Source organism: Salvia hispanica, chromosome 3 (assembly GCF_029641045.1).
Source record: "Salvia hispanica isolate PSC_SH4W2 chromosome 3, Shi_PSC_v1, whole genome shotgun sequence".
NCBI classification, from domain to species: Eukaryota; Viridiplantae; Streptophyta; class Magnoliopsida; order Lamiales; family Lamiaceae; genus Salvia; species Salvia hispanica.
In genome coordinates this window covers 57,588,362-57,728,982 of record NC_142694.1, presented here as the reverse complement: position 1 = coordinate 57,728,982, position 140,621 = coordinate 57,588,362, and the positions used below count along the sequence as shown (strand labels likewise).

Here is a 140,621-nt window from a genome sequence, read left to right as displayed (position 1 = left end):
GTGTTATCCGAATTGTGTAGATTTTAACTTGGTTTGGCAGATTCGGCGCGAAGGTGGGGTTGAGGGAAAGGCCGGACGAAGTTGATTTGTTAGATAGACTGCAGTTAGTGAGTTTTGGGGAATCTTTTATTGGCGTGAATTTGATTTGATTATGTGTTTGTAAGGTGTAAGTTAGGAATTTTATTAATTTTGAAGGTTTGAAGGTTGTGATGTTGTATTTTGATTGAAAAAAAAAGATTTTGATTCTTTCTCTAAATAAAAAAAAAAGAATATGAAAATCACTCTGTCCGAAGTAGAAGTATGAAATAAGCATTTTTCACTCGAAATGTCCAACGTCTGGTAATTAATCAATGCTGGAAATCTAGTTTCGTTTGCAATTTGGGGGCGCTTTAACCTTGGAAAAAATACTTCTCATCTTTTCTTCAGACTATTTTCCACCAATGTGTGTGTTTGGATTTCCGTTTTTCTCCATTTTGTTGTATTTAGGCGTATGTATTGGATTGTGTAGGTGTTTACATTGGTTGATAATGTAGGGTTCAATGAGTTGAATGAGTTCGTTGGAAGTTGGATGATTTGAACGCGTATTTGGATGATCATTGGGTACTGATCGAATTAGACATATCAGTTCGAAACTAATATATCATATTTGGTTTGGAAAATAATATCATCTTTATTAATTAATATCATATTTGGTATATTTGATAGTACATGCAAATCCGGGTGAGGCTGACAGATTGAAAAAGTTAAAATTTTCAACAGTTTAAAATGTACAGTACTCTACTAGGGACTGCAATTGATATTTCTTCAAACCCAATATGATATTAAAATTTGGGACTACACCGGATATAACTACCAGGTAACAAATATGATATTATTTATTGCTTATTGTCCTAGTACTTCATATGGTATTATTTGTGTTGATTAAGTCGAGTACTACATCCGATATTATTTCAACAAGATTCATTTCAGTAACATCTCCAGCTCATTCCATTCTCTAACTAGTGAACAGTTTTTTTTTCCCGATGCGTATATGTCGTATCCATTTTATACCCATCGAAGAAAAACCCATTCACTCATGCCATGGTTAATTTCATTACTCAATTTAGAAATATCTGAAACAAACTTGAAACTTCAAAAATTAAGACTCAGTACTTAGAGCACATAAATCAAAATCAAATTACATTGATTTGTACACTATAATTCTTCCCCAACTTTCACGAACTACGTCACCAAATTTTTTTCCCACAAACTGCAATCACAATATCTGAAACAAACATGAAACTTCAAAAATTAATACTCATTAATTAGAACACATACATCAAAATCAAATTACATTGATTTGGAACACTACAATTCTTCCCAAGTTTCACGCACTACTTCACCAATTTTTTTTCCCACAAACTGCAATCTATGGGTGAAAACCTACTTCACCAAACTCACCATAATGGCTACAAACGAAACAATCAACCAAAACACCAAAATACAATCTTTAACTTTACTTCCACCTTCAACACGATTTGGAGATAATTCAGAATCAACTTCATCTTGTCTTCCAACTTCGTCTTCACGCCCACCATGCTCAACCAAGTAATTGCAACTTTCAAAATCCACACACTTGGGATGCCCTTTTTCTCGCAAACGAAATACAACATTCCATTAGATTTTGGTAATCGCTCTTTGCCGGCACAAACAATTTTTGTACTCAAATCGGAGCCACCTACAACCAGTCCCACCTCCTCTGTCACTGGATTTCGTACAGACATCGAAGACATTTTGATTTCTTTCTTGAGTCGAGATGTTTTCTTGACTTCTGCAGAAGGAAGGAAGGGGAGGCAGAAGAAGGGAAGAGAGATGGAGGAGAGAAGGTGAGTGAGAGAATGAGAGAGTTATTAATATAATGAGACAACCTGCACAATCATTAAATATGCTGACAACTGAAAAAGTGAATTTTTTGAACTTCCGAAAATGCCCAAACCCCTAAAAGGGTAGTTTCGGTACGAAATAGTGAAAAAGGACAAATTTTGAGATAAACGCTTAGTCCAGGGTTGTCTGGGGATATTTTTAAAGTCCAGGATTGTCTGGCGAGATAAATGCATAGTCCAGGGACTATTTTTGTAGTTCACTCTAATAATAATAGTATAAAGAGTGAGGAGAATGAGAGAAGATATTATAATATCGCTTTTGGAACAATTTTGTCAATGCCCAAAATACCCTTTATGGCATAAATAGAAAAATGAATTTGTTTAGAGGATATTTTGGGGTGAAAGTTGCATCAGGTACCAAAAATGTGATTTATAGATACCAAAAACGATATAAAAAAAGATCAGATACCATTTATGTGCGAAGGTGAAAGATTAGGTACCATTTATGTAGTCCACTTAATAAAAAAAATATAGTAATAAAATAGAACATTAATAATTTTTGCTAAAATCCAACAAGTTAAATAAAAATAACTAATATTATTGCATAAAATACCCAAGTATAAAGCATTGACAATTGAGACGAAATCTATACAAATATTTTATCTATAACCATTACTACAAAAGATACTTGTTCTAAAAATATAGGTTCACCTATTATATCCCTAATTTTATGACCAACATTGTAATATGTTATCCTTTATTATTGTAATGTATCATTGTGTATCCTTATAATTTTTAATTATAATTTATATTATTTTATCCTCTTTTAGTTATTAAGTAAAAAATTAATAATTTACTTGCATTGCAGAATTGTGCAACCTTGGGAATCGAATGATTATTTTTACTTGCATTCCATTCCTCTAATTGACAGTACTACAATTTTTTTTTGGATCAAATGTTTTGGCATCCCTTAATTTACATTCCGATTTGTTGCATTCCTTTATTTTTGTATTTTGTGTCTAAGAAGCGATTGCATCTCTCAAGATTTTTCATTGCTTTCCTAACCTCATTCCATTTCACTCTCATTGTCATAACTTTGGACTTTCTTCTTTTCCCTTTTTAAAAAAGAGTGAACTACGTAAATGGTATCTGATCTTTCAATTTCGCACGTAAATGATACCTGATCTTTATTTTATACGTTTTTGGTACCTTGTGACAAAAATAACCTTAGGTACCAAACATGTGATTTTTTTCATGGAAGATCTTTTTGGAAATTTCAATTAAATAGTACCAAATATGTGATTATTTTTTCTTCCTTTCTTATTTCTCTTTTTCTTCTTTAGTTTCTTCTTCTTTCTTTTTTCTTATCTTCCTTTCTTTTTTCTTTTTTCTCCTTAGTTTATGTTTTTTCTTCCTTCTTTTTTCTTTTCTCTTCTTTTTCTTCTTTCCTTTTAGTGTTTTATACATACATCTAATTGCATTCATAATATAAATAAAAAATAAAATACCTAATTAAATTAATTACTTAAAGTAATTAACTCAATTGAATATTTTTTATTAAATTGTTTTATACTCATTTAAAGGTTGAAACACCTAACTAAAAATATTCAACATTTTATATCATTATGAATACAATTCACAATGTTAAATTTTTATTATGGCTATATTGATTAGTTACTAATTAAATGTAAATAATAATAATAATGTGACTCATAATTTATATAATTATATTACAATTATTTATTAATTACTATCAATTTTTAGTACTATAACAATAATATTATTATAATAATTAAATATAATTATATTTAAGTATATTTAATGATATTAAAAATAAATTAATTATTAATTTATAACACCAAAATAATAATATTAATATTGATTAATAATAATACTAGTATAAAGAGTGAGGAGAATGAAAGAAGATATTATAATATCACTTTTGGTACTAATTTTATGTATGCCCAAAATACTCTCTATGACATAAATGAGAAAATATATTTGTTTAAAGGGCATTTTGGGAAGAAAAATGCATCAAGTACTAAAAATGTGATTTATAGCTACCAAAATAATATAAAAAAAAATCATGTACCATTTACGTGCGAAAGTGAAAGATCAGGTACCATTTATGTAGTTCACTCTTTAAAAAAAAACTCCTTGAGAATAAACCTCATTATTCGGGTATCATTCTTCACACCGTGATGGGCACCTTATACAAAGAAACAAAAAAGAGGGAATCACGACGAAGAAACCAAAAGCTTCTATGGCTGGAAACGATAACAGCTCTTCTTCTTCTATTCTAAGCTGTGTAAACAATTCTCAACACAAATGAGAAATCTGGGAGGCGAACGCGCAGGTCCAAACGTTATGGTTCGAAAGATTGGAAAGACAGCAACATAGCTGAGCAGACGGAAAAGCTAGAGCATATGCAGGTGAATGAGAATTTTGTCAGCTGATCCCTACCAAGACTTCAAAAGATCGATGCTGGAGATGATTGTGGAGAGACGCATTTTTGAACCGACCGATTTGGAGCAGCTCTCGATGAGCTTTCTCTCTTTAAATTCAAGGATGCATCATAAACCCCATCTTGAAGGCTTTCTTGTTTTCACTGGACCCTAAAACCTAATCTCACAACTACAAAAAAGTGGTTTTGATGCAAAGATGATATTCAGTTGATGAAATGCAGCTAGACAGAATATACAAATTAAGATTGTGGGATCTCTGGCTCAGTGAAACAACTAATAGTAACTCAATTTCCATGTTAATACGAGGAAGGCCGAAATTGCTTACACCAAATAGACTGAACCAGGACAGAAATCCCAAATCCCATATTTCAATTGTACCATCCTTCACCATTATCTACCATACTAACTTACCAATGACGAGAAACATCAAGTTCTTAGACACCAGTAGATCCAAACCCACCGGAGCCGCGAGCCGTGGAATCAAGATCATCAACCTCAGCCACTTCCGGGGTCACAATCTGCTCGATGATCAACTGTGCGATTCTATCTCCGGCCTTCACTTCAAAGTCAACATCGGAATGGTTGAAAAGGATCACCCCAACCGGCCCCCGGTAGTCAGCATCCACCACTCCCGCCCCCACATCGATCGAGTGCTTCCACGCCAGCCCAGACCTCGGTGCTGCAGTTAAGAAAATCTTCTTACAGTTGTGCATTTTTTCATTGAAGAAACACAAAAAATATGTTCAAAATTACCAATTCGAGCATACGTTCCTTCAGGAACAGCGATGCTGAGATCCGTTGGCACCAGAGCTTTTCCTCTAGCTGGAACCTTCGTCTCCACGGCACTATTGAATTCATGGACAATATAACATTCTGGAAACAGGGGAAGGAAAAACAGGAAACTGGTTCGTGGGGAAAAGGAACTATATGAATATATACAAACCTAGAGAGATCGTAGCCAGCTGAAAGAGGGGAACCCCTAGATGGCAAAATGGCTTTCTCCGAGAGTCTTTTCACTCGAAGAAACGGCACAACTTCCTGGATCATTCTAGAAGCTATTTTCTCACCCTGCAAAAAGATTGAAGCTTTAGTAAATACTACTATTGCTATAAATTCTCCAACCCTTTAGCAAGATTTAGAGAAACATAGGGATGTGAACTGTGAAATTAAGAAAAGGTATAAATTAGTTATGGCTTGAGTGTTGCAAAACCGGTTGATTTCAATGTGGTAGAATTTAGGCTTAGCAAGTCACTATTTTTTCCTAAGGATATGATATTAAAAATATAACTAAATGCAGAAAAAACACTCAGGATGAAGCAGACAAGATAAAATGTCACAGTCAACAAATTGAGATATGAAAGGAATTTGCATATTCCTTTAGATCTCTAATTCAACAAAGTAGTGGCGTCATTTTTGGTTGAAGATAGAAGAGAACCTTTTGAGAAGCAATACCAAGAAATGTGCCCAACTCTTCAAAACTGTACAACAGACTCTCAAAGTCAACCACATTATACAACCAGAGTTATTAACTTATTATAGATGAATTATGAACTACCATCAATCAGACGCATGTTATTTATCTTCATGGCCATATTCATATGGTTACAAACCAGAGTTATGCTTTATCAACACGGCCATATGGTCACAAACCAGTAACACCATTACTCTTTGTTTGACAAGCTACAAGCCCAAAAACTAAAACCATTGAGAGAACATACTTCATTTCTAAGACATAATAGCATACTCTATTACCTTGGACAAATCTTATCAATCATCTGGAGTGGACTAAAAAAAAAATGTGGATCAATGAGAAGGTATTTTCGAAGTGCTTGTTGGCAGCCTAGATAAGACCAAGATATATGAGTTATACGGGTAATTTGGCTGTTTGGTAGATAAAATAGGTCCATGTTAGGCCATCAAAGCCCATCTCAGCCCACTGAGGCCCGGTGCTAATTAGTTAGATCTTTCAATGATAAAGTCTATGCCAAACATCCAAAAAGAACTAGAAATTGAATACTGTGACTTGAACATACTAAGCATATCAAGCAATCAAGACGACAATCTTCAGTCCTTAAAGCTGGGCACAAACCTAAGCTATTTATGTCTAAAACTAATTAACTAAACTACTGGCTCTACAAACTAACCTAATAACACGTCTCAGTTAAAATACACAAAATCCTGCATAAGATACAGTTATTTAATTTCCCTTTCTCAAAAAATTGTCCACGCTTAAAGACAAGAAAAACATAAAATCATTGATAAATAACTTGTTCCACAAACGAAACAAGTAGAGATTAGATCTGAGTTAAAATTTTGACACAATCGCCTAAAAATAATTTAAATTGAATTCACAACAATCATCTACAACAATACAGTAATAAACTTGAACATTAAAGATTTCAAGCCAACCACAAAAGGCAAAATACTTTGAGACTGCTAAGTGCAGTTACATAGCAATGTCGACATGAATATAAAGACTTTGAGACTTCAAGCCACACAAATTCAATAATTAAGCAAATAAAAATACTTAAAGGAACCCCACGACACCACACCATTTCCATTCTATTTAAATGAACACCATTGCCAGTCATCCCAATTCCGGAATCCCAACTCCATCTTTATCCTAATTCACCACAAATAATTTCTTTCATCCCAACTATATCTTCGACAACAATTGCCACAGACCACGATAATTAAGCAATTGGGGAAGAGAAGAATTGAGAAGTTACCTTTTAGGATTTAAGCGGCTGCGGTGGAGTGGGTCACCGTCCGTTCAGGCGTTAAACGGGGCAGCAGAAGCTAGATTGGGCGAGTGAGTGAGAGTGGAGAGGTTCAATTCTGATTTGGATGCGTAGGGCTAGTAGTCCGTAATCTATTTGCAAAATGCACTCTATTTTTCGTTCATGCATTGACTTCCATTGGCAATTTGGGCTTTTTAGTGTTGGGTTTATAATTTAATATTGCTTGGCTTTGCAACAAGTCGACCTAATAAAGAAAAAGCATAAGAGATTTACGTCCCATTAAAAATAAAACGTTTAATTTTCTAAATATATTTTGAAAAAATAATAATAAATAATTAAAATAAAATAAAAAAAGTAAAAAAGAGAATAATATAAAAGAGGCTCTCCTCTACATTATTATCTCTCTTACTTTATTTTTTCACCACTTTAGTTATTTATTATAATTTTTCCAAAACAAGTGCGCAAAAGTAAACATTGCATTTTTAATGGGACGGAGGGAGTGTTTTTACTCAGGGTGACGTCGGAAGCAAACAGAGAGAGGGCGATCATGAAAAATTTACGTCCAGGCCCATGGAAACTGGTCGCCGAGGGGCAATCGCCCACTTATGCCCCTGGGTCCGCAAACATAATAGTAGAAACTATATACTCCGTAAAAAAATTAAAATTACTATCAAGTATGACTCTTTCTTCAGCAATTAAATTCAGATAAAAATGCTTATGTAATTGAGTCAATTGCTTCTACCACCGAACAACTTTAACTATAGCATATAAAGCAAACAATTGAAAGTCCCTACAATTACATTCCAGTTAAGTTATAACCCACGCCAATTACAAGTTGTCGATTCCACGCTAGAAAAAAACCACGAAATGAAATCGTCGCCTGTTCACCGGACAATGCCTGTTAATGACCGCCAACCACTCCAAGAATTTCATATTAGGGGTACGATAAATAATTAATTGACTTAAAAATTTAAAATTTAATCAATCTTTTTTCCTTGGTTATCTCAATATTTTTTTTGCAATGAGTCCCCTTCGTTGTGTTTATTTAGGCATTATATTAGAAAACTTTTCACTATAAAAAATATAAATTCTTAAATATTTATATAACAAAGAGTTTATTTTAGTTTGGAGTACGTTTTAAATATTTAAACTAAAACAAAGCACATCTTGTTTTCTATATAATCTTAAATAGTATGATGAGTATAATTAGAAACCATAAATAATAAAGATTATTACAACCATACATGCTTTGTTGTGGAGTATAAAACAAATGAGAAAATAAAGTAAATAATTATATTTAGCAAAACATTAGTTAGGTATCATGGAATATACTTCCAACTGAGTAAAAATAGCTAAAAACAAAACACATAGGTTTCAAAGCCTGGTGGCCGCTGTGAAAATAGAGCATCTTACCATTAGGCTACTTGCATCTTTTGGGGTACACTCGTACCCCTTTATTTTTATTTGCATCCGCCAGTGCCGCCAACTGCTTCAAATAAACTTGTCGGGAGTGAAATAGCTGTGCAAAGGGTTTTGGTGGGACCGTGGGATGCGTTGCGTATGACAATCAGATAATGGTCTTTTTGTGTAATATAAACACCTCTCATATCAATAGAAAGATGACAAAATAAAAAAGAAAAACATGCTGAATTCTTGGTTGAGTTGCAACAAATTTTTTATAGCTGATGAAAATAATTTTTTCAATGGTTTAATTTAGTTCAAGATGGATAATATTGCGAAAGTGAAAGAGGTTATGACGAGGAGCCATGTAGTCTGTTAGAGAAAGAAATCATGCCCTTGGAATGAAGGCTATCTTTTGGTAACAAACAATATGCTAGCCAATTGAACTATGAAATATACGTTCTAGTTCATAAACACTTGAATTCAGTTTAACGAATGATTCCATTGTCTAACCTCCCTTCAGGTAGTAACAGACACACATTGTTTAGAAAATGGCCCAACCAAGAAAAGCTGCAATTACAGTAACTATCTACCCAAAAAAGTTGGAATTTGAAGAAGCCAAAGAGCATCAGCAACGGCGGCCGTCCTGGCGGACGTCGGACCAGCGTGTCGGACGTCCGCGCGGGACGTTCGCCATTAGGCAGCAAGGAAGCGGACGCAGACATCGCTTGCGGACACCGGAGTTTCGCGGCATTCCAACGACGTCTGTCGTGAAGTCCGCCATTGCATCGGACCGATGGACGTCGCCAACGGACGTCCCGATTTTTAATTTTTTAAAAAAAGAAACTCTATATATATGGCTTGTTTAATTTCATTTCATTCGCACCACTTGTTATAACAAGTTTCTCTCTACTTTCATTTCTTTTAAAGATAAATGGAGCACCACGATAGTGATTCCCCCGCTACGAGCGAGTCACAAACGCCGACTTTTCCCGTTAGAGTTGGGGGAAATGCGGGCGGAAGTGCACCGATGTCCGGGATGATGCCCGAAATGGCGCCGATGATGCAGCAACCCCAAATGGCGGGGATGATGCCCGGTTACTACAATATGTACCCCCCTTGGTGTGCATAGATGGGTGGGATGATGCCCCAAATGCCGGAGATGAGTGCCGTGATGCCAGGGATGCCCCAAATGCCCGGGATGATGCAGGGACCCCTACCGTGGCGAGGGAGTAGGCAGGGGGTTCCCCAATCACCTGGGGACAATGTTTATCACCCCTATATGGATTTATTGTCTAGTGATTTCACCCAGAGTACTCCTCTGGAGACTCAGTTCATCGGCATCGAGACTTTCTCTTTTGAGGAGTTGGGGCAATCTCCGATCAGGGAGTCTCCCACTCAAGAGGATGCAGAAGCAGGGCAAGGGCAAGGGCACTACCTTGTCCTCGTGTGCGGGGAACGAGGGTGGGGTTTGTCTTGGACATTCGTGTATCCTGCCATCATAAGTTCATGGGCAACATCTGTGTAACCAGCCCTCTCAAGGTCTTGGGCTGCCTCTTCAGTTCTTTGCCCAGACTTAGACTTTTTCCCTCCATCCTTTTGCTTATTTTCTAAGCTAATACGGTCCAAGACTGATGCCTTTGGGGTACGAGTTGTATCATGTATGGGATACTTCGCTTCTGATAACTCTTGCCGAGGCTTGAGCTGAGGGGCTATATGCTCTTCATTGGGAGCATTTTCCAGTTCAAGGGCTTCAAATTGGTTAGACGTAGCAACATGGGGCTTTGTCTGATCTTTTCTCACACCATTTCCCTTGAATTTCTCAGATGGCTACCAGACTTTAAGGTCAATCTGCGCGGCTCTCGGGTCCGCCTTTTTCGGCCTAGCGTTGTCCTGAACAGGGACGTTTTGCTTAGGCATTGGCTTGCTATTTGTAGAGCCAGTAACAGACTTATCTCGGCCACGTGAAGGGTCCCTTCCTCTTGAAGGGTCGCGGGTCCTTGAAGGATCACGTCCCTTTGATTTGTAGCGGCTAAGGTTAGCACGCCTAATTCTTTCTCTCTCCTCGGGACCCAGACAACCCACACCGTAGTGGCCAAATTCTTGGCACGTTCGACAATACTTGGGGAGAGATTCATACACAAATTCCTGAGTAAATTTCTCTCCTCCCGGTAAGATGATTTCAAAGTTTTTTCGAGGCTCATCCAACACGTTAATGATGACTTGGACTCTGGCGCTATCGAGTGTTTCCCTCAGTATATTGCATTCATCCACCATCACCGAGGTTCCAACAGATGTGGTAATCTTTTCAATTATCGACTTATTCCATAGGGTCAACGAGAGATTAGGGATTTTGATCCAAATAGGGACATTAACCTTCATTTCCCTCTTTAGATCGAAGTCTTCCAGGGTTGGCTCCAACACAAGTGGAATACCAAAGATCGAGTGGGACCCTTGATACGCTTGGATTTTGCACTATTTTAAGACCGTTATTTGGTCCGTTTTTAATGTCAAAGTCACTCTACACGTCCATTATTTGCATATTTTGTCTATTTTGGTATTTTGACGTGTTTTGTGAGAAACGTACATAATTGAGCCGAAAAAGGGAGCCAAAACGCAAAGTTTGGAAATCTGGAGTCAGACGGCGTATCCGCGGCGGTCGGTGTCCGGCGGGCAGATCAATGCAGCGGTCCGCCTCGGAAAAAATACGCTTGGAAGAGAAGTCTCGCCCGGCGACCGCCGGAAGTCGTGCGGCGGTCCGCCGCCGAGGGAACAGACTCTCTGGACTCCAACACGGCGACCGCCGTCCAAGGTGCGGCGGCCCGCCGGAGAAAGGCGGCGAATCCGAGATGCCCTAGATTTGCTCCAAGATTTACCATATTTTGGAGATCTTTTCCTTCTACAACAAGGATTGGCTTTCCCCTATAAATAAGACCTCAAGCTTCATCAAATAGAGGGAGCTTCTACTTGAAAAATATTCATAGAGATCAAGAGCTAGAGTACTTCACTTGTGCAAGGAGTTGGAGAAGGATTTCAAGAACATCAAGAACAACAAGGATTCAACCTATGAGTTTTATTTGCTTTAGTTTTATGTTCAAATTGTCTTCCCTTCAATCTATGTGTTTAGCTTATTTCATCATGTGTAACTAAACTCATAGGATTCTAGGGATGTGTTAGTAACGACTTTGGTTATACAATGCCTTTTTTTATTTAATATCCGTTTTGTTTTTACTTTGTTTCTTCCCTAAGTAGTTCTGATGCTACATGATTGAGTGACACAATCGTGTACGATTTAATATAGCTTGCTTCATAACTGTGACAGAGTTCTAGCGAGTTAGATTCACTAAGTAGACACTACAGTTAGCTTCCCTTAAAACGACGCTGTTAATTGAGAGTGGGGACTTTTCAAGGGTCTTAGGAGCTTTTTGGAGTTACGTGTTAGGATTGACAACCATAATGTTGTAATCAACGTTTGCATCGCATGAGCATAAGCTAGGTGACTTGTCCTTTCAAAGTATAAACTGTGCTAGGGTATTGTAGTTTGGAACTTGTATAACCATAACTGTGAACGCACATCCCTGGAATTCCCTTATCTCTATCGATTATCTCCGTGTTTTATTCTTATTTAGTTGTTATATGCTTTTTATTGTTTTTAGTTTTCAAAAGTTTTCCAAAACCCACTGTTTTTCCAGATAGTAATTGAGTCTTAGTAGAGGATAGACACTTTGTGTTTGTCTTCCCCATGTTCGATATCCGGTACTGACCTTTGGCTATACTATATATACTCTATATACTTGCAGGTTTATTTAGTGCTAAAAAATAGTGCATCAAGTTTTTGGCGCCGTTGCCAGGGAAGACAATTCACTTTGGAGTGATATCTTCAAATGGATAATTTTACTACTTTGGAATTTAATTGCTTTTAGTTTTTATTTTTATTTTTTAATTTGTTTTTGTTTTTGATTCTTGCAGGTTTTGTATGTGAACGCGCTCTGGGAAGGACAGCCTAGAACCGCTCGATTTAGAACTTGAAAGAACTCGTAGGAAAATAAGAAGTGAAAAAGGATCAGGAACAATGGGTGACCGAACAGACATCGAGAAGCTGCAAGAAATGGTGAAGCTGCTGATGGACGAGAGAGATGCGGAAAGGGCAGCCCGCGAGGTTTTGGAAAAGAAGAACAATGAAATACAACTCGTGATGAACATGTTCAATCATGGGAATATGATTACTTTTCCCGAAGGACCTCGTATTGATGCTAACAATTTCGAGTTACGCATGCCCTTTATCCAAAGGGTCGAGCAAACTCCTTTTGCAGGTAGGGCTACAGAGGATGCCAATCGCCATCGCTCTAAATTTGTGGAGATCTCAAACACTCTCAAGTTAAACGGTGTCGATGACGATGCCGTATGGGTAAGACTCTTCCCCTTTTCATTAACTGATTCTGCTAAAGAGTAGTTTGAATGCATGCCCATAGAAAAGGTCTCCGCATGGAATGACATTGTAGCTGCCTTCCTCGACAAGTACTATCCGCCAAGCACAATCTTGAAGCTCAAAAGCGAGATCTTCCAATTCATCCAAGGCCATGACGAGCCCCTCTAGGAGGCGTTTGCTCGCTTCAAAGCTCTTCTCCGAAAGTGCCCTAACCATGGTTTCACCGTGGATCATCAGGTAGGAATCCTCTATAATGGATTTAACGAGAAGATTTGTGTTATGCTTGATTCAAGTGCAAATGGAGGATTCTTAAGAAAGTCGAGTGAAGAAGCCATGGCGGTAATAGAGGAATTCGTCACCAACAGCAGGGGGTGGTCGAAAGAAAGGCATAGCATGAAGATGATAGCTGCAATTGAAGAGGCCGAGGAAAGTTCTTTTGCGAAGGAATTGGCCGAACACAGAGTTAGGGTGGACCAAATGGATACATCAAGGAAGGAGGATCCGATTCCACCGACCTCCATCATAGCGGTCTCTAAACCCGAAACTCCTGCCCCGATAGTGGAAGAGATCAACTACATGCAAGGAGGCGGTTCCAACAGAAACTACAATAACAATTATCTCCCTAATCAGAGGGGCGGTAATTTCAATAATTTTAATGGAAACCGACCTCATCCTAATCTCTCTTATTCTAACAATAATTACTTGCAACCCCCCACAAGATTTAACATTGGTAAAGGAGGAGTAGTTGAAACAACCAAGAAGGAGGAGAAGTAAGACCAAGGAATCACAAGGATCTTGGAAGTAATCACACAAGATAGGAAAGTTAATGACACCAAGATCGGAGTGGTAGAAGCTAGAATAAACAACCTCGAGCAAGGAATGAACACGATCTCAACTGCCATAGCCAACATCAACACTCAAATGGAGCAAATCCAAAAGAAGTTGGATGAGGACAGGGCAAAGGCAGCCGCACGAGTGGATGACATCAACAAGAAGTGGGTGGCAAAGCAGAAAACTGGGGACTGCCCAGTCGCCCGCGGGCCGCCACAACTGCTGCAGCGGCCTGCTGCTGAAGTACCGATTGGAGTCTACCCAGCCGTCAGCGGACCGCCGCACACCCCGCGGTGGGCCGCCACAGACAAGGCAGAAGCACCCACTCAGCAAGGACTCGTGCGGCACAATGGGATTGTGCTACCTTTCCAACCAAAGAGGAAGTTTAAGCTCGAAGAGCAGTTCAAACATTTTTTGAACATGTGTTGTAAAGTTCATACTAACATTCCTCTAGTTGAATCGTTGCAGGAGATACCTAAGTATGCAAAGCTACTAAGGGAGGCAGTGATGAGGAAGAGAAAGCCAACAAAAGCCGACCTTAAGCTACTGCATCATTGCAGCGAGATCATCCAAAAGGAAAAGGCAGTGAAACAGAGAGATCCGGGCCAATTCATTATCCGATGCCGGATTGGAGAGGGAAAGGTTGACAAGGCCCTATGCGATCTAGGATCTTCCATCAATCTCATGCCACTAAAGTACTACAAAAAGCTCAACATTGGGCGACTCAAAACTTCAGACGTAACACTCAGGTTGGCCGATAACTCGTCCATAAAAACTGTAGGTATGATTGAGGATGTCTTAGTAAAAGTTGACAATTTTATTTTTCTCGCCGATTTTATTATGCTTGACATGAAAGTAGACAAGAACGTCCCTCTAATCTTAGGGAGAGATTTTCTTGCTACTTGCAAAACTTTGATTGATGTAGGTCGTGGAGAGATCACAATTAGCGATAACTATAGCCAATCCACCTACAAGATCGAGAGCGAGATGCTCAAGTCTGAGGAAGCAAAGCGGGCGAAAATGGAACGGCAGCGTAGGGCAATCATGGTCACAGATTTGACCAAACCCCAAGACCCCTTTGAAGTAGAGGATCCTACTACCTCCACTATTTACATTGTCAACGAGGTAAGACGTTCCTCTAAAAAGGACGATACTAACTCCTCTACCTCTATCCCGCAGAAGAAGAAACAAAAGAGGAAGAAAGCACCCAAAGAGGACCCCGAGATATATGTTATCAAAACCAATAAGGGGAAATACAAGTGGTGGAAGAAGCTAGGGACCAAGTTGCTCCCAATGCCAATTTTCAGCACTCGAGTCGCTGATCCGCCCAAGTAGTGGGCTACTTCAAGTCGAGCTAACGACTAAAAATAAAAGCGCTTGTTGGGAGACAACCCAAATTCTTTAGTTTTGTTCTTTTCTTTCTTTATTTTCATTTTTCTATTAAAAAAATATATATATATTTAACGCGTGGCGGTCGCCGCACTTAACACGGTGGTCGCCACACGTGTTTTCACATGTGCAGGATAGGTCGGGCTTAGGGCAGGCTTAGGGCGGGCCGGAGGAACCACTGGATGGGCCGCGACGGGCTGCCAGGAAGTGCGGTTTTTAAACGCCCCGTGCGGCGGCCCGCCACGCAGCATGCGGCGACCAACGCACGCAGTCCAGAGACGGGAAAATTCTTTTAAAAGGTATGTTTTCCATTCCTTTTCCCATTCCTTCTCAAATCCCTTCCTTGCACACAACCCCCACCTTTATAAATCACCAATTTCACACACCCACACTATCATTCTCTCAAATTCTCTCCAAAATTTGAGTTCTTCTTCTCCAATTCTCAATCAACACAAGGTATGAATCCTTACTCAATTTCTGAGCTTTGCTTCACTTCTTTCGTGGATTTGGGCATGTTTTTGATGTATTGTTCAGTGAAAACTCTTATTTTACGATGTGGGATGATTGTGTATACTTACTTTTTGGATTTCCATGGTGATATTGTGTTTTGGTGATAGTTTGAAGCTTTGTGAATAGTGACTCCTTCTTGTTTATACTTGTTCATATGTTGCAATCATGTTCATAGCATTGTAAGGCTATTATTACTTCCATGAATTGCAATACTTGAGTATTTCATAGAGATTATTGATATGTATTGATTTATTGTTGATACGTCTCTGCATGGGGGATGAATTCACGTTGGGGGATGGTTTTTGTTTCCTAGTTTGGATGTTTCTGTTCTACATGTTTCCATGCTACCATCTAGGAAGATATGACCACCTAGCTTGCACCTATATGTATATTCTTTGGTAATGCTTATAAGAGTGCAAGTTTGGGGGAACCTTTGATTTCCCATTGTTGGCATACATTTTTAATATTGCATTTTTCTTTTATAGGAAAATGGGATCAAAGGGAAAGCCCGAAAATGTGAAGAACTATGGCATTATCCTTGCCTCGGACGAGCAAAGGCTATGTGGAAGAAGTTGTTGGCGCGAGAGATGGCGCCCTCAAGGTACCCCCACGATTACCCTCTTCAAACTTTGGGGATCGCGGAGGACTTTTGGGCATTGTGTGACGTGGGTGACGGGAACGGCCTTCGATACATGTTCGAGAGGAAGTGGCCGTCTTTTAGGAAGTATACTCTTGAGTTCCTAAGCTCGTTGAAGGTCACCAAGGACCGCCGGCAAAACATCCCGCTTAGCATCGACTTCCGCCTAGGCAACCGGTAGCACTCGCTTACCATGGAGGAGCTTTGCGGAATCTTCCATTGTTTCGATCCCAACCCCGAGACCGACAATGAATATGACTTTGATGAGATTTGGGGTGCGATGACGAATGAGCACGAGCACGCCGCGGGTTATGCCAAGTCTTCTTCGATCCGCAACCCGGTTTTGAGGTACCTCCACCGAGCTATGACCCAACTTATGTTTGCTAGGGTCGATGGGGGGAGTGTCTCCCAAACGGAGTTGAATGTGATATGGTGCCTCCTCAACAAGAAGGGATTCGATTATGGAACCCTTTTCACTATCTATGTGGATCGGATCACAAAGAAGGATGAAGGCATTATATGTTGTAAGGGTTTGATCACGGCGATCGCCGAGCACTTGAAGGTTTCTTTTGTCGGTTTGACAGAAGATGGTGGGGAGCGCTTTATTACTTATGAGGTGCTCTTTTCGGTGGGGTTGTTAACGGCCGATTGTTGGGGTCAAGGATTTTTCTTACAAGTGGCGGGGGATCACTTCCCCGTTCCCATCCCGCAATTGACTAAGGTCGATGTTTGGGCAAACCAGGTCAATTGGAAGCTCGACACCCCGGCGCACCGAAGAGCCAATGAGGCTAACCCCATCAATGGGGAATTTAGGAAGAGGAATATACCGGCTCGCATCCCCATCTTCGAGGCCGATGATGACTCCGCCTTCGATGCTATTGATCACTACACTGAAGAAGGGGAGCACTCGCACGCCCAAGAGAGTCAAGTGTCGCCGCCACCACCGCCCCAACGTCGCCAAGAAGAAGAAGAGGAGGAAGTAGAGGGCCATCGCCGCCGGACTAGAGCAAACCGCCGCCGCGGAAGGCCGAACCCCGAGGATGAGTTTCAAGCAAACACCTCGGCCCAACTAAGAGATATTTACTCCTACATGCAAAATGTGTCCAACACTTGGGACACCCGTTGGGCGGAGCAACAAAGGGAGAACGCCTACAACCGCCAAGGATGGACGGCTCAAGGCGATTGGTGCACGGCGGAGCAACAATTTTGGGAGCAACAAAGGTTAGAAGACGTGCATCGCCGTCGTGAAATTGAAGAGCTCCATAGGATGGCCGCCGAGGCTCGACAAGAGCGCTAAACAATGAGTGGCGACATCGCCTATCTTATTGGTGCATTCGCCGACCTCAACGCCCGTTTCCCTCCTCCTCCTCAAGATTGAAGAAGTCAAGCTCAATGACTTTAATGAGCATTTGTACCATGTTTTTGGATATTTTAAGACAATTTCTTTTTATGTTTTTGACAATTTTTGTTTTAATTTTAAGTATTTTTGGTTTTAGTTTAATTTTTGTGCGTTGAAATTTTTTCACGGGGTCTGACCTCTTCGTGGCGACCGCCGCATGTGCTGCGGCGGACCACCACCTGCTCGCTGGAACGATCTGTTGCTGCGCGGCGACCGCCGGACATGCCGCGGCGGGCCGCCACCTGGGCGCAATTTCCAGCGCGAAATTTTTCAAGGTACGTTTTTTTTTATTTTCGCCCCGTCAGGCCTCGACGCGAAATTTTTCAAGGTACGTTTTTTTTTCCAGTAATTCACTCACGTCCCTACCGACTCTACAAACTTATTTTACACTTTGTTGTAAATAAGTTTGGGGGGATGAAGTGGTGGACCGTGAGCTTAAGTTTTTATTTTAGGGTTTTCTTTTTGTTTTAAAGTTTTTGTTTTTGTTTTTCAAAACCCCGTAGGAGAATTTTGTGTTCTAAAAATATTTTCTTGAATCCATGTCGTGAACTTAACATGAAGAACTTAGAAACACGCATACTTAGGGACGCACTTTAGACCGAGTTGCCAATGATATTACATTCCATCTATGTTTAAGTGTGGCTTAACGTTTTGATTTGATGGTTTGGTGAAAAGGTGCATAATTAGTGAATTGTTTGTTCACCTTGAATCTTGCTTTATACATTGGGAGGATTTGAGCCTAAATTTCATTCTTGTGTGATTTATCTGCATTCATGTATTTGTTTCTAGAACTTGCTCCTAGTCTTGCCCAAGTCTACATAGTGTTTAAGTTGATTTAGGAGGATGTTAGGCCATCTTTTCTAGCCTACTTTTATCCAAAAGTTTTGACTCTCTCAAATTTGAAATTTTTTCCCTTTGGAGCCAATTTTGAGCCTTTAAGCCTATTCTTTGGAAGCCAACATAATGGGGACAATTCCTTGGGTTAGTTAGTTTTTACTATCTTATTTTGTAAAGGAATTGGAGAGATAAGGTAAAAGTATAAAAAGTAGTGTGCTTAATGTAAAGAAAGTACAAGTTGTGAAATTGAGAAAAATTCCAAATATGTGCTTGATGAAAAGAAAGGAAGGGATGTGTAAGAAAGAAAAAGAAAAAAAAGGGAAAAGAAGAAAAAGTGTGAAAGGTTGTGAAAGAAAAAAAATATATAATCAAAGGATTGGAAAGTGAGTTAAAGGAGAAAATAAAGTGTTAGAAGTGTCTTGGGTTTTAGAAAAGTGGAGTCACTTTAACTCTACTTGGGATTGTAATACCCCATATCTTTGAGTTTATTAACCATATTATAGAGAATAATTTATCTTTTCAAAAATATTTTATAATTTTTGAATTAATATTTTTTTATGGTTTTTAATTGATGATTTTGATTTTCAAATGTTTTCCAGGTTGTCCGACTTAGACCGAGGATGCGCCCTAGCAAATTTAATAAGGTCTAATTGTTTTTTTTTTATCTATCTGTAAAATTAGTAGTATTAGAACTTGAAATGAAATTAGGAATTTTAGAGCAATAGTTTAATGCCTTTCTGTGCTTGTGTGTGTGTGTTTTAAATAATATATGTAAGTGTATGAATTGTGTTGAAATGATTATAAAAAATAAAATATCTATCCTACTTTCTAAATACCCACCCATCGACACTTCTAGAATACCCTACACACTATTAGGCTCACACACTCATTGTTTCCGTCAGCCGCCGTCCATTGCCTCTCCGGCGGCGAGATTAGCCATCATCAGTCACCTTCCTCTCTTTGCTCATGGCTTCTTCTTCTCCACTTCTCTAACCTCCATTAAAGCATGATCCAAGCTTGAAGCTTCTCCTCCAAAAATTTGATTTTATTGTGAGACAAGGTAAATCTGACATTTCTTTTGATTCTATCATCTTCCAAGCTAGCAATTGTGGGTTTGATTAGAAGAAAAGTGTTTTTATTGAGAATGTGAGATAGTGGCGATTTTTTTACTATTACTCTAGAATTGGGGTTTTTTTTGTTATTTTGTATGATTATGATTATTATTAGATGAATTGATTACATGATTATGTTTAGAGATGTTTAATTAGCAATATGTGAATTTATATGATTTTTTTTTCCAAGCATGTTTAGCATTTTTTGTGAAATTTTAGAGTAAGAATAGATATGCTGTGAATAGTAATCTGCTGTGAATAGTAACCGAGAATAGTGAAAGTGATTTAGTTAATTTTTTTGGGTATCCTTTTGGTGTTGGATGATTATGAACTTGAGAGATGCTATAAAGAATATTATAGGGAAGATGTACGATTTTACTTGGAAATGTATAAAACTGATCTGTAATATCTTCTGAATTATTTTCAGTAGGTCATATGAGTAGTAAGTTTGACAGCTTTTATTATTGATGGTTTGTTTTGGTTTATTGTTGTAGTTAATTAATATGGAGTGTGTTTTGAGTTGAATGAAATGGTGTAGGTGTTAAAGCTTATGTTTAATAGAACGTTGAATAAAAGCAATGCTTAAAAGTGTGATTATGATTCCTCTTTGTCTCAGTTGGAGTTATTTGTTATGCTTAATTGATTTTATGTTTTAAAATAGAAGATTAAGTTGTTCTAAAGTTTAAAATGAGTTCAGTTTCCAAGTTTAAGTTTGGAAAGTTTAAAGACTAAGATAAAATGCTTAAGTGCTAGGAGTGGCGCATCCGAGGCTCGGAGACGGGCAACCTGACCCAGCGTGAAGAGGTTATTTTGGATTGCAGCTTTCGAGGTGGGGTTTACTTTATCTGTAAGCGTAGTGGTTACATGGTTATAATCATTGTTGTGTCGTGCGTCATTCATATGAGCTTATGGGCCCACGAGGGGTCAGATCCACGAGGGATCATATGGGTCGCTGATAGCCCACCAATAGCCCACGAGGGGTCAGGTCCACGAGGGACCGAGACTAGTCTCATATAGATGTCAGCAAAGTTGAGATGGTTCATTATGTTATGATTCATTACACAATTGGTTATAACTGCTTGTAGCGTTTTCCCCACTGAGTGTGCTCGCATACTCACACCCCGTTATTTAATGTTTTTCAGGTTAAGGAGTCGGTGATGGGGCAGCAGTCAACGTGATCCACAGACTTCCCTATTTTGACTAGTAGACATCCTTTTGGGCTTTCTTTTTTTTTTTTAAAGAAAGAACGTTGATGCCTTTATATTTGGAATTATGTAACTGCTTATGGCTATTTTGTGTGGGCAGTGACCCTATATTCATAGTTTTGTCAGTGATCAGCGTAGTTTCAGGTTGTGACCCGACTAGGCAAGGCCTTAACTTTTGGATAGCTTAATAGAAGGTTAAACTTTACAAAAACCATCTTTTGCTAAAATAGGTACATTCGATGTTGGGGAATTTATCTTGTAGATATTATTTGAAAAATCCTTGCATGAACTAAGCTAAATTGATGGTCATTTTATATTTTCTTTTATAGTTGATCAAATCATTTATTTTAGTTTAAAGATGAAATTTATATTTATTGTTTTTTTTTTTTAGTAGCGTTTCCCATTAATTAGGTATGGGGGCGTTACAGGGATATTTTATTTTTAGTCACTTTTTAGCCAAATATTCCTCACCTACCAAAGAGCCTACATTACAACCAAAGATAAAGACCTTTCGGACTTTTGATGCTTAATCACAGCTAGTAGAGGAGAGATTAGACTTTGAGCAAGCCTATGGTAAACTTTGCATGATGCATGATTTGAGTGCTTAAAAACTTTGAGCAAGCCTATGGTCCACATTTGTAACAGCGGGGCCCTTATCTTTTTGCAACAAAGGTTGCTTCGTGGTTTGCAATTGCAAGGGTGTCTCTACAACCACATTTTCTGTCATGTGAATGTCTGATAAGGCTAATTTCATGCATTGGTTATGTAGTGAAAAACATCACATTTCTGCTGGATCTAACAAGTTTTGTTAAGCCAGGTGTGTGTGTAGCGCTAGATCCAGGAGATGCTGGAGGAGGATATCTAGCGAGGAGCAGGAACGGAATCACGAGGAAAAGCTAGAGGAAGGAAGCCAAAAGCTGAGGGCAATCAAGTCAATCAATACCTCGCTGGGCCCCACCTCGAAGCTTATAAATAAAGGAGTGCGCAACAAGAATGGCAGATCCGTCACACTCCACACACAGTCACGCTCTTAGCTCACACACACTAGGGAAATGGGGAATTGGGGGAGGTTTTCGTTTTCGTGAATTACGTATCAGTGCACCACCGTCCCTTGAGGGCGAAGAAACAATTGTTCTCTTAATTTCTGTTTACTACTCTGTTCCGTCTCGAACTTCACTTTTGGAAGTCGAGCTTGTTGTTTTGTTGCTGAATCAGTTTATCCGTTCTGTTTACATTTGATTTGCTTTGATGAAGTTAGATTTCGTGTTGATTATTATGATGCTTGCTATTTCGGAGTGTTTATTTGAGATGCTATCTTGAATTTGTTGCTGAATATCTTAATAGATTTGAGAATCATGGCTATGGAGTTGTGTTTGGTTGGTTTTTTTGTTCGGATGCTTGGATCCGGAGTGGATTTAGCATCCGAAGTATGGATCTGAACAGGGGAGGTGAATTTCTGCATGAGATTATGGGGATTTTGTTCTGCTTGGTTTGCTTCGTCTAGTAGTGTGATTTCCGTCGTTGTTTAGTTTTCTGTTAAGATTATGCCTCCGATCTACATCTGAGTTTGTTTTTCTTGATCTCTGCATTTATTTGTGTTCGTTGAAGAAGATGAAGTCATTTTCAGTTGATGCTTTAGTTAGTTAGGCTGCAGATTCGATTCTGTCCGTACTTACCTTTTTCAGAGTTTGGTCCCCACTTGTTTTAATCTCCTTGGTCTAGAGATGTTCGTAGAAGTCCCAGATCTAGTAGTTGATTTGATTTAGTTCTTATACATAATTCATTTTTTTGCCTAGATCTAGCAGTTAGCATAGCATACTTTATTTCCAAATTCACTTAGTTAAATTCCTCAACCCAAAATATGCGTGGCAGCAGCCAACCCAAAAATAGTTTCCAATTCTCTACGCATGTATTTTACGAGTCCATCTCTGTGGGATCGATCCCTACTTCCCTGTGCTAGTTTAGTATCTGTGGTTGAGGGTTTTGAAGGTTTGCTTGCGTACCAACGACCAGACTTCCAGTCTTGTGAGTCTCTAGACCTTGTGATCTAGTTGATTTACTGGATCTAGGAAGTGTGTAATTAGAAATTGATAGGATACAGCAAGCAGAAAATCAACTCTTCAAATGGCGCCGTTGCCGGGGATGGATGGCGTAGTTTGTTTATGTGTTTAGAGATTTGGTGTAAATAGTTTTAATCTTTTGAATTTCGCTTTTGGCAGTTTATGAGCAAGGGCTCAAGGTCAGGAATCTGGAGCAACCCATCTTGGTCAAGGAACGTGCAGTTGAAGTGGCAAGTTAAGGAATCAACATCCGCCATAACTACCAGATCGGGGTTGTCAACTGTAGATCCATTTCCGTTTGAATCAGGGAGTGAAGAAGAGTGGAATTCATCGGGGAAAGAGGATTCACGGTCGTCGTCAGAAACTGAGCATTCGGAAAGGGAGGAAGAGGAGTCTGTAATGGCAAACTTAGTGGACCTAGACCCAGAGATTGGTTCGCTAACTGCACATCTCGACGGAGAGCCAGCTCATGCCATAGTGTCAAATCAACGTCAGCGGTCTATTGAGATCAAGACGAATGTGCTGGGCGTTTTACCTACATTCTCTGGACGGAGGAATGAGTGTCCTTATGAGTTTTTGAACGAGTTTAGTAAGCTATGTAGCATCCAGAAAAGGCCTAACGAAACTACCGAGGAGGACTATCGCCTGCGAGCGATTCCATTTGCATTGAAAGGAGAGGCAAACACTTGGTTGCTGAGGCTTCCACCTGACTCGATCACCACATGGAGGGATTTCAAATTGGAGTTCCTGGACTATTTCTTTCCGTCCAATAAGACAAACGCTTTGAAAAAAGAAATTCAAGAGTGTAAGCAGGACTACGATGAATCTTTAAGCCAATATTGGTCTCGGTTTAAAGGCCTGCTTGACGCTTGCCCAAATCACAGGATGACGGAGGCTGAAACATTTTATCTATTCTACGAAGGGGCAAATCCTGAGTCCAAGGACTTAATGAATTCCTCGAGCGGGGGGAATTTCACCAAGAATAAGGCAAGCGAGGCACGCGAGATTCTGGGAAGATTAATCGACGCGAAGAAGGCGTATGACTGCCCGCGTGCTATCATGAGGAGAAGCTCCGCGAACACAGTTAAGGAACGAGAAGGAGAAGAGGTTAGAGACAGAATAGATCGACTGGAGAAGGCACTGCTAAATGCCATTGAAAAGAAAAATACCCCTGGGTCGACTGATAAGGAAAAAAACCCAGGTCAAGAGGAACATCAGCTTCAATTTTACAATAATCCCTCACTCGATGGAGATTTCCAAGCTCAAGTGAATGCAATGGGGAATTGGAATCAAAGTAATCAAAATACCAACTGGAGCCGGAGGAAGCTGAGGAGGCCATGCCAAGTGAAGAGGTGGAAGAGCTTAGGAAGGAGGTGCAGGACATGAAAAAGGAAATGCAACTGATGAAAAAGGAGATGATGAAGGAACTCAATGGGAGTCGGGAAGAAGTAAAAGTTCTGAGCAGCAACGTAGCAGATTTGGCCACGAAATGTGCCAAACAAAGTGAAAGAGTGGCGGAAGCTGTGGAGATATCTACGCGGATGTTGAAATGGCTGCATCAGACGCTTCCCTTGACCCAGTCGAAGTCGACTCCTGGGTCAAGTGGCGAGGCACAGAAGATCATCCACAGCAGTCCCTCGACCAAGCCATTCCAGCAGTTGACCACCCCGACTATTCCCGAGAAAGTTCCAAATCCACCGAGGACGAAAATGCTAATGAGGAAACCAGGACTCGATCAAGCTGCAGAAGGAAAGGAAGAGCTGGAGCAACCAGCGAAGAAGAAAGTGAAAACAAACAGCCCCAGAAATGAGCAATTTCCCCAGACCAAGTAAATTTTAGTTTTTGTGTTTCTTTTTCTGTGTTTTATTTCCATGCGTTGCTGTGTTTTATGCTATCTTCTCCCACTTAGCCCAATGCTTGGTCTAAGTGTGAGAAGTTCTATGTTTTCTGTTGGTTTGTTCTTCTCCCACTTAGCCCGTTGCTCGGTCTAAGTGTGAGAAGTTGTTTTTTTTTAGAATTGTTGTTTATTTCTGCATTGAATTCTCTTTTTCCCCCCTTCACGACGATGGCTTGAGGCCAAGCTTGAGTGAAGCGGGAGGGGGAGAGGAGTCAATGCAGTGTTATTATGCTTTGAGGAGTCGTAGGTCTAGGGGTGTGTCGCATGAACTAGTGGATATAATACGGCAGATTCCCTTAGGGAGAGCAATTGAAAATAGGAGGTATTCCAACTTAGAAGCCTGATTCTTTAGTAAGCCGAACCAATCTGAATGAAGCGAGAACGATAGTAAATGCCTTTACTTGCCTAGTTGTGAAGCCCTACTCTAGAGGTGAGTTATAAGCCTGTGATAACACTTAGAGCTAACACATGTCAAAAGTCTGCCACTGAATGCTGAAGGAAAAGAGAAAAGAAAAAAATAATAAAAAAAAGGGAAAGGAGAAAATATATAATCGCAAAAATTTGGAGGTATAAGCTGGACGAAGTCCAGAGGAGGAAATAAAAAAAAAAAAAAAAAAAAAAAAAAAAAAAAAAAAAAAAAAAGGGAAAAAATCAAGGAGGTATAAGCTGGACGAAGTCCAGGAAATCAAGGAGGTATAAGCTGGACGAAGTCCAGAAAAAGAAAAAAAAAAAAAAAAAAAAAAAAAAAAGGGGGGGATAGTGACGGAGGATAGAAGGAGGAAATTCTCATAACCCGAGGCTTCAGTGGTTTGGCAATAACTTAAGAGAGAATCGGTCCTAACATCCCTGGTAAGGAATGAGCGATCGAGTGAATCTAACAATTGGGGAAGTAACAGGCTATCTTGACGAGCTGACAGGTTGGCTAGGTAGAGGGGAGAAAAAGGCCTATTTGGAGGAGTGCAGCCTGTTGGATTGATCTTAATCTTGTGGGGACGGTTGCCTAAAAGTTGAAACCAGTTCATGCATATGTGTTTATATGTTTTCATCCTATGTGATTATGTACTCTTTGTTTTAGTGTCTAGCTTTGCCTCAGTTGTGTCTAGGTGTAGGAGTTTTGTCTAGAGTCTGTAGAGTCGGTCAAGGGGATAACCATGCTTGAAATTCGCCTTATTCTTCTTTTCTTCTTGTCTTTATACTTGAGGACAAGTATGGTTTAAGTGTGAGCAGTTTGATAAGGCTAATTTCATGCATTGGTTATGTAGTGAAAAACATCACATTTCTGCTGGATCTAACAAGTTTTGTTAAGCCAGGTGTGTGTGTAGCGCTAGATCCAGGAGATGCTGGAGGAGGATATCTAGCGAGGAGCAGGAACGGAATCACGAGGAAAAGCTAGAGGAAGGAAGCCAAAAGCTGAGGGCAATCAAGTCAATCAATACCTCGCTGGGCCCCACCTCGAAGCTTATAAATAAAGGAGTGCGCAACAAGAATGGCAGATCCGTCACACTCCACACACAGTCACGCTCTTAGCTCACACACACTAGGGAAATGGGGAATTGGGGGAGGTTTTCGTTTTCGTGAATTACGTATCAGTGCACCACCGTCCCTTGAGGGCGAAGAAACAATTGTTCTCTTAATTTCTGTTTACTACTCTGTTCCGTCTCGAACTTCACTTTTGGAAGTCGAGCTTGTTGTTTTGTTGCTGAATCAGTTTATCCGTTCTGTTTACATTTGATTTGCTTTGATGAAGTTAGATTTCGTGTTGATTATTATGATGCTTGCTATTTCGGAGTGTTTATTTGAGATGCTATCTTGAATTTGTTGCTGAATATCTTAATAGATTTGAGAATCATGGCTATGGAGTTGTGTTTGGTTGGTTTTTTGTTCGGATGCTTGGATCCGGAGTGGATTTAGCATCCGAAGTATGGATCTGAACAGGGGAGGTGAATTTCTGCATGAGATTATGGGGATTTTGTTCTGCTTGGTTTGCTTCGTCTAGTAGTGTGATTTCCGTCGTTGTTTAGTTTTCTGTTAAGATTATGCCTCCGATCTACATCTGAGTTTGTTTTTCTTGATCTCTGCATTTATTTGTGTTCGTTGAAGAAGATGAAGTCATTTTCAGTTGATGCTTTAGTTAGTTAGGCTGCAGATTCGATTCTGTCCGTACTTACCTTTTTCAGAGTTTGGTCCCCACTTGTTTTAATCTCCTTGGTCTAGAGATGTTCGTAGAAGTCCCAGATCTAGTAGTTGATTTGATTTAGTTCTTATACATAATTCATTTTTTTGCCTAGATCTAGCAGTTAGCATAGCATACTTTATTTCCAAATTCACTTAGTTAAATTCCTCAACCCAAAATATGCGTGGCAGCAGCCAACCCAAAAATAGTTTCCAATTCTCTACGCATGTATTTTACGAGTCCATCTCTGTGGGATCGATCCCTACTTCCCTGTGCTAGTTTAGTATCTGTGGTTGAGGGTTTTGAAGGTTTGCTTGCGTACCAACGACCAGACTTCCAGTCTTGTGAGTCTCTAGACCTTGTGATCTAGTTGATTTACTGGATCTAGGAAGTGTGTAATTAGAAATTGATAGGATACAGCAAGCAGAAAATCAACTCTTCAATGTCGTAGTTCGCCTTCGGGTTAGTATCTTGTAGGGCCTGAAATCTGTTACCCATGAGGGGATCTTTGCCTGTTGAAGGTAGATCACCCTTGTACCCATTGGACTGATTCTTCCCTGAGGATTTCCATATGGCATGGGTGACAATCGTATTGTTTTGGACCATTAATTTGTTGTTCGCCGATCCACGGACGGTGGTATCCCTTCCACGGCTTAGGTCCCTACTCTTCCCACTTGTGCGAGGTCTAGAGAGCTCGCGCTTCTTGTTCTCCATTCTGATTCTCTCCCTCTCTACAGGTCTGGGGCATCCGAGTATTATATGGCCGAACACATGGCATGTATGGCATATCTTTGGTAAGTGCTCAAAGATTATGCGTTGATGTAGCGAGGAACCGTCGGGGAGAACTAAATCGATGCTATCCCGGGGATCTTTCTTCATATCAAGGATGATTTGCACTCGAGGGCCATCTAGAGATTGCCTTCGGATGGTAGTATGATCAACCGCCACAGGCATGCCTATAGAAGATGCAATTTTCTCCACAACCGATTTTGTCCATAGCGTGAGAGGAAGGTCTGAATGCGAATCCAGACAGGAACTTGAAGCCTGACGTTATCTTCCAGGATGAGTGGAACACCAAAAACTGCATAAGGGCCCTTATTTGGAACCCTTTCGAGATCCGAGTATGTCCTGAAGCTGAACAAAATCCACCCTTTGCTATGATAGGCTACATTCGTTGGTACGCCCCATGTTTGTACCAAGTTATAGACTACAGCTTTCCCGGGAAACCTACCTGCAAATTTTCCACACAACGACGGACCCCATCCTACCCTGATGGGTAGGATATCATCCTGAGTTAGTGAAATACTAGTAGGGTCAATGGTTATACCTTCCACAGGAATCAGTGTTCGTGCTGCAAGGCTTGAGTCCGGCTTTGAAGATTGATTTTCAGCAAGCCACGCACTATTACACTTTAGCTGAAGTTGATAGTCAACTTCACTCATTAGCTCATCTTCTGTCTTGTTTCTAGTCACTCCATTATCCGTGGATTGAAGGGAGATCTTGAAATGCTCAACTAGAGAAGCTAGATTATACTGCGCACCACCCACTTTGCAGAGATGGGTGAAGTTTTTATGTTTCCTCATCGTAGGGTGAGGATCCATATTCTAAAATGATCAGATCTGCTAAAACAAGAACCAACTATCCTATATCCAATCCTTGATCGATCAAAGTTGAAGGATGCTGACAATACTAGTTAAATAACAAACCAGCACAAACACAACGAACAAAACTCAAGTAGATAGAAAACGAGTAGGCGAGAGTGTACCAATCGATTTCCGTTCGTGATACCTCAAAGAAACCGCCCTCTCTTGATCCGGTAGGCGGCGCCACGTATGACAGCCTTCCTCTGAAGAGAGCATTGCGCTGAGGGCGACGGGATTGCTTGGATTCCTCACCACATTCGAATGGTTAGAAGAAAGGAACGGCGAACAGATCGTCGGGATGGTTAATCTCAATGATCGATAAGGGGCCTCCCCTCTCCTATCGATCGAGAGGAGGGGAGGTGTGTGAAACACACTTGTTTCCGCCAATCAGCTGTGTAATAAGCCACCATGGGGTAGATAATCCGGTGAGGGAACGGCAACAACGGAGTAGAATATGAGGAAAGCGGCTAAGAAACCCTACAGGGTTGACGGCGCCGCCAATCTGAAACCCTAACCCTAGTATAGTGAGGGAGGTGAAAAAGGGAGTCTAGAGAGAATCGGATGAGACTTCTAGAGAGCAAAAAACTCAACCCTTAAAACTAAAGTATGGGTAAACAATATTTATAGTCGCACGGACCCACCCCGAAGGGCCCCTTACTCCAGAAACCTTAATCGGTACAGGCCCACTAAGGAAGCCCGTGTCGTAGGGTTTTTTGGGAGTCACGTTCTTGCACCCGAAGGGACACGAGCCCGAAGTCACACGAGAGACACGAGCCAGCAGCCCGAGAGAGACGAGAGCCCGAAGGCCCACGAGAAACACACCCATGTGCAAGCACAAGAGGCGGAAACCTCATGGGAATAAAATCCCCACAAGTTGTCTCCATTGAGGATCGAACCACTGACCTCATGGACGGGTAAGGAGTTAGCACCATTTGCCAGTAGGCCAATGGTATTCCTTAAAAACTAAGTATGGGTAAACAATATTTATAGTCGCACGGACCCACCCCGAAGGGCCCCTTACTCTAGAAACCCTAGTCGGTACAAGCCCACTAAGGAAGCCCGTGTCGTAGGATTTTTTGGGAGTCACATTTCGACTCTTCAACACCCGAAGGCATTGGCGGGACGCCGAAGGGCACAAGGCCCTCCGTGATAGGACATGCCCGAAGGCAAGATTGACACGACGGAAGCCGAGATAGACACCGAAGGGCGCGAGGCCCTAAGGGATGAGACACCGAAGGGCACGGGGGCCCTTAGGGATTAGACGCCGAAGGGCACGGGGGCCCGACGGGAGGCACATGTGCGAAGCACGATTCCGGGTCGAGGCCCGTTAGACACCAGGCCCGAAGGCCCGTTGGGAGACACCGAGGGTTCGAAGGCCCACGAGAAACACTGCCATGCGCGCATGCACGCAAGAGGCAGAAACCTTATGGACATAAAATCTCCACAAGTTGTCTCCATTGAGGATCGAACCACTGACCTCATGGACAGGTAAGGAGTTAGCGCCAATTGCCAGTAGGCCAATGGTGCTCCTTAAAAACTAAAGTATGGGTAAACAATATTTATAGTCGCACGGACCCACCGCGAAGGGCCCCTTACTCCAGAAACCCTAATCGGTACAGGCAGTGGCGGACCTATTCAGTGCCATGGGGGTCCCATGGAACCCCCAAACATTTTTTGTATTAGTATATATATATTGACACTTCAAACAAAACAAGGCAGCAGCGCAGATGGCTTCTTTCTTTGCCTTCAACGTGGAGTATGGTTTGAGTTTGATTCCCAGCTCTAGCAGCTTTATTTGTTTCACATTTTAAGCTTTAGATTAAGAACTTATTCATTCTATTTTCACTAATTCTCTTTACATCTATAAATGTCCTTATTTTTCTTATTTAATGACTTGAGTAGGATTCTTACACAAAGATTATATTTTTTATTATATGCATTTGAGAGTTTGATTCTTACTATAAGAACAATTACTATAGTTTCTTTCATTTTACATTGATTTTTTATTTATTTTATATTCTATGTGTGACTATTTATATCACTTTTTATTCTACATGTTAAATTGCTAATATTAAGAATTCAGTTTAACTCATTTTTTCTTCAATGATTTATATTTTGTTTTATTTTTTTAAAAACTCTTTTCTCAAATTAAGTTGGCTTTTTCTTTTACGTTGACCTTGCATCTATTAACAATCTCCTTACACGTACCTCTAACTTTTATAACTGATTCTCTTAGTCATCGGCGCTAAAAATTATCACGGTAAGGAATATTGGTTTGGAACCCCCATCGTAAAAATCCTGCGTCCGCCACTGGGTACAGGCCCACTAAAGAAGCCCTTGTTGTAGGATTTTTTGGGTCATGTTTCGACTTAACTAACGGGACACACATACACACACCCCAGGAACCCCCTCCTGCATCGTTCTACGGTGGGCCCGTACCACCGCGTGCCCGTACACGTATGGAGGCCCTACCTCTCCGGCATTGAGGTATTTTTTCTAGGTTAGGCACCAGGCCCGGAGTCCCGATGGAATTGCTGAAGGGCCCGGAGGCCCGACGTGAAGCACATGCACGAGGCATGATTCCAGGCCGAGGCCCGTTTTAGGCACCGGGCCCGGAGACCCGACGTGAAGCACATGCACGAGGCATGATTCCGGGCCGAGCTCCGTTAAGGCACCGGGCTCGGAGGCCCGACGGGAAGCACATGCATGGGGCATGATTCCAGGCCGAGGCCCGTTGGACACCAGGCCCGTTGGACACCAGGCCCGATGGGAGACACCGTGGGCCCGAAGGCCCAGGGGGAGGCCCGAGGCTGCACGGGCCCGAAGGCCCGAAAGAGACGCGGGTCCGAAGGCTGGCGAGCCACACACCCATGCGCGCATGGACGCAATAGGCAGCACCTCCATGGAATATTAATTCCATAGAGTTGTCTCTTCCTTGATTCTATGGGTGGTGGTGCATGGTCGATCGTGGTTGGTGGAGCGATTTGTCTGGTTAATTCCGTTCAGCATCTTTCGGCTCCCGACAGATATGCTCACTCGAACCCTTCTCAGAAGATCAAGGTCGGTCGGCGGTGCACCCCTTGAGGGGGATCGCGCCGGTTCCTTCCCCATGTTTTTTTAAACTTATTTAGCTATGAGGTTTCTTACTAAGCATTGGTGCTTGTATAAAGTTGAAAAAAAAATCTGGAGTATAAACTTACCCTTAACATCAATTATGATAAATAGTTCTATAATTAAGATAGCAAGAGAATATTTTGAGGTGCGAATGAAGTGAAGTATTTATAGGAACGAATGAGATAAAAGTCGCTGCACAAAACTGAGTAGGATTTTGCTTTACTTGGAAATTCTGAAATTGGCCATTTGCCTATGTACATGTTATTACAGTAGAATAGCATATGTATTAGGGTACATTGCTCTCATCAAATTTTGGCTCCATGTGTTGATTGTTAATCCCGTCTTGACAGTATCATACAAACTGTAGCTGTGATGAATTGATCCGAGGGCGCATCAGCAGTTTTACTTTACTGAATAGAGAGCAAACTAGGTATCCAGGGATACCTCATTCATTGTTCTGTGGTGCACGATTTTCTTGCTGCGGAGGTTCTGCATAAACTTGACCTTGATCTCTGAAGTCTCGAAATATGGACAGGAAAGAGTTGAGGCTCTCTGATGAAGCTCCCCCAAGGATCCACAACAGCAGTGAACTAAACGAACTCATGGCCCCAGGATTCCCTCCACCCTCTGGCTGACGAAGGACAGGTTGTTCGCCAAGATTCAGAGGATTGCCTAACCTATTAGGGGGCTGTTCCTCAGGACCAGCTGGAGCATTTCTTGGAGTTCCCCCACCTCGAGGTACAGGTCCAGCGGCCATATCTGAGTTTACAGCTCCAGGGTTCCTTGTGTTTAATCTTGTGATGCGTAGCGTTGATGCCAGAATAGTAGAAGATGTGATATGAAAATCTGGATGTTGCTGGAAATGTGAACGACGATTTTGCATAAACCTCTGCAAAGCAGGAACCTGGCAGGATATTCTATTAGGAATCGATCCCTAACTGACTATAACAATGGGAGGACATGAAGAATAATAGCATCTTCACATTGTTTTCCATACTGCATTATACCTTACATACATATAGTAATTGAAGCATGTACCTCAAATCTATTCCAGAAATAGAGGACAAGGTGCTGCATAAATGCAGCAGAAGTTGAGAGAGCTAAATAAGAAAACCCTGCATGCACAAAATTGGCATGTCAGAGAATAATGACTTGGATAATATGATCATCTGATGCTGAGGTACACGAATATTACCATATGTATAGGAGAAAAAGTATATGTGAAACACTAAAAAGTAGAGCAAAAAGAACCGAGGAAAGAACTTCATTGATATAGGTGTACGGACACTGCAGGCAATACAAGAAACAACTATGTCAGTAAATAGAATGCTCAAGAATTAGTCGCGCATAGAATCATAAACCGAAATAATAGGTCTAAGTGCTTTATATCTGCATTTATACCAAACATCGTATATAAATTAGCAGGGAAGGTCTGATTAGTGTGTTATCAGGCTTTAATGCTGTGGATCACACATGATAGTCTACAACAACCCTACACATATGGATAGTAGAGACATTGGCATCTGGTGGCTTTCCTTAGAAGTCAGACATCTTATCCACAAGGTTAGGCAAATTAATTTCATCAAAAGCCATTCAGCTGTAAAATATCATTCAAAATGTTTGGTTTTATAGATATATAATATTGTTAATATTTTAATAAGAATTTGCTTCTATTGCTTTTTTCATACTTTTGTTGTTTGGTAGAAGCTAAGGAAAGGGGACCACCTGATAAGCGTGAAGAGTTCACAGATCCAGACAAGAATCAAGACCATGAAAGCCAAAAGCTGATCATCATAAAACTCAAATAGAAAAAATAGTATTCCAATCATTATCTGGATGCAAAATAAGGAGACGTGTCAGTTCACTTAAAAAGGGGTACAAGGAGCAAAAGATCACTAAAAGTAGTTGCATGCTTACCGGCACAAAAACAAGCGATTCTATTACATGCACAAAAATCAGTTGAAAGGTTGGAAGCCTGTGTCGAGCATGATGCTGGAGCTGCACTGAAATAAGGATACAGATATGACAAGTAAAGACAATATAGATATAGAGGAGAGAAAAAAAAAACATTATGATACGCCATTCAGCAATCAAGTCAAAATCAAATATACTGTATATTAACAACAAGTTGTGTCACACTATATCTTCAACCATGGAACTTTTGTGGTGACAGCATAAGACTCAAGTTGACTTAATCAATAATGTTTTTCTTTTATGAAAGTCTTGCATGGCATAATGAAAGACGAGGACGATCATTTAAATAATACTAGCTCATTTGTCAAAACAAACCTGTAAACTTCAGCATACGCGTTTGCGTCTCTCTCAATGTAAACGAAACTGACATTGTGGTAGTGAAGAAAACAAATAGTGACATCATTAATACGCCGCACTTGGTCACAAGATAGTCTTCAAAGGACAGCAGAAGAAGAGCATGTCATGTTTAATTATCATGTGACATTTAATTAAAAGACAGCTTAGATATGTCTGAATCTAGTGAGGAAATGGCAAAACATTAACCTCCGAATTTTGCAGAACTTTCAGGCTGCTCGTGAGCATAGGTAAGGTTATAGAACTCCTTTGTTTGGTAATTGTAAAGGTAACCTGCCCAAATTGCAAAACATCTAGTATAATGGAAGGAAACACATAGTGATAGTACTCTAGGCTATTGATTAAGATAGCAAAATCATATTAAGTATGAAAAAAGTATATTAAAGGTTACGAGTAATAAATTTACACCATAAATTGGTTGATTTGACAAAACCCATTAACTCACAGATAGTTATGTGGCAGAAGAGCAGTGCAAGAATTAAGTAGGAGATGGCCGTCTGTTATGCAATAATCAGTGTGGTTTTATGGAAGAGCAAAAATCCAAGAAATTTTCAAGCTTGAACAATAACTAAGAGCACAGGAACTTGATACCTTGGCCAGGTGAATTCAATAAACTATTCATCAAAATAGTGTCATATCCTACTACCCTGTTTATCAACAACTGCTGCCACCTGAACAAAAACCACCATATCAATTTAACGTTAGTAGCTAGAAACATAATAGGTTAGTTGTCTTAATGTGCTAATGGCATAATTATCCGCAGTACTTGATTTCATTTCAAGTAAATAAATTTTACTGGAAGCAGAATACATATATCAAGTTAACTTGCTATCTTCTACTCCAATTCATGTATTGTGAACTGTGAACAACTTTGGTAGAAAGGTCTGCATGTAAATTTATTTGTTTTGAAATTTGAATTCTAGTTTAATATCAAATGTGCTCTATACATGTACTAAGTGAGTAGTAAGCTACTACTATCACATTGCTAAAATCAAGCAGATATGTCTAATTCAAAGAATCATACCACTCCCCACAGCTAGCCCAGTAAAAGTGTCAATGAATATCTGAGTGAAAGGGACTGTGTAGTAACAGCATAAATTATAGCCTTTTTTTTATAACGAGAAAAGATAACCTATTCATGTACAATGTAGATAAAAGACTTTGAAACCTTAGCTCAAACTATGCAAAAAGAAAATATCAATTAAACGAGCAGTCTTTTCATTTAGAATGCAAGAAAAAGAAAAACTATATTACCGATTGCCAAAGCAATTATGTCGAGCTGAAATACTGATATTAACTGCATGAATTCCATGCCTTGATCTAGCTTCTTCAGGCAACAAAAAATAACCCTACACAAAGCATCACGTAAAAAAAAAGCCGACAGTGAGAGAGAAGGGTAAATGAGGCTCTGCCTCCTGGAGGGTAAATCTTGAAAATTTCCAGAGGCAAAATGTAAATTACCAATATTATTCACCACAACAGGGAATAGCTCGATGCAGAAAAGTAAACAAGAAAATCAAATGAACTTATAAATAAACCTTTTCCATGGTATACAAATAAGCTGGTTCAAATGCCTTGCTTCTCTTCTCTAGACACTGCACTGAGATATTAATAAAAAGTACAATAAGGTTGCATGAGAACTTACAATGTCTACAAGGCAGCACTCTCAGAATGTCAACCAAAGTTTAGGAAAACTTTGAAACAAAAGCATGCTAGGATTTAGGATAATCTAACATATTACAAATTAGGTTACATAGAGAAGTGATATCGAATTCCATGGGATTGCAAAACAAAAGAGCTAAAATCTCATTATTCGAGGTTGAATGGACGGGAACCATGCATTAAATGTCACCAAAAATCTAGTAAATATATGAGCAGTGAAAGCATCTACCTGCATAGGAGTTGAACCTGTCCAAATGTAAGATCTTTAGCCACTTGGGAATATCAAAATTCTAATTAATACCAGCAATGTCCTGCATGGATGTGCGGCTACGGTTAATTAGAGCTGTTTTGCAAAGTATGTCTGCTGCATTAAATAATCTCTCATAGAAAAGATGTATATAGATTCCTGACATCATTGGAAACCAATTCACAGAAAGGGAAAGGAAGAAATATATCATCATAGTCTGACCCATAAACCTCCAAGAGTTCGCCTTGCTAATCTGAGAAAGAAAGACAAACGGCCATGCCACTTTCTACCAATATGAAATATAGCCGCCCTAAGAGATTCTTTTGGCGAAACGAAAAACTTATTCCGAGGCACATCTTTACTGACTTTCATTATCACATCATCAGATGGTGGCTTAAACCTTTCACTGCTGATAGAAATTTCTCTTTGGGATTCTAATACATCACTGTCAGTCTTCCAAAATTGTAGTCGAGATTTCACCATGTTTGCATCAGAGCTTATCCAGCTCAACCACGAAACTGCGGCCAAATGAGGTGAACCGTCGCCATCCACATTGGTGGGTTCTTCACTTTCAGCGCCAGTTTCTTTAACACAGGCGTCTATCTCGTGATTAATGGGCTCATTATGTGACCACAAGCCAGCGCTGGTGATCTGAAAGAGAGCAAATAAAACTAAGATGCCGTCATAATCAGTTGAACAAGAAAGTTTAGCACGTTGGACAAAGACTTTTGGAGAAGAGCATGATTTCGATTAAAAAAAAAGAAGGATCATTTCATACCTTAATCTGAATAAGCTGGGCATCAGACATATTGGCACTAGGGAACTCACTGGAACAGCCAGGCTGCAGCATTCAATCATAATTATACAGTAAAATTTCCATCATAATAGAGTAGTATTAAAAGGGGAAAAGATGCAAACATGGAACTGAAAAGATGAAAAAATAATTTGATAATGAAACAACACCAAAACACAATTTTAGTGGAATTAGAAAAGAAGAAGAAGAAGAAGAGAGTGATAAAGGAGGAAACCTGCTGAACATAATTGGCGTGCATAACAACGAGGATAGAGAAGAGGGTAATTGCCAATAAGAGGAAAAAGTACTCGAGCTTAGCTCTGATATTGGGGGTGAGCATCTCAGAAAAGCGCTCCTGCACCCGAATAAAGGTCTGCTCTGGATCCATTTTCAATTGCCGGAGGAGGAAGACGAAGACCAATTATCCGGCGAATTTCTCATCTGCAGCTTCCATTGTTAGGGATTTTGATTTTGGTCAGACCTTTAGCCGCCTAACATATTATTTTATTTTATTTATTTTCTCACGTGTTGGCGTAATTCTATAAAAAAATAAAATACTGTGCATTAAATATTATGCAACGGATCCTCACTGTCGTTCATGTCTCTCTTATAAATTTTGTAGACGACGAGGTTCTTCAATCTCTTTTAACAATCCACGAAACCTCTCAAATCTATCACAGACTGAAGAAAAGCACTTGCTCCTCAAACCAATTCAATTCCTTCTTCCCCGCTGCGGAGGTATGTTTTACCTAAATTTGCTCCTTTTCATTGTCGTTTCAATACAAAAAATGTAATATGCATACCGTTTTTGCTGGAATGTTTGAATTCGTTAGTGTTTCCATGCCCTAATTTAGTCTTTTTATATAATTGGTCGTTGGAAGGGCTTGATATTTTTCACTAATTTTCTCAACCTTGCTTTCATCACTGTATTTTTTAAAACTCCGTTGCTCGGTTAACATTCAAACGATCGAAGCATCTTTTCCTAAAATTCGAGCTAAATCTGCTAAGTTGCTTGGTTCAATGACTTGTGTTTGCCAAATTTATTAAGTGTTGGGTTAATCTGCTAAAATAAGATTTTGAAGGTAACCTTGAATGCGATTGTAAATGCATAAGGGCCCACTGTAAGTCCACAAAAGAGGGATTTCTATGAAAAATATACAATGGAATTTAATGACTGTTGCTAATATGCTGCCAGATTTTTTGTTGTAAAGCACGCGTCGGCCATCAATTGCTGTGACTATGTTTCTCTCTTTTATTTAGGTTACTCATTTGACTGAAAGATGAGTGGAACTCCTAATAGAAGGCCTCATGAAGATGGGGGCAATGGCAGCGGCATTGCTGGTGGTAATGTCAATCACAGTCACGCTTCTGTTTTAAAGAATCCACATGATGACCAGGGAACATATTCTGGTGTAGGTGGGAAGGTTGTTGCACCTAAGATTGCACCGCGTAACAATGAGTCTCGTGATGCAGATCGGAGATCGCCGTTGCTTCCTAATATGTTACCCAGGGTGCCAACACCAAATGATTCACGCTTGGATCATGTAGGTTCAGAGAGCAGGATGGAGTTCACGGATTCAAAAGACAGCATCAAAGAGGTTAAAGTCGAGAATAGCAACATGAAGTCTGTATCCAGGGATTTGCCACAGACTGCCAAATCTGATAAACATGATGGCAGATGTGATGATAGTAAAGAATCAAAACATGAAAGAGACACATATTCTGAACCTAAGGGCAATCAGAAGCTAGATAAGGATGGTTGTAGAGGATCCAACAGCCAGTTGAATTTGAAAGATGTGAAAGAACAACACCGACTGAAACAATATCCTGATGTCCCAGGAGGAAATGCCGAAACCGGGAAAACATCGCGAGGTAGCTTGCATGGCCCAACAGATGCTGGTAATGAAGTTTTGCATGTTGATGATAAGGACTTTACTCAAGCTCGTGAAGCAGTTGGGGAGAACAAGGTCGATAAAAAAGTTGATGACAAGCTAAAAGACAAAGATAGAAAGCGTAAAGAAGTGAAGCACAGGGATTTGGGGGAAAGAGAAAAAGAAAGAAGTGATCGCCAGAACACCTTGCAGCATGATAATAACATTAATGAGAACAAAGATATGGGAAAGGAGGAAAGAGAGTATGAGAGGGGGGGAATTGAAAAGAAAGAGCCAGAAAAGGAAAAAGATAATGTGAAGGAGTTTTGGAATGGATCAGAAAAAGAGGCTCCTCAGAATGAGAAGGTTCCTGGAAAATTTAGTAAACAGGAAAACTTCTCTTTAGAACTAAAGAAGAAAGATCATGACAATTGGAAAAATGTTGACCGGGAGGCAAGAGACAAAAAGAAGGAAAGGGATGTTGATTTAGAATCAGATAGACCCGATAAACGCATTAGGTATCATGAAAATGAACTAGAAGACAGTATGCAAGTTGAAGGAGGCCCTGAACGAGAAAGAGAACATTGTGGGGTTCAGCAGAGAAAAATAATGCTGCTGCCAAGAGGTAGTCCTCAATTGGGGAATCATGATTCACGTTTTAGATCTGGTGCCAATGATAATGAAGGGTATGATTTTATTATCTTTCCCTTTTCACTATGACAGCTTTTAATTCCGAGTGCATTTGTGGCATGGAGGTGGGACCTTTTTAGCCCTTTGAGAAACCATCCCCAACCCTTTGAGAAAGGGAGCTTTTTAGCCCTTTTCACTATGACAGCTTTTAGATCTGTAAACCATCACCAACCCCTCAAGTTCATTTTTTCCCCATAAATGGATGTTACCTTTACACTTTTCATTTATTGACTATTTCAAATATGCTTATCACAAATGCTAACAGTTACTAAACATAAAATATTTAAGATGATGGGGAGATGCGAAGGTAAAAATGGGGATAAAATGAAGTCCAGAGTTGGTTTGAATGAATAACTAGAGCTGTATGGACTTGGTGCCAAAATTGAAGCCAATCAATATTGGTTGGTGTTGTTTGGAGGAAGCCCTAATATTTAATAGACTAGCGTGTCAAAAAATTACTCCTAGATCTGTGCCAATTTGTCAATTCTTCTCCATTATTTGATACAAGCAGCTTTGTAAAATTGTAGAGTTGATACCATGGGAATAAACCTATACAATTATCAAAATTTAAGATCATGTAGACACCAAACCTTATATGTAAGAGAACTGTTGCACCGAACCTATAAATGAACTATTCACTGTGCAAATATTGCGAAATGATTAATAGGTTAGTGTAAGAGTTCTATCGTAGTTCTCACAAGAATACGTTTTTGTGAGAACCATACCCTGAATTTGTATATATACTATGATAGTCATGCTAACATATACTACAATTGATTTAATTTTATGTGCATGGGCGGGGGAACAAAATTAGGGGTGTGGTGTGGGGGCACAAATTTTGTATCATGAAAAAGCATTTATGTCTGCACTAAATGGCCAGTGTTCAGTTTTAGTAACACTTTTAAACAATTCCCTCCTTTTTTCCATTTAATGATTTATGACCAGCAATCTTAACCCAATTCTAGTTAAACAAAAACATTTCCCAATCCCGAAGAAAGTAAAATAGGCTTGGCAGTTCCCTTGACAGAAATTTCATTGAACTCTCTTTCTCTCTCTATCAAAAACTATCTTCTTCTCAGCGGTAACATATGTTCCGATAAGTAGATTTAAACTTCTTTGCCTAAATTAGATTAATTTCGTATTTTTTGCAGTTTGTATGAAATCGGCCTCTTAGAATTTGTGTACTAATTAATGCTTATGCACTTTTGTCGAGATACGCATTTTCTTAAATGGAGGCGAGAGACTTAATGGTAATGTATTTTTAAAATTCAATGCTCCCCACTGTTGCCAAGTCACTGGAGAGAGATATGATTGTAAGAATTGTTTGTTAGATAAGTGAGATAAAAGATAAGATACTCATCGGTAAAATGAGAGAACAATTTGTAGTTACCTTCCAATTAACAAAGAATTTTGTGCTCCCAATTGCCTTCTCGTGAGGGAACTCTTGGATAGAATTAATCCGCATTCAACCAGCTAAAGAAATATTCAAGATGAAATTAATGTACCAGGAAGCCTTCATATACATTGCTTTGTTACCAAAGTTCGTGTGCCACACTATAGAACATTATTTGGTTACTTGTAGACCCCCCAACTCCGCAACCACCTAAATACGACAACTTGAACTTCATCTTCATTAATTAAAATGATATTAACCCCTTCCCGTAGAAGAGACAGATTTACTATAGGATTCACGTCTCTTTTTCATTCCTTCCATCCCTGCCCTGGTTGTGCAGGTGATTCCATGTAATTCTGCGCATCATAATTTTCTGTGGTATGATTAAGCATGAGTAATTGAGTAACATGGTGATTTATTTACTTGCTTATCATGAGTTCCTTTGTTTGTTGTATCCTGTATCTACAGTTTAATGATGTGTGCACTTACTACTTGATTTTCTTGTTTCACTTCTCTTGCAGAGATGTTCCTAACTCTTCTCTGTTATGTTTGTTTGTTTTGACCTTTCTGCAGGTCACAAGGTAATGCTCGAATTGGACTGGATGATTGTAACCTTCCATTTGCATAATTAACTTGGATTTCTGGTTTGCTTTTCATTTCTCTTAGAGGAGTACTTCATGATTAACATGGCCATGAGAAGTACCTGATCAAAGCATTTAGCAGTAGGGCTAAATTTTCTTGAACTTTGCTTCAATGAATACTATAATGCAGCGAATTCATGGTATCTTAAATAGCCGGAGTTCCTACATAATATTCTGGGTTTCCTCTGGCTATTTGCTTTTTTCTCCCATAGTTTCTGATACTACCTAGGGCATCGAACATACCATGCTGCACTCTTTGTGATTTTATATGAGATTTCCTGATACATCATAGTGTTTATCTTGAATCCATGATGTCCATTTGCAGGTAAAACTGGTGTGTCCCGTGTTGTTTATAGAATTGGTGAGTGCATGCAAGAACTCATAAAATTGTGGAAGGAATATGAATCATTGCAAGCTGATAAAGCATGTGATGGCGCTCAAAATGGCCTAACTTTAGAAATTTGCATACCAGCAGAACATGTTGCTGCTACTAATCGGCAAGTAAGATGATTATATGTTTTCCTGATGCTCATACTTCTTATGTGGCCCCAGTCACTGATTGAACTTTATAGATTCCACTTGTATTTCTGAATCTCCTATCTATAGGTAATTCATACTTTTGCATCCTGAGATGTTCATGCCTTATTAATTTACCAAGCTTTTGCCCATTTCCAGCATTAAAAACTCATTTCTTTTATATGTCTGGCTCTTTTACACCTTTAAATGAACTACTTTATTATAGCTTAATATTCAAAATAAAAGCAGACTAAATTTTCTCTAGTTCATATTACTATATGCATTACAAAGTACAAACTGTAGTATAAGCATGAGATACATGCTTTAGTAAGTTTGCGAGGCTTCAAAATCAAGGACTTAACTTAATTGTGGGTAGCACTCGGTTTTTATATCTTCAGACCAAAAAATAATAAATGCTTAGTAGCTTAAATTCTGCATCTTGTGCTCCAAATGATGACTAATAAAGGTATTCCCTCCATCCCAGAAAATAGTGTACACATAGCCATTTTAGGGTGTCCCACAAAACAGAGCACACTTCTTAACTTTCCTTCTTGTGACACATTTCTTTTATACTTTACCCTCATTCCTGTGCAGGTGAAATGTGGTCAGCTTTGGGGGACTGATGTGTATACGGTGGACTCTGATTTGGTGGCTGGTATGCTCAGTGTCATATATTGCAGCTTTCTCTTTCTGTTCTTACTTTTTGGTTGGATTTCAGCTTCTTTATGTTGCACAATCAAGAGGTACTTGATGCTACTTCGACTAACATTAAACACTCTCGTTTAGTTCTGATGCATACAGGATATTGTCGCCCAACAGCTTCTCCCCCTTCATCTACTACTCAGGAGTTAAGGGCTACTATCACAGTGCTGCCACCACAAGATAGTATGTTCAATATATAACCAGTCATAAATTATTCATGCTCTTTAAGCAGATGTTTCCATAAGTCCTGACTTTTGATAGTTAAATGTAGTGCATGTCAATGTAAAACGTTCTTTCACACTGGGTCAATAGAAATATCAGTACGAGGAAAAGAGGGTAGGAGAGAGAATGCCTGCTCATAACATAGTTTGCCTGGACTATAGCACTTGTGGCTAGTGAATTGTCGGCTAACCTCTTGATGCTTCCATTACCTCAATTTACATAACTTTATCTACTAGGAGTCTAGGAGTATTATTATTATTGTTGTTATTATTATTATTGTTGTTATTATTATTATTATTATTATTATTATTATTATTATTATTATTATCATCATCTGTTGTTATACCCGAAGTATATTCACAGGCAAATGTGAGTAGTTGGACCTTAGTATTTTGTGTAACTGTTGAAGTAGTATACATAATATTGAGTAGTGGAGTATATGTTTCTCTATTGCTTTACATGTATGTTTTCCTTTCCATGTTAGACTTCATTACCGAAGAACAGAACCCAGCTATAGTCACTAATTGGTCTGTACCTTTTCCATTAAAAAGTTGATGCTTTGCTAAGTAGTATCTTTCTAGGAAAGCATTACATCCATTTCTCTGTGGGTTCTACGCTTTGTGATAATTGACTCTATTTCATTAAATCTGCCAGGTTATATTTCTTCACTGAGGAATAATGTCCGTTCCCGTGCATGGGGTGCAGCCATTGGTTGCAGTTATCGTGTTGAGCGATGTTGCTTTGTAAAGGTTGTTAGACTTGCTATGTATTTTCATGTTTGCCTTTGCTCTCTCTCTCTCTCTCACACACAGCTATTTACTACTCCCTCCGTCCTAGAGAAACATTAATCACTTTTTATGGCATGAGTAAAAAAGTGTAGGTAATGAGTGGTTAGTGGAGAAAGTTAGTGGTGGGCCATGGTTGGTGATATTGTGAATAAGTTGGTAAAGTAAGGGTAAAAGATAAAAGGTTTGTAGTGGGTTAGAGCCCAAAAATGGAAAATGAATGCTGTTGTGAGGCATACCAAAATGGAAAGAAATTCACGACGCTTTGGGACAGAGAGAGTATTAACTCATTTACTTATATTGATCTGGTTTCTTTATCAGAAAGAAGATGTGATTGTTGATCTTAAACCTTGTCTTACGCAATCATCAACTGTGGAGCCTACTTGTATTCCAGTTACTTTGAAGCGCAAAATGACTACTAGAGCTGCAGCTTCGGTAATTGCATCGTGATGTTCTATCTACTCTATCATATCCAAGCACACACATCTTTTGTTATTGATAAGGAATACGTTACCTTCTCTGTCCTGTGAATAGCTTAACCTAACACCCACTCCCTCAATAAATAAAAACATAAAGTAAATAAGTTTACATCTGTTTTTCCAGAATGCATTACGCCAACAAAAGTTTGTCCGTGAAGTAACAACTCTATTCAACTTCTGCATGGAGCCTTGGTATGTTATGCGCTCTTCAACTGTACTATTTGAACTCTTATACGGGTTTTCGCATTAAATTTTTTTTATGACCATCATTATTAGTCCCGTTTAATTAGCATTATCTTTATGAATGACTGGATATGTGGATTGTGCAAATATATTCTACCTCGGCTAGTTAAGTTAAGGTTAAACTCCATCAAATTCTATATTGCTTTTTCGTGTAACAATTATTTGTCATAAATCCTGGTCATGATATTCTGAAGTGATCACTGTTTTTGTTATTATCAACAATGATCCTGGTGAAGTATCTAATAAGCTGAAAAAGGGATGGTATACCAATTGCTGTACTCCTTTTTATTTCTACCTGTGACTTTTCCCTTATTTTTGATTTCTGGTTTATTTAGGCTGAAATACAGCATGAGTGCGGTTGCTGACAAAGGTCCAAAAAAGTCCCACTTTACATCGGCACGCTTAAAGAAGGGAGAAGTGCTATATGTAGAGACTCATTATTGCAGGTATATATTTTGGGTTAAATTTAAATCAAATTATAAGCAGATTTTCTACTTTGTAGTTTGATTTCCTTACCAAGTAGGAGTAGATGATTTTATTATAATAATTCTCAACTCTTTTTGTCATTCATGTGCTATACATGATCATAGAAATAACTCTTGGGGCTGTACAGTATATCATGTTCTCTTCAGTTTACTAGTTGTGGGGGATGAGTATTTTTTATTTTTAATGAGCTATCTATAGGTATGAACTATGCTTTAATCAAGAGAAGGTAGTAAAAACTGGAACAGCATCTGAAACTGGAAGAGCTCAAATTAACAATGCACATTCCATTAATGGTGAACGAAGTGCTGTGGATGGTGAAAACACTGTCGTGGATGTATTCCGATGGTCACGGGTTAAGCGCCCCCTTCCCCAGACAAGTATGCAGAGTATTGGAATTCCATTGCCCCTTGAACATGTAGAGGTAATACATCCATGCATGCTGGTACTTTTCTTAGGACTCATGTCTTTACCTTGTTTCTCAAAAATCACATCCTTGCTACTTTCGATAGAATGCGGGGGGATGAGATCCTTTTGATTTTCAAGTTGGATCTTTTCTAGATTGCATATGCGAAATTCAGTCTTGCCATATTTGGTCAGGATAACATGCTATAATGCTGCTAATTTGTACCTGCTCTCTTAAACTGGCCAGGTTATGGACGATAATATCGAGTGGGACGATATAACATGGACGCAAACTGGTGCTTGGATTGCTGGAAGAGATTACCATATTGCTCGTGCGCATTTTATTCCCCAAAGTTAGACGCGGTGATGTCTATGGATGTGGCAAACAGGCATTCCTGTTTCTTAGGGAATTTATGGAAGGAGAACTAACAAAATACTGAATGGGGTTTGAGACTATGTTACTCTTGTTATTTTAATTCATGCTGTTTGATTCAATGCCCTTCAAGTGTTCAGCTTTATCAAAGCATAAGTTGCATACATGATTGAAGTACTAGTCACTAGTCACATCACTTTTTATAATTTTTAGATTTTAAAGAAAGCCATAAAAGGTCTAATAGTAGTAATATTCTATTATTTCATTTTTATTGCCAGTCATTCTTCTTCTTTCTGACATATAGTGGCTACCATTTTTGTCCTCTGCAATTTTATAATCTCAAATTAAGCCACTTCTTATTATTCAACACTCGACGATTTATTCTTCCACGACATAACCTTGGTAAGGGCAAAAAGTAGTTTTTGAAAATTTTGGAAGAAAGAAAAACAAGCAAAAATTACTTTTGGTAGTGCTTGAGCGCCTTCGCTTTTCCTTATTGTGTTTGCCAATACTAAGGGATTTTGTTGAAAAAAGGTTACTTGGAAGAGAAATTTTTAAGATCTATGAAAGAATAGCACGACAAAGCATTAATGTCATGTCGTGTTTAAAGAAAAACACGCTAATGCAATTGACGTGTTTCATTTAAAATTTGAACACGTCAATATCATTAGCGTGTAAGGCCCGGTCTTCTCTTGAAAACCTTAATAGCATTGGTATATTTCTTTTTATACACGCAAATAATATTGACTTATTTTTCTTTTATAAAAATTAAAAATTTCAATTGGATAACTTTTTTTTTTCTACAATCACGCAAAACGAGAATTCTTTTTTCAAAAGGATGAGATGCGGCTCCATTCGTCCATATCTTATAACCAAATAAGGTAGGAGCACTACTATATAGTTGCATTAGTTGAATTGCAATAAATTGTGATGATTCACGTTGGTGGTGTTTTCTGTTATGAACTTGAATCCTTGAAGTGGATTCTAATTTCCAACTCCAATAAAATAATTATACTTACGGAAATTTAAGAAGCCTTGATAAACTAAGGAAAAGGTAAATATGGCGGTCTATCCTTCCCTGATTTAATGCCACAAAGGATTACAACTATTTATAGAGAAACGTGCAACATGAACTAGCAATACGCCACTAACTATACCACTAATTAGGGATGTCGATCGGGCCAGCCCTATTCGGGTTGCGGGTCAATCGGGTGCGGGCTAATCGGGCTGTGATTTTTTCGGGTTATGAAAGTTCAACCCTAACCCTAAAAGCTCGGGTTTCAGGCTAGCCTAGCGGGCTAATCGGGTTGCTACTGATAAAATTAACATGTGTTCAATCCAATAAATAATGGTGAAAAATAGTTATATTTATAAAATGTAAAATATTTAATTATGATAAATTTGAAATATATGCTTAAACTCAAACATAAACATGATCAAATACTAATATTTGAGATTTATGCAAAATAAAACATAAACATCAAGAAATTTTAAAGCATGTTTTAGAATTTTAAATATATTTTTTAGTGAATTTGAAGTTTTTAATTTATATATCTATTATTATGTTAATAGAAATTTAATATATAATTTATATATTTAATATATAAAATTGATAGTTATTTTTTGGTAACCTATATTATAAAATAACCAATAAAGTGTCGAATTAGAGTCAAACAAATAGAACGATAGAAATTTTATCGGGTTTTCGGGTTTGGCCCTAACGGGTTACAGGTTAATCGGGTGCGGGCTAATCGGGCTGTAATTTTATCGGGCTACAAATTTTCAGCCCTAACCCTGTAAATTTGGCGGGCTATTCGGACCGGCCCACAGGTTACGGGCTACATTGACATCCCTACCACTAATATACCAACTATGGAAACAAAATAATCAACTCTAATTTATGAAATTAAATAACTGACTCTAAACCAAAACATATTGTCTTTAATTTGACTCACACCTTATATAACTATATGTATAATTCTAATATCACACCTTATATCAGAATATAGGACGACCATGAATTTAAAAGCAAATCAAAGAACTTAGCACACAACAACTGTATATGTATAGCACGAAGTAGTGAAACAGAAGAAAATATTACAAAGTTGTCCAAGCACACAAACACACACATTAGTTCATCACTCACTCAGGGCGATTGTCATAATCAATAAATATTGTCTCGTCGTCCCCGGCCTTTATTTCATCAAACCATAACATACATAATCGGAAAGAGGCAGACACGAATCAGCGGCGGAAGCTCCTGACCGGGCGGGGCGCTTCCTCTTCTTCCCCACGGAGCTTAACAAGCGTGTAGATAGCCGCCCCCGCAACCGCCCCGAGAGTAGGCGCCACCAGATATATCCATATGGACTTGTAGTTCCCTGACGCCACCGCGGGCCCCAGCGTCCTTACCGGATTCATCGACCCGCCGCTGGACGGGCCCGCCACCAGGATGTTAAGCATCACCGTGGCCCCAACCGCTATTCCCGCCAACTCCCCGACCGCGCGGGTGTCGGTGGCGACGGCGGTGACGACGAAGAGGAGGTTGAAGGTGATGAGGAACTCGAGGGCGAAGGCCTGTCCGGTGGCGACGGAGGGGACGGTGACGCCGCCGGAGAGGAAGGGGTGGAAGACGCCCTTGAGGGCGAAGGAGGCGCAGATGGAGGCGGACACCTGGGCGGCGATGTAGGCGGGGACTTGGACCCAGGGGAAGTGGCGGAGGGCGGCGAAGGCGATGGTGAGGGACGGGTTCAGATGTGCACCGGAGATGTGGCCCGTCGACAGGATCACGATCATCACCGCCAGCCCCGCGCACGCTGCGTTCCCGATCAGGCTCTCCACCCCGTTGTACTTCTCGTTCACGATCGGCCCCGCCGTCGCTGCGAATATCAGGATGAATGTGCCTACGAACTCTGCTCCCAGCTGCACAACACAATAAGAACACACATTGTTATCCACTCTACCAAGTTGCTCCTAATGTCTCTTTTCTAAAATTATTGATACTACTCCGTCATTAATTGTTACTACTACATTTTAAGAAATGTAATATCAAGTGCGTTTGAAAATGTTGGTGCTGTTTCCATTTTATTTTGTGCAAGAGAGAAGAACATTTTATTTTGGTCATTAATTGATACTCCCTCCGTCCCACAAAGATAGTCCCACTTTGACCCAACACGGGTTTTAAGAAATGTAATGAAAAGTGAGTTTGAAAAAGTTGGTGGAATGTGGGTTCTACTTTTAAAGTATTAGTTTTATAATAAAATGTGAGTAGGAATGAGTTAGTGGAATATGAGGTCCACTACCAAAAATGGTAAAAGTGAAATGAGACAAACTTTGTAGGGCGGATGGAAATGAAAAAATGAGACAATCTTTGTGGGACGAAGGGAGTACTACTTTTGTGAATTAGTTAAAGGAGACTAAAGTAAAAGAGGGAGAAAAATAGAGATGATGCTTTTATTTTAATAAACATTTTATTTTGAATGGAACAACTTGAATGAAAAACATTTCATTTTTATTAGGACAAATGAAATATTAATTTTATACTAATAAAATATGAATAGGGAATAAGTTAGTGGAATATGAAGTACATTACCAAAAATTGTACATTAAGTGGAGAGAGTAAAGTAAGTGAGGGGAATAAAGTAGAAAAAAAATGTTTCCATTTTAGTAATGTGACATCTTTGTTGGGACAAACCAAAAAGAAAAGTGGTTCATCGATCGACGGAGGGAGTACTAAAAACTAAGAGATTGGAAGGCATGAGAAAATTAGTAAAATGTGGTGTATTTATAAAGTGAAAAACAAGATAAAGAAAAATTTTTAATAAAAAGTTATAGTCCGGACTATAGTCCAAATGCCTGCGGTGGATGGAACCATTCATAGGGGGGACTATAGCTCATGATTGTAGCAATGTTCGGGCTATAGTCAGTCACTATAAATGGTCACCCTAAACCTCACCCCATAGTTGCGGAGGATAGTATGCCACCGTATATGGTCATCCTAAGCCCCACCCTAAACCATGAGTGGGGATTAGGGTGACCATCTACAATAGCATACTATAGCCAAACAATGGTATAGTCCGCCTACTATGAATGCTCTGATGAGTGCTAAAGTAATGAGTTATAGTCCACCCTTGCTTTTGGCTTTGTAATAGAAAAAAACATTGCGGAAAGGAGTATGATGGAAATGTGAAAAGGAAAGGCGTCACATCAATTCGCGAGTAACATAACAGACAGTGATATACATAAGAGTCAAAAAATAGGTGACAGGCTTGTGGCACATCACCATTTAATCAAATAATACCAAAACAAAAAGCATCAATCTGCTTTTTCACCTCTCTCAATTATTCTCAATATATAATTACTCAATTCTCCATATGAAACAAATACATTTACCAACTTCATTAGACAAGATCCAATCCCGATAACTATGTTTTATTAGTCAAAATAAAACCTTGATTAATCCGCAATTAAATAATTGAGGCTTAGCTATAGAATTGGTGGAGCCATTTGTTTCACCATTTATGTGGTAATACTAATGCAGCTGCTCTAGTTCGTTGAAAAAAAAGGTGGGACCCCACACAACAGAAAAAGACGAAAGCAATCACACGAATATCATTGCGTTTAAAAAAATGAAAAAAAATACCTTGCGAGTGAGTGAGATATCAGGCACAGAGAAGTCGGTGAGGCATGTGTGAGGGGCGCCCCAAGTGGGCGCATCAACGGGCAGGCACTTGCACCGAGGCATTGACTTCCGATCGTACGACATCGAGTCCACCCTCAGCGATGGCATCAGCGGCGTCGGCGTCCCCGGCGTCGCCGGTGCAGAGATCGCCGTGTTTCCAGCTTCGTAGTCCCCGCTCATTCTCAAATCTCGATCTCGATCTCGATCTATCTCTTTTTTTTTTTGTTTTTTTTTTAAATAAAAAAAAGTAGCGGAAAACGCGAGGTGAAGATGGATACGGCTACAGTTACATGCTGTGTAGGTTTTTTTAAAGTTGGAGCTACACGAGATGCTGTGTTGTATCCAGATCGATCGCGATCACTACTCACAGATTCAGCATACCAGACTTTTGTTTTTTTGATTTTTTTTTTTTTTTTTTTTTTGGAGAGGATGAAGGTTTGATTGAAGAAAGGTGAAGTTACATAATTGGAAGGTTTTTTTAAAGGTGCAGCTACGGAATAGGAGATAACAAATCCAGCTTAATCTGCAACTAGCAAATAAGAGATGGATGCATAGAATTCAGTAGAAATGAATTTTTTTTCTTTTTTTTGGTAAGAGAATTTTGAAGCTAGAAACCTGAAAAACACAAGATTACATACTCGGAAAGGTTTTTATAAAAGTAGGATTAAGGAATTGAAAATCCGAGAAATTGATCCAGGATTAATCGACGAAGAAGATGATGATGATGGTGATGATATGAATAGCTATGAGAGAAAGAGAGAGGAATGAGAAATTTGTTTGAGATGGAGTGAGTGAAGAAGGGAGGGGAAATGCAACTGAATATAACGAGGTAGAAAGCGAGAGGGTGTGTTCGTGGCTTCATTATTAATCATTCACTAATATTTAAATTTGCTCCTTTACATTTCCTTAAAAAACTTTTTGATTATTTATATTAAGTTTGTTATTTTTGGACCTAAATAATATTTTTTTCATCCAAAATTAACATTTTTTTGTTTAACTTAACGGTCGAAAATAATTTAACAAAAAAAAAATAACTTAATTTTAAATCTAATTAGTTAGATTAATCTAATTAATTTAATATTAAAATTTATAAATATTTTTACCTATAATAAAAATTAACTTACAATATATAAAGTATTTGATAAAAATTTAATTAAATTAAAACTTATGAAATATTTACCTATAATAAAAATAAAATTTGTGAAAATTTAATTTAATTTAATTTTTATTATAGGTAAAAAAATATTTAATAAATTTTAATACTCCATCCGTCCCGGAATAGTTGGTTATGGCACGGGTTTTAAGAAATGTAAAGAAAAGTGGGTTGAATAAGTTAGTGGAATATGAGTCCGACTTATATATATTCGTTTTATAATAAAATGTGAGTGGAATAAGTTGGTGGAATGTGGGGCCTACCTACCATTTATGGTAAAATTGAAATAAGACTCTTATTGTGGGACTGATCGAAATGGCAAAACAGGACTCTTGGGACAAATGGAGTATTATTAATTTTTTGAATATTTTATAAATTATAATTCAATTTTAATGTTATTAAATTTGTATTAAACATTTATGATTATTAATATATTTTGATATAAGTGAAAAATATTTTAAAATTTTTAATATTGAATTATTTAGGTTAATCGGTTAGTTGGATTATAATTAAGTCACTAATTTGGTCAAATTATAATTGATCGTTACATTTAACGAAAAAAATGTTAATTTTGACTAAGATATATTGTTTAGGATCAAAAGATAATAAATGTAAAAAGATAATAAATGTAATGTAAAGGACCTAAAAGTTTTTTAGAGTCACTGTATAGGACCAAATTTATATTTTAGTATTAATCATTTAATAAAACAAAACGTCAGGAAATTAAAATAATAAAAAGAAAGTCAATGACCAGCCAAGCTGAATTATTTTATTCTACTTTATGCATTATTACATGTTATCTAGCCTACTGCTTATTCCTAACCCACCTCCCTCCCACCCCCCTCATCAATTTGTCCACCATTTCTATTTTCTTTCACTCTATTTAATTTGTTACATGATTAATTATTCTTTTTTCTCCTTTCAATATTAATTGCTTTCCTCCATTGATTATAGATAGGACCATATACATTATTCAACGAATCATGTTTGTAGTTTATAAAGTCAAACCGCTAACTTATTCATATATGAATGACCTCATAGGCCTTCACTTAACTCGGAGAGAGAAACGAAGGGAAAGAGAAGGATTATCAAACTAATTACTCCTTTTGTCCTATTAGTAATATAAACATTTCTTTTTGATATCAAGTTCACAATGAGAGTAAAGTAACACGGATTAAGTGTGTTGGATTTTTTCGAAAAATAAAATGACTCAGCTATATCCAGACGATCTAAAAAAAGAATACGACCCATTATAATTAGACGATCTAAAAAAGAATACAACCCATCAGGAATAGAGACGTACGAAGTAGTACTAGTTTTTAAAAGGGTTTTTGGCTTTTTAAACCAAAACCTTTCCCCGAATTCTGGTTTTTTCCATGAACTATGAGATTTGTTTTTAAAACCACGAACTTTCCTTTCGCTAGGATTTTCCCGACCCGACCCGAATAGCACATTTCCGACCCGAATAGCATAATTCAAAATGTTAAAGTGGTGTTTTGTTTATTCAAAAGTTGTCATTTGTTATGTAATAATTTATTGTGCCAAATAGGATCCAAGTAATCAATTTAGTGACAAATAGGATTAAAATTGACACGTAGACAACCCGGGTTTCGTCGATGACCCGCCGGGGGAAAATCCTAACGAAATGAAAGTTTGTGATTTTAGAAACAAATCTCATAGTTCATGGGAAAAACCGGAATTTGGGAAAATGTTTTGGTTTAAAAGGCCAAAAACCCTTATTAAAATCATTAATTGATTTTTTCAGAACAAAGTTGAAAACAAAATAGTTTCTCCTACATCACTCATTAACAAAAGTTAAGGTACTGCTACAGCATTAACATCAATGGAATTGGGTTCACATCAAATATGTGTCAAACAATTTAATAATATAAAAACTACATATGTAAATTATGTATGACATTAATTGATGTTGAACTATTTACATTGATGTTTCATTTAAGTTGTCCTTATATTTGATGTATTCATTAATTATGTGTGTTGTTTAGTAATGTGTTCATTTATAAACTACATGATCTTCAGATTATAACAACGAGGTTAATATTGCAGCCACATGCATGATATACTATATATTGAATATTTTATATTTTGATGTTTCATAAACTGTTTAAATAATATATTGATAAATATTGCTTATTCCCAATCCACCCCCTCTTGATTAATTTGTCTACCATTTCTATTTTTCATTCAATGTATATTTGTTACTATATGTTTAATTATTCTTTTTTCTCCTCTCAAATATTGCATTGATTATAGATAGGAGTATAGGACCATATATATTCAACGAATCATACTGTCTCCAGTTTATAAAGTCAAACCACTAACATATTTATATGTGATGCCCCTTAGGCCTTAATTTAAATAACATATATAACTCAGAGAGAGAAAAAGGAGGATTAGTGAGTCAAACTAATTAGTTTTTAACAGCATGAGTTTATTTTTTTTAGTTGTGATCATATTTTTTGCATTCGTTATTTTATGCATAACTTGCATTAATTAATAGCCTAGTCTTAAGCAACTACTAACTTAGAATCACTGAATATATATTCAGATTTCAGCATCCCAATTTTTATAAACTTGCAGCTTCACAATTGTGTCTCACAATGCGCAAATAAATATTTTGGCATAAAAAAATTGTTGAGATTGAAGAAGGTCCTCATGAAATATCACATAGATTTATCAATCTATAAGCCGGAATTGACCCTTTGAAAAGATTTTACTATTACTTGTACATATATAAGTTATTAAGCAAGTAATTTCATCTACAAATACAATTGTATAGTATTAGAAAAGCGACACGAACACATAATTATGTTGATAATGAAATGTGTAAGGCGTAATTATTTGGTGGAAGAGACGTGCTGCTACAACCCATCTGCCTTGAATATATATCTTGTAGTATACTATACTACTTAATATGTAACGTCTTTTTATGTATTTTTCAACTTACAAGATATTAATAAAAAATCACCCCCCCTCCCAAACCCGGCCCCTACAAGTACAATAATAATTCATTAAAATAATCATCAAACTACCGACTATATATATTAATATATACTACACCTAGTAATCTATTTATATTGGCAGTATGTATTATTCTCGCATGTTCTATAAAAAATCATTAAATTGCATGGATATAGGTTTTCTTTTGTTGTGGAATTGATTAATACTCCCATGTTACTTTTTCGCATGTGTTTCGAAAAAATCATAGAAATAAATAGTCAAAATGAAAGGAAAATTTAATAAGAGAGATAATGTACAGGAGTGTTTTATCTATATTATTCTCTTTTTTATTTTGTTTTTTCTCCACTGTAAACTATTTATTATGATTTTTTTCAAAATACGTACGAAAAAGAGATGTGTGTTAATTTGATGAACCTAAGATATATATATATATTTGTCTATTCAATCCATACCATGTGAGGTACTAGTATACTTGCCATCAATCAAAAGTGTAGTGGCCATCTTATATTATTTTATTTTATTTTTAATATTGTAGGATTTGTTTCTATCATTGAAATAAAGCAGCATTAGGTTATGTCGTTGAAAACATAAGGGATCCACTACGTCCCCATTTTTTGCAAAATAGGAACTTACCAGATTCATTTGTGGTTAAACTAAAAGTTGCCAAGTTAACTATCCGCGACTCTTAATTCAGTGGTAAGATTATATCAACTCAAACAAAATTAAACGGTAGGATTATATGATAAACACCTAAAGCATGAATATGTGTCTAAATTGAGTTTTACCACTTTAATGCTAATTACTACATATGTTTATTTTTGTTTTTTTCATCAGATCATTAAGTATGCATAGATTTTAATAATTACTTAAGGCTTCTGTATTTAAACATACAGTTATTTAATCAATAAATTTTAAAGAAATTAATTAAAGTAAGGTCAAAAGCAGTGTATATAATCATTAATCAGTATAATTAGCGAGCTATATATCATTACATATTTACATAAGAATTATTGTATGTTCACTAATGTCATTCGGTGATCAAGTAAATGTGAAGAGTGTGAACATTTTATTGTGCTATACTACAAAAAGATTGTATTTTGTAAAGTAAGTACTATAATTATGATTCCCTTTCATTGCGCTCGCTTTCCAAGCATGCATGAGTCCATCTACAATTATGACAAAAAACAAATATATGTGGCTACACCAATTTCAATATTTCTAATGCATGATGATGAGTAGCTGAATTCGATCTGTTAATTATAGGATCGATCTCAATATAAAATAAAGTAATAAAATCAGTAATTACAAAAAGCAATATACAATAGCGTTTTGTTTATTATATTTTATAAACTTTAGTGGTTTGATCATTAAAAAGTGGAAATTAAGTTAATGTATTTTATAGAGGGGAAGAATCTCTTCACCAAACTTTAGTGGTTATACAAGGTAGAATCTATAGTAAATATAGAATACAATAAATAGTGTTGCCAAACATGCATTGGTGGAGTTTGCTTAGCTTTACATCATGTCGATTAACATATATTAATTGGATTAAAGAAATATAATAACAGCCCCATTCTAGTGGATGCAGCTAGCCATATAACCAATTGAGTAATATTGTAGTATTGCCGAATATATATGGATGCATGATCAGAGAAATTGAATATAACTTAATAAATATGTAATAATTGTCATTTAATACTAACAACTTTGTGTTGACTTTTGATTAATTCCACATCTTTTGAAATTAAAATATAAAATCATAATATTTCATTTTTTCACAAATGTCCTATGATAGGTCAAAATCGAAACTGATGTGACAAAATTAAATATTATATGACAATAAAACCACGTTATTTAGGTAATAAATTGGGATTTTAATTTAATTAACAATTAAAAATATAATGACGTCGGCTTAGTATAGTTTTATGAACTTTAATTAACATCCAAGTTTAGTTATTAGAGTTTCTGACTTGAATTATTCCAAGTTAAGCGGAAGCAACAAGGAATTAGCATATAATCACATGCCATCATAGAGAATGCCTGCCTCCCAAGTTAATTAAACACATGCACATAGTTGCACACTCTCCAACACACAAATTAAATACTAATTAAAGTCTGGAATTTGTGCGAAGATCGAAGAATTCTATTCCGATTTCTGAAGTTAGCTTATAAAGAAAATGAGGACATAAATTGCCCTAAAAGTAAAAATGATTATATAGAGAGATTTGATATGTGGAGATGAAATGAATCGAAGAAATTGGAGTGGGAGTAATGATGAGAATTGAAGGGTTGAAAATATGGGAGATTTGGAGTGGAGTGTAAAGCAGTGGACTCACAAACAGCAAATTAACAGGACTGGACGATGACATTCCACAAACACCCAACGAATTTAAATTCATACTAGTGTTTTAGAATTTATTCACACATCACATGGTAAAATATGGAGTATATATAACTAGCAGCCAAGAATAATTTTATTCATTTTTTTCATCAATAGTCTGCTTCATTAGTATATGATTTTTATTAACTTTAATAAATTGAAAATGCTTAATTGTGTAAGAAATAAACTAATTAAGTCTATACTCGATGCTAACATGGCCATATAGAGACTAGTAGTGAGTAGGTTGTGCACATTAATAAAATTCATTGTATCGATTGGAATTGTAATGATCACCACTATGCAATTGATTTTACTTTTAATTTGTGTACATCATTCATCCAAGTCACGAAATGTTTGAAGAAGAGGAAAGGAAGCATCCTATAGCTCAGTTTCGATGTTTTATTATCAAAATTTTCGAATAATTATTTTATATTTAATTTGCACTTTTTGTACTTGAAAGAATATTTGAATATTTGTGTGAATGTAAGGTGCATCTTCCCCACAATCATAGTCAAACATGATCCATCACTACTAGACATGCATGATTATAATTTTGCTTTCCAGTTGAGCTTCACCGCTCACTTAATTTCGACCATTCTTTTGCATTTCTAATGGCTCTTCTTTTCAATCATTCTTTCGTCCAGAACCTTCGCTTCCATTCACCTCTTCATTTCCAATATTAATAATGACAAATCAATGCTTAAGATGCACTATCATTCATGATCATAATTAATGACACTCCATATAATAATACTGTCTTAGTTCATTAATTAGTGCTTTGATTATTACTAATCCCTCCCCAAAAAAATGGATGGAGGAATTGTAATGATACAAAGTATAAAGAGCGGAAACGAAAAGAAGAAAATATATAGTAACACTGCACATCCATGAAAAATACATATGATATTCAATTTAATTTGGTCTATCTATCAAAATTAGTCTCTATATTTATGATAAATTTTAATCTGACAAATGGGTCTCATTTTTCAGTACTGTGTACGATACATGTCATGATCTCAATCTGTCTCACTTTATCCAATTTGTATTAAGACTCTATTGTCAACTAGTAGTACTTTTTTTATGAACAAAGATAGAATATGAAACGTAATCGAATACTCTCTCCATCCTATACTAAGTAAGACCTATATCTTTTCGAGATGTTCCGAACTAAGCGAGACATCTCATTTTCCGGCAATAATTAACTTCATTCTCTCTTTTAGTTTATTCTATTTCATTCTCTTTTTTCTCCATACTTTATTATATTCATCCGTCCCCTAAAAATAAAAATCTCTTTCCTTTTTGGTGCGTCCCAGAAAATAGAAACTTTCTATTTAAGGAAATTTTCTTTCTCTCTAATGAGGTGACACTCATTTTCCACTAACATATTTTTCTATCTATCTCTCTCATATTTTACTAATTTTGCATTAAAACCCATGTCATTTCAAAAGTCCCCTTCCTCATTTTTTACTCCACTATAATAGAAGAGTCTCATTTTAGCCCCTAAGAAGGAATAGCAACTAGGATCTAAATACTGTAACAAAAACAAAATATCAGCAAGATGATAATTACTTAAAATGATGTCATGTGAAAATTTATTTATTTATTTTATTCAAAAGGAGTAAGAGTGTCGTCCCTAATAAATACTAGTGCAATAACTACTACTAGGAGTAGTATCTTGTTGAATATTAAAGCCTATTAATAGAATGACAATTGTGAAATATCGGAAGTCCCATAAGGCCCAATCAAAATACAACAATTGGTGACCAAGAAGATGGGCTTTGGGTTGGGCCTACCAGTTTACAACCTCCGCTCATTAACAAAGAAACAAGTAATTTTAATACTCCCTCCGTCCCCTATTAGGAGTCACATTTTGACCGGGCACGAATTTTAAGAAATGTAAAGAAAAGTTGGTTGAAAAAGTTAGTGGAATGTGTTACCCATTTTTTTATATTGGTTTTGTAATAAAATGTGAGTGAATTGAGTTAGTGGAATATGAGACCTAATTACTATTTATGGTAAAAATGAAGTGTGACTCTTAATCAGGAACGGACCAAAATAGAAAAGTGTGACTCTTAATCGGGGATGGATCGAAATGGAAAAGTGTGACTCTTAATCGGGGACGGAGGGAGTAGTATTCAAATAATAATAGGCCCCTTTTAATTCATTTAATCTTCTTCTTCTTCTTCTTCCAGTTCTGACTGTGGTGTTTCATTCTCTCAGGTTTTCTCCCGGTTAATAATTATTGAATCCTTTCTACGCTTCACTTTTTCATGCATATTTTCTGTGTCTGATCATACTCGTTTCTTCTGAATTAATTTTATATGGTCGATTTCATTATGCAACTGCTCTTTCTGATTTTCAATTTTCACCCAATCTTCTCTTTTTTGTGAATGTGTCTCTGTATTTGATTATTGTTTGCATATGACTTTGAGGCGTGAGCTTAACTCATAGCCTATGGCGTAGTTCTCGATCTTCACTCCAGGATTAATTAACCGAAAATTACATGTATATGTGCAGCTGGAAACCCCGACTCTATCTACTTTCATTCTATGTTTATTCTATTTTACAATCATTATTGTTGTTGCTGCATCTCACACTTCGAGATCGGAACTTGTTTAGGCTTAGGCTCCTCCTTGCTCAAAAAATGTTTAATTTTTATATGAATTGGCACTTTTCCTGGCTGTTAATTCCAATTGAGATGCTTTAGTATTCATTCTTTTGAATTCTGTGCTTAAATGATCTATCTCTTGTGTTTTTGTATTTTGTTTTACTACTTCTGTTGAGATGAGTGTTTCTCAAGTGCTTAAATTCTGAGAACATTTGGAATATGCATGTCCCAACCGAGAAAAATTGAGTGTATATCTACTTACTGATATTCGGATAGCATTCTCATTTGGAGCCTGTCCATGTATGAAGCCTTCGTGCTTATTTTAGCCATCAATTCCACATAATGCCATCTCCATCAACATACATCCAGTATCCTTCTCTTCCCTTTTTAGTGTAATTGGGATTAACCATGCATATATGTCTGCATTTAGTTCTGATGGGGTTATAGATAGGATGTATTACTCCTTTGAAACAAAATAAGTATGTTCAAGTTTTGACCGAATACATGTGATATTCCTTTAATTAGGTCAATTGCTGCTATTGTCTGTTGTGCTCTGGTGCTTTCATTTAAGAGGATTCTACCATTGCTCTGATCCAGGTCATCTTAGCTATTCTGGAAGGCAACTGGAACCTTATTCCTCCCTCATTTGGCTTGTTGTGAAGTCAAGTATGTCTGGTGACCGGACTTTCGTTGATGGGGACGTTTCTTCTGGGTCTGGCGAGGAAGCAAACATGTTAGATGGCCATAATAAACACCATACTGTTCCCCATTCAGGGAGGCACAAGAGAAGCCGTAAGGCAACAGGGGATGCTATTGTGGATGCTATGCTGGAGATCGCTGCAGCCTCAAAGATGAGAGCTGCTGCAATCATGAGAACTGAGGAACGATTCACCATAAGCAAGTGTATAAGAATATTGGACGAGATGCAAGGTGTTGATCAAAATGTATACTTTTTTGCTTTGGATTTATTCGAAAATCCTTCAGCAAGAGAAACTTTCATATCGCTTAAAAGCGAGAGGCGGTTAGCATGGATGCAGGGGAAATTTAGAGCATCTACAAGTTCATCAGCCTGACTATGATGTGAACTAGTGTCAGCTGATTTAGTACTGCATTATAGATGGTCATGTTTAGATATCTACTCTTACAGTAGCCTAGTTGGTTTAATGTGGATCTGCTGTACATTTACAAGGTTAGCATTTCTGAACATGATTTAGTTTTATGATTCAGTAGCCATGATTATTATGTTAGCACTATTAAACCATGCGATGCTATGTTACGTTGAAGAGGTCAAAAGTCTTGGAGCAACACTAATTTATTCATGCACTTATGCTTTCATTAAGTTGAACACTTGTAGGATGCTGTATGAAACAGCATTAAATAAATAACAACAGTACCATAATCTATTCAGTCTCAAACCCCATTCTCCTGTACCTGGTACTCACTTTTGTTCTTATGGGTTGGAGGGAGTACAACATTTTAAATTAGTAAATAAATGCAAAAAACCTTTAATTTTTCTTAAATTGAATTTTCCTGACAAATATTTAATGATAATACCAGCTAATAATGAGGTTCTTACAAGTTACAGTACAATTGATAACAGACTAGTCAATTTGGTTACAGCAGCAAAGTAGAGGTGCGACTCTGTACAAAAGGCCAACTTCAACAATGAAAAGGCTTAGCAACTTGTTGTAGAAGTCTGTAGATACATTGAGACTCTCGCCATTTTGCTGTCTTTGCCGAGTTCAAATTATTGGGTTCGCTGTTGATATTTCTGTGAAACCCGATTTATCGGCTCTTGAAAATATTGGAGTGATATAAGGATAGCTTCCTGCTTTCAGACGAGCAATTTTAGGGGTAGGCGTAATAGATGGGAGGGCGAACAGCTCAGAGGGAAGCGAGGAATGGTAGGGTGTACGTACCTCTGTCCGGATAGTGCGGCTTCCTTGATGAGGGCAAGTATTTAGATAAGAGTCAAATATGTCCCTCACAGTTTTTCCCTAAAATCATACAGCACCATTCGTCTTACCAATCCATCAAAATTGTGAATGCGGGTATAAAGAAGGTAAAGAATTGAGCCCAGAGCTTGAAAATACCTTCAAAGTTGCATCTTCTTCAACACATTCTTCCAGTCCCGCAAGTCCACCAAAGGCGATCAGCAGGTGCCTGAATGATGGTAGAGTGAGCTCCGAAGAATTGATAACTAAACCATGTTCAGAGGTACCAATCCGATGATCATATCCTCCCTGTTAAGGAGAGTAAAAAGTTCAGTCAATCTAACTCTCTAGACAAATCTAAAGGTGATTGAAACAAAAACAGAACCTGGTATGGACAGTTCTTAAACACAGAACTGATGTTTGGAGCATATCGCACTTTATATCCCCAATACATTCCTTCATCTCGAGGCCTTGAAGAAGGGACGACTTTCCGTGGACCTGAAAATTTTTGTTCCATAGAACTCATTGTTCTTGCATGAATTTGTCCGAATTAGAAAGGTTTCACTGACCTGCATCCAGATTACGGTCTGTTCCCATCTCTACAGTTACTCTCGTTCCAGGTTCAAGAACTTGATCAACCTTGATATTCTGCAGAATAGGGTCTCTAAATTACAACCAATATGGATCCAATAAGCCAGTAAATTAAGCTACTTTTGTAGTGAAAAAGCTTAGTCATTTAATCCTTCTACGTGTGTTGTCTCACAACAGGGAATATTCATTTGAAATGATGAAGTAGAGTTTGTGATTATAAATTTTAAATGATTAAAGACCTTGCAGGAAACATATACTCCTATAATACCAAGGCCTCAAATTAAAGAAATTACTCTTGTGGTGAATAAACCTCTAAGTGGAAATGGAAATGGGGATTCAAGAAAGGTGGAATGGTTATCAACAAATGAATTATACCTTGCTTAGACCCACATCAACGAGCGTCCCCGCAGAACCTTGCTCTAGTTTTTCTCGTGCAATACCTACAAAGATACGTGCACTCTCTAGTTAAACAAAATAAGCATTTAAGATTTTCTGTCCCAAGTGATGAACACACAAAGAAAATAAAATAAATCTTGACTATTAAAGAAATAGATGTTCAAAGAGTGCAGTTATGAATTACAAAAGGATACTCCCAAGACTAACAATTTATTGCAAAGAGATAAAACTGCTATTATTGGCACTGCTAGTGATTAATGAAAGAGAACAATCTACGAAGTTACACTTTTTATCAGAAAAATGTTAGGATTCCTGGAGAAAAATGGGGAGAACACAATAAGGATGAGAACACATATCCAGGTACCAAAAAAAAGGAACCGAGGGCATCAGGAAATTGATTGTCGACATAAAACTTACCTGAAGTTCAGAGATCAAGTGTAAGCCATCATTTGCCCAACTCAAAATTGTTTAAAAAAATAAAGGCAGACATGGCTAAAGGTATAAGTGTAACTCGATGAACACATATCAATGCATTTAAATCTGTTCAACTATATGCAAACATGTGGATGATAATTACTTCTATTGGTCATAGAACAATCAAATTGTTGACATCCAATTCCTGAACAGCTTAGAGGGTGCAAAGTTGTGGGCATCAGCAATTCAAGATGTCTACAGGAAACTTACCTGAGATTTCAGAGATCAAGTGTAAGGCATCATATGCCCAAACTTTGCACCAAACAGGTGAATCATTTGTATATACCGTATAGAAAGATGATTTACTACAGTGACTACAAGAGCCGTGAAATCGAAACATAGTAGGGCCTATATGTTTCACATACACAAACATTTACGGTCGTCCACAGACTCCACATTATGGAACCATCAAAATTAGCATCAAAATGAGATAAAGAGCAAATATGAGTAGCAAGCTATCAGAAAAATTCAAAATAATTTCAATGTCACAACTACATTGCAAAACCACATCAACTATACTAGTCAAACTAGCAGGCAAGCAGTGTGCAAAAAATCAACTTTTATAGAGGATTATAGCATGCTACCTTCCCTGTATGTAGCCCATTCGTGCTTGCGCAAATGATGTGGGGCGTCAAGTGGGGGCAACAAACCCTGCAGAAACACAAAAAGATGTTTATAAGTATTAATGAGCACCAGAAGAGTATACTGTTTTCCCCAGAAGAACATAATGCTAGAAGATACTCACCACAACTCTTAAACTGCTATGCATTGGGAAAAGGCTCTTCCTCAGATACTGTGGTGTCTCGAGATACCTCAATATTCTCATAAGGAAAGCAGCATCACTATCATTCTTGTCTGAACCATCTCCGATCATGTCAATTGAAGTATCCTCCGATGTATTCTTGCTATCAAAAACAACCACCTGTTAACAAAGCAAGAACAAAAATGTTGCAGTTGGAAGCACATTTCAAGACCTGTCTGGGCATTTCCGAGACTTCAGTCATTAAAAGAAAAACAAAATCCACAAAATAGGTATAAAATTCAAAAGGGGCCTTAAACAATAACTTGATTTCACTATAGAGAAACAAGCAGAGACGAACCTCATCGATTCGGAAGATCGCAGCAGCTCGCGCAACCTGCCCAGCCAACTGCAAGGAAGTAAAAACTCAAAATCAGAAGAGAGGCAACACAAATACATTTCCATTTAATTGTAAATAAAATGTTGTGAATCACTTCCATCGAATTTCATCTCGATAAACATACATAGTGCAAAACAAAGGAATGCAATCATTAAAAATGGAACAGCAAATCCCAAAAAAACCCGCATTAATTCTCTCATTCAACTCAATCAATATAATCAGTTAATCAAAGAGTAAAAAGCTTAATAGAATAAGCAGCCTCAATTAGAAACAAGAGTTTGAACCAAAAAACAATGAGTTCATTAACAGATTATATAAAAACAAGTAAGCTTTGAAGGAATAAAAGAAGATTACACGAGTAGCGAGTTCGAGGGATTGGGTATTATTGATTATGGAGCCGGGAAGAGCTACGGTAATGGTGGGTGTTTCAGTAGGCGATGGCTGATCTACAACTTCACCTACGTTTTTCCTCTTCTTTTTGGAACGCTTTTCGCTTGATTCGAGACCGCCGTTTTGCAAGGCCTCTGTGTTTTCAGCTCTCTCGGTCTTCATCTTCTTCCCCATCTCACTCAAAGTTGGCCTTCGACTCTATTCTTCACCTTTAATTATAGTTTGAAGCAATTAGGGTTTTGTTGCAAGAGTATATCGGTAATTATGAAATTTTTGCCATGTCATAAGGACCGAACACCTTACTGCCACGTCATAAGAACATTCCACTGCACGCGGACATCCCACTGCGGCACTGCACATGTCCGGCGCGTAGGACTGGGGAAAAATACCGAAAAAATGATATATCGCTCGTATTGTATTGAAAAATATCGAAAAATTATCGAATTTTCGATATATCGTAATTTTCGATACGATACGATAACGATATGAATTTCTTATGTCGCGATATATCGTTTTATATCGAAAATACGATATATATCGAAAATTTTCGATATATCGATATTTTATTTTCGATATTTTATTTTCGATATATATCGATATTTAACTATATATCGAATTTCGGTACGATATATCGAAATATCGATACGATAACGATATGAAATTTTTTTATATCAAAAGTTCGATATATCGAAACTTTCGATACGATAACGATATGAAATTCTTTCATATCGATATTTTCGATACGATACACGATACAACGTTTTCGATACGATATATCGTATCGACCCACCCCTACCCGCGCGGACATCCACAATAAAAATTCACCAATTCACCAAATTAATCAATTTACATAATTTAATAAATTTTACGGAATTTAATTTTCGACACGAATACGAACGGATAAATTTCAACAATGATAATTTCATTAAAAAAAAAAAGTACATTTCAAAATCAAAAGGTTACTAAACAAATTACATTATAAATATTAATAACGACGACCCCTCCACGTCCATAGCTCTTCAATTATATCATTCTGGAGTCAAATATGGGCTTGTCGTTGGCGCATGTCGGCAAATGCACAGATCCGATTGGCGTCTCCATGGGGTACCCCCATACGTACATTGGCGTGGCCACACCGTGGCTTGGACCGACAACATCAACATCATCACTGGCCCAATCAGTCAGGACTTCACCTTCATCTTCAACAATCATGTTGTGCATGATAATGCATGCGTACATGACATCAGTGATGCAGTCAATATACCATAGCCGTGATGGATCCTTCACTGCCGCCATCGAGCCTGGAGCACACCAAATGCCCGCTCCACATCCTTGAGCGCTCCTGACGACTCGCAAAATAGATCTTCTTTTCTTCTGTTGCGCATCTGATCGTCTTTACGAAGACGGGCCACATAGGGTATATCCCATCCGCCAAATAATAGCCCATGTCATGCTGATTGCCGTTGACGACGAAACTGTCAGTGGGACCGACGCCCAAGCACTGGTCGTTGAAAAGGGGCGACGACTGGAGGACGTTGATATCGTTGTTCGAACCGGTTACTCCAAAGTACGCATGTCAAATCCACAGCCGGTAGTCAGCTACCGCTTCAAGGATCATCGTGAGATTCTTGCCCTTGAAACCGGTAGTGTACATCCCTTTTCAGGCGGCAGGACAGTTCTTCCACTCCTAATGCATACAATCTATTCTGCCCAACATTCCCGGAACCCGTGCTAAGTCCCGTGCATATCCATCAGGGCCTGGAGTCTTCGGAGGTAGGCTTCCGAAGATACTCATCACCGAATATCTCCCTAACACCCTGACAAAAATACTTCAGGCAATCGCAGGCACTTGTCTCGCGGATGTGGAGGTATTCGCCGAACATGTCGGCCGTACCTCCGTATGCGAGCTGCCTGATTGCGGCAGTGCACTTCTATATGGGTGTGTAGTCGGGTTTACCAACCGCATCCTCTCTGATCCTGAAACATTTGTATCGACGCTCCAAAGCGCCCACGATACACAGGAAAACGAACGACGCATCCTAAAACGTCGCCGGAACATGTTCCCCCCAAACCGCGGCTCCGGTGCGAAGTAGTCCTCGTACAACTGATGGTGTCCAGTGATGTGGTCCCGGGGGACTATAGATCGACGATGGATGGGTCGAGGTACCGCCGGCTGCTGCTACCGCTGTAAGGCCGCTTGTAACACGCGATTTATCTCCCTCAATGTAATGGCCCGCAACTGTTCTTTCATTCGTCGGCGTACGTCATCATCACCCCCTCCACTACCACCCGCACCACTACCACTACCACTACCACTGGCCATTTTGGATATACTAAAAATAAAAGAAACGTAGAGAGAGAGAAACTCGTTTAGTAAAACAGGTGGTGTGAATGGAATGAACTTCAACGAGCCGTATATATAGAGTTTTTTTTTGTTAAATTAAATTAAGAAATCGGGACGTCTGTCGGTTCTCCGCAATGGCGGACGTCGCGCGGATATCCCGACGGACGTCCCGGGAACGCCGCGGATATCCGATGTCCACACCTAACGTCCGTGTCCGTCCCTTGATAGCCTAATGGCGGACGTCCGCGCAGACGTCGGGACGGCGGTCCGACATCCTCCGGGACATCCGCCATAGCGGATGCTCTAAGACATTTCTCGTGGTTTAGTAATTTTACTTCAAACATTTACCATCATTTTAGTATAAATGTAGCATCAATCAGAAATTTTACCATTTATTTATATTAAAGTGAAACTTCAAAAGAATATTTACTACTCCTTCCGTCCCATAATAGATGACACACTTGGAGATTGGCATGAGATTTTAGGTAATGTAGTTTAGTGTGTTAGGTGGAGAGAGAAAATAATAGTATATTTATATTAATGTGAGAGGAAATTTTATCCAAAAAAGGAAATGTGAAATCTTTTGTGGGACAAACTAAAAAGGAAAGTGTGGCATTGAGACGGAGGGAGTACTTTTTTACCCACAAAATTTGAAAAAATAATTTGGATTTATTTTAGTGTAAAATCTAAAAATAAGTGTGTGTATATTTTACCCAAATACAAAAAATGAGACTGGTTTTGGAGTATCATTGGAGCTAATTGCCTATTCTATTTTAAGTTTTAATGTACCTTTGAAAATATCTACTAGTACTATAAATTTAATCTTGTAAAATGGGACATATTTTTAAATTCTTTTTTAAAATATACTCCCTTTGTCTTATAAAAATAGACACTCTTTTAATTTTCGTCTGTCTCGTGAATGGGTGAATGCTCTAAGTTAAATATAGCTCAAATGATTTAAAACTTTTGTCCAGATACGATGTACCACATTTTCCAGAAACCATTTTTGTTGTACATTCTTCTACTTTTTGTGATATCATTATTAGTTTATATTGACATCCCTTCATAATACGTGTAATATAATACTCCCTTCGTTCTACAATAATTGTCACTTTTATTATGGGCACGGGAATAAAGAAACGTAAAAAAAAATTGGTTGAAAAAGTTTGTGGAATGTGAGATCCACTTTTTTATATTGGTTTTATAATAAAAAGTGAGTGAAGTGAGTTAGTAGAATGTGAGACCTGCTTAACATTTATGGTAAAAAGTGTGACACTTATTGTCGGACGAACCGAAATGGAAAAGAGTGACAATTATTATTGGACGAAGGGAGTAGTTTTTTAACAATATTATATAACTACCCTTTGCAATTTGTCTCAGCAATTTATATAACTCAATTATTTGTGTACATGGTTGGTATGCAAGAGGAACAATTAGTTTTTCATAATTAGAGAGAGCTCAGCAGCATGCATATCTATAATGCATATCTTATGATGGAAGATACACAAACACTTTTCTGCAAAGAAACTCATGGAACAATTGTGTCCAACTCTTGGAAGGCTCTTGTTTGGGCAACATGAGCTGCTTTGCAACCCTTTCAAATCCAGCATGCCTCTTTATTTTATTATCACCACTCATCCCGACCCTCTTACCCGGCCCTTGATGAGTCGACAAGGCCCATTGCATGCTCCATATCGCCAACGGCCTCATGTAACACAACGACCGGTATTCTCCCCCCGCATCCCATCCCTCCGGAGTTTGGAATGAAAACCTGCCAAATTACTAACAAATTAGTTCACTTGTACATGTTACTTATTAGTGTGTGTGTGTGTTACGGACTCATTGTCCCAAGGTGTGAGAACAACTGGTGTGGGGTATATAGACTAAATGGGCTATCTCTCCTAACATGCTAGTCTTTTGGACTGAGTTCTCCTGTTGGTGTCTATCAGTGTTGTGACTTACCCAAAACCTTTTTCAGACCATGCAGATTCATAGATACCAAATGCTGTCTTAAATGCCATATCAGACATGCCCTCTTGCAACATAGCAGCAGCAACTGAATAAGTAACCCCTGTCCAAATCTCCCTAGACTGCAAAGCTGATGTGTCCACTTCTCCATTAGGCCTCATTCCATTCACAGCGCCACGCGTGCCTCCTTTCACTTTCATAACGTTGAACTCGTATATTTTCCGAAGGGCACTTCTCACCTTTTGCTCATCCGCTATAGGCGAAAGCCCACACGCCCTAGCGTACCACTGCCCAGCCAGCTGGTCTGCTTGAATCGACGCGCTACTTTTGGTTGCACCACTGTCATAACTGAAGTAGGAACCATTCCATAGCTTTTCGTACGCAGATTTCGCCTTCTCAAACTTGAACCACAAGAATTCAGCAGATGGCTCATCGCCAAGCTCGCGCGCCATTTCTGAGGCAGCTTCAAGTGCTGCAGCCCAGAGCCCTCCACAATACGAGCTCACTCCTGTAACAGTCCAAGCATCATATGTCATGTCGGGGAAGCCTTCGTTCTCAATCATTCCATCACCGTCTTTATCAAATTGATCCATGAAGGCTATGGCCACAAACACTGCAGGCCAAACAGCCTTTGCAAAACTTTTATCTCCGGTCGCAACCATATCTCTGTACACTTGAAGAACAAATTTGGAGTTCAAATCTTTCCATCTGTCTGTGTTAAAGAGGTTATACGCGTTCACTTCAAACCATGGATCGTTAAGCCCAATATCATGTGGGACAGCACCAAGAACTTTCTTCGGAACCCATGTGCCATCACTCATTATCTTCATCTTGCGCGGATCATGCATCATCACTGCCATGGCAAAGTCTCTCTGGATGCTCAGCTCCAGCTTCGGGAACAGCATCAGCATAGCGAAAGATGAATAGAAATGGACATCGTAAGTATTCCACATGTGATACTCTATCCCTTCCAGATATAAAAACTGCCCTACGTTCTCTTCTTCGGGCGCCAGCAAACAAGGTCCAAAAGCAGAATTTGATGTCAACGGAGGTTGCACATCCTCGACAATAGCTCTCATTCTTTCAAGAATATTACTCGACATATCTTCATCTTTTTTATGGCTAAACTCCACAGATTCTTTGCCTATGGAAAATCTCTGTTGCAGAATGCAGGAGAGGTTTTGGATTGGTAAGGATCCATCTGGCAAGAACAAAAGTGGAATGCGGATGATTCAAGAGACGATGTATCTATAGACAAGGATTTCGATTTACTCATATATGTAAATACCTGTCCAGATTGTGCTCCCTGCATTAAGATAGTAGAGCTCATTGAAAAGAGTGATTGGGTACCTGTAGTGTGAGTTCACTTTTCTAGTAACTATCATGAAAAAATATCCATCGATACTATTGCGAATAATCGTGTTTTATACGCGCATACATGTTTCATACGCAATAAAGCAGTATATAAAATAAGTTTCATTTTACCATTCTGGAAGCCTTTTATCTTCCAAGATTGGTCTTTGCCATTCTTCAATCTGGTGCTCCCACTTTGTATGTTCTAGTTCAAGACAAATTAGATTGGATCAAGAACATCATATACTTGGAATATTAATATTTCAAGCAGAACTCGACCAATTAAGATCAGATGTTACCTAGAATAGCATCTGATGCGATTCTCGCTGCAGCATCACCATTTGCACCGTAAAACTTTGTATACCTTCTGCAGACCACCAACACAAATTTCAGCGAGAAAGAGCGAATATTTGGATTATCTTGTTTATTTTGCTAACCTGTGGTAAGTCTTTCCACTTGAAAATCTTACTTCAGGGCAATCCCATGCCAAAGAAAACGTTACAACTCTAGACGAGCTTGGTGGGACATTCACAGAAGCCGATAGGGCAGCTCCAATGGATGAACCTACTTGGGAAGGTAATTGTTTCGCATCATCTTTAATTCTGTCTAAGGAACCATGCTGCAAAAAAAGGAAATTATAGTTGAATGAATGAGTTAGATTATGCACTCTTGCTTAGGCTCATCACAACAACAGACCTCTTTAATATTTTCCCAAACTCTTTTTGCTGTCATTATCTGTGAAGTAGTCCCTGATATCAGAAAACAAGGGTATTCCGACACATGAACCTCATTTGTCTCCTGAGCAGCAATAGCAAAAGTCACGGGAGGGCGTTGGTCGGATGTGCTGAAATAATCACACCATGTTGTACGCATTACAAAGTCTGTCCGAGTAAAATTATTATAGTAGTAGAAGTAGAACATAACTTACTTGTGATGCAGAAGCACACTATGCACACCTCGTTCCATCCTGCAAGAAATTCTCAACAGTCACGACAATATGACACGAGTATATATACAAATTTGAAAACTTTATACATGCTGCATTCATTAAGATGGCCACCACTAGATCCGGAATCTCCACCCACTGAGTTCTGCACAACAGATGCAATAAGTTAAATTAGAAAAGCAATTCGTCATATTGTGATGGAGTTTATTACGAAATGCGATAACATACGGCCCATGTGAAAAGCAGCGTTGCATCAGCGGAAGTCGTCCCTGAGTTTTTGATCTGAAAAAACATTACCACAACATTACTATAATTTCAAAAACAATAGTCTAGTGTACGGACTGGATTGGAGGAGGCTTTTACATACCGTAAATGTAAATACAGCAACAGGGAAGCTGCTGTCTCTATAGTTATGTGGTATAAATGGTGAGATCTGACGGCAGGTGATGCTGATCTCAGGATCAGGTAAACCTATACGCGTATTAGAATCAAAACCGGAGGATAAAAATAATGAAATTTGGAAGCTAGATAGATAGATAGATAGATAGATATATACCATCATATATTGTCCAAGCTCTTGGAAATAAAGCATGATAGGTGCATTTCTCTCCATCAAGGTTCCAGTCCCATGATTCAATGCCCTCTCCTTTCTCCTTTCTGAACCCATCACTTGCTATAAGCTAACTCGACACAACAAAATTCGATGAAGTAATGGTGTAAACTGTATGGCTTAGGCTCACCCCTTGATAGTTGGACTTGTGGAGCACAAAACTGTGCTACATTGGCGTCCATTCGAGCGTGAAATGAAAGCCTAGAACAAAGCCAACGTCAGACATCAAGTAAACATATGGAGTACTAAAGAATGATGAGAAGTACTTACTGAAAACTGGTTTGCTAGAATTGGGGTGTCTTCACATACTGTCGGGAAGAGCTGAAAGCGTTGGAACTCGCCTCTCAAGCTTCTCCCAATGCTTCCACACCTAAAGTAGGTAAAAAGAAGCTACATTGAACACCAACTACAGCATTAATCTTGTTAATTCAGGAACAAGATTTACCCAATGCCACCTAAAGGAACACCGTGGCAACACGTGAGCAGGCGCTTATGATAAGGATCAACTACTGAAGGCTGGATGGACAAAGAAGAAGCTAATCACTAACAAAGTAGTAATCAAAGGCATAGCAAATTACTAGACGAGTTATACCGTTCCCTTGTCTGCTTCTTCCTTAATATGCCGGAACAACCTCACTCCCAACGGAAGCTTATCACAAGTACACAAATCAACTCTTAATAAACATACCAAACAACATTTTGCAAATGCAATAATATCTTAATTCTAAGTGTACAAACACTAGCTAGTGTGAGGAAAGTAAATGATACTCACCAAATTCAAAATCTCTCCAATTCTAACAGAGTACTCTTTGGGTAGAGGAGAAGTGTGATTGAGCTTCCTCTGCCACGTCAGCTCAGGAGGTTTTCCAGTAGCACCCTAAAAGTATAAATGAGAATTTTTTGTGTTTGGAAATCAAGAATCATTTTTTATTACTATACCTTTTCTGGTGAATCAGAATGAATCCCTTTTCCCTCATCATTCTCCATCATCAAGCTATCTCAGCAACTCAAAGAAACTACTGCAAACAAAACTATGTGTTCATGATCATTCAAAGAGATATCAATCAAGAACCTTTTTCTTTAAGTGGGACAGAATATTTGATTCAGACAACATAACTAACCAGCACAAAAACACCACCAAACTCATGTAAGCTCCTGCTAATAAGTTGATTTAGGGAAATGATCACTTGCCTTGATAGGAAAGTTGCACCTAACTTATAAAACGTGTTTATCAAAGTCAAAGTTTTTTACATTAATCACTATTTTGTCGTAATTAATCACATTTAACCTACTCTATTTGTCGCAGCATTTGTATGACTTTTGTGATAAATTTTCAAACACCAGTACTCTCTCCGGCCCATGTTACTCATACTTTCCTATTTTGACTCATCTCAAATTACTTATATTATTTATATTTGAAATAAGAATTACGATATTTAATTTATATACTGTATTATAATTAATTAAGTATTTTTTTATTAAATAATTTTTTATTACACTTAAAATGCTAATTTAATTATTAAATAAATAATCACAAATTTACAATCTAAAATAAAAAATGCTAAGTGAAACGATAGATGGACATATTATTAACCAATAACCATTACGAGACACGTATATATTTAATTTGGGTCGAAAAAAGATCTAAAATTTATAGTATGGAGTAATTTTTTTTTGTTACAATTACACCAATTAACGGTGATTGACTGTGTGCAAGATCATTTCGAAATTCCTTGTTTACTGTAGGTGTGGCAACTAGCATGTCCATTTGGGTTGGGTAGAAAAGTCGAATTTCGCGTATACAACAAATTTACTATGCATTACTCCCTGATCCATAAAGATTATCCCATTTTTTTCATTTTTATCCGTCCATAAAATTTATCTCATTTCATTTTTTATCATTTTTGATAGTATATCACTATATCTCATATTTTAGTAACTCATTCATATTCACATTTTATTATAAAACTAATATATAAAAGTAGGATTCTCGTTCCACTGACTTTTTCAGCTCACTTTCTATTATATTTCTTAAAACTCCGTGTCAGTCAAAGTGAGACAATCTTTATGGGACGGAGGGAGTACATTTTTACTCACTCTGTCTGCGAATATGAATTTCGTTTTTTCATTTTAGCCCATCCGCGAATAGGAGTCCTGATTCACTTTTATCATATATGATAATAGGGTCACACATTCCACTAACTCATTCTACTCACATTTTATTTAAAACTAATACTTCGTATATACAAGTGAGACCTCTATCCCATTAACTTTTCTTCATCCATTTTTTTAATATTTCTTAAAATCCTTGCCGCCTATAAATGAAACTTTTAATAACGGATGAATATATATTAAAATAACCAAAGAAGTTGGTAGAGCGATAAGATTTAAAAATATGGGTGGCAGACAATGAATACAGTAAAGTGATTAGTACGTACTATATTATTTATTTTTGTAACATCACCAACTATATTTGTTTTAAATGCTTGAGCTTGCTTAGATAGCAACCATTTTGTTAGTTTAACATATGATGGACGGCAATAATCCTATAGTCTCTATAATGTTGGAATCTCATGGCCGATCAGAAGATTTTGACCAAGAATAATTTCAATAAGATATTTAATTTTGTGAAATTAAATGATATAGCGTTGATCTACGTTTGGAGTAGATGACCGTAGTATATTCATTTTCTCAAATCCGATTCCTAGTGAGTGAGAAATAATGGATTAGAGTTAGTGCAAAATTGCGAACTAATTGAATGAGCTATGAGAGAAGTCATGAGAGTAATTAAGAGAGTTAATTATCTGACATTGAAAATAACAACCTTATTAAATAAGTATTCCCCCCGTCCCACAAAAGATGTCACACTTGTGAGACGGCATGAGATTTTAGGAGATTTTGTTTTGTGTGTTAAATGGAGAGAGAAAATATAATTTTTATATTCATGTGAGAGAGAACTTTTTCCAAAAAGGAAAATGTGACATCTTTTGTGGGACAAACTAAAAAGGAAAGTGTGACATCTTTTGTAGGACGGAGGGAGTATTTAATAAGAATGATTATTACATGTAATAATTACTCCCTCCGTCCCAGATAATTCGACCCAGTATTCCATTTCGGGCCGTCCCACATAATTTGTCCCATTTCACTTTTTCCATTTTTGGTAGTGGACCCCATATTCCACTAACTCATTCTTACTCACATTTTATTATAAAACTAATACTTTAAAAGTAGGACTCACATCCCACCAACTTTTTCAACTCACTTTCCATTACATTTCTTAAAACATGTGCCGGGTCAAAGTGTCCCAAATTATCTGGGACGGAGGGAGTATAATGGACTAAGATGGGCGGTAGAACCCACACGCGCGCGCCGCCGCTGCAAGCCCGAGCCCGTGTCCTTGGCAATTGGTCTTTGGGCCTGGTCGTGGGGTTCGACCCGAGGCTGGTCTAGTTCTTTTTAGACCAGTACCACCGTTTCCACGTACAGCCTCGCAATGATGACAGACATTATGGCTGGTTGACCCCTACAGTGGACTGAGTCTATAAATAGGCTAGTCATTCCATGCATTATCCACACCATTTCACAAGCATTCTGCATCATAAGCTCTCTCCCTCTGTGCATTGTTTTTTCTGTTGAAAGCTCTGCCCCCTCCTCCATCCAATTCGCCTGAGATCTGCTGATAGCGGTGTTGCTTCATCAGAGACGTAGCCGTTTTATCTTTGTGGACGAAACGTCAATCCGATAGCACTATCGGGGCGTATCTCGTCTTGCAGAAAGAGGACTCATCGACTCGGCTAAACTACTCTTTACGGTTTATTGTTTCAATTTTCCTTGTAATTAAGTTGCAGTCTTTTCTTCTGTATTCCTTCTTTTGGATTGTTTTACGCCTGGTTTTATCTTTTGTAATCCAGAAACCAACATATAACACATCAACAAGTCCAAAAGTTGCTATTGTAACAATCGAACGATGAAATAGAAGAATATCAAGTTAAAGTTCACTTGGATGTTATCTAGCTAGCCATATGATGGAATGTATTGAACTGAAACGCGTATGAAACTTTAATTTAATGTGATTTATGCAAATTTCAAAAACATTATACAATGTATAATATGAAACAAAGGTGAACATCAGGAACAAATTATTATTGAACTTGGTATTATTTAATTGTTGCATAAAAGCATACTACAATATACTCTCTTGTACAAAAATCTATGGTCCATAATATTGAAAAAGACTAAGCAAGCTTGGAAGTTGTTGGCAAGTGGTTGGAAGAGGAAGAAGGAGACCATTTCATCTGCATGAAAGTCTTGTTCCTCCATGGACCGATGTGGATGTTCTGCTCCTGCGCTGATTTCTTGGCGGCTTCGCACAACAGGCGGATGATGGCCTTCATATGCTCCCACTTGCCTATATACATCTCCGGCACTTGCTTTATTAGTTTCTTGTATTCCTCACTGGCTTTTGCCATTCTAAACTCTTCCCTAAACCCTACTTCTACTACAAATGGGATCTGCTTCTTCTTTCCCTGTGTGTTCACCCTCACCTCTATGTACTCGTGCCACCCTGGACATATTATATACGTCAGGGGGTGTAATAGGGTCCTTAAACCTTCTTAGTGTAAAACACAACACAAATCATAGTTTTTGGATCCTTGAATTGGATGATTGTGATAATAATAGTCGAGCTACATTATTAAACTAGCTAAAAAAATCTACATTATTAGAATAAAAATCTACTAGTGTATTATTAGACTAAAAATCAACTTCATCATTTCCATAGTAATGGAATCATTTTGTTATTTTGATGTACGTTCTCTTTTTAGTGTCATTTTGGTGTCATGTTGTTATTTTGGTGTACGTTCCCCTTTTAGTAAAAGTAAACACATTTCTTATCACTTATTTTTCCCTTTCTTATCTTATTCTCTCTACTTTTTTCTCTTTTGAACTTTATTATCTTTTTATTTAATACATTACACATATTTTTTTTTTAAACTTCGTGCCAAAAAGAAATGTCTTCATTACTAAAGAACGGACGGAGTATATTATTAGATGACACATCACATTAATTAATCTAACTAACTGTTAGAAATAAGATTCAATGTACTGACATGTGTTTTGTGTTTTGCATATATTTAGAGTTAAGATATGAATGCATTGACACTAACTAGGCTTATTATAAATAAAGATTAGATAGTAGCGGCCCGGCCCAACGCCAAAACAAAATTGAGCCCAATATATACCTGCTGGAGTGTTGTGAGTTGGCTTCCAGTGGGATAAACAGAGGGCTGCATTGAGGCCCTTGCTGCAAAGCTGATTCACAGCTGCTCGCCTTAGGCTGCATAATAATGTGCTTCTGCTACTCTCTCTTGCTATCTCTATTTGTCTCTTCATTTCTTCCCTCAGCTTCCATCCAACTGCGTTATATTGCTCCACTATTTCCTGCCCATTTAAACATTCCATAATACAATAACATTGTAAATACTCTACCTACTTCTTTTTGGAAAAAAAAAACTAACAACACAGAACAAGATTAACTCTAGCTAGACCATCATTTTTTGGACATAAAAATTGAGACGCAGTTACTTGCGTTGAAAAATATTTAAAAATAACAACAATTTATAATCCAAAAGAAAGAATCTCTAAATTAAGGGCAGATTAATTAAATCTTTGCTTTTTCTAGGACACTTTCATTTGCGACCGACGACCTCTAATTTTAATTGGAACACCAACAATAAGGACATTTTTTGAAGCGTCGGTGGTACCTGAAGCAACAAGTGTTGTGATTCCCAGTATATTCTTCGCTCCTCCGCCTCGCCGCCACAGTCGTCGTCGGAAATTGGATCCTCTTGCTCATCATCCAGCTCATGATGAAATCCTTCCAAACTAAAATCATCATCTTCGTCCTCGCCACTCTTCCGATCAACCCTGCACCCCAAAAATCTCTCCGCCCCCATAATTGGAAGATCACACACTATTAATTTGTTACCTCTCTACTACCACTACAAAAAAAGCTATATAAGTATACTTACATAGCTTCTTTCATTTTTGTAATATCTATGTATGGTATAACACTCTCTCCCTCACAATTGATATGAAAACGACATATATTGGTATTTTGTGTGTGATTTAGTGTTTCTTATCTCTGAGTTGTCTAGGCCATATAAAGATCATAGATGTAATTACTTTCATCAAATTAATGTATCATATATACCTTTAATCAAATGTATTTGTATATAATATCATTGAGCCATCTTTTTCTGCCAATTAATGGCATAATAATGTCACGTATATGCGTGTTATCTTAAGTACAGTAAAAATGATAAAATTATTTCAAATTTAGTAAATAAGGAGATATTATAATAATTTATGTGGTCTCATATGCCACATATCACAATCGTCTTTTGTGTGACCACGAAAGAATATATCATCATTCACAATCAGAATTGACTAAACTTGCATGATTTTTATTACGCATATATCTCATTGTCAATATCAAAATAGTTTTGAGGTCAGAAATCTACTGTGTTCTCATCCATTAAATTATATTTTGCCAACTGATGAAAACATCATACAATCATGGCCGTCCATAATCTAGTTGTAGTACTATCTGAGAATATATAAACGGTAATCCATCGTTCCATCTCACTGAGTCGTATTTATTCTTAGATGTTCCTATTATAGCGGCTGGGTAATTTCCTTTTTAGATAAAATAATAATATATCTAATTTCTTTTACTTTATTCTCTATTCATCTCTTTATTTTATTCTCTTTACCCTTAACTCATGTAACACATATCTTGTTGGGATCGCCGACTGCACATTAGTTTGATGTTACCGCTTTCGGTCGAGCCAAGTCCGCACGGATTTATTTTTGGTTCACCCCTAAAAACTAATTAGGGATGAATAGCACTTACATACTAATCCAACTTTTCTCACTCGTCCGATGTGTGATAGGTTTGCAATGTGGGATAGGTTTGCACCCAACAAACCTCCCCTCAAACCGAGACCACATCGGGAACACACAAATCCAACTTCTCTCACTCGTCCGATGTGTGATAGGTTTGCAATGTGGGATAGGTTTGCACCCAACAAACCTCTCCTCAAACCGAGACCACATCGGGAACACACAAATCCAACTTCTCTCACTCGTCCGATGTGTGATAGGTTTGCAATGTGGGATAAAGTAGAAAGGAAAAAAGTATTCTCTACCTTTTTCATTTCCTACTTTATTTTTCATTTACTTAATTTACTTATCACAATTTTTCTTTAATCGCGTGCCAAAAAGAAATATCTCCACTACTATGGAACGGATGGAGTATATCTTTTATATACTCCCTCCCGCCGCTTGAGGTGTTGGCATGTTTTCTAGCTTTTCTTTTTGTGCGCTCTGTGTGGACTAGTGTTGGTTGTTTGTTTGTTTTTATTTTTAGGTATAGTTGTATGGGTTGAGCCGTTGAGGGAGTTGGGTGTTGTGTTTTGTGGTTTCGGTAGGAATATGGAGCTTGTGACTTTGGGGAGTGTTGGTGAGTTGAGGGAGTTAGGTGTTGTGTTTTGTGGTTTCGGTAGGAATATGGATCTCGTGACTTTGGGGAGTGTTTGTGAGTTGTGGGGGTTGGTGTTGTTGTGTTTGTTTCCTTTATTTTATTTGGTCCTTTGTCTTTTTAACGTACTTTTTTGGCTCGTCATTTTTTTGGTTTGAGTATTTCTCCTTAATAAAAAAAATCTATATTTTATTCTATCTTTCTTACTTTATTCTCTCTACCTAACACATAAAATAAAATTGCATAAAATATTGTGCCACTTAAGGAAGGGATCATCTCTCTTGGGACGGAGGGAGTATTATATTAAATTTTTTAAAAAATTACACCAAAACTCATATTTTTCATCATTTATAAATAGAGACCATATTTGCTATAGTGTTAGATTAAAAAAGATATCATATCTTCTTCTCATATAATCATTCTTGTTTGGTACTTACTCTCTCTACTGTTGGATTTCCATTTGAGTCCTATTTCAGTTCGGCCTCCCCAAATTTTAGGTTTTCACGGCTGACTTTTGATTATATCTTTATAGTACTCTTATTAGATTTCTAGACAAACAATGAAACTAAAAGTATTCCATTCATCCTTAAAAAATGAACAAACTTATAAATGACACGAGTTTTAATATGCAATTGGTAAAGTAAGATAGAGATGAGAAAAAAATAAAAGAGAGAGAAAATTGTAGTGTTAGTGAATTGTGTGATCACATTATTAGTGGTATGTAATTGGTTAAAAAAAAATTCAAATTTAGACTTGGTCTAGTGTAACTAGTCTATTATTGGGGACGGATGAAGTATTATTTATAACCTATCCTAACGGTTCGACCTCCTATTTGATCTGGGAAAAAAACGTAAAAAAAAAAACTGGATGGAGCTTTTAGGTCCAAGTCAACTTAAAATGAAATACATGTATTAACACTAATTAAACAAAAAAACGGCCCATGTCCTCCAGACAATGGGTTCTTCTGTCTCCGAAGGTGTCGTTTCTTCCTCTTCGTCTTCACTCATCACTTATCGTGTCATTCTGCTCTAGCTCCGGCTGACTTTTATCACATGTCAACAAGTTTTTTGGATATATCTCAAAAATAGTAATGTGATTAGTGCTCAAGAAGAATATTCGAAAATATAATTATACATAAATAAGATTATACAAATTAATTAAAATATTAAAAAATAAAATTTTAGACATCGCAACATTCGTACAACATTCTTTATCGATATCAATGCAGCCCGCAATCCGTAGGTTGGCCCGAAAAAGCCCACCAAATTTATAGGGTTAGGGCTGAAAATTTCTAGCCCGATAAAATTATAACCCGTTAGGGCAAAATCCGAAAATCGGATGGGCTGGCCCGAAAACCGATAAAATTTCTATTGTTCTATTTGTTTGATTCATAATACGACACTTCATTGATTATTTTTATAATATAAATAACTAAAAAATAAATTTCAATTTTATGAAAATTATATTAAATTTTTATTAATATAATGATAGATAAATAAATTAGAAACTTCAATTTTACTAAGAAAAATATTTCAATTTTTAACACATGCTTAAAAATTCCTCGAAATATGATTATGTTGATTTTCACAAATCTTAAATATTATTGATCATGTTTACGTTGAGTTTAAGCATATATCTCAAATTTATCATAATTAAATGTTTTACATTTTATAAATATAACTAATTTTCATCATTATTTATTAGATTGGTCGCATGTTAATTTTATCGTTAGCAACCCGATTAACCCGTTGGGCTAGTCCGAAACCCGACATTTTAGGTTAAGGTTGAATTTTTATAACCCGAAAAAATACAACCCGATTGACCTGCAACTCCAGTAGGGTTGGCCGAAACCTGCTGGGCCTGCCCGATTGATATCCCTATATATGACAAGTAAGGCACTATGCTCTTTTTGCCTCCGAATCAAATACACTTGCATTTGCCCTGTGTGAAATACTACATGAGTTTCCCATTCAACCAAATAAAATTGATGCAACATGTACCTTAATTTTCTCAGCATATTCCTCAAACATGTTGTGGTGAGGGTGTGGTAATAACTGTGATTGTGCGGCACGGGCCACGTGGATGGGGGAGGCGATCAGGCGATCATGTGAGCAAAAGAGAAAATAAATCCAAATAAGGCAGTTCAGTGAAGATTTGGAATCAAAATCGTTGGCCCGGCCAGGCTCTCGGATGCTGACTACTCATCGGAGACAAGGGCATACGGAATTCAACCTCTCCTCCTCGTCAGTCGAGCTAGATTAATCGTGGCCTAACCACACTTTCGCCCAACGAACATTATCATCAAGATTCAGCATAACATCAGCACATTTTCAACTACAAATATATTCTAATATTAATCAGCTCATGGCAACAATTTCTGTACATTATCATCAAGATTCAGCATAACACAAGCAAAGGGGACACCAAATCCCACTTGCACTTGACCTTCAAATGATGGAAACAAAAATAATAGAATGTTTGTATACGTTGAAGCCTAACTAACAAATTTCTTTCATCTCTAGCTGTCAGCTTTACACGATCCGCCATGGCTGCTGCTGTTGGTAAAATCTAGGAAAATTATCGATGTGTTATCTTTTGTACGCAGTGTTCTTGCCTCACTCAACAAATACTTAGCTATCTTCTCCGCGGAGCTCTCTCTCTCCATCGCATTCCTCTCCATTGCCTGATGCACAAGCTGAAATGCCTTCTTCATATTAATTACATCCCAGAAACCATCACTGCATACAAAATCACATCACGTTAGCACAACGTAGCAATAACTTCATGAATTGTATGAAGTTAGAAGAAGCAAACTAACCTGGCTAGAAGGGCAAAGCCCTCACTTGATTGGTCTATGCATACGACTTCACTAATATAAGGTTCTGCGCTGAAACGAGCATCCTGCTCCTTCAAAAATTTATCCCCGAGCATTCTGGCCAGGTTAATACCTGGATAGAGACAGTTTTCCAACATATGAGAGCACACGAGTTGGGACTTGAGAGGAAACTATCAGTGACAAATTGCAACCTTACCACATATCCGACTTTCCCCATCTCTCAGAGGCGTTCCTATTGCCTGAATACGGAGCCTTTCGGATTGACTAGTTACCCTGTGGTCTTCGGTCATCTTTATCTGCTTTCCACCAATACTGGCAAAATAAAGTTTGAATCAGGCAAATGCAGAGAAATGGATTTCACAAAATTAAAGAAATGGATGTATAGCTTTTTAAATTATAATCTGACATGAAGATACTCAAGAAAAGACAAATTATGCTAAATTGTAAGAGAATCCAATATGTAGACCTATCATGGTAAATTGCACAAAATTATCGCATTAGCATTATAGATATAGTAGTGGTAATCTTCAATAAGAAAATTGGGGATAATTACTATCAATAGTATTAAAAACACCAATAGGGTAACGGTTATGGAGCTTCTTAGAAATGATATGCTGCAGATATCCAATACAAAATAAGTATGGTATATCAGGACCTACTTTGCAACACAAGCCGAGTCTCCAACATTTGCACATTGTGCATAGAAATTTTGATGACCATCAGCCCACACCAGTAGCAGTGTCGCAGTACAGCCCTGAAATAATTAATCGTATATGAATTTTCCAAATATCACAAGTGATGAGTAACAGTATAAGGAACATCAGTGCCGAGCCATTTTAATGAACTTCATATTTTTTTTACTAGACTACCAAAACAACCTGATCTATACAGTATATAATTCAGCATATATTGGTCAAAATTATATGGCTTCTATGAAGAAACCAAAACTAGGAAAGGAATTACGAGTGTTAACCTCATAGTAATGGTTAATGCGCGCCTCTGTCTGGTAAAATGCTTCTCTGAGGACCTCAGAAGCGTCGCACTGAGACAGAACTTTCTCTCGTCTGAATGAATCTGACAAGATTCCAGTAATTACTTCAGGCATTATTCTGGATAGTAAACAGAGCTAGGTAAGTATTGTGTTAGAGCAGCAGGTGAAGAATCTTGGAATTAACAATTAAGAATGGGAATATCAGAAGTAAAATCTAGGTCCATATAGTATTCGAACAAGGTCGTGGGACAGAAACATTATCCTGGGTTTTGTAAAACGAAACGACCATTTTAGATTAATACACGTCAAAAACTAACTTGCTAACAGATGTGGCCGCATCTGCTCCTCCATGTCCATCACATATACCGAACATCCCAAACTGCAAAATAAATATTCAAAAACCTTTTATGCATCTCAGATACACACGTCGACAATTAAGACATGGTTGCAGTTCAAAACCTGATCTAGTCCATGAAGAGGCCACTGGTAATAGCAGACATCTTCCATGGCCAACTTTTTCCCTCCTCGACGCAAAGCCATAGGATCTGATGCTATACCGATCCTGAAAGGGATCTTGCATTCTGTTTGTGATGTAATATTAACCTGCCACGTTAGACGAGGGATTAGCAATCAGAATTTTACACAATAACTGCAGTATCAGCAAACATGTAGATGGGGATCACGCAGCAAAGTAACCCACTGGGTGCACTGAAATTCCACAAAGTTGCTTTTATGTACCGAAATTTTTGAACTTGTGCCAAATGTTACTGTGTCACCACTTGAGAGCTCAACTGGGTTACTCCAATGCCTATTTCCTGATTGGGCTGGAAGGACTGCCTGGGAGTTCAACATTGTTCCGTTCAAGCTACCCATGTCGACGAGCTCCCACTTTAATTTCTACAACAATATGAAGTTAGATAGCATAAAGGATAAGTTGCATATACAGTATTGCATAATATAGTTCAAAACTTACATTAGCATTCCAATTTATCATTGCGTGCTTTCCAGAGACCTCCGAGTCCTTAAGTATTAAATCACCAGGTGACACTCTCCCAATAGTCACTGGAAGCTCTGTTGTGTTGGTCGACTTTACAGAATACTGAAGCCCGCGAGCAGGGCCAGATACTACCTCCAGCTTGAGAATACTTCCTGCACTACTAAGAGGAAAACATGATCACACGTTTTACATATTCAGCAGATAACAGATGTCAAAAATATTAACATCATGCAATCGACAAGAAGAGTATTACCCTGGTTTGCAGTGTAACTGGGAATAGGCTCTCTGATATTTGTACTGTATTTCTGGTTATAATTATCTCCTCTTTTTTCATTTCTCCGGTCTTCAGGGAAATGAGGATGCTGAAGCGTCTGGTCCACCAAAGGATTCTCTGAAGTATTTGGAATGTCAAGAACAATAATATCATCTGGAACAAGCAATCAGTAAGATTTTCTTCTCCTAAGATTCACAGGAAACTATAAACATGAAGAGCAGTAGAATCTATTTACCGTGGGTCAGCTGGGAGGATGCTGGTGGGAGCCTTTGTTTTGGTGTTGCCAAAATAGCATGTGATGAAGTATAACTACCCTGAGTTTGACGAGCAGCCTGCTCATTGGGATGGCATAACGTAGACTCGTCACTTTCAACAGAACTAAGATCTCCCGAAACAAGAGGGCGTTCAATGTCATCAACCTACATTTGGAACAGAACGGTTAAAGGGTACATAACAGAAATCACAGATACTTAAGAATCGAAAGCAGGAACATCGAATTGCTGGTAAATGCAGATAGTATATTTCTAGATCAACCATTTGGAATTCAAATTGCCATTCACTACGAAACCAAATCCACAAACAATTACTTAGCATAGGTTTTGCCAAGCAGCAAGACATTTCAGATCCATAATTCAGAGTCACTGAAATGCTAGAATGATTCGAACTTTCGACATCTATCGAGTTCAAACCCGGGGCACCATGAGAGTAAAAAACATGACTATCCATTTTCAAATTTAAGAGAAAACTAGAAAATTTTTTTGACTAAACTCCAGTGCTAAGCTGAAAGAAAAGCAAAAACAAATATCATGATAGCTACATAAATTAAAAAAAAGGTAAATGAACCCCCAAAACATCAGAAGTTCACTACAATCCACTTTAAATGTGTGAAAAACTTGCCCTAAAATCAGAGCTGATTACTCGATCCATTTTCAACACTCACATTCATCAGAAAATGGGGGAAACTTAGCAACAACAAAGTGAAATAAGCTAAAAAATTCTCCACGCCAATACAAATTCACACAATCGCACAGGAAAATGAGGCATCATAATGAAATAAAACAATCCGATCTGCAAAATAACGCAAATCCTTAAAAACTAAAATCGAAATCCAATCACGAAGAAGCACAACTAACAATCAATCCCCATGGAAAAACCTAATCAGGAAAATAAAATACAATCTTGCTGACAAATCAAATCCGAAAACACACATAAGATCAATCCCGAGGCAGACCCTGATCGAGGCCGGAGCACGGCGGCGGGCAGCGGCGGTGGAGGCGGAGAGGAAGCGGGTCCATGGTCGGAACTTGCAGGCTATGAAGATGAGGATTAGGACGAGCAAAAGCATAAGAATGAGCAAAGCAATAGGCAACGCCGATGACGATAAGAAAATGCTGGTAAAGCGCATCGCCTTCTCCATCGGAGTGTTACTGAGATGGCTTTCTCTCACTAGAAATCGATGGGAGAGAAAATTAAGACATTTTCATTATTATTTTTAATGGGAATTGGATTTGCAACCAACCATACCAACCAACAATACTTCGTGTCTGTTTCTGTATACCCTCTGCGAGAAGGCCGCTTGAAATGGTCGCATCTTTTCTTCTTCTTATTTTCTCTTCCAAATCTATCATAATAAACAAACACAAAGTTTAGATGGGATAATTTTATTTATTTTGTTGTTCTAACATGACATTTGAAATATTACAATTAATTTAAATTTTAACTAATGGAAAAATTAAACCTTAATTTTTTTTGTTACTCGTGTAACTTATGCGATTTATGATCTAAAATTTCGGGTACCCGATCCAAAATTTTCCAAAACTTAATACCCGATACCCGATACTTGATTTGAAAATAATTTTGGGTACCCAAATACCCGACTTGGATATCCAATTCCGATTTAAAAGTTTTAAAGAAAATTAACGACAAGCTTTTAGAAATACAAGCTTTGGCTAGACTAGATCAAATGGGCATGCCTAATTTTAGTTTTGGCTGATTGCTTTTTCTTTTTTTTCTGGTTGTGATAGCATAGAGGGATTTCAGAGAGAGTAGGATTTTGTAATACTCTTGATTTTGGGCTTTCCACTTTTGGGTGAGCCGGATTGTACTAACTTTTTTTGACATGATATATATGGGATGAGGGTCCTACTCAACCCTCCACCATGAAGGTGTTCGATGAAAAAAAAAAGAAGAAAAAATAACTACAAACTTTAGAAATACAAAATTTATAAGTTATATCATCCATCCATAATAAACATCACAATTTATACATTAACCCTAAATGTGACTTAAGAGTTAAGGGTTTTGAGAATAATTATTTGTTTTTTTAAATAACAAAGTAAATGCATAATTTATTAAATTTTAAAAAAATTCAAAAATTCAATAATATACTGATCGGGTAACCCGGTACCCGATAATCCAAAAATTCCATACCCGAACCTGATCCCAAATCCAAAAAATCGGATATCGAGTATCTAATTATCCGATTTTTCAAGTTTGAATATCGGGTATCCAGTATCCATTTTGATAGTCCTATAAATTATGATAGTTGATGTGGCATGCAGCATTGCCATTGGTGTTATTGACTCAACTTGTTTTAAATACAAATATATCCACAAGTGTACGAGACTACTATAGTCAATAGCAAGCAAGAGTATTGTATTCCACAGAGACAAATTTGTATCAACTTAAGTATCACAAACAAATTTTAACTACTATCTAGACAAATCAAATACTCCCTCCGTCCCAAGGAAGATGACTCCTTTCTTGGGCGGCACGGGATTTTATGCAAATTTATTTTGTGTGTTGAGAGGAGAGAGTAAAGTAAGAGAGAGGGAATAAAGTAGAGATAAATGTGTTTCCATTTTAAGTAATGGGTCATCTTAGTTGAGACAAACTAAAAAGGAAAGTGAGTCATCTTTAATGGGACGGAGGGAGTATGAAATACTCAAAGCATAAACAAAGAGAATTAAAAGTAACAAATATGAAATATATCACAATAGAAATGTATCAGAAAGAAAAATGTAGAGTTGTGAATCCACCTACAATGGAAACATCATGCAATTAATTCAACAACTTCAATTACTCATTTTACGTCTCTAGGATTACTAGGAAAGTCGCTAGTCTAGGTTGAGTCCTCTCTCGAGTGCACTCACCATGTTGATTAACCCTTAATATTGAAGTCTTCTTCTAATATGTCTAGATTAACTCCAAGAAACAAAACACCCAAGCCCTTCCTATCCCCTCTCTCGAGTGCATATTATCTAAGTGCTGTTCATTTTTTTTTCACTTTGGGATTTTCTGGACAGTGCAATGTTCGTCTAACGACTATAACTTATTCTACGGGACTTCAATTGGCTTTTAAGATACCCACGCCAAGCTCTTTCGAGAGGAAGAGAATGATATGTATTAACGACTAATTGGACTTCAAAATCGCCAAAAATATTATCTTGAACCAAGACTGCTGCACATCCACATATTTTGTACCTTTCTACACCTTCTTTACAAAATGGTCAAAGTACCAACATAATAATATATATAAACACGCCAATAATAGACAAAATATGATCAAATTCATACTCCCTCCGCCGCATTCAAGATGTCGAACATTCTTGAATGGCACGAGATTTTATGTGGAGTAGTTGAGTGTGACAAAATAGAGTAAAAAGAGGTGATTGAATATTTCAATGAGAGAGATATCTATTTTTAAAAATAAAAAATGGACATCTTGAATGAGAGAAACTAAAAAGAAAAGGCGAACAATTTAAATGAGACGAAAAAATATAAAATTATCCTCTAAAACCATACAGAATTCAAATATGTCCATCACATAAATGACAACAACAATAACAATGTGAGGCCGCATAACCTTCAATCCCTTTGGTATTGTGTACAATGATCATAATGTCAAATGTATTAAATTTTAAATTATTTAAAAGATATATAATCACATTATTACAAAATTTCAAATATCTTATTAAAATCTCAAAGTTGTGTGAAAGTTTTTGCAGCAATTAATAATTTTTTTATACGGAGTACCCACACAATTGTGGAACTAACAATAATATCTTCAACTCTGTATGAAAAATAGAAATGATATTCTATATATCTTATGGGAGCATCATTCTCATTTGACGCACATTTAATGTTATTCGTTTTGATTTATATTTAGTTTGATTCTAATACACTATAAAATGTTGTTGAAAATTTTAATTTCACAAAAATCATAAAAATCATAAAAATCAAAGATTGATTTCTTATTTTATTAATTTATTTGAAATTATGGAGAAAACGAGCAAATTAAGCTTTGTTTTTTTTATGAATTTTGTGAAATTAAAATTTTTATCAATAACATTTTTTAATGAATTAGAATAAAAATGAATATATAAATCAAAATGAACAACATTACACGTGTGTTATACGAGAGTGATACTCATATAAGATATGTAGCATATCATTCATCACGCATAAACAATGAAATTTTTGTTGAACTAAGATAAAATTTTTGTCAAACTTATCTCCAAATATCTCCTATCTTACTTTCCAATAAAGTCACTAATCTTCGTTTGACGATCAGGTGATGGATCAATCGAAGGAAGGCCCATATCACATACATCCCATTAAAACTTTAAAAGATTATACTTAAACTTTCACAAAGTTTTGTGTTTTTTTATTAATTTATAATTAGAATTTATCAATCTAATTATAATACTTAGAAAATTATTTTAATACATGTATTTTTTTAATTTAAAAATTGACTATGTTGTGGTTGATTGAGTTTGTCTAATTACATTATTATTTCATTTTAAAGTATATAAATTCTTCAATGTTCAATTATTATTAACATATGCCATTAATTATCTGATTTAGGATTCACACACATTTTTAAAAATATGAAGAAATAAGATTAAAAAAAATAATGAAATGTCAGTTTCACTTTTATATATACTACATCCGTTCAAAAAAAATAGTCATGTTTTTTCATTTTGTGTCATCCGCAAAAATTGTCTATTTACAGTAAGTTTTGTCTCCCTAATGATGTGAGACACATTTTGAGTCACATTGTTCAATTTCGGCCCGTCCCATAATAAGAGTCACATTTTTACTTTTACCATAAATGGTAAGTAAGTCTCACATTCCACTAACTCGTCTCATTCACATTCTATTATAAAACAAATATAAAAAAGTGGACTCATATTTCACAAACTTTTCCAACCCACTATTCTTTACATTTTATAAAACTCGTGCCCACACCAAATGTGACTCCTATTGTGGATCGTGAGCGAGAAAGATAAGAGTTCTAGGATAATAAAATTATATTTTCTTCCCAATATTCTTTAGATTTTATGCTGTTCAACTTTATTATTACAACCCAGGAAAGAACTGACAAAGAAAATTAGGCAGGAAGCTTATAATATGCTCAAAATTACAATGTATTATTAATAAATAAACATGAAAACATATTGAAATTAAAGTAACCAAACAAAGTCTCTTCTTGCATGGGCTTCATTTGCTGCACCTGCATCATATAACGATGAAGTACAATCTAATTAAATGTTTCCATTTCAATTAATACTATATTATAGATTTGAGTAAGATAAGAAATGTAACTATTATTGATCTTGCTTTTTAAGAAAAAAAAAGCATAAATATTTTGATATGATAACTTACATTTTAGGCAATTTGATGATAAAGTTGTGGGTCCAAGCGCGGTGTGACATGAGCAATCAATGGTTGAGCCAATAAGATATGAGAATCTGCCTCGATGAGATGATCAAGGGAGGTATGAGACGATGGAGTCCAAGTAAAACCCTGAATAAGTCTAGCTAAAAGCATGGTTACCATAGTAGAACCAAGCTTAACAGCTGGACAACCTCGTAACCCTGTACTAAATGACAAGATTTGTAGTTGAGGATCATGAAGCACTACTTGTCCCGTGTGGCGCTGGGGTTTAAACTTAAGCGGCTCGTCCCATGTGTTAGGGTTCCGTCCTAGGCCAGGACGACTTAACATGACATGGCTTCCTTTCGGTATGTGATAACCGCCTACAACACTATCAACGGTCGATACATGCGGAAGGTTGAAAGCCGTCACAGGGTGCAATCTAAATGCCTCCTTCACACAAGCCTTTATAAAGTTAAGTTGAGGCAAATCCGATTCTTGGACTAGTCTGTTTCGCCCCACGACTTCATCTAGCTCCTTTGCGGCCAAATCAAGAAGACTGGGCTCAATCATCATCTCTGCCAGGGCCCACTCAACTGCACTTGCTGGATTGTCAATCGCCGCAAGGATTATTTCCTATCATCAAATCAACAACTAATGTTAGTAGCGGGACAGTTTGGTAGAAAAGATAAATAAAGCATGATAAGAATTAAGAACACATATTTTAGGTCAGACAGACTGAAAGACACTCTCGTACTTACATTAACCTGAGCTTTGATCTCTTGCTTAGATAGCAACGGATCGTCGTTGGAGTCTTTGAGGTTAATCAAAATATCAAGAATATCTTCTTTGGTGTATCTACTACCATTCCTCCACATCTCAACCCTTTTATCAATTCTTGGATCTTGATACTTTTTCATGCAAGCAAGTGCATTTGTAACAATCTTTTTATGTCCATCCAAATCAAACACCTCCAAGAAAGGAACAAAATCACTAATTGCAAATCCATAAGTGTGCATAAGAACAGTCCATAACGCATCCATGTGTTTCGACTCTTCCACTCCCTGCCCTCCGTCCTCCATCCCACACCCGAAAAACCTCTCCCCAAACACCAGCTTCCTAATCAGGCCGCCACAGTAGAGCTGCGCCGTCTCCCTCACATTCAAAACCCCATTGCCCTGGCTCCGGTTGTGGACATATCGAACGAGGTGATCAGCCTCTTCGCATCTCTTTGAATGGAATGATTGGTAGACATCATTCTTGAGCACCTCAGAAACTACTATTCTCTTCATCTTCTTCCACTGATCACCGGCAGGGGTGAGAACCGCCGTGAGGTAGCCGTTAGTTGTGAGTCTCGTCGACATGGTCTCCGGCCTCGAGGAGAAAATGGCATCATGCTCCTTGAAGAACTCTCGAGCAAGCTGAGGAGAGGTGACGGTGATGACGTGGACGTTGCCAAGGCGGAAGCATGCGATTTCGGTTTTGAATGTTTGCATGTAGTTGTGCATCCACCGGAATGCTGGCTTGTTTCTCATCATCTGTGGAAGGCAGCCGACGATCGGGTAGGCCGTCGGGCCCGGTGGAAGAGGGTGCTTTCTTATTCTTCGACTCCATTTGTGCAACAAGATTGTTAATAGAGCAAACCCTAGTATTATGAGTTCATTCGCCATGCCTGAGAAAATATTTGTTTTTTTCTTTTTTGAATATGATTGAAATCAAATTAGTAGATTGAAGAATGTGATATCGAGTTGGTTTTTATAGTGGGAGGAATGGACTACGTTTCATTGCCAATTCAAAACAAAGGAAAAAAAATTGTTAAAGCTAAATTACCAATTTTTATATAGGAAACTTGTTTGACTTGGCTTATCCAAGTGTTTTACCTTTAGTGGGGGCTATGGATGACATATATTTGCCATTTGAAGGAAAAGGGAACTTTTACAAGAGTTGTGGATGACAACATTTATTAAAGAGTTGTTGTGGGTGAATAAATTTTACAAGATTTATCCAAGAGGAGTTAATTATAGTGGAGGAATGGAGTCAATGGACGACTTATCACTTATCTTTGCCATTTTAAAGAAAAAGGAAAAAAGATTGTTAAACCTAGACTATCACTCTTTAATTTGTAAACATGCGTTACAACATTTATTGAAGAGTTGTGGACTGTCGGTGTATGTAAACTTTGAATGACTAGATAGATATGGATAGATTTTATGACTATGTTTGGAGTATATAAACTTATCTTTTTAGTGAGAAATGCTAACTATGAATTAGTATATGACAAATTCTCAGACTTAAGTTGCTTATAAGGGCCATTAGAAATTATAACTTGCAAATTAAACACGTGTAAAATTCATCTAAAACTTATTTTCTTGACATAACTAGCAAAGCAAACAAGCCCTTAATTTATGAAGTATAAATAATTTTAATTTGATATAGGACTATTGGTCATTAATACCACGAACTATAAGATTTTCTCATAAACTTAGAATTTGGTTATAAATAATCATTTGATTGTGTTTGAGATTTCCAATAAATAATGTTTTCAATAGAATAAATCATATGTGGCCATTACTTATTCAAACGTATTTTAGTCTATACTTATTGACAAGCTCAAGTGACTACTTCAAGTGGCTGAAGCCCTTACTAAAGCTTTTTTTAATGAAAACTTACAAGTATTTAATATAAATTTTTGCATTATATATATTTTGTTTTCTTTAGTGATTGGATTCGAACAGGGTTTTGGTTTTCCCATTTGATCATCTCTTGTTATCTAGTACCAAGGTAAATATTGTTCTTTGTCTCAACTGCTCACTTTACAATAGTTTTGAACTTGAAAACGTCCATATGATATGCTGTGAAATTTTTAATTAAAAAAAAAAAGATTAGTTAACCTTGGAATTTACTGTCTGTTTGAGATTCGTGCGAAAACCATATATTTTAATTGTTTTGATTAATTTATCTATTTAAATTCCGACTTTTGGTAATTTATTTTAGAGTAAAGGTCAATTTTGATCATAAACATATGACCAAAATACGAATTTGATCCAAAACATTCACTTTTAAAAAAATAGGTCCACAACAAATGAAATTCTTGTCGGAGTGGTCCTTTTTTGTCAGTTCCGTAAAAAAACTAACGGTCATGCCACTGTGCAATTAGTGATGACCATTAGTTTTTTTACGGAACTGTTGAAAAAAGGACTACTTCGACGACATTTTCGTTTGTTATGGACATGTTATTCAAAAAGTGAATGTTTTGTACCAAATTCATATTTTGATCATATGTTTAGGACCAAAATTGACCTTTATCTTTATTCTGCGGTAAGAATTTTGCAATTTACTACTCTATGGAAGTGATATGCTGGATGATAATGGGTCTATATTAAGAGCATTGCAGATAGGTTTGCAATTTACTACTCTATGGAAATGATATGCTGGATGATAATGAGTCTATATTAAGAGCGTTGCAGATAGGGTTCAATATTCTTAACTCGAACATAAGGATTTAGCTTTGTTTACGCACCTTCTAGTTTGTACAATGATAGTACCGTCATCCAGAACTAGCACTATTTTTTGACGCCAACATCCCATCCTCATATCCGTTACAAACCACAGCCATGTTTTGTGTCCTGCAATAAGACGAAGATGAAGGTATTCAAAGACCCCTCTTTGAATAATATGGCATATGTTTCACTGTATAATATGTCATTTGTTTCACAAAAGGTTCCTCACTGATTTGAGCTTTCCACAGAGCTCCATCTTTGCATTTTTTTTCTTTAACTCGAAGGTCTATTTTCATTTTATATGACCAATGATATCAGATCCAAAGTAAAACTGCAACAGAGCCTCACTAAACTAATGATTTAAATAATTTTAATACCATGTGAATACATATCAATTGAATCACACATAATCCTATTAGATTGACATTATACTCCCTCCATCGTAGCTAAGATGATACGTTTTCCTTTTAAGTCTGTCCCAAATAAGACGACACATTTCTAGAAACTTTCTCTCTCCAGATCAGCCACTTTTTTTCACTCCAATTAAAATATTCATCTCTTTTTCTCTCTCCATTTTAATACTTCCACCCACATTTTCTCTCACAAACAATGACAGACCCAAAAAATAGAATTCGTGGGGTCGAATAAAAGAATTTATAATATATAGTATATAATATTTAAATTATTATTATTAATAAATATATACTACTCCTACTATTTTTTAAAATAATTATAATAATAAATATGTATGTTGAAATAATGAACACATCATACAACTTCGTATAATTTAATTATTTAGTGTGTGCTAAACTTTTTAATATTTCAATTTATTTTTAATTTCTGATATGTTGTGCATATTATTTAATTTATTTGTTATTTTACAAATATTATTATTGCTTTTAACTACAACTAAAAATAAAAAAAATATCTGTTAACTACACTAACTAAAGTTTTTAAAATATTTTACACGAGATCTACAAATTAACTACACAAAAATTAAATTAGCACATACTCCACTAAATATAGTACTCCTAGTCATAACATAAATTAAATTAATAAATAAAATCCAATGCCACAAAACAGCGGCTCCCTATCTTCTTATACAATTGTCTTTCCCTAATTCTGCAACTCTTTCTCATCAAGCTCTTCTCTTGAATTTATCTTTCTCTTCAAATTTATTCTTCTTTTTCACTTCCACAATAATACTTTCTCTGTATTTCTCTCATCTCCTTTCTATTTTCTTTAATTTTCTCCAGTTACACTCTTCCTCATTTCTCTTCAATGGAGATGAAGCTACTTTTCGTGGGGTCGGGAGGCGGAGTTGCCCTCAGTTGGTGGCCGATTCTTGAGCTTCACGGTGACATTCATGGACATGCGGTGGGGTCGGCCGACCTCGGGCGACCCCACCTGGGTCTGTCGTTACTCATCAATTACACACTTTTACCAATAACTCCTAAAATTCCATGCCGGTCTAAAAATATTTCATCTTAATCGGGACGGAGGGAGTAGTTTATTGATTCACTTAATAAACACATAGCTAAGAATCAATTAAAAATATAATTTATCCGGGACGGAGGAAGTAGTTTATTGATTCACTTAATAAACACATAGCTAAGAATCAATTAAAAATATAATTTATAATAGGTAATTTGGTCAAGTTCACATTCTTGTTTCTCGAGCTACTACCCTTGATCCTATGTACTCCCTCCGTGCCCTAATAATTCATATATAATTAATAAACACATAGCTAAGAATTGCACAGTTCATATAAAATTAAAAATATAATTTATAAACACTGATAATATATGATAGGTAATTTGGTCAAGTTCACATTCTTTGTTAGTTGTTTATCGAGCTACTAACCCTTGATCCTATGTACACCTTCTGTACCCTAATAATTATCATTTTGATTTCGGTATGAGTTTAAGTAATATAAAGGAAAATTGGTTGAGAAAGATAGTGGAATATAAGTCTTACTTTTGTACATTAATTTTTTTATTATAAAATGTGAGTAAAATGAGTTAGTAGAAGGAGAGGCCTACTTACCATTTCTTTGTTTTATTAAGAATTCTAGGTTAGTTACAGCGTAAGTAATGCATAACTATATTATACGTATAATTATAATTAAGCTTTTGGCTTATACAATATTTTTATATAAGTAAACAGAAAAATGATGACTAATGTATAACAAATTTTTAATGCATAGTTAAAGATTAAATCTCAATTACATATACTGAAAAATCGAAGGATGAGAATATATGAATTGAAAACACAAGTTTCCTATGATGACGGTTTGATTCACTTTAAGTTTTTAAATCCGTGTAATGAACTAAACATGTTTATAGTAAACTAAAACATTCTTATAGTGAACTAAATCCTAAATACTTTATTATAATGGTGTTCTGGCCCCATTCCATATTTTTAAATTCATGTTAATGAATTAAAATGTCTTTATAGTAAATTAAGACGCTCATATAGGGAACTCAGTGTTTTGATATCTAGTTATACATTCAAGTAGTGATTTCCCAATACCACTAAAAACTACTCTGTCGGTCTCATTCATGATATCCATCTTTCATTTTTAGTTTGTCTCACTTAAAGATGTCTATTTTCCGTATTTGGAAACAAATTCCTCTCCCATTTCTCTTTATTAAAACACTCAACTATTTTTTCTTTCTCCGCTTTATTACTTAAAATAATTTCTCCTAAAACTCTGTGTCAGTCAAGAATGTGGACATCTTGAGTGGGACGAAGGTAGTACAAATTAACATATGAACCATTAGATTTTCTTATTTGATGTTAATAGATGACAAATGACATCAATAAAAATTGTCAACCCAACGTATTGACAAATATTTTTTTATTGACGTTATTTCTTATTTATTGACGTTAAATCACAACATCTAATTATCTAGATTATAGTTTAAAGTTTTGTATATTACTTCCTCCGTCCCATTGAAGATGACCCACTTTCCTTTTTAGTTTGTCCCAACTAAGATGACCCATTAGAAACACCTTTTACTTTACTCTTCCCTCTTAACACATAAAATATAACTGCATAAAATCTCGTGCCGCCCAAGAAATGGATCATCTTCCTTGGGACGGAGGTAGTATAATTTACTACATTTGATTACACTCTTTCCTGTATCAACATATAGATTCGATTAACATATCTTATTTATGTTCAGAAAAAAAAATACTCACGTACTGCAAACTAACATGAATGTATATAAACAAATGGATTTGGATCCCCTGCTGTGCATGATCCCCTGCTGTGACAAAATGCACAGCAGGGGATGCTGTGCATATTACCACTATTGATTTGTGAATAAAAGAAAATTGTATAACTTCATAAAAACAAATAAAGGGTGATGATGTGCACAACATCCCCTACCGTGCATTTTGCCACAGCAGGGGATCCAAGTCCATAAACAAATGCATTAGTATCAAAGTAAATAATTAGTGCAAAAACTAGTATTAGTACTTAATACAAAAGGGTGTGTGCTTTGGGCATATTAGTGGATTTCGACTAACCTCATTGGAGTTCTCGATTGCTATCTGTTGGACTTCTCTGATCTCTCTCCATTCTTTTAGTTTCATGTATATATATTTATTTGAAATCAGTCTCTCTACCATCTACTTCCTTTTTAAAATGCAGCAACCGACTTAATGCGCAAAGATTCAATACCCATACCTTTTTCTGAATACATTAGTCTTATTTAGTGTAGCAAAAATGGGACACGTCTTCTAACTACAAAGAAATCATTTTCTTCCAATCACAGTTCCCAAAATATTTTACTAGTTTTAAATCCAACTGCTTGTATCTATATTATTATGAGATAGGGTTAATTCACAGCTTTATAATTTGGGATATTAACGTCTAATATCACTAAATTTATAAAAAAAAAGTTATTTTCCTATTATATTTAAATTTAATATATAATATTCCGAATTTAAATAGTTATTGATTTATTTATTCAACCAGCAATAAAATCTAACTACACTAAAATAAAATGTATAACCACATTTGGCTTATAGAGACTTTATAATCACATCACTATCATTTTTTTGGTGATAACCATTATCCTCCGTATATATATTGATTTGTGTTAAAATGACAACACCATTTAAGATGACACCGTATCATCAAAGACAACCATTAGATTTCGGAGCAGATTCAATCTTAGTCTGCCACGTGGCAGACTTGCTTGCTTATGTATAGTAGATTGCTTGATCAATTGCTAACTTACTCATTAATTACTAACTATAACTAATTTAAGACCATATGATTTTAAAGATGAATGGTCTATAAATTGCCATAAGTAATTTAATTATTTATTTTTTAATATTCTGACAATGATCAAATTTAGAGTTAGGAACACATTTTTAATTTAGTACTATGTTAAATATGAGAAAAGATCTGCTGCATAATGAATATGGGCGATTGTGAGCGATTAAATCACACGTAGGCCACTTTCCTTATTTTTAGAAATTTACTAACCGAATATAATTCCCTTTCATCTATCTCCATGTCAGCAATATTATTTATTTTCTTTTTTAACTTTCCTTTTTTCTCTTTTTAGTTATCGTATCTTTGTTTGTTTTATATACTACATGTTTTCTCCTAGGTTTTTATTTCTCCACAACTTTCAAAGTGCCGTCTCTCTCAAGGAGTGCTAGCATAAGGTTAGTTTTAAGCCTTAATCTTCATATATGCTTGGAATTTCTTACATAATTTACATGTTTTTTAGTTTTACTTGTTTATATTATATGCTTGATTAATTTTTTAAAAATAATTTCGTGTTTTAATAGTCACTTGACTGAATCTATACTTGTAATAATACCAATTAAGAACCTCCAATTAAGAACCTCCGGCTTATCATAAAATTATCAATTTGTATTTTTTAATTATTTCTATTATTTTGTTTGCTTATATTAATATTTTGAATGTATTTTCTTAGTGTTTTGAGTGAAAATATGAACGATCAATTATATATTCCTGAAGTTGCAAATGATCGAAAGCCGGAAATTGGAATGAAATTTGGATCAATAGATGATGCGTTTGAATTCTACAATCAGTATGCACGTGAAGCTGGTTTTAGTGCAAGATATAGCAATAGTAGAAAGAATAAGATGACAAATGAAGTTGTTTGGAAACAATTTGTATGCTTTAAAGCTGGTCAAACTGATGAAGCTCGTTCAAAAAATCGAGCACCACCTGGTGGCCCAATTCAAATAAGAGCTCGTGGTGAAGTTAGAACTAATTGTAAGGCAAAGATCTCCATTGTCAAGCAACAAACTGGATCTGACTGGAGTGTTAGCGTCTTTATGGAAGGTCATAATCATGGACTCTCTACTCCGTCAAAGGTGCATTTACTCCGATCACACCGTAGTGTTTCTGCTGTGAAGAGATTGTTGACTCAACAATTTTCAGAAGCTAATATACCAACCTGTCAACAAATGCAACTATTGGAGATGGAGTCTGGGGGGCCCGAAAGTGTAGGTTGCACAGAAAGAGATATCAGGAATTTAGAGAGAGAATTAAGGGATGAACAAAAGGGGATTGATGCTGAAACTCTTATAGAATTCTTTACTTCCGAGAAGGAGAAAAATTCATCATTTTTCTTTGACTATGAGACAAGATTCAGAGAATATATTCAAAAGATGTTTTTGGGCAGATCCTAAATCAAGGAGGGCTTATGGAGCATTTGGTGATGTTGTTGTGTTTGATTCCACTTATAACACTAATAAGTACGGAATGATTTTTACACCTTTCGTAGGGGTTAATCATCATCATCAAACGATAGTTTTTGGATGTGGATTTCTAAGTGATGAGAAGACTGAAGCTACCTATCTCTTGGTTGTGACAGTACAAGTGTGGTGTGTGTGCAGTGTTGCGATATTCAAATAAGGCAGGTTCCCCAGATCCAGCAAGTCCACTAGATCACTTGGTCTAGGAACTCGTAGGTTGCGTGGAATCCCGGTCGTCGGACACACAAGTACTTCCCCGCTTCAAAAACCCTCAACCACTTTACTAAACCTAGTATAGGGAAGTAGGGATCGATCCCACAGAGAAGGATGCGTAAGAATCGTAATCAAGGATTTGGGAGTATTTTTGGTGTTGGCTGCTGCCACGCATTTTCTTGGGTTGAGGAAAAATTAAAATTAACTTGACTTGGGAATATTAGAAAGAAACTTAACCTAACAGCTAGACCTAGGAAATAATTCTACGATGGGACCACCTCTAAAAAAAAGCAGAGTACGACTGGAAAGTGGCAGAATAACTAACTCTAGTACTAACTGACAGTGACATCGTCTTCTACAACCACATTCGCATAAAACTTCTTGGGAAAACACATAAGCAAATAAAACACAGAGCTACTAACTTGGAATCAAATCTATGCATAAATAACGAAAAACTTACAGACCTGCATACCTAGACGAAGGGAAATAGAAAACAAAGGAAATAAAACAAGTCTATCCACTACTGTTTCTTTCACACGCCAAAACCAACTTCAGACGCTAAATCCACTCCGGATCCAAGCGTCCGACACGGACTCCAAACAGAAGAAATTCTCCATCACGTCAGATTTACAAATTTAAGCTCCGAACACTCAATCAACCACAGATCTGTCACCCAATTCCACATCAAACACCTCAATAACGAAATAAACAGAGATCGACATAGCAATTTAAGAATTACGCTAACAGTAGAGAGATCTAAGCAAAAGTAACTTGAAATTAAACAGCTAAACTCAGATCCATGAGCGATAAACAGTTAAACATCATCAACATCAAAGTCGACTCCCAAAAGTGAAGTTCGACGGTGGAAACTAGCAAAAACAACTGAAATTAAAACAAATGTATCTTCGCCCTCACTGGGACGGTATTACCAAACTCGAGATCTCTAGAAAGTACCCCCCTATCACGATTATCCCCCAGAATGTTTCCCAAGTGTGTGTAAAATGTATGAGCTAAGAAGAGTGAAAACTATATCCATTACGCTGCATGCTCCTCTCTATTTATAGGCGCTTTAGTGGGTCCAGCGAGGTATTGATAATGACTTTGTTGTCCTCAGCTGTAGACTCCCCCGTCACGCCAATTTTCCTTGTAAATCCTGCTCATTTCGTCCTTTTCTTTCGCTAGACCATCTCCTTCCTTACTTCCTTGATCTAGCGATTTTCTTCACACACCTGGCTTAGGAAACGTGTTAGACCTCAGCAATTTATAACATTTTTTTGCACATTACCGATGCATGAAATTAGCCTTATCAAAGACAGAATCATATATTTGGTTGCTTAATAAGTTTATGGAAGCTATGCCAAGTGATGCACCAAAAGCAATCATTACTGATCAAGATCCTGCTATGACGAAAGCACTTGCACAAGTTCTGCCAGAAACAGTGCATCGTTATTGTTTGTGACACATATTGAACAAATTTCCAGAGAAGATTTCTCCAGTGACTTTCCGAGATCATTATCAGAGCATAAGGAATGTTATTAAAAATTCAACATCTCCTGAGGAATTTGAGAATGGATGGAAAGAGGTTATTAGATGTGCTAACTTGGAACAAAATAGTTGGATATTGTTGATGTATGGACTGCGGCATAAGTGGGTTCCGACATATTTTAGTCATGTTTTTTTTGCAGGGATGTCAAGTAGTCAGAGATCAGAGAGTTCGCATTAATTTTTTTAAAAGTATGTCTCTCACAAGAACTCATTGATGGATTTTATCACACGATTCAATCGGGCACTAAGACGCCAAAGACACAATGAGTTAGTTGCAGACCATGTTGACATGAATGAGCAACCAAAAATCAAAACAAATTGGCCGATGGAAGCTCAAATGGTTAAAGTGTACACGAAAAAAATGGACGGAATTTCAAGATGAAATGAGTCGAAGTCATGGTTACTTTGTGCAACAGACCTCTATCAGAGATGATATTGTGATTTACAATGTGATGAGTTTCCAAAGTAGTTCGTCCTCAAAACCAAGGCTACTGATGCATGATAAAAATAGTGACCATATCTCATGTAATTGTGGGAAATTTGAGTTTGATGGTATTCCGTGCAGACATATGCTAGCTTTCTTCCGTGTCAACCAAATATTTGAACTACCTGATAAGTATATCCTTAAGCGATGGACACGAGAAGCAAAGAGTGGTGTTGCTTATATATTAGATGATGAAAACTGCAATGATGATCCAACAAGATTTTTGATCTCACGACGAGCCAAGTTATCTTATAAGGCCTCAACACTAATTGATTATGCATCTTTGACTGACGAGGGGACAAAGTTTTTGGATGAACAACTTGATTACATACATGGTAAAATCAAGGAGATGGATATTAGTCCAACAACTATGCACGGAAGTCAAACAAGGAAGAGCTTAGATAAAACCAAAAACATTGGTGATCCTTCTAAGATAAGATCAAAAGGATGTGGTAAGCGAATGTTATCATCAAAAGAGAAGTCAATTTTAAAGACTAGGGCTTGTCGTGGCTGTGGACTACGTGGTGCATCACATGATAAACGTAATTGCCCAAAGTTGCAAGACAGGTATGTGAATTATTGTTAGGACCCATTATTTACATTGTTTAGTTGTTTTAATGACCAATAAATTTAATTTACTGTTTTTGCTCTCATCTTTATATTTCAGATCAGTTGCAGATGACCATCACGACATCAACGAAAAATGAAAAAGCTTGATGTCCATAGCTAGTGATTTTTTTTAATTCTGTTCGCTTAGTGTTGCTATGACAATATTTTAATCTTTTGATGGTTTTATTGTTTTGAAACAGATTTTATAAGAATACATCTTATTTTTTTCATAGTACTTCGTGCATCTAATTAATTTCATCCTTTCAAAGCCTATTGTATTCAAAATCTGAGTCCTTAATGATTTTCTTCCAAAACTTTTGAAATACTAGTTAAAAGTAATTGGAAACGTAGTTTTACATTGAGAAATTAAATCTCATTTAAATTATTAAATTAAAAAAATGTAGCACTATTTTTTAAGATCATCAAAACTAAAGAGTAAAACAAAAAAAACGAAGCTATTTTATTTGAACAGAAACTAACCATGACATAGTCTAGTTTAGGTGAAGAAGAAAGTTAATTAGAAATAGTATTCATGCGCTGGTAGAAAGATAAATAATGAAAAGGGACGAATCCATAAAGGAAAGCTATTAAAGAAAATAAATAATTTTGCTGACATGGAAATAGATGAAAGGAAATTATATTTTGTTAGTAAATTTCTAAAAGTAAGGAAAGTGGACCTACGTGTGATTTAGTCGCTCACAATCGCCCATATTCATTATGCAGCATATCTTTTCTCTGTTAAATATATCAACATGAACACACGACAATGTCAACACAATTTCATATTGACATTGCATAAGCATTTTATCGACATATTATGTAAGTTGTATTGATATAAGACTGCTTTACAAAATATATGAACGATTATGAAAATTTTATCAAACTTTGACCTCAAAACATATACATGTTGGATCTTATTGAAATCCTCATAAAATTATCTTTAATTTGACATACACTGTATAAAAATAATTTAAATGAAGATAGTTATATTCATTTAATATTGTATTTTGTGTACATCTAATGATGTGCTTTGAAGCACGATAGATGAACTTGCTCCGGGAACATACTATGTGCATAGATATGTAATTTATAACTATTTAAAACTCGTACCCAACCCAAAATGCATTGAGGTGAAACTCATTCTCCACTAACAATACTTGAATTACTTTTTCTTTCTATATCTCTCTTATTTTATCAATTGTGCATTAAAACTCATATCCAACCCAAAACGTATATTTTTGTGAGACGGAGGGATTTGTAATAAATAGTTTGGTATTAACTCATCATATAAAGTTATTTTCTAAAATGAAAACACCATACTTACAATTTTAGTGAACGAACAAAAATAACAATATACAAGGGCACTCTTTGTGGACATGGGGAATTGAAAAAGATGTTGCAATGAAAATAATTCCATTTTGAACAATTACGGCCAGCCGGGGCAGAGCTTAGAATTAAACTCTGGAGGGGCAAAAACATAAGCAAATAATTTGAAGAATTGAGAAGGAGCGTTTAAGAAGGAATTCAAATAAATATTCAAATTTGAAGAAAAATTAATATAGATGCAAATTTTTTAGGATAGACATTTGCCCCACTATATCCTATCCGCCCATGCAACCAGCAAAAATGGAGACAGTATTAAAGAAAAATATCCACAAAACCCATGCTAGCAATAAATAAATAAAAAATAAATAAAATAAAATAATAAATCCCTTAGGGCATCCGCAATAGGAAGGGGGGAAGGCGGTGCGCTCCATTGGAGTAAGGGGCGGCATGTTCGAGAGAAGGGGTGGGTGAATGGGGGGGTCGCAGAGAAGAAGACATGAGGTATCATCTAACTTCCATATTATTACATCATAAGATTAAAACAACATAATTAGCATAGCGATGAATCGTGAACTTACACACACTTTTGCATGAACAAAAAAGCCTCATATAACTCTGTCACAAAATGATGTTTATAACACAAATATGCAGGTAATGGGGGAAAATATAAGCATTCTAAACCAATCCCAGTCCTACCTAAGGTGCCGAATATCCTTGCAACTTGTATGCAGTGATAAAATTCAATACCAATTTAGAAAATAACAGCATTTCAAATGGAAAAATGTATGAACAACCTGTTTACCTTGATCTGGATTCCAGACATAGTGCAAGACAGGAGAAGGGAATGTAATGTACCATCATGGAAGCACTTTCAAACTCGGGCAAACATACACGAAATGGTCAGGCCATATGACATCAATAAATCAGAAATTTTGGAGCCTCCAATAATTGTCCCATGATTTATCCATTCTCGAGAGAAGAATGTGTATCACACAGTAACGGCTTTTTACCTTGGAAAAACTCAGGAATCGCAATCGGAGAGAGCAACTCATTGGAATTTTACTCCGTTTTTTCAAAAACAAGGAACATAAAAGCACATCTTGCAAAGTTACCAAAACCTTTTCGTATTTCCATTGAACGTTGCAGGTTGCTGCCAGTGAACTTTTCCACCTGCTATACGCTAGCAAGATTTCACCCACATTCTGACCGTGACCTTTTACCAAAAGTAGAAACATCTCCACTATTTTTCTCAATTCAAATTTCAAGATTAACCACATCAATGATTACTCCATTCCAGACTGTACCAATGTGAGACAGTAACAGAAATGCTTAATTTACATGCTTGGGGTCACGAGCTGCAGCCAGATGATCCTGCAATATGAACAAAAGGCTACCCCGCATTACACCATCAACTCTGAACTAGATGCATAATATTTAATGTGAAGAATGTCATGTACAATCATACTAGTATTTATCAAAGTATAAGGGGGTATTTACTTTGGGTGATAGATGGCTTAGACAAAAAGTAAAAATAGATGGCCCACTACATACTCTAATAGTTAGAATAATATTTGGCTTATGTTTGAACATGTAATCCCTCGAATACTTAATCTTATGTATTATGAGTATAATCTATCATCCATAGTGAACTCTCATCAAATAATAAAAGCTAGCTTAATGAAACTAAAACCAGTGTCATCATCGTAGCACGCTCTACTCTAAGAACCCTACAACTTTATGAAAGTTTCAAATATCATGAATTACTCCACACCACTAAGATGTGAAAAAAATTCATCTAAATTATTGTTATCACAGGCCATCATTTGATACTACCCAAAAGTAATAACATGAAGTTCGAGTGCTCTCCTCATCTAACAAAGATATTTCTAAAGATGCATCTTTTACCAATTATAAGGGAAACCATTTATTTAACTTTGTTAATTTTCACTTTTTAGTCATTTTTAATATGTTCTCAACAAGTTTCCCAAGATAAAGGTTTTTGCAAGTTCTAATAGTGCTACAGTTGGATGATTCAGCTCCATGAGCTGAACACTGATTGATCCAACACAAAATATATCTTTTTTTTTTATGTTTCTTGAGCTGGATGTGAATTAGAATTTCAAACAATGAGCTACCTCAAGCAAGTCGATTAGATCTCTAAGCTGTCATCAAGGTCATGTCAACTATACCTGTTTGAATATTAGATAGCCTTCATTTTACAAGAATCTCTAACATGTCCTGACATCAATTTCTTAACAAAACTATTAATTGTGGCCTATGTGCTCACTGGCACACAGCTTGCACCACAAGCAAATTAAAGGTTGCTGCAGCTGGATGCAAAAGTTTGCATCTTTTGAGCATTCGGACAATTTTTTAAAATTTGTTGCCAGAAACCACAATTTCTATCTTGGATAATTAGATGAGTAGGTCCAAAGTAAAGGACATCCACAAATCAAGTCTCAAATAAGTTCGCATCTTGTCTCACAGTCTTGAAAAGATATTAATGTGCCATTGTCAATAGATACACTTTGTCTGATGGCCTTTCAGGAAGAAGGGAAAATGGGAATAAAAAGAAAAGGGATGAATGGAAAAGGGAACAAGATGACAAGAAACTAAGGATCTGGCTTTAGCCTCAATTCACATCATTTGCAAAACAACATGATAATTATGAACGAAAAGTCGAGCTAGTCCATGTAGCAAAGCAGAAAAGCTCATCCTAGGCTAAGCCACCGTAATAACCCCATCTCTATCAGTAATTTCCAATCAAAGATCAGATAGTTCCAGAACAATTTTGTACACATCTCTAAGTAGATTCACAGAAGCTCACTTTCATAAAAAATAGAAAGTATGAAACATATGTGCACCAGAAACTTCATTAGGAAGGATGGCCAGTTTTCATAGAATTATAGTAGCTATTTCTAAATCCTGCCAACATGCTACAAATGAAGGAATGCGATTTGAAGATGTGTGGGTACTTAACGCATACACTTGCAAAGCAAGACTGTAACTTTGAAAGAGAGAATATACGGCAAAGATTGTAAACCCCAAGAAGGTCAAAGATTTGAACTGCTCGACTAAAAAGCAATAAGTAACAATGGAGAGTAAAGTGCAAACTTACAGAGATAAAATCAAATGCTCTAGTGTCCTCTCTTTTCGAGTCGTTCATTAGTGAAGTCGGAGGTTGGGCAGCAATGGTAGAATTAAAAACATCTGGGAAGGCTGAAGAATTTCCTACAACCGACCCAGCAGCACTAAAACCTGTGCTTGATTGCAGATGCCCTAGCTGCTGAAAGTTGGACATTGCAGCAAGGAACTGGGGTTGAGCAAAGAGATTCTCCATGGAAACATTATTCATTGCATGAGAAGCTAATGCAGGATTGAACATCAACCCTGGTGGAAAATTATAACCCATAGCACCCATAGGGAACATGGGAGCTGCATTGATCCCTGCAGCTTGAGAAGCAGATTCCCTATTCAAGATGTTGTTATGAACGTTGTTTTCTTGGGGAATACTGGATGCTGAAAGAATATGTTGTGGGCTCTTCTCAGTAATACTTCCATTTTGCTTCTTAAATGGTTCGTTTCCATGTATAGACAAATCGCCCATCAAGTCATTAAAATCTTTTCCAGCATTTTCAAGCTCCTGGGACCTTGAGTTGAAAAGGTCAAATGGTTCAGATTCAGTTCTACTAGCTGCTACACGGGCATCCTTAATTTCCGACTTGTTTATCACCATACCAGAGAAGAAATCATTTTCATGGCCCTTATCAAGACTGGTATGGAAGGAGACATCTGCAAATGGGTCATCATCGACCTTCTGCCCGTTGGTGCTATCACCACCACCAAAACTGTCCCCCAATAAGTCATTAATCATTGGAGCAGTAGAAGGTCCAGCAGTTGAAGTACTAGGCTCGGTCTCGGCCTTCTGAGAATCTTCCACCCCCATAAGATCGTGGGAATCAATGGTATCTAGCAAGTCAGGAATCATTGAAGGCTGGGGTGTCTTTGCCGATCTTTCAACTTGATTATTTTCTCCACCACCTTTTTCACCACTCAGAAGACTCAATACCTACAAGGACACTCAATTAAATATTTATTCTACGTGAAATATAAACAAACAAGGACCAAACTGGAGGATAAAGAAAATAAGCTTGCATCTCAACAACTACAGCATTTATTTAGAACCTATTTTTTTAATTCGTAAAGCAGCAAAGATTATCTATCTATGCTACTGCAGTATATGCATCCTCCTAAGGCTTTTATGCAGGATTAAGATAGTTTCATCTGCAGGTTACAGCTACCTTTAACTGGAGTGGCCCCCATCCATAAGTAGCTGTCATGTGATAGTGAAACATAATGTGTATAAATTAAAAACAAAAAAGAGGGTATTTGGCTGGCCTGAAGAGAATTAATATAATTCTTTATGCTATAAGATTGATTTCTTCGAGAATGGAGACTGCCGATCCCAAACAAAACTAATAATATGAATGGAATATTATTTGTATCACATTATTGCATACCGATCACCTCCTAATAACAGTTTGGACAACTCTTTCCTCACCACTAACAAGGCAACTATAAAAATAATGTACTTACCTTATTTGCCTTCTCCCTTAGAGATGCTTGGGGAGATTCCGAACACTGTATCACTGCATTGCTGTTATCGCTAAAATAAGAAGATATGACATAAAAATTCCCATCATTTTTCTTCCTCAGCACTGCCTCAAGAACGCAAATAGCTTTCATGCGAACCTGAATGAGTAGTGTCAATAGTTCAGCTGAAGTTTGGATGAGAATTGTTTGGGGAAGAATATGATACATGCAATTCACACAGAAAGAAAGGCTCCAAAAGTATTTTATAAGGAAACATAAGGTAACATACCTGCCACATAGGTACTTTCAGCTTTGTTTCGATTGCATGTGCTAAAGACAAAGCATCTAACTTTGAAGCATCGTTCAAGAAGCCATGAAGTGCATCTCGAGTAGGCTGTAAACGGACACCACCAGATGTTACAATTGTCTCTAACAGTTTCTCCTCACGAGTCTTTTTGCTATAAGTTGATTCATAGGCTCCATTAGTAGTGTCTGCCTCGGACGTACTGAAATCTTGGCCCCAATTTCCAGAACCAGCATTTTTGGAGAATCGAGAAGAGGTTTGCGTTTGAGCATTATAATCAACTGCTTCATGTCTTTTAGAGTGATCACTTTCCTGACTGAAAGATCGCTGAAGAGTTGGACTTCTGTAACTCCCAGTTTCATTGTTTGTTCTAAGAGATGGAGACTGTGCCAAACTACTCAGTCCATGTTTGATTGTGGCACTTCCAAGGTCAACAATTTCATTCATGAAGGACTTTTTTTCTTCGGAAGGCAATTCATAGTTGGTATTTCCAAATCCTTGAATTCGACTACCAAGTTTACTTTCTATGGGTGCAGCTTTGCTCTCATCCGATGTGAATAAAGCAGATAGTGTTTCCTGTGCTGTTTCCCTAACAGCCTTGTTCAGTGCATCCCCTTTCAAAGGATCTGGCTGGCCCCTGTAATGGATTAATTGGCGTACGGCAACAGAATTCCTTTGCATCTCTCGTCTGAACTCAGCACCTGACTTCCCTACTGCATATTTGATGATTCTTAGTGCCTGAAAACACAATATCCATAAAGTAAACTGAGATAACTTATATGCTTCAAGATAAAGTTAAGAGTTAACAACTACAGAAGGGGCACTCTGATTGATGTGGACACTTATAATTTGTATACTATAAGTGTATAATACAGGTCATGAAGAGGAACAATATACCGAAATTCAATGGAAATATTGGGCACAGATTAGCAGCTCTACTCAGTTCCATATAAAAGTAATGCAGATAAATCACATCTTGATAAGAGTTTGGCAAAATAAGCCCGTAAACAACTTATAAGGTGTAAAAATAAGCTCCAACACCTTATAAGCTTCTCTAAAACTAAACTCTTTAACCCCATCTCATTTCTTCATAATCTTAGAAGCACCAACTATTTTATAAAAATAACCCTAACATAGTTTGATAGTACTTTTTTATTTAAAATAAAAAAATACTCTATCAGTATCATCTATCTTCAATTAATTTCCTTTTCCTCTCTAACTCACAATTCTCTCTCTAGCTTATAAACTCTCAAGGCAATACATCTAATACGTTGTTATCACAGATGAGTTCTCAAAATTATAGCTACATTTGGTTTGATTTTCAGAAGAGCGTGTTTTGCTGAGACTAACTCGCAAGTAAATGCACCAATACCACAACAACACCTACCATCTATAGCAGATCAAACAACAGTCCAAAAGAAAAGTTTCAATTTCCCTAAAAAATATAACAATAAGCAATTGGGGAGAAAGAAAGAAAGAAAGGGAGTAATAAATGGAGACCTTCTGCTTAACGATTGGCGATTTGTGGTCAAGGCGCTTGAGAATGAAGTGTGAGACTTCCTTAACGATGGAGGGGTGGGAAGACCTCAGCAAATCGCAAATTTCTTCCAATTTGTAAACCGGAGTCACCTTATCCTCGTCGGAGGTAGCGTCGTCCACCATTCTAGACCTCCAATACGACTCTACCGCCCTCCTGCTCTGCTTCATTCTCCTCCTCACGATCAGAACTCGGCAGCTCCAATAATTAATCAATTAATTTTGGGTGGAATTCTGTCTTCCTGAACAAATCGATGATCGATGGGGCTGGGTTTTTGTTTTACTAATTTTTATGATATGAGAAATGTGCACAATATTCAATTTAATTTAATTTTAATTTAACTGATTGAAAAATAATGGGAATAATTAAACATGTGGGTGCGGTGGCAGATAATTGGGCGGCGCCGTCGGTATGTCCCAACAGCTTAATTTCGCTAATAGCGCCAACATAAATGTAAGTGGTTCTGCTAAATTAGAAATAGGAACTATCCGAATTTTAAAAAATCTCAATTCGTTTCATAAAAATAGATACTCGTCTATCCTAAAAAAAAATAGACTAGTTTTATTATTTTAGAACATTTCCCAAAATTAAACTAAGCCTAAATAAGAAAGATTTTAATCAATTACGCATCATTAATAATGAGAATCTCACGATCTACTAACACTATTCTCATTTCATTTTCCCTTTTTCTCTCTCTTATCATTTCTTATTTCTCTTATTTTACCAATTGCACATTAAAATTCGTGTCATTTACAATTTTATATATTTTTTTTGGACGGATAGAGTTATAGGGAGTGATTGTGTTGGAGAAAAAAACTTTCCATAAATGAATACTGAATATATTTATGGGGCTATTGAAAATAAAAATGATACTTTGTATGTTTCTAGAAAGTATGAACTAATTTTTTATTAGTATGTACCTTAAAGTATGAACTTTCTAATTTTGGAATTGTTAAACAATACATTATCCATATAATCATTTTATTTACAACTTATGCTGTTATACTACATTACTAACGATGTTGAGCTTATTCCCATTAACACTACTTATACTATCTTTTATTTCCCTCTCTTTTATTGCACCAATTATATATTAAAATTTATGTCAAATCAAATGCTCATGTTTATTAGGGACGGAGTGAGTATCTTTTTCTTAAATCTTGTGCTCAGAACAAATGATTCACTTGAATGGAGAATAAGGGAGTAATTATTTATTTTAAAAAAATTACTCCCTCCGTCCCAGAAAGATTGTCCCATTTTCTTTTTCATACCCGTTTTGCAAAAATAATAATAAATAGTTAAAGTAAAGAGAGAGTAAATTAAAAGATAGGATAATGTAGAGAATAGTCTTACCTACATTATTCTTTCTCTTATTTTATTCTCTTTCAACTTTACCTATTTATTATTATTTTTGCAAAACGAGTGTAAAAAATGAACTGGGACAATCTTTCTGGGACGGAGGGAGTATTATGGAAGAGTGAAGAATGCATCTAAATCCAACCCATGACCATCAATAAGGGAGATCCCGAACTGATAACCTAGCCAATTAGCCCCAAAAAATGTCTTCCACAGTGTAAAATATTTTTATTCTCTTGGCAAAAATGAAAAAAAAATGAGTGACCATCAATTTGCTACTACTAGTGCTCGATAATATCGACCAAAGCGCACGAGAATCACTATTTTTTTTTATCAGAAACCGTTTGTGAGCACCGAGTGCACCAAAACATTTTAACGACAACGACTATGCTCGCAAATTGGTCATGCGACAGAATACTCAGTTGTGCTCGCTATTGTACTCGGTGCTTGCAAAGTGCTCGCAAATCTCCTGAGCATTTAGGGTGCTCTCTATAATTTAATCGTATTGAAAGGCATATATTATTACGCCATAAATTATGAAATGGTAAAGTTCCCTCTGAATCAATAGAGAGAATAAAAAGAAGAGCAAAACATAAAGAATAACCATCAAAATGTTATCATTATTTTTCAGTGAACTGAACATTCACCTCTTAAAACATTCCACGACATATACACAAAAAGAGAAAGAAACAAAGGAATTGATCCCTTTGATCAATTCATTGTACGCATGTTTGGATCGAGTATTAACAAATACAAAAACCAATCTCATGACTCCGCATAATTGATGCTAGAGCAGCATAGCCACTTCTTGCCAGAAGAAGGCTTCGAATTGGCCCTATCCTTGCTAGCGAAAGACGCCTTATCGGTGCTGAGGCGGGGCGAAGCGTCTTGCTTGTCCTGGCCCGCCCGCTTCTCGTTGCGGGCCCGATCAAATACCATCGAGTACTGCCCCGCGGCCGCTGGATTCTTGACATCCCATGATCCAAACTTTGGCAATGATTTCTTCTTCTCTTTGTCTGCCATGTTTGATCTGGGACGAGGATCGATCGAAGGCGAAAACGAACAATGCAAAGAGTTTTCTTTAGTTTTTTTTCATGGAAGCATGTTAAACTCTGTGTCGTCTCGCCTTCTTCGTGTTTGATGTTGTTCTCTCCTGTGATCTGAATGGCAAGTCCATTCCTATTTCCTTTTGTCTTTGAAAGTGCATACATCTTCTAAATATAGTGTGTGTAAGTTATGGCCACAATTTTACGAGTCTATTGACCGCAAAGAGAGCAAAAGTTACCGTTCGTCTCTGATCATTTTTGCTTTATTTAATTATCCTATTTCTTCATATAATAATATTACAACTTGAACTTGAAATTGTAAAAAATACTTAAACCAAAAAAATCAAATAAATAAATTTAAAGCAAAACACAAAAAAGGAAATTAATATTATCGGGAAATAAAATTGGACTTGTTACAACAATTTTTATTAGATTTGAGCACACATGTGAAGCTCACATTTATTTATGGATGCATAGAAAATACAAGAAAACTAATTGACGTTTCCAGTCCAGGTGAGTGATTGTAGATGCTCAACAAGTTTTTCATCATCATCACCAAGTTGGAATGCTTTAGCAAGAATATGAGGAGGAACGGATGGCTCAGATCCGAAGATGGATTTAGCAATAGTCATGACTCCTGGATTTTGGCTATTGAAAGCAGCAATCGCAACTGCTTTGGTTTTCCCAATGTTGTACTGGAAATGAATCATACCCCGAGGGAACACGAAGATGTCTCCCGCATTCAAGATCTTGGCGAAGAACGGATTCTTTCCGTTGGGATCAGCCGGGTTTGAATTGATGAGACCCGCGTAAAGAGTGCCTTCCAACACAAGGAATATTTCAGCTCCACGTGGATGTAGGTGGGGCGGATTGAGGCCTTCGAGATCAAAGTCAAGACGAGCAATGGCAACTCCCTGTGTGTTGAGACCTGATAGAATCTCATCGTAAACCAACGTTATTTTTGACCCGAGTGGATTTGTCACTTGTCTCGACTCGTTCAACCCTCCCGCGTAGTAGAAGTCGTCTGCTGTCACGCTTTTCGGGTCCTTGCATATCTTTCCATTCACAAATACTGCATGCACCAGCATTACGTACACATGTATTTAGAATTTGCATTTGATTACATCTCTACATATATATTACTCAAATAAACACAATTGATTACCTGCGGCTTCAGTGTCATTAACTGCAATGCAGAAATCTTGCAATGGATCAGGGTCGTATGCTTCCACAGACAATGAAGCAATAGTAAGAAATGCAAAAAATAGCAAAATTTGAACTCCAGATGTATTCATCTTAATATTTTAATTTCTTTTGGTAGATGTTTGTGAGGTACTACTATGATATCTCAACTCTTATATTTATAGTTAAATGTTTAGACATAAATTAATGAATTGCGTTTTCCAGTCCAACAAAGCCGTCTCTATTATTATTCCCAGCTTCTATTGGTGAGTTTGGTATTTGCACGATTCTGTTCCATAACTTTGAACATATATATGAAATCAAGCACATTTTAAATTCTCTCTATTGATATACCAAATTCTATATTACGTAGCAAATTTTTGTTTTGTCTCCCACATATTATAGTTCATATTAATTAACTTTGTTTTTCACCATCTATATTTCATGTAGAGTTATTAAATTAAGTTTATTTTCCACCTTCTAATTTTCATCTAGTTATCAAATTAACTTTGTTTTTCATCATTTATATTTTTTCCGTCATCGTTCTCTAATACTATATTTCATGTGTCATAGTTCTCAAAATACTCCATTGAGCTCCGATTGAATGTGCATGCATGGGGGTTGGACCTTGTCGTCCGTCCTAAGTCCTAACCCGAGAATCTGAGATGCAATCTCGATCTAATCCATTTTATCTTTAATGTTCGAAATGTCATTTTCTTACACTTTTTGTTTGAGATTAGTTCTAAATGAGATGTTTGTCGGACCATAGTCGAAACAAAGCCACAATGGATCACATCTAGTTTCCTTTTATTTTTGTAGACTTAGTTAATATCATTGAGTTAGTATCCAATACTCAATAGAGATAGAAAAACTAACTGAACGGAGAAACTGACTGAACGGAGAAACTGACTGAACGAAGAAGAAATTCAGAGTTTGTAGACTTGGTTAATATCATTGAGCTCCTATCCAAACTCTCGTTGTCCCATAAAAATATTTTTTTTAAAATTTTGGTCCATCTCATAAAAATATTCCATTTTTATTTTGGATAGTTTTTTTTCTGTGGTCCTCATTTTCTATTAATTAACATAAATCTTATTCATTATTTATAAGTAGTTAGGAAATTCTAGGATCTTAAAAGAAAATAAAATGGCATAAATACTATAGTATATATTTCGTCCTTTAGATGATGTTTGGTTGCCAAATTCTATCATAATACATGGTATAGGGATTATTTTGAATCCTCGGTATGTTTGCAAATTTATTAACTAATTAAATAATTTTGGTTAAAAACACAAACTTTGTAAGTTTTAGAATTCGAGTCCAAGTTTTTAATAAGAACTCTACCCTATATTACTATTACATTATTTATCGTAATATATGTGTTTCTTGTATTACTTCCTTCTGAAAAAATAATTCTACCTTTGGGTTGATCGAATTTGCATAATCATTCTATCTTATATTAGCGGTAAGACGATTTGAAATAAAAATATTAATAAATACCAAATATATGCATCATGGTTATTGGTACCAATATATAGAAGATGAATTGTGTTTGTCTACCACTACTAAAAAATTGACTTATTATTATAATAAATTTGTGATACTTTATTAAAACTGTGAGCATATATACTCGAACAACACATTGATCTTTCATCACATTTATATCATACACTAACATTATATTAGAATAAAATGTCCTTGAACAATCATGTACTCACACTTCTGTTATGTAGAATTAATGGAAACATGCTCCTATTATTGCTCTGGAAATAATTTTCTAAGCGAATATTTAAACATGATTCTAAAAAGGAAAATTCAAATTAATAATTAAGTTTAATTGATGAAGTAATTGACAACAACTTATTGAAAAGATAATTGATAAAAATAAATTAAAGTAGAAATTATGTGCATGATGAGTTGCGGAGAGAGATGCAAAATAATAGTATTCCTTCAATTGATTATAGTACTTCATCCATTGTATAGAAATATATCATTTAGGTTGACACGAGTTTTAATGCATACTTGATAAAGTAAGAGAGAACGAGAAGAAATAATTGAAATTTTATACTGAATAGTGGGGCCCATAAACGATAAAGTAAAAGAGAAAGAAAAAAAAAGGTTAACATATTTAGATATAGACTATTACTATGAAACAAACAAAAACTAAATATAGACTATTTGAATAGGACAGAGGGAGTATGAAATAATTTCATCCTAATGAACTATGCGTTCGCACGGAAACGATACTTGAACTTTAAAAATATCATGAGTAGTCATTGAATTAAGGTGTAATCACATTTATGGTACTTTTTTACTATTCATCACAATTTTGCACCAAAAATGCCCCCAAGACATAAAGGGCAATTTTGGACTTTCACATTTAGGTGCTAGATATGATATTTTTTGTGAGTCAACCCCCGTGAACGCACATTGAATAGGAGCTCAATGATATTAACCAAGTCTACAAACTCTTAATTTCTTCTCTTAATTTCTTCTCCGTTCAGTTAGTTTCTCCGTTCAGTTAGTTTTTCTATCTCTATTGAGTAAAATAAGTCTACAAAAATAAAAGGAAACTAGATGTAATCCATTGTGGCTTTGTTTCGACTATGGTCCGACAAACATCTCATTTAGAACTAATCTCAAACAAAAAGTTTTAGAAAATAAAATTTCGAACATAAAAATTAAAATGGATTAGATCGAGATTGCATTTTGGATTCTCGTGTTAGGACTTAGGATGGACGGCAAGGTCCAACCCCATGCACACACATTGAATAGGAGCTCAAAGGAGTATTTGAGAACTATGACAGATGAAGTATATATTAGAGAACGATGACAGATAAAATATAAATGATGAAAAACAAACTTAATTTGATAACTAGATAAAAAATTAGATGGTGAATTTTATTAACTACATGAAATATATAAAAAACAAAGTTAATTAATTTATGAACTATAATATGTGGGAGACAAAACAAAAATTTGCTACGTAACATAGAAAATGGTATATCAATAGAGAGAATTTAAAATGTGCTTGATTTCATATATATGTTCAAAGTGGTAATCTCAATTATGGAGCAGAATCGTGTAAATACCAACCTCGCCAATAGAAACCGCGAATAATAATTGAGACGGCTTTGTTGGACTGGAAAACGCTATTCATTAATTTCTGTCTAAACATTTGACTATAAATATAGGAGCTGAGATATCTTAGTAGTAAGTATCTAACAAACATCTACCAAGAGAAATTACAGAGTTATAAGATGAATACATCGGGAGTTCAGATTTTATTATTTTTCGCCTTTCTTACTATTGCTTCATTGTGTGTGGAAGCATACGACCCTGCCCCATTGCAAGATTTCTGCATTGCAGTCGATGACACTGAAGCGGCAGGTAATCAATTGTGTTTATTTGAGTAATATATTCATATATAGGGATGTAATCAAATGCAAACTCTAGTCTCTAAATATATATGTGTATGTTGTGCCGGTCGTGCATGCAGTATTTGTGAATGGAAAGATATGCAAGGACCCGAAAAGCGTGACAGCAGACGACTTCTACTATGCGGGAGGGCTGAACGAGTCGAGACAAGTGACAAATCCACTGGGGTCGAAAATAACATTAGTTTACGATGAGATTCTATCAGGTCTCAACACACAGGGAGTCGCAATTGCCCGTCTTGACTTTGATCTCGAAGGCCTCAATCCGCCCCACCTACATCCACGTGGAGCTGAAATATTCCTTGTGTTGGAAGGCACTCTTTACGCGGGTCTCATCAACTCAAACCCGGTTGATCCCAACGGAAAGAACCCGTTCTTCGCCAAGATCTTGAATGCGGGTGACATCTTCGTGTTCCCTCGGGGTATGATTCATTTCCAGTACAACATTGGGAAAACCAAAGCAGTTGCGATTGCTGCTTTCAATAGCCAAAATCCAGGAGTCATGACTATTGCTAAATCCATCTTCGGATCTGAGCCATCCGTTCCTCCTCATATTCTTGCTAAAGCATTCCAACTTGGTGATGATGATGATAAACTTGTTGAGCATCTACAATCACTCACCTGGACTGGAAATGTCAATTAGTTATCTATTATTTTCTATGCATCAATAAATAAATGTGAGCTTCACATGTGTGCTCAAATCTAATAAGAATTGTTGTATTGATTTAGTTGTGGTATTAATGTACTTGTGTTGCATTATTTATTATTGTGTCAAATTATGATCCAAGCTATGGAGTTTGCATGGAGTTTGCAATTACATATTTATCCAAACTAAGGCCAAATTATGATCCTGGATCAGTCGTCTGCATTATGCCATGTGGCAGATCTCTACGATTTATTTATACATGAATAAAGGTAGACCATCGTGTCATATCTTGCGATCGCACTCTCATTGTAATCCAAGTAATAAGTAACAACAATCCATTTACATCATGTTGCAACAAAGCTTATTCCTTGTAGTTCTAATAAAAAAAGTGATACAAGACACCATTTTATATGGGGTTCGAGGAAAAGTGCAGGTGGGACACTAGTCAAGGTGGATAAAACTTAAAAAGGTTTTTGAGATTGAGTATTTTTGTGGGTAATCGATTGACAAGATATATATACTGAGGTGGCAATTGCCTTCGGCAAGAAAAAATTTGGGCCTTTGAGTTCAAAAGAAAGCCCTAGTAGTCTCAAGAAGTATAAAGTTTTTGCGTTCAACTACCCCATTATGTTCAAGGGCGTAGGCACATGATGTTTGGTGTACTAGACCTTTCTCAACACAAAAATCTTTTATTTTAGTGGTAATATATTCCCCTATATTAGCTGGCCTAAGAGCATCCCCAATCGTGCTCTTAAACAAGAGCACGGAGGTGGGCCCGAACCCACTTTTACCCCTTCTCCTTAGCTAAGAGCATAACACCCACATCCGTGCTCTTCCGCAAGGACAAGCTCAAGGGTCCAACCATTCTATTATTCAATTTAAATACTTCAATTACTAAAAATATTTCTACATTATAAAAATGCATTAAAAAAATAAAATTTACATAATTAAAAATCCTAAAAAATAAAAATTACATAATTAAAATCCTAAAAAATAAATATACATAATTAAAATCCTAGAAAATAAAAAAATACATAATAAAAATCCTACAAATTAAAAATTACATAATTAAAGACTAAAAAATACACACGTGGAAGACTAGTCCTCTTTCCCCAATATTCTCTTGAGACCCCGTATCATTCCCACATGTGTTGCAAGTTGGTCGGGAGTCATGTTAGACATATCGTTCATATAAAGTTGAACCAAGAGGGCCCACAACGAGTTGTTCGGGGGTGGAGGAGGCACAAAGGGAGCGGGAGCGGGGGTGGATGAAGTCGGGGCGCGACGGCGGGTGGCCGTCGCCTTCTTCCTTCCTTGCGGCCGGCGGGAACTGCTCGGGCCAGCGTCGGGGCTACCAAAGTTAGTTCCGGCAAGCTGGGTAGCCACATCATCGGAGGCGCCGTCGGATAAGGCTACCGACCTCGACCGTTTGCTAGAGGAGCTGGAGGAGGATGCTACTACGCCGCCCCTATACTTCAGATGTTGGCGCTGCTGGGGTTTGGTGCCCCTTGCACAGCGGAAGACTTGTACAAAACAAATAAATCAGACACGGATCTATTTGACCGATTATGCGATTAATCAATTCACATGTTAAACAGATAATTGCATGCTAGAACGCAAATAATTCATGCTCATAGAAAGTAAATCCTAAACATGAATACTACGGTTTAGAGTTACCGATTTGATTCTCCAAAGAATCGACGATTGCTCGCGCTTTCTCCACGTGATGATCTTGAGTACTAGACCTCGTATCTTCTCTCTGGTTCCCGAACTGTATCTCGATATCAGGGTGGGCTGATCTCACCGGGATACTAGAACTTAAATAAAGAAGACAGAAACATTCCTCACGGAGGAGGAGCTGAAATTCTCACGGAGTAGAATAATAGAAAAAATCGTCCCCTCTCTAATTTTGGGAGTGGCGTGATTTTCAAGAAAATAATAATGTGTATTTTCTGTCTCCTTTATTGTCCTATTTATATTAAGTTCCTTTTGGGTCGAGACAGGGATCTATGGAAGGTTTTGCATATGGGCTCCCCCAATTAGCTTTTTACTAATTAAATTGAACCCACAATTTAATACAAGCTTATATTGGAATATTACGAGCAGCCACTACAGAAGTAATATTGAACTCTCCCTATCCAAATCCGAAATTACAAGTAATCCGGGTTTCCACTTTGTTTATTATTTATTTCCCGCGCTTAAGATATAAATGTCGATTAATTAATTAATGTCTGCTATGGACTTAATTAATTAACATCTTATTAATTCCAAGAATAGAATTAGCAAGAAACACTTATTTATTATTCATGGAGCAATAAAACTCCAGCTTGCCAGTTTTCTGAATAATAAAACCTTGTTCGAGCTCCTCTTGAGGACATTATCAAACGAGACTCGCCTCGCGCACGTTTCAACATATTAGCAATCCTAGCACCGCTAGATATCAATCACCACTACCCACTATATCAGAATTATTGGGTTGCAAAAAATCCGCACTATTTGATAAGTCAAAGTAGTGCATAATCAATACCGTATGCTCAATACTTACATATGTAGATTAAGAAATAGTATTTTATCAAGTCCTAGTCTTTCAGCAGATAGCATAAAGACACGTCTTGCTTTTAGATTCGTTCAGTGCTATACCACACCAATGTCATCTTATTTCAGTAAGGCTTAGAAATATGCGGACTGACATTGCAACCTTTCACGATAGGTAGTCTAAGCCTATCTAGGTTGTGAAATTCTTCTTTTTCTTTTGCAAAGCATTGGATAGATCTGACCGTGTTACCTTAAAGTGGACGACGCCCACAACCGGTCTACTAAGCAAAAGACTTAGACTTTGTTTGCTTCTTATACATTTAAATGTTTATAAAACATCTTATAAATGCACAAGCAAACACAATGTAATAATATACTGATTCTATTCGTGCAAAACTGCTCGAATAATACTGAATCGGGTTAAAAATGGATTGTAGAATTTTTCGTATACAAGCAAGATTCTATTCGCTCGAAACTGCTCGAAACATGCTTTTCAGTATACCAAACCTAACAGGCGACCCTCCTGCCAACAACTGAGGTACTTGAACGGTTTCAACTCTATGTGTTGGTAGGTCGTCAAGGCAGCACTGATGATGTCGAGCTCGCTCGTGCCGCTCCCCGCCGACCGCTCTTCCTGGAGGTAATACCCCTGGAACTTACCGATTGCCTCGTTGCATCTAAAGATGCAATTGTGCACCATACTATCATTGCGTTAGATGGTTCCCCTCGGCCGGGTTTCATTGTAAAGACGAGTGATGTGCCACCAATACGTTTCCCTGGTTTGGTTCGTACCAACTTCCGGATCTTCGTAGACTGCCAAGTAGGCTTTGAACATCGCCATCATCTCACCCGGAGTGTACGGGGTGAGGGTGCCACGAGTAGGATGAGTAGGAGGAGTAGGAGTAGGAATAGAAGTAGGAGTAGGAGTAGAGCTGTTGCTCCCTCCCGATCCGGGTTCGGGTGGCCACTCGAACTCGGAAGCATTTTGGTCATCCACCGGGTAAGGGCGGTAGCCAACCGGAACTTGCGAACCTTGGGTTTGCGGAGGGGCCAAAAATTGCGTTTCCGGACTAGGGAATGAGTCGGAGTCGAACCAATCGTGGTTCCAACCGCGATTGCCGGAGGGGTGATCGCCGGAGCCGGACATTGTGTTGTGTGGTGGGAATTTAGATGAGAGAATATGAGAAAAAAGATGAGAGAATGTAAATGATAGAATGGATGAGAATGTGGTTTTTTTTGTATTGAAGTGGGGGTATTTATAGATGAAAATGTGAATTTTGGGGAAAAAATTGAAAAATAAAATTAAAAGTGGGTAGAAAACGGATATAATTTTTTGGAAAGTGGGAAAATATTTTTTTTTATTTAAAAACATTTTTTTAAATTAATTTTTGAATTTTTTTTTAAAAAATAAAATTTTGAATATGCCAACGGCTAAGCCGTTGGCCAATCAGACAGCGCCACGTAAGGGTGTTCAGCGGCACGGACGTGCTCTTAGCTAAGAGCAGCGCCGTGCCGCTGGCACGGACGGACGGCTTGCAGCGTCAGACGAGCTCGTCCTTGCCGCTGGCACGGACGGACAGACGCGATTTTGCAAAGCTGCGGATGCTCTAAGGATTTTTATTTGTGTTTTGAACTGAGTGGGGATCATAGTAAAAAACTCAAAGAATTTTGAAAAGACATTAGATTTATTTTTCAAAAAATACACACATGTCATACGAGTGCAATCATCGATAAATGAGACAAAATATCGAAATCCATTCCCCTATAGGAATTGGAGTTGGTCCTCCACATCAGAATGTATTAAAGAGATAACAGAATCAACTCTAGTATTGCTGGGTTAAGCGACGGATCCAGGTGGGGTCGGAGGGGATTGGCTGACCCACCGCCATCCCCGGTGAATCGCCGGATAATACCCTTCTTCAGCTGCCGACCCCTTGTCGCCAAGGTCCTGCCCAAAATCAGACAGTCGCTGCCACTTATACGCAGAAAAGAAGAAACACAAATTTTAATACCACTAGTTGGGCTTTACTAATTGGGCCTCTCACTTATTAATAGTACTACAGTAGTAATTAAACCATTTATTCTGTAATATGTTTCGTATATTCAATTTGAGGAGAATACAAAAGGTTTTGTGCAAAAAATTAGAAGTTCGAGTTCAAAAAGTATTGATTATCGTTACATTATTTTTGTGGTTAATGGATTATTTTTTAAGAAAATACCTTGAGTTTCTATTGCACTTTCTAGTGTTAATGTTGAACAAGAACCACAATAATTGGAATTTATGTGGTGGTTGAAATAAATGAAAGATAAGAAAATATTATATCTAATACTCAAGAGAGATAGATAAAATATCATATCTATTGATATGAAAGTCCAAAAATACCCTCCATGGCTTGGGGGCATTTTTGGTGCAAAATTGTGATGAATAGTAAAAAAGTACTATAAACATGATTACATCTTAGTTCAGGAACTACTCATAATATTTTTAAAGTTCGGATACCGTTTGCGTTCGAAACGCATGATTTAGGACCATTTGCTGGTTCGCGTTTTATTTGTAGTTACCAAATATACTACAATAACAAAATCAATCAATGATATCATTTTCATCTCTTTTATATTCGTTGTGTCCAATAAACTAAGCAAGATAATTCTCACATTTTTTTCATGTCTTCATTTTATTACATCCTCATGTCATATCATTTCATCATTCCAAGTATAACCATATTTGATTTGATTGTGATTCACTCTGCCACCATTTACCTATTCACCATGAGACCGCTCATCAGCTTTCCAGTGAAGGCCCTAGCGTATTCGATTGCTCTTCTCTAATCGCTCGACGTTTGCGAGGATTTTTGTCAAATTTGTTTCGCTCTAAACCCTAAAAATACCACTTAATTGGAAACTTGCAATTGTAGATTTCTTGCTTCTCAATTTACTGCTCATTTCGGCTAGTGAATTGTCACAATTAATTGACGACGTTGTAAGATTCAATTTTCTCATATGATATTTAATTAGTTTGGCCGGAATTTTATATCTTAAAAAAATTGGTTATATGGTCAAAATTCATAATTATCTCATTATCTTTTAAGTTCATGGATATACTAGAATTCGGTCGCATAGTTCATGATTTTAGCAATTAATAGGCTCAAAACTAATTATTTCTATTCTATGATTGAGTGTTGCCATGTTTTATATACTCTCATTTATTCCATAAGATTATGCATTTTTCATTTTTAGTCCGTAAAAATATGCACTTTTTAATATTTTAAAAAAATCTTTTTAATAAGGTGAGACTAATACTCTACTAGCAAAATTTTAATCATTTAGCTTTTTATCTCTCTCTTATCTTACCTACCGTGTATTAAAATTTGTGCCTAACAAAAATTGCATACTCTCACATGACAAGAAAATAGTGTTTTAGTTTAGAAGTTGTAGTTTGTTTCTCCTGTCGATTGAGATAATTGAATATATCCCTCATTTCCTGACCCTATATAGTAAGTAATTTCGGCATTTGAGTCGTATTGGTATTGTAAGATTATAGATAACAAATCGGGTGAATAACAAATTCATAATTGGCGTAAACCAAAAAACTCTGCTAGGAGAATTGTTTAAACTTTCGACCTTCCTTACTATTTATTTCAAAACTACGAGAATAAATGAAAACTCAGTTGTATCCTACAATCTATTTAAAATTTTTCACTCCACAAACGTTTATAAATACAATCTTCAATTTATACAGCAGCAGAATAAATTAATTATCGTCAAAATTAACTGAGCGAAAAATGAATATTCATTTCCCATAGCCCAAAGCTACACAACATGAGAAATACGTAACTTAGTTTCACAAAATTACTTTATTTTTAAAAGTGCCACTTAGTAATACTATTGTCTTTTTCCAGGAAAAAGAAGATGCTCAAAACCTGCAAATTTCTCCAGAAACAAAGTGTTCATTCAACATCTGCGAGAATAGTATTTGACCATTAGTGAAGAACAAATTTCAACCGCAAATAGCAAACTCAATTGGAAAGATGATACGACTTCCTTCCTTAATTTTATTTTATATGTGATATTCTCATTGAATGGTTTACTTTATTTCTTATTTTTCAACTTTTCCTTGCAAATGAAATTGTTTAAGTGAGACTGTCTTTCTGCTTTCTATTGACCAATCTTATACTTCATTACATGTAAATCGATGTTTGCACCTATTTAACTTCTCCTCATAATGAAGGTCGAACATTGGTCTCTAAATTCACATTTATTTTATGAATTACTATACCAACTATAAACATGAATATTGGATTTTGAAACGTACTAACCAAATTAACAAAAAATCTAACTGTATAACTTAAACTAAAATCACAAATCTATCAACCATAGTGACATTTTGAATCCCTAAAATGCACATGAGAAATTTTTAATTAATATTCATTATTGTTCAAGTTTATACCAACATTTTCGATAGATATGGAGTAAATATTTTTGATAAATTATCGATAGTTTAGAGTTTTTCATATTATGATTGTTAGCAGTTTAGCACTTAATGATATTTATACTATATATAATTATATATAGATAAAAAACATCAATCGATCGCACATGAGATGATTTTACCAACATTCCCAAAACAGAAATACTATCAACTATAAATATTCGCATTAATAAAACATATATATCAAACACAAACTAACTCGACAAAAGTCATGAAATCATCCAATCTGTTGCTATTACTCATCTCCACGCTGAGCCTTTTCTGGTCTCATGCCTCCGCAGCCGATCCCGATCCGTTGCAGGATTTCTGCGTATCCATTAACGACACAAACGGCAGTAAGTACAACTGCAACGTTTGCTATCTTAGAGTTATCTGACCTAAAATGTGTACCTTATCTATTTAAAGTATAACTGCAACGTTTACTACCTTGAAGTTATCTGACCTAAATACATATTTAATTTTTATAATGTTTTGCACTTAACAGCATATGTGAATGGAAAGTTGTGCAAAGACCCGTCGTCCGTGACGTCGGACGACTTCTACTACGAGGCCGGGCTGCACAAGCCGCAGCCAATCACAAGCCCCTTCGGGTCAAAAATCACCATGGCGTTCGAGCGCCAGTTCCCGGGCCTCAACACGCAGGGCGTGGCCATGTCGCGGATCGACTTCGGGCCCCGCGGCCTCAACCCGCCCCACTCGCACCCACGCGCCTCGGAAATGATTGTGGTTCTGCAAGGCATGCTGTACACGGGCTTCCTGTCGTCCAACCCGCACGACCCGACCGCGAACGGGACGCTCTACGCGAAGATATTGCGGCCGGGGGACGTGTTCGTGTTCCCGAGGGGTTTGTTGCATTTCCAGTACAACATCGGGCAGGACAACGCGGTGGCCTTTGTGAGCTTCAACAGCCAGAATCCGGGGGTCGTGACGCCGTCGAGGCTGCTGTTTGGGGCGGAGCCGCCGGTGTATGCTCGAGTGCTGGCGGATACTTTCCAGATTGATGAGAAGATGGTTGAGTATTTGCAATCACTGCGATGGTATGGGAATAACTAGATTATTTATTTATAAATATATATGCTAAATTACATTATGTTATATAAAGAATCTGTTGTTATTTGTTGGTGTGTAATTTTAGTTGTAAGTTTCTACTTGCATAGCGTTGTCGTTGATATACATTTTCACTGTTTGACCCTTGAAAGTTGTGGTGTAGTAAATTTTAGAAATTGCATCAAACAATTCAGCTGTGATCTGAAAAATGGCACTACTAAAATCGAAAATAATAAAAAATTAATAATAATAGTAATAAAAGTATACTGATGTTAGCAATTATTTGTCTAGTATGGTTTAGATTTTAATGCAAATTTGGTAAAGTAGGAGAGATGGGGAAAAATGTGAAGTTAAAAGGGGATCTACCTCATTAGAGAAAGAAACTTACTCATATAGAAAGTTTTATTTTTAGGGGACGGGACCAAAAAAGAAAGAGTTTCTATTTTTATGGGACGGAAGGAATATTTTGAATACTTTTTTCTAAAATATCGAAACTGACGTGAGAAATTAGAATTTATGTGACAATTGGAAAAGGAAGTAATTTTGATTTATTTATTAGAAAATAATAGTATTATGTAGTCAAAATTAGACTAAAGTCCAATTTTGATCCCTAACATATTGTTTTGGTACATTTTCGTCTCAAACAAGATCACAAACTTAGTGTATGAGACCTGACAGGAATTTTATGAAAAATGTACGAGATCAAAATTGGACTTTAGTCTTAGATTATAATTAAGTTATTAAATTGATTAAACATTTTGACTGTTAATTTTAACAAAAAATAATTATTTTGGACCAAAATAATATGTTTGAGACCAAAAGGTACCAAAATAATGGGTTAAGGACTAAAAGATCATAAATTTAATGTAAGGGATTAAAAAAGAATTTTAAAATAAATACTCCCTCCGTCCGTCATTAGGAGTCCCGGTCACTTTTGCGCACTTATTTTATAGAAATGATAACAAATAGTTAAAATGGAGAAATGGTAGAGTAAGAGAGAGAATAATGTTAAGAAAACTTTTATCAATATTATTCTCTCTCTTACTTTATCAATTTTTCACTTTAACTATTTATTATCATTTTTACAAAACGAGTGTGCAAAAGTGATCAAGACTTCTAATGGCGGACGAGGAAGTATAAAGGATCAAAATTGGACTTTAGTCTCAAAATTAGGAGAGAAAGAGGCGTGAATACAAAGGATGCCCATATAATGTTAGTTATTTTAGGCCCAACCAAAGTTAATAAAAAAGCCCAATACAGGAAAGCCATCTAAAGCTCTCTCTTGTTCTTATGCAACTTCTCTATCTCATGACTCATCCATCATCAATTCTTGCCTGATCCGTACAATAATAAAATCCTCCAAGTGTGTTGGTCAAGAAGTAGTATGGTTGACCGATATGAAAAAGTTTATAGTATAAGTTTATCGTGGCATAGTCTTTAAATTTATGTTCTCTTACCAATAAAAAAAATTCCTACATTTCTACTCCTTCACAGACTACTACAGAGAGTCCTCGCTGTTCCGGACAGCTATCAACTTGAAAAGAAATGGATTGGGACTTGAGACACAGGAAGAGCTACCGCGGATCAGATTTGGCTGCGCTCATGGGCTAGTGCCTAGTGGTGTCATTCGGGTGGTGCTCCACGGTGGCAATTTGATGTTAGAGAGTTGTGGTGTAGATGGGATTTTGCTCGTATAAGAGGTAAATGAAGTCAATTGTCGCTTAATTACTAATTAAACTTTGTTAATCCAGTCAAATTGCGTGCAATTGGCGCTCACGTTCAGCTCTAATAAAAAAATGATGACTTGGTTGACGTTTTGTTTGTTTGGGACTTGTTTTCGAAAAATAAATGTTCTAGACTAACTTCGTAAAACGTTCATATGTTTAGAACGAAGAATGACAACCTATCACAAATGAAGACCCTTAGATTTATGAGCAGATTTAACCTTAGTCTACCCTATGGCAGACTTGTTTGTCTATGTAATCACAGATTCCTGATTATACTCCCTCTGTCTGTGAATAGGAGTCTCGTTTTTTCATTTTAATCCGTCCGCAAATAGAAGTCCTGGCTCACTTTTACCATAAATGGTAATAGGATCCAACCTTCCTCTAACTTATTCCACTCACATTTCATTTAAAACTAATATACAAATGGGACCCCTATTCAACTATCTTTTTTCCACTCACTTTTCTTAACATTTACTCCCTCCGTTTCTTCATAGTTGAGGCGGAACTTTTCGACACGGAGTTTTAGAAATGAATGTTGGGTGTGTTAAATAAATAGATAAAAAAGTAACAGAGAGGAAAAGGTAGAGAGAATAAAGTATAAAGTGAATAAAGTAGAGAGAGTAAAGTAGAAGAGATGAAAAAATTACCATATAAGGAAACGACTCAACTATGAAGAAACTTCCGAAATGGTAAAATGACTCAACTATGAAGAAACAGAGGGAGTATTAAAACCCGTGTCGCCCATAAATGGGACTCCTAATGGCAGACGGAGGGAGTATCTTATTTCGTATCGCATATTGCTTGGAATCATATACCAGTTGTTTATCCATGTATCACATATTGTTTGTCTATGTATCGCAAATTGTTTGTCTATATTGTTATTTTAACTATGGTGTCACTATAGTGCTTTGATTTCGTATCACAGATTGTTTTGAACCATATATCGAGTGTTTTGCCTATGTATCACAAATTGCATGCTTATGTTTCGAAGACTACTTGTCTTGGTTGTCATTTTAACTATAGTGTCACTAATCATCATAGTGCACCAGCTATAGAACTAACTAAGAACGTATTTTAATCTTTATTATAATACAAATATATAGAAATAACTTGATCACATTAACTTTTTCAACACATCTTGTATTACTCTCTCAGTTCCAATTAAATTAAGTCATAGGATATTTCAACAAAGTTTAGTCATTTATCTTACTTTCGACATAATTTTTTAATCTCTAAGAAGTTTTACTTCAACTTAATTAGTCGGGATGGAATACATTATTTAAAACCCAAGTCTGTTAAAATGCGATGTTTAATAGCAGGCGGCGGGAGTAATGGTCATCACTGATCAGAGTTTAGTTAGTCGATTTGTCCTTTTATTTGACCATAAAAGTTGATTGAAAGAATACAGCACAGACTGCACAGTGGGTTTCATTATTGTTTAGTTATGACTTATGAGAATTATTAAAAGTCTAAATAGTAAGTAGTAGTACAATTCTAAATTGTCATTCCACGTGGTAAATATACTACTCCAGAAATGCTAATTTATTGTAATTCCAGAAATGCCCAAAGACAAGACCAAAGCCCCTACAAAAAGGTGCCCTCATTCTAAAATTCACCTCCAAACTGATGTAGCGAGAGAGAGAGACAGAGGGGGGGAAATTATGAGTGAGTTTGAGTTTGGATTCGAATTGTCGATTCTGTTTGCTGTATCTTTATCCCTAATATTGGTGAGTCTGTATGGAAGAAAACAAAAAAGAGTGAATCTTCCACCAGGCAACATGGGTTGGCCTTTTGTTGGAGAAAGCATTGCCTACTTGAAGCCACATCCAGCCCACACCATAGGCAATTACATGGAACACCACATCTCCAAGTAATTAAATCACCCTTTCACAATCACAGTTGTAATTAATTACTCCTAACTACTAATTGTGTGATTTTGATTAAGGTATGGGAAAATATTCAAGTCCCATTTGTTTGGGGAAGCCACAATAGTCTCCGCCGACGCAGGGCTCAACAGACTGATCCTTCAAAACGAAGGGAAGCTCTTCGAATGCAGCTATCCGAGAAGCATCGGTGGAATACTTGGGAAATGGTCGATGCTAGTCTTGGTGGGAGATATGCACAGAGACATGAGAACCATCTCCCTCAACTTCCTAACCAATTCCAGGCTCAAGACTCACCTCCTCCGCCAGGTCGAGCGCCACACCGCCCTTGTCCTCTCGTCCTGGGCCCACCGCCCTGTCGTCTGCGCCCAGGACGAGGCCAAGAAGGTATGTATATTCATATACTTAGCATGTTTGGTAGGGGTGATAACTCATCTAGGGATGGAAATCCATGAACACAAATGACATTTTTATTCATGGATTTCCGTGAGTTATCATCCCTTCCAAACATGGCCTTATGTGATGATGATCATAATAATTTGATTAGTTATATTTGACTCAATAAGCTTGTCTCCAGTTTACTTTCAACCTGATGGCGGAGCACATAATGAGCCTGGAGGCCGGGGAGGCCGAGACCGAGCGCCTCAAGAAAGAGTACATCACCTTCATGAAAGGCGTGGTTTCGCCTCCCCTCAACTTCCCCGGAACCGCATACTGGAAGGCCTTGCGAGTAACATACGTACATTACATACTCAATTTTTTCATATGTTTTCGGCTAATTAAATTGAATTGGACTCCTTATTTTTTTCTATAGTCTCGCGCCACAATACTGAAATTCATCGATTGCAAAATGGAGGAGAGGATGAAAACGGGCAGCAAAAACGAACAAGATTTACTAGGATGGGTGCTCAACAATTCCAATCTCTCCAAAGACCAGATTTTGGACTTGGTGTTGAGCCTCTTGTTTGCTGGCCATGAAACCTCCTCGGTTGCTATAGCACTTGCTATTTACTTCCTCCAGGCCTGTCCCACTGCTGTTCATAAATTAAGAGTAAAGTATTCTCCATAATCATTAGACCCCTCTAATTAATTAATTAATTAATTGGATTACTTTATTAGGAAGAACACTTGGAAATTGCAATGGCCAAGAAAGGAACAAGGGAATTGAGCTGGGATGACTACAAGAAAATGGATTTCACACAATGCGTAAGAGTTTTCATTTCTTTAACCATAAACTAATTAAGGAGTAATTAATAAAAGTATGATGTAGAAATGATCAGGTTATAAGCGAGACTTTGAGGTTGGGAAACGTGGTTCGATTTCTTCACAGAAAGGCGATTAAAGATGTTAGGTATAAAGGTAAAAAATATATGACTCCATTAATTAATTTTGGCTAATTGATTAATTAATTTGAGAAAAATGACGTATTTTATTCGGAAATAAAAAGGTTATGACATTCCATGTGGTTGGAAAGTTCTGCCGGTGATAGCAGCAGTGCATTTAGATCCATCACTTTTTGACCAACCTTGGCACTTTAATCCATGGAGATGGCAGGTTAGTCTTTCTCTCTTCTCTTCTCCTCTCCTCTGTTCTTCATATTCTGCCACATTTACTCATAACAATAATTTATACCTTTTTTTTACTTAAATTTTTTTATAGCAATGGATCCCACAGATGGTTATATATACACATAGGAACAAAGTTAAATTACACATTTCAAAACACAATAGGAGAATTAGAGTATTTAACTTTATTCATCCTCCATGTCAGCTATTGTCATTACACACATATTAATTTTAATTTTTTTTATTCAAAAAGGTCAAATGTTGATTAAAATACTATATCAATCTATTACCAAAACTAATACTGGTACTAAGTAGGAAACATAGAGAATTTTTTTTCATTACTAGTATTAGTTTAGTGCAGAATGATCACGCCTTCTCATAATATAGGAATATAAGACTATTGATTTTGTGGGCGATGTAGTACTATAATCAATAATCTTTCTTTTTTTTTTTCGAAAGTACTATTCGTTGTATTTAAGTGTGATACTGACTAGTTGTTAATTGGATTGATTTGAGTAATTTTGTACTTTTCCTAATCTACAAATTCCAACCTGTTTAAGATTGGATTTTGTTTTTGCGTGTATGATCTAAACGTCTTTTTCGGAAAAATTTGCCCCGCCAGCCTTTGATTTTTAACTAATTCACTAATAATTCATTTTTATCATTTAATTTTGTATTCTTACAGTTGTAATTTGTAAAATTTTAACTTTCTTGAAATCACAGAAATGTGACAATTATCCCATAATTCAATAATATTTTGATCATTATTAACAACCTTTTCTTGCAAAATCACGTGGACTTTCGTAACTCCAGAAATTTCATGATGTTTGAAGTTATAAGCAGTTCACACACAGAGACACAATTAGTCAAGTTAGAGTATATGACTATATATTAATGTTTATTTTTCTGTGACGCCAAACTTAATGTCAGTTGTCTCAACAAATTTGTTAGACGATAGTGAGAGAAGTGTTACTTTAGTAGTAGATAATAACTTCTAGTCTACCACATTTTCACTCCACAGTGAAAATATCTTACTTGTCTCACCTTTATTAGAAAATTGTACTATTTTTAAAGAACTTACCCTTATAAAATCATTAGTATTCATTAAATAACTCTGCAATAATTCTTTTCTTAGGGACAAGATGTCGTTCCTTATTAATTAACTTCAAAACAAATTGTCATAAATACAAATATATATAATGTATGCTTCTTGCCGTCACTACTAAGCTTTTCTTTTCTTTCATAATACTACTATAATTTTGGTAAAAGCTTCCACATAGGGGCATTCAACTTGGCATCTCTTAATTAAATCAATTAAAATTTGTTTATTCCTAATTAATTTTAAATTTAAGTTTGATCATGTTTGATTAATTTTTTTATTATAATATTTAGAAATTTATTTACCTAACTATAAATGAGAGTATGCTCATTTTCTTTTCCCTAAAAAATTGGGTGTTGAATCTCAATATCTCATATAGTAGATAGAATGTTACAATTAAATAAATAATAAACTCCTACAAAGGAACGAATTATATATGGAATGGATGACATGATGCGAATATTCGATAGAGTCTGTAAATTATGTAGGCACCGTATATTAGTAGTAGTATTATTTATTCTATTTTATATATTATTTTAATATTGATAAGTAAAAATTAGTATTGATAGCATTAATTTTATAAATCAAATTAAATAATCATTCAATGTTTTCATTTTTATAATTTTAAACTATTCAATAAAAAAGTTTAATCTTATAAATAATTTTAAAATTAATTTTGTGAATAATATTTGAGATATTAGAACTAAAGTAAAATAGAAAACTAATGCTGGCATAGGGATACTGATAAAATGCAAACTTATATATTATAGAAACTTCAAATTATGATCTGGACCGTTATAAAATGTCAACGGATGATTAAAATACATCAAAAAAGAAAATGTCATCACGGTTTCAACATATTTTCAACATAACATCACATTTTCTGTTGATATACTTTTATCATTTGTTAACACTTTCTAACAATTCAGATTATTATTTAAAATTTATATTATGTTTAGAATTTGCATTTGATTATTTCTAACAATTCAGATCATTATTTAAAATTTATATAATGTTTAAAATTTGCATTTAATTACACTCATACTCATGGTCACATCTATACTAAACACAGTATTGAACACAATATTGAATATGCATGAATCTTAAGTGTAGTAGTCCTAAATTTGAGATGGGTCAAGGCATGTGGCTGTGGCGGTCAATCACTTTGCAAACAGCCTGAATTGCTGAATACCAAGACGACACATGTCCCCAACATTTAAAACAAACCAATCACCAAACATAAATCTAAAGATTGTCATTATTAATTGTGTAGATTCTTTGGACCCTCATTCATCATTTAAAGGATAGACGTATAGGAATTGCCCACCTAAAATTAATAACCAGCTGAGAAACAAATAGATCTACTAATAATTGTAGATTCACAAATATGAATAGTTCTATCTTACTCTTTACATAGTGATCTAAAAATCATATTTTTTTTAATATTTACATATACCTGTTTTGTAAACATGTTATATATTATAAGTATTCTTTTTAGATTGATCATGTTTTATGTTGTTCATTTTCAGTTTTTTCTCATTGAATAAACTCTTTCAATGTATTGTGGAAGGGAAAAGGATTCTAATTCTATTGGAATTAAATGATTAATTCAGTTGAGTGTATTTGAAGGGTTCTATATAGTTCTAGTATTTATAATTGAGATGAGTCCAATAATAGGAATAATTGTGAGCAAGGGGTATATTGGGGTTTATAAGAAGTGAGTTGTATGTGGACTAATTATTAGAGAAGAAATAGGGTATTGTTTCTAATTCTAGTTGTATTGTATCAATATAGTAAAATAGATGAATAATTTCAAAGATGAAAACCTACATGAATTCTGATTAATTCGATAGATAGTGTCCGTCTGTCCGATACTTCATCTTGGGACAATATTATGTAGAATTAGTCTTGACTTATGAATTTTTATTTTTTTTAATGTAATAAAATTAACTATATATAATCTCTAGTCAATGAAAACTCAAAATAAATTAATACCCAAGCAACCGAAGACTATGATAATACTCCGTTGATTTACTAGTAGAAAATATAGAGAAAAAACAAGAATCTAAAAGCAAAATGGATTTAAAATAAATTGGAGTTATGATGGGTATGAAATGAAATGATGAACAATAGGGGTTGCGTGCACGAGGTGATTAATGTGTGCACGTGCGCCACTGCTTTCCCTTTCATTCTGGTCCCATTTTCATTAACATTTTTCCCTTTTGTCTTTTTCTCAAACGGCAGAAAACTGAAAAATGCTCCTTTTCATTATTTTACTTTTTAGCATTATTAATTGCTCCCTCCCACTTTAGCAGTCCCGTTGACTTTTCTGCACTCGTTTTGTAAAAATGATAATAAATAGTTAAAATTAAGAAATGGCAAAGTAAGAGAAAGAATAATATAGAGAAGAGTCTTATCTACATTATTCTTTCTTTTACTTTACATTTCCTCACTCTAACTATTTATTATCAATTTTATAAAACGGAGGCAGAAAAGTCAATGGGACTGCTAAAATGTGACGGAGGGAGTAGAATGAGATGGTTTAAGAGGAAAAATGTGTAGTACCTAGATTTGAGTCATTTTGATTGCAGAGTGGGCGTGAAACAAAGAATTTGATGGCATTCGGGGGAGGAGGGAGGCTATGCGCGGGGTCAGAGCTGGCAAAGATGGAAATGGCTGTATTTATCCACCATTTGGTTCTCAATTTCGGGTTCGCCTTAGCGGAATCCGATGAGGCCTTCGCCTTCCCGTTTGTGGATTTCCCCAAAGGCCTACCCATCTCCATCACCCATATCCACCCACCCTTCCTCTAGCTCCAAATATCGTTCATTCACCCAACCTCTACTACATATATTCTATACCAATTCAATCTAGGATTAATCATCCTCACTTTTGTAAATTGCATACCATCTCCTTATTAATATGCCACTCTTTTTTATTTTATTTATTCTTCGTGGATTTGCATTTCTCATGTAAAAAACTCATTCTCATAAGCTAAGTATTGGAGTTGATGTAGTAGTAGTCCAATTAAGACTCTAGCTAGGTGAAGTGGTGAATGAATAAAGCCAAATGGGAGTCCAAATCAGCAAAACAATTCGAATGTCTAAGTAAAATGATTGAACAACCACCCAACGCAGCCGACAAAGAGAAATCTATGAATATCAACCGACAACCAGTGATCATCTATCATCAGATAAATGTAAAATAACAAATTACTACCAAAGTAATATAGATTTTGTGATGGTGACAAGTCAAATACCACGGGTTTCCTTCACCTTCTTTTTATCGGCTAATAATTCTTCTTTTACTAAAACTTGCCAGGATTTAGTTGAATGTGGATTGGTTTAATTTTCCAACTATAAACAAACTATTCTAACAAACAATTGGAATAGTTTCTTCAAAATTAAGGACAGGTTCATCTTTCCATAAATGATAAGAAACGACTCAAATCTGAATAAAACACAGTGTTTGCCTTTCATTGAACAAATTATGTGCAACCCGAGGAATGAGTGCCGGCCCACACTATTCACTTGTAATGAGCGTGATTCATTTCTTGCAAAAATCGTTGGTTTTCATTGCTTTGTGGGCTTCTTTCTCAGAAAATAGTGTTAATTTTAGGAAAAAGTGTTGGGCATTTTTGACTATTTAAGATCAAATCATCATCATGTCCAAAGTCTTTGTCCTAGCTGCAAAGAGCTTAGACATCAATGTATGAGGTGCCGAGTTCGAGTTGTTCAGATTTCATTTCTTGAGTTTAGGATCCCAACAATTTATTTATTTATTTAAAGCACGTTAGATTTTAAGGAGGTAAGGGATGAACTCCAAAATCATGTTGCCTCATCCCCATAAAACAGATTTAGAGGCCTTTTGTTATTTTCAGAAAAAAACAGATACATGGGCTATATGTTCGGCTGTTCAATTTAAATTATTTGGGCCTGTATCATTAAAAACAATTAGTTGGCCTATTGACTCAAAATATAAGTGAACCAGTTATAATTGAATTAAGTTGAGGCCGAAATGATTTCTTCAGCCCAACCAAAATATATTGAACTTTAGATAAATTAATTAAATAGGCTAAAATACTCGTATTTTCGACTTCTTCTGATTTTTTTTTTTAATTTCTTCCGATTTAAATGTTCTTAACAATTTTTCTGATCTCTTCGATTTTATTTTAGCTGTGTGTGAATGCTTTAATTTATCTTCTTGAATTTCCAGAAAAAATGAATCTTTTTGCACATTTCACACAGAATTCACTCATTTCTTGCCTCTCATATGTATATCACAAATTTTGGGATAAATATAACTTGACAAATATGATGGAAACAGTGCGGGCCAACACCTTAAACTTGGTTTTCAAATTTGGAACCATTTAAACTGAACACAGAACTTGGGGCTAACTCTGGCCATTTCAGAGAAACCAAACGGGACCTAAAGGCGTGAATGTAGGAATTTGCTAATCTGGGTTCAAAATTAGGATTTTCAGGGCCAAGCCCACTCAACTTTCTTCAAATTATGTATGCCTATGGAGTTCAAAATTAGGCACTAAGCAGAAGATAAACAGGAGGTCGAGTAGAAGCAATCATTTTACCCCTATAAATTTTATTGGATTAAACTTGTTTTCTTCTTATAAATGGTCTTTTTTATTTGTTAATGGATAGCTAAATCCCTAAAATTCTAGGACTAGAGAGTAATTGCATACATTAAAATTCATCTGATTTATTTATTAGAGAGAGATATGTTGTGCAACTCTATATGAATGATTTGTAAGCGACTATGATGATGTAGCAATCTCACAATTTTTATTGTTTTTCCTCTCCATTTTTAGTTTCTTTAACCTATATCGATCCACCCACCTCTTATTACCGATTCTCTGTCTAATAATAATTTTATTTCTTCCATTATCAAACTCTTAGTTCTTTTGATCTTGTTGCATTTGCAGATGGATATTTGCACCAAACATTTAATCTCTCTCACCTGTAAATTTTCTCCTCCTCACTAAATATATTAACCTAATCAATGAATTTTTTTCACCTTTAATTCTCCCTCACCTTGTAGAAACATCATCAATGGATTTCGCAACTAATTTTTCTCACAAAATGAGTTTCTACAAATGCTTTCTAAAATTTGTGAAAGTCAAACAGTTTTTGCAAATATTTCATTTATCCGAGTGGGATTTTAATTTTTTTTATTCAGCTCTGAAAAATTTTATGGGGAACATAACTAGTATTGGAATCATTTCTCTCTACTCCCTCTGTCCGTCATCAGGAGTCTCATTCCTTGGTGGCACGGATTTTAAGAAATGTTAATAAAAGTGGATGAAAAAAAGTTTGTGGAATAGAGGTCACACTTGTATATATTAATTTTAAATGAAATGTGAATGGAATGAGTTAGGTGAAGGTGGGACCATATTATCATATATGGTAAAAGTGAACCGGGACTCCTATTCGCGGACGGACTAAAATGGAAAAACAGGACTCCTATTCACAGACGGATGGAGTATTCAGTTTGCAATAACATCACTGATGATAGCAATTATGTAGGGGTGGCAAATAGTGCGTGTTGTGTCGTTATTGTGTCGACACGATAACGACAACAAACACGAACACGACCCGTTAAGAAAACTCCAAACACGAACATGACCCGCTACCCTCAGGCACGAACACGACACGGACACGACACGGACCCATTAACAACACGAACCACTTCGAGTCAACACGACACGATAACAACACATATATGACACGACACGATAACAACACATATATGACACGACACGATAACAACATATATATGACACGACACGACACTATGATAATATTATTATAATATATAAATATTATTTCTAATATTAAATTTTAAATTTTAAAATAAATAAAATTATAATAATATTATAATATATTAATATTATTTCTTAACGTTTAACACGAACGACACGACACGACATGAAGTTTTCGTGTCTTTATCGTGTGGACACGATAAGGACACGAACCCAATAAGCTTTCACATATACCCATTAATTTCGTGCGGGTTCATGTCGTGCCAAAAATTTTCAGGCCTACAATTATGTCATCGAAAGTAGAGATTGAGAAATTGATTTTATGAAGTATGTATGTGCCCAATAGTTTATACTTTATACTCCCTCAATCCTACAATAAAAGTCTTATTTCACCAACTTATTTTGCTCAAATATTATTTTAAAACTATTATATATAAGTGAGGCTCATATTTCACTAAAGTATTCAACTCATTTTTCTTTACATTTCTTAAAACCTGTATCCAAATCAAATAGTATTTCTATTATGAGACAGATGGAGTAATTCCAATTTTTCTACATGAATAAAGTTGTAGTAATTTATTTTGATTTAAATTGAAATGAGTTGTAGATAATTTTATTTAATGACTTTATTTAAATTATTATTGCAATCAAGCATTAAACTAAAAATTAAAGCTTTAAAAATATACCGTTCAGTTATTTCTAAATGATACTACAAATATATATTAATTTTCCGATAATAATGCAATAATTTAAATAATAGTATTGCAAAGGTTTAAACCATCCAGTTTAAGCCAACACTACAGAGATTTAAATAATTTGCTTTGAGATAATATACAAAGATTTAATAATACCAAAAATCTTTTTATCCTCCAAAATCACAGCAGAAGTATAGAAAAGTTCAAAAACAAGATTGGAGCTCTAACCTACTCTTCAAATCAAACTAAATGGATAAATACACCACTCAAGGACTGAGGGCTAAATAGTACTCCAGTACTTAAAAATCAGGACTAAGTCTGAGATTTATGAACTTTTTTAACTAAATAGTACTCCCTTCGTTCAATAAATATGCAACATTTGGTTTTCGATACGAGATTTTATGCAGCGTTGTTTTGTGAGTTAATAAAGAGAGAGTAAAGTAAGAGAGAAGAAAAAGGAGAGATAGTGTTATTTCCATTTTAGAAAACGTTTCATTTTTTTTTTTGACAGCCTAAAAAAGAAAACGTTTCATTTTTAATAAGACATAGGATATAATTTTATGAATGTGAGGTTATAAAAAAAGTGCAAACCTTATTTTAAGGAGCGTGGGAGTACATATCTGTGGTAAAAAAGTAAAATTCGGTCCTGCTGCCTAATCTTTGTGAACTGGCCCATGCGGTTATATTCTAATAGACAGTGCAACGGTAATCTTTCAAATCAGAGGTCATGAATTAAACAAAATAAAAGTATCCAAAGTCGTATTTTAATTTCAGATACTAAAGATTGAACTACTTTTGTTCAAGCTAAATAAAGAAAGAAGAATTCGGTGGACTTGAATTGAAGTTTATATCAGCTTCGAGGTACAGTTAACCTCCTTTTTAAATGTTTTTCTCTCAATTTCTCATGTAAAATAGAGTTATCCTTATTATTATTACTCCAAATGCGTTGAAGGTGATTTTTCAGTCATACTTACTCACGTCAATCACAATCTGAAATGTATTTTTAACTGATCATTTGTAGTAGAACTATCATATAGTATTACATCTGTCTACTATATAAAATTACGCTATTATTTTGTTATTTTGATCTTTCATAATTTAAAGAATTATTTTTTCCATAATATTTCCCCCATCCCATAAAATATGTATATTTTTCATTTTCGTTCGTCCCATAAAAATATATACATTCCCATTAATGGAAAGTTGTCTTCAACTCATTACACATATTCATTCAGTATGACCCACCATTACAACTCACAAAACACTATAATAATGTGGGTCTTGCTATCTACTAACACTACTTTAAGTCTTTAACTATATCCTTCTGCTCATTTCACTTAATTTACCAATTGTGTATTAATTCTTGTGTCATTTTAAAAGTCCATATTTTTATGGGACAGGTGAAATATAAAAATTGGGTCTCGCACTCCACTTACTTTCTCCCTTTACTTTCCTTCCTAAAGTCAAGTAATTTTTTAAAATCCGTGTCAAGTCAAAATGACTCGTAAAATGATGGACGAAGCAAGTATACTTCCTCTATCTCACAAGAATATGCATTTTGGGATAGACACGAGTTTTAATGCACAGTGATAATAAGATAGAGATAGAAAGAAAAAAATAGAAAAATGTATATTTTTATGAAATGTACTAAAAAAAAGATACATATTCTTATAAGACGAAGGGTATATAAAATCTCAAGCAACTATACTATATTAATATTTTATATATTTTATCTGTCACACAAAAAATATACTTTATTCTCTTTTTTAGTTTATCTTAAAAATATATAATATTTTCAAATTTTGAAAATATATCTCAAAAATATATAATATATAGTATTAATAATATTTTAATTATTCTTTTACTTCTTTTTATTTTATTAGGTATTTAAATTCGTGTACAACCAATTCTTTTACAGTTTTACTACTAATTTTGTAGTGTGTGACCAAGATTGAGGAGTACGTGTATATTAAAAACAAGCATTTAAGTGTAAAATATGTGATGATAGTAATTTCAAATCAGTCCTCATCTAGTTCACAAATCAATCAACCTGAATTCCCACTGCTCCACTCTCTACTCCCTCTCTCTCTCCACTGCCCCTGAGCGGTGCCCACTCTACTATGCTATGTGTGAGCTTCTGAAGAAGAAGAAGCCCTCAACACTCAGCAGCAGCAGCAGTGCATAATCAGAAATGGCATACATGTGTACGGACAGCGGAAATCTAATGGCGATTGCCCAGCAAGTCATCCAGCAGAAGCAGCAGCAAGAGCAGCAGCAGCAGCAACAGCTCCTCGCCCCCAACCCCTTCTGGCCTCCCTCCTCCTCCTCCACCTCCTCCTATGACCCCTTCCCCCCTCCCGACCCCTCCTTCCACTTCCCCTCCCTCGACCACCCCCCCTTCCGCCTCTCCGACGAATTCGACTCCGTCGAGTGGATGGAGACCCTCATGGCCGGCGCCTCCACCGACACCCAATCCGATTGGCACACCTCCCC

General features: G+C 36.5%; 15 protein-coding genes, 1 long non-coding RNA gene, 2 other non-coding genes and 4 pseudogenes across 30 annotated transcripts in view; 9 read left to right on the top strand and 13 right to left on the bottom strand.

The window, feature by feature from the left end:
• Positions 1 to 4,592: 4,592 nt before the first annotated feature.
• Positions 4,593 to 7,194, bottom strand: LOC125211517 (deoxyuridine 5'-triphosphate nucleotidohydrolase). Its single transcript, XM_048111345.2, has 4 exons — positions 7,057 to 7,194; positions 5,271 to 5,395; positions 5,081 to 5,172; positions 4,593 to 5,006 (listed from the first exon to the last, which is right to left on the bottom strand). Exons 2-4 carry the CDS (start codon positions 5,372 to 5,374, stop codon positions 4,762 to 4,764), a joined length of 441 nt encoding a protein of 146 aa, XP_047967302.1. The 5' UTR covers positions 5,375 to 5,395; positions 7,057 to 7,194; the 3' UTR covers positions 4,593 to 4,761.
• Positions 7,195 to 19,406: 12,212 nt separating this feature from the next.
• Positions 19,407 to 21,142, top strand: LOC148931134 (uncharacterized). Of its 2 annotated transcripts, none has more exons than XR_016136789.1 (3): positions 19,407 to 19,561; positions 20,361 to 20,442; positions 20,756 to 21,142. It is a non-coding gene; the product is annotated as an uncharacterized LOC148931134 (long non-coding RNA). The 2 variants fall into 2 exon arrangements; XR_016136788.1 differs by having other exon boundaries at positions 19,420 to 19,561; positions 20,367 to 20,442.
• A 10,756-nt stretch (positions 21,143 to 31,898) lies between these two features.
• On the bottom strand, positions 31,899 to 37,123 carry LOC125216269 (membralin-like protein At1g60995; annotated as a pseudogene). The gene is made up of 15 exons (XR_016137389.1): positions 36,971 to 37,123; positions 36,721 to 36,783; positions 36,165 to 36,593; positions 35,925 to 36,006; positions 35,572 to 35,633; positions 35,288 to 35,382; positions 34,625 to 34,704; positions 34,223 to 34,306; positions 33,995 to 34,111; positions 33,623 to 33,708; positions 33,431 to 33,537; positions 32,901 to 32,992; positions 32,744 to 32,820; positions 32,150 to 32,609; positions 31,899 to 32,072 (listed from the first exon to the last, which is right to left on the bottom strand). The product of XR_016137389.1 is annotated as a membralin-like protein At1g60995 (transcript).
• Positions 37,084 to 45,660, top strand: LOC125216268 (uncharacterized). 5 transcript variants are annotated; one of them, XM_089069370.1, is made up of 13 exons: positions 37,084 to 37,209; positions 37,358 to 37,473; positions 37,996 to 39,292; positions 41,263 to 41,270; positions 41,656 to 41,831; positions 42,441 to 42,501; positions 42,633 to 42,731; positions 43,425 to 43,519; positions 43,877 to 43,990; positions 44,159 to 44,226; positions 44,613 to 44,723; positions 44,962 to 45,184; positions 45,413 to 45,660. In XM_089069370.1, the coding sequence occupies exons 3-13, from the start codon at positions 38,016 to 38,018 to the stop codon at positions 45,521 to 45,523; spliced, it is 2,343 nt and encodes a 780-aa protein (XP_088925496.1). In that variant the 5' UTR covers positions 37,084 to 37,209; positions 37,358 to 37,473; positions 37,996 to 38,015; the 3' UTR covers positions 45,524 to 45,660. The 5 variants fall into 5 exon arrangements, with proteins under 5 accessions (XP_088925496.1, XP_047973897.2, XP_047973896.2 ...); XM_048117940.2 differs by lacking the exon at positions 37,084 to 37,209 and having other exon boundaries at positions 37,321 to 37,473; positions 37,996 to 38,079; positions 38,209 to 39,292; XM_048117939.2 differs by lacking the exon at positions 37,084 to 37,209 and having other exon boundaries at positions 37,321 to 37,473; positions 37,996 to 38,079; positions 38,152 to 39,292.
• Positions 45,661 to 47,580: 1,920 nt separating this feature from the next.
• NIP5;1 (NOD26-like intrinsic protein 5;1) lies at positions 47,581 to 51,032 on the bottom strand. Its single transcript, XM_048114932.2, has 2 exons — positions 50,181 to 51,032; positions 47,581 to 48,460 (listed from the first exon to the last, which is right to left on the bottom strand). The coding sequence occupies exons 1-2, from the start codon at positions 50,397 to 50,399 to the stop codon at positions 47,783 to 47,785; spliced, it is 897 nt and encodes a 298-aa protein (XP_047970889.1). The 5' UTR covers positions 50,400 to 51,032; the 3' UTR covers positions 47,581 to 47,782.
• Positions 51,033 to 58,840: 7,808 nt separating this feature from the next.
• Positions 58,841 to 60,589, top strand: LOC125214425 (uncharacterized). 2 transcript variants are annotated; one of them, XM_048115448.2, is made up of 2 exons: positions 58,841 to 58,954; positions 59,940 to 60,589. In XM_048115448.2, exon 2 carries the CDS (start codon positions 60,011 to 60,013, stop codon positions 60,413 to 60,415), a length of 405 nt encoding a protein of 134 aa, XP_047971405.1. In that variant the 5' UTR covers positions 58,841 to 58,954; positions 59,940 to 60,010; the 3' UTR covers positions 60,416 to 60,589. The 2 variants fall into 2 exon arrangements, with proteins under 2 accessions (XP_047971405.1, XP_047971406.1); XM_048115449.2 differs by having other exon boundaries at positions 58,940 to 58,954; positions 59,868 to 60,589.
• Positions 60,590 to 60,831: 242 nt separating this feature from the next.
• On the bottom strand, positions 60,832 to 64,495 carry LOC125214424 (methyltransferase C9orf114 protein). Of its 2 annotated transcripts, XM_089068983.1 has the most exons (11): positions 64,231 to 64,495; positions 63,838 to 63,885; positions 63,483 to 63,659; positions 63,324 to 63,388; positions 62,948 to 63,024; positions 62,243 to 62,307; positions 61,846 to 61,924; positions 61,662 to 61,774; positions 61,436 to 61,585; positions 61,262 to 61,339; positions 60,832 to 61,170 (listed from the first exon to the last, which is right to left on the bottom strand). In XM_089068983.1, exons 1-11 carry the CDS (start codon positions 64,438 to 64,440, stop codon positions 61,090 to 61,092), a joined length of 1,143 nt encoding a protein of 380 aa, XP_088925109.1. In that variant the 5' UTR covers positions 64,441 to 64,495; the 3' UTR covers positions 60,832 to 61,089. The 2 variants fall into 2 exon arrangements, with proteins under 2 accessions (XP_088925109.1, XP_047971404.1); XM_048115447.2 differs by lacking the exon at positions 62,948 to 63,024 and having other exon boundaries at positions 63,322 to 63,388.
• On the bottom strand, positions 62,646 to 62,707 carry LOC125217227 (small nucleolar RNA snoR101). The gene has a single exon (XR_007175645.1). It is a non-coding gene; the product is annotated as a small nucleolar RNA snoR101 (small nucleolar RNA).
• Positions 62,912 to 62,975, bottom strand: LOC125217229 (small nucleolar RNA snoR101). Its single transcript, XR_007175647.1, has one exon. It is a non-coding gene; the product is annotated as a small nucleolar RNA snoR101 (small nucleolar RNA).
• A 1,522-nt stretch (positions 64,496 to 66,017) lies between the features above and the next one.
• Positions 66,018 to 66,964, bottom strand: LOC148931133 (uncharacterized; annotated as a pseudogene).
• Positions 66,965 to 67,907: 943 nt separating this feature from the next.
• On the bottom strand, positions 67,908 to 72,722 carry LOC125209031 (uncharacterized). 3 transcript variants are annotated; one of them, XM_048108613.2, is made up of 19 exons: positions 72,609 to 72,722; positions 72,427 to 72,506; positions 72,260 to 72,364; positions 72,080 to 72,136; positions 71,933 to 72,003; positions 71,758 to 71,857; positions 71,618 to 71,688; positions 71,434 to 71,534; positions 71,245 to 71,348; positions 71,106 to 71,159; positions 70,967 to 71,022; positions 70,860 to 70,898; positions 70,628 to 70,775; positions 70,369 to 70,550; positions 70,231 to 70,298; positions 70,064 to 70,136; positions 69,867 to 69,928; positions 68,573 to 69,779; positions 67,908 to 68,381 (listed from the first exon to the last, which is right to left on the bottom strand). In XM_048108613.2, the coding sequence occupies exons 2-19, from the start codon at positions 72,475 to 72,477 to the stop codon at positions 68,099 to 68,101; spliced, it is 2,832 nt and encodes a 943-aa protein (XP_047964570.1). In that variant the 5' UTR covers positions 72,478 to 72,506; positions 72,609 to 72,722; the 3' UTR covers positions 67,908 to 68,098. The 3 variants fall into 3 exon arrangements, with proteins under 3 accessions (XP_047964570.1, XP_047964572.1, XP_088925358.1); XM_048108615.2 differs by having other exon boundaries at positions 72,427 to 72,503; positions 72,609 to 72,675; XM_089069232.1 differs by lacking the exon at positions 72,609 to 72,722 and having other exon boundaries at positions 72,427 to 72,602.
• Positions 72,723 to 75,609: 2,887 nt separating this feature from the next.
• LOC125212515 (uncharacterized) lies at positions 75,610 to 77,650 on the bottom strand. Its single transcript, XM_048112712.2, has 3 exons — positions 77,250 to 77,650; positions 76,728 to 76,926; positions 75,610 to 76,051 (listed from the first exon to the last, which is right to left on the bottom strand). Exons 1-3 carry the CDS (start codon positions 77,439 to 77,441, stop codon positions 75,723 to 75,725), a joined length of 720 nt encoding a protein of 239 aa, XP_047968669.1. The 5' UTR covers positions 77,442 to 77,650; the 3' UTR covers positions 75,610 to 75,722.
• Positions 77,651 to 81,354: 3,704 nt separating this feature from the next.
• On the bottom strand, positions 81,355 to 85,756 carry KAPP (kinase associated protein phosphatase). Of its 3 annotated transcripts, none has more exons than XM_048110749.2 (13): positions 85,654 to 85,756; positions 85,357 to 85,571; positions 84,361 to 84,544; positions 84,105 to 84,242; positions 83,828 to 84,003; positions 83,593 to 83,751; positions 83,314 to 83,457; positions 83,172 to 83,233; positions 82,837 to 82,972; positions 82,523 to 82,617; positions 82,060 to 82,175; positions 81,846 to 81,975; positions 81,355 to 81,765 (listed from the first exon to the last, which is right to left on the bottom strand). In XM_048110749.2, exons 1-13 carry the CDS (start codon positions 85,751 to 85,753, stop codon positions 81,546 to 81,548), a joined length of 1,875 nt encoding a protein of 624 aa, XP_047966706.2. In that variant the 5' UTR covers positions 85,754 to 85,756; the 3' UTR covers positions 81,355 to 81,545. The 3 variants fall into 3 exon arrangements, with proteins under 3 accessions (XP_047966706.2, XP_047966705.2, XP_047966704.2); XM_048110748.2 differs by having other exon boundaries at positions 84,105 to 84,278; positions 85,654 to 85,755; XM_048110747.2 differs by having other exon boundaries at positions 84,105 to 84,278; positions 85,650 to 85,744.
• Positions 85,757 to 89,795: 4,039 nt separating this feature from the next.
• LOC125210454 (phenylalanine N-monooxygenase pseudogene) lies at positions 89,796 to 91,453 on the bottom strand (annotated as a pseudogene).
• A 6,801-nt stretch (positions 91,454 to 98,254) lies between these two features.
• LOC148931132 (protein FAR1-RELATED SEQUENCE 5-like) lies at positions 98,255 to 99,045 on the top strand (annotated as a pseudogene).
• A 2,169-nt stretch (positions 99,046 to 101,214) lies between these two features.
• LOC148931131 (uncharacterized) lies at positions 101,215 to 101,983 on the top strand. Its single transcript, XM_089066732.1, has 2 exons — positions 101,215 to 101,843; positions 101,944 to 101,983. Exons 1-2 carry the CDS (start codon positions 101,245 to 101,247, stop codon positions 101,981 to 101,983), a joined length of 639 nt encoding a protein of 212 aa, XP_088922858.1. The 5' UTR covers positions 101,215 to 101,244.
• Positions 101,984 to 103,795: 1,812 nt separating this feature from the next.
• LOC125213773 (protein MODIFIED TRANSPORT TO THE VACUOLE 1-like) lies at positions 103,796 to 109,956 on the bottom strand. Its single transcript, XM_048114504.2, has 5 exons — positions 109,609 to 109,956; positions 108,094 to 108,846; positions 107,808 to 107,963; positions 106,330 to 107,280; positions 103,796 to 104,582 (listed from the first exon to the last, which is right to left on the bottom strand). Exons 1-5 carry the CDS (start codon positions 109,813 to 109,815, stop codon positions 104,541 to 104,543), a joined length of 2,109 nt encoding a protein of 702 aa, XP_047970461.1. The 5' UTR covers positions 109,816 to 109,956; the 3' UTR covers positions 103,796 to 104,540.
• Positions 109,957 to 112,403: 2,447 nt separating this feature from the next.
• LOC125217155 (germin-like protein subfamily 1 member 11) lies at positions 112,404 to 113,367 on the bottom strand. The gene is made up of 2 exons (XM_048118990.2): positions 113,213 to 113,367; positions 112,404 to 113,119 (listed from the first exon to the last, which is right to left on the bottom strand). Exons 1-2 carry the CDS (start codon positions 113,340 to 113,342, stop codon positions 112,539 to 112,541), a joined length of 711 nt encoding a protein of 236 aa, XP_047974947.1. The 5' UTR covers positions 113,343 to 113,367; the 3' UTR covers positions 112,404 to 112,538.
• A 3,083-nt stretch (positions 113,368 to 116,450) lies between these two features.
• LOC125208914 (germin-like protein subfamily 1 member 11) lies at positions 116,451 to 117,425 on the top strand. Its single transcript, XM_048108440.2, has 2 exons — positions 116,451 to 116,619; positions 116,729 to 117,425. Exons 1-2 carry the CDS (start codon positions 116,490 to 116,492, stop codon positions 117,307 to 117,309), a joined length of 711 nt encoding a protein of 236 aa, XP_047964397.1. The 5' UTR covers positions 116,451 to 116,489; the 3' UTR covers positions 117,310 to 117,425.
• Positions 117,426 to 124,534: 7,109 nt separating this feature from the next.
• LOC148931130 (germin-like protein subfamily 1 member 18) lies at positions 124,535 to 125,534 on the top strand. The gene is made up of 2 exons (XM_089066821.1): positions 124,535 to 124,671; positions 124,821 to 125,534. The coding sequence occupies exons 1-2, from the start codon at positions 124,548 to 124,550 to the stop codon at positions 125,387 to 125,389; spliced, it is 693 nt and encodes a 230-aa protein (XP_088922947.1). The 5' UTR covers positions 124,535 to 124,547; the 3' UTR covers positions 125,390 to 125,534.
• A 3,191-nt stretch (positions 125,535 to 128,725) lies between these two features.
• Positions 128,726 to 134,672, top strand: DWF4 (Cytochrome P450 superfamily protein). The gene is made up of 8 exons (XM_089069478.1): positions 128,726 to 128,980; positions 129,056 to 129,380; positions 129,571 to 129,723; positions 129,808 to 130,044; positions 130,113 to 130,199; positions 130,274 to 130,352; positions 130,441 to 130,547; positions 134,249 to 134,672. The coding sequence occupies exons 1-8, from the start codon at positions 128,772 to 128,774 to the stop codon at positions 134,468 to 134,470; spliced, it is 1,419 nt and encodes a 472-aa protein (XP_088925604.1). The 5' UTR covers positions 128,726 to 128,771; the 3' UTR covers positions 134,471 to 134,672.
• Positions 134,673 to 140,144: 5,472 nt separating this feature from the next.
• The window catches only part of LOC148931128 (GRAS family transcription factor), a 1,941-nt gene continuing 1,464 nt past the window's right edge, over positions 140,145 to 140,621 (top strand). The window contains exon 1 of the mRNA XM_089069280.1: positions 140,145 to 140,621. This exon is cut by the window's right edge and continues 1,464 nt beyond it. Coding sequence (XP_088925406.1) covers positions 140,320 to 140,621 — 302 coding nt within the window. The 5' untranslated portion in view covers positions 140,145 to 140,319.

Bases quoted from the DNA above. Each gene is read 5' to 3' on its own strand.
- LOC125211517 (XM_048111345.2), bottom strand. From the start codon at position 5,374: ATGATCCAGGAAGTTGTGCCGTTTCTTCGAGTGAAAAGACTCTCGGAG. The intron at 5,173-5,270 runs GTTTGTATATAT...TGAATTCAATAG, and splicing joins GCTGGCTACGATCTCTCTAG to TGCCGTGGAGACGAAGGTTC. The intron at 5,007-5,080 runs GTAATTTTGAAC...TCTTAACTGCAG, and splicing joins AGGAACGTATGCTCGAATTG to CACCGAGGTCTGGGCTGGCG.
- LOC125216268 (XM_089069370.1), top strand. From the start codon at position 38,016: ATGAGTGGAACTCCTAATAGAAGGCCTCATGAAGATGGGGGCAATGGC. The intron at 43,991-44,158 runs GTAATTGCATCG...CTGTTTTTCCAG, and splicing joins CTACTAGAGCTGCAGCTTCG to AATGCATTACGCCAACAAAA. The intron at 45,185-45,412 runs GTAATACATCCA...TAAACTGGCCAG, and splicing joins TGCCCCTTGAACATGTAGAG to GTTATGGACGATAATATCGA.
- LOC125214425 (XM_048115448.2), top strand. From the start codon at position 60,011: ATGTCTGGTGACCGGACTTTCGTTGATGGGGACGTTTCTTCTGGGTCT.
- LOC125214424 (XM_089068983.1), bottom strand. From the start codon at position 64,440: ATGGGGAAGAAGATGAAGACCGAGAGAGCTGAAAACACAGAGGCCTTG. The intron at 63,389-63,482 runs GTGAGTATCTTC...GTGTTTCTGCAG, and splicing joins ATAGCAGTTTAAGAGTTGTG to GGTTTGTTGCCCCCACTTGA. The intron at 63,025-63,323 runs AGGTAGCATGCT...ATCTTTCTATAC, and splicing joins GAATGGGCTACATACAGGGA to GGTATATACAAATGATTCAC.
- LOC125209031 (XM_048108613.2), bottom strand. From the start codon at position 72,477: ATGATGGAGAATGATGAGGGAAAAGGGATTCATTCTGATTCACCAGAA. The intron at 72,365-72,426 runs GTATAGTAATAA...TTATACTTTTAG, and splicing joins ATTCTGATTCACCAGAAAAG to GGTGCTACTGGAAAACCTCC. The intron at 70,299-70,368 runs GTTAGCAAAATA...GGTGGTCTGCAG, and splicing joins AGTGGAAAGACTTACCACAG to AAGGTATACAAAGTTTTACG.
- LOC125212515 (XM_048112712.2), bottom strand. From the start codon at position 77,441: ATGGGGGCGGAGAGATTTTTGGGGTGCAGGGTTGATCGGAAGAGTGGC. The intron at 76,927-77,249 runs GTACCACCGACG...TTAAATGGGCAG, and splicing joins CACAACACTTGTTGCTTCAG to GAAATAGTGGAGCAATATAA. The intron at 76,052-76,727 runs GTATATATTGGG...TAATATGTCCAG, and splicing joins AACTCACAACACTCCAGCAG to GGTGGCACGAGTACATAGAG.
- KAPP (XM_048110748.2), bottom strand. From the start codon at position 85,753: ATGATAGATTTGGAAGAGAAAATAAGAAGAAGAAAAGATGCGACCATT. The intron at 82,973-83,171 runs GTTAGTTTTTGA...TTTACTATCCAG, and splicing joins GCGGCCACATCTGTTAGCAA to AATAATGCCTGAAGTAATTA. The intron at 81,976-82,059 runs GTAAGGTTGCAA...GTCTCTATCCAG, and splicing joins TGGGGAAAGTCGGATATGTG to GTATTAACCTGGCCAGAATG.
- LOC148931131 (XM_089066732.1), top strand. From the start codon at position 101,245: ATGAGTTTCCAAAGTAGTTCGTCCTCAAAACCAAGGCTACTGATGCAT. The intron at 101,844-101,943 runs GTATGTGAATTA...TTTATATTTCAG, and splicing joins TGCCCAAAGTTGCAAGACAG to ATCAGTTGCAGATGACCATC.
- LOC125213773 (XM_048114504.2), bottom strand. From the start codon at position 109,815: ATGAAGCAGAGCAGGAGGGCGGTAGAGTCGTATTGGAGGTCTAGAATG. The intron at 107,964-108,093 runs GTATGTTACCTT...CTACTCATTCAG, and splicing joins TGAAAGTACCTATGTGGCAG to GTTCGCATGAAAGCTATTTG. The intron at 104,583-106,329 runs GTAAGTTTGCAC...TTCATATTGCAG, and splicing joins GAGCATTTGATTTTATCTCT to GATCATCTGGCTGCAGCTCG.
- LOC125217155 (XM_048118990.2), bottom strand. From the start codon at position 113,342: ATGAATACATCTGGAGTTCAAATTTTGCTATTTTTTGCATTTCTTACT. The intron at 113,120-113,212 runs GTAATCAATTGT...TGGTGCATGCAG, and splicing joins TAATGACACTGAAGCCGCAG to TATTTGTGAATGGAAAGATA.
- LOC125208914 (XM_048108440.2), top strand. From the start codon at position 116,490: ATGAATACATCGGGAGTTCAGATTTTATTATTTTTCGCCTTTCTTACT. The intron at 116,620-116,728 runs GTAATCAATTGT...TCGTGCATGCAG, and splicing joins CGATGACACTGAAGCGGCAG to TATTTGTGAATGGAAAGATA.
- LOC148931130 (XM_089066821.1), top strand. From the start codon at position 124,548: ATGAAATCATCCAATCTGTTGCTATTACTCATCTCCACGCTGAGCCTT. The intron at 124,672-124,820 runs GTAAGTACAACT...TGCACTTAACAG, and splicing joins CATTAACGACACAAACGGCA to CATATGTGAATGGAAAGTTG.
- DWF4 (XM_089069478.1), top strand. From the start codon at position 128,772: ATGAGTGAGTTTGAGTTTGGATTCGAATTGTCGATTCTGTTTGCTGTA. The intron at 129,724-129,807 runs GTAACATACGTA...TTTTTTCTATAG, and splicing joins CATACTGGAAGGCCTTGCGA to TCTCGCGCCACAATACTGAA. The intron at 130,045-130,112 runs GTAAAGTATTCT...TTACTTTATTAG, and splicing joins CTGCTGTTCATAAATTAAGA to GAAGAACACTTGGAAATTGC.